The sequence below is a fragment of the Motacilla alba genome, chromosome 15, assembly GCF_015832195.1.
Source record: "Motacilla alba alba isolate MOTALB_02 chromosome 15, Motacilla_alba_V1.0_pri, whole genome shotgun sequence".
In the NCBI taxonomy this organism is placed as follows: domain Eukaryota; kingdom Metazoa; phylum Chordata; class Aves; order Passeriformes; family Motacillidae; genus Motacilla; species Motacilla alba.
This window is the reverse complement of record NC_052030.1, coordinates 3,702,291-3,846,469: the sequence shown is the minus strand read 5'-3', so window position 1 is coordinate 3,846,469 and position 144,179 is coordinate 3,702,291. Positions and strand designations below refer to the sequence as shown.

Sequence of the window (144,179 nt, the reverse complement as noted above, 5' to 3'; positions counted from 1 at the left end):
TTAACTGCTTCTGGAAAACAAAACCAAGTAGAGGTGTCATGAACAGAGCAGCCTGGAAATTCTCTGGTCCTGAAGTATCCAAGTCAGGTTTCTTCTAATATTTTCTTTAAATACAATGTGTGTAATAAAATAAAAAAAAAAGAAGCCAAAAAACAACAAAATAACCAATCCTGTGAGTGTCCCTCTGTTCCCTGCTGTTCCTGGAGCAGAGGTGATGAATGAGAAAGCCGGCAGAGGTTCATGGCTTTGGGGAGGGTTGTTCCATTTTGTGCTGTGGGATGGTGCTGAGGAGGCGCTGATCCCGGTTACAGACCTGCCAGGGAAGACAGCCTTAAGGAAACGGTAACTGAAAAGGAGGAAAAAGATCAAAGGGTGTTCAAATACTTAGAATTTATTGGATTTTTACTGAACTCTCAAAAGCCATGTCCCCTGATACAAGTTGAGTATTACCCAAAATATGAAAACTTCATTTTTTAAAAATCAATTTGCTTCTGAAGCAACTTCTCTGGAGGTGTTCCACCTGCAAAGTCTGTTCCATCCATCTGGCATCTTTGTACCTTCAAAAGTACTGTGAAATTTAGAAGGGCTTATCAGAGGAAATAATTATTTGTCTTTTTATTTGTCTTTTATTATTTATGGGTAGATCAGTTGTGTTCTTGAGTGTACAGGAATGAAGTTACAAACATTTATGTTTCTATGCTGGAAATAATTTTTTAAGTGTTTTGTCTCATCACTCATTTCTAAAATCTAGTCTACTACTGAAAGCCTATTGCCACAGATTAAGACATTTAATATTCTAAGCTTGCTTTTTGTTACAAATTGTTACAATAAATTACTTTGATCCCTGGGGGAAAAAATGTCAAATTGAGATTACTTAATTTATGTAATGACAAATACTTAATTTTTATTTTCATTACAGTTCAGTGTAAGAGACTCTCCATGCTGAATGTGTCCAGTAATCTCTGGTTAGCATTTCCAGCTGGTGAAGGCTGAACCTTTGTTCTGCTGAAACCTTAGATAGGAACACAAATTTTTAAAGAGTTTTATGCTTTCTTAAGTCAAGATTCCAAAAAGCAAAATGTTCTAGTCCATTTTTTTTAAGTACCTGAATGTTCTCAGGCTTTGCTCTGTTGTGCAAAAGCTACACAGCACAGCAAGTGTTCCTGCCACAGCTCTAAGTCTGCTGGGCCCCCTTTTTTGTGCATTTGCTCTACCTTGAGTATATGGACACAAATTCTGGGGGCCTGGAGCTTTGGATTGCTTGGAATCAGTGAATGAGCCCTTTGATCTAAAACTAGTGCAGGAAGGAATTACCATTTTCATGGTCTTTTAAACCCAAACTCCAGACACTGCTGAGTGATCTGAAGTCTTTTTTTATTAATCTATCAATATAATTTTTTTTAATAGGCAGGAATATGTCTTTTTTTTCCACTTGAAGAAACTGATGGTTGAGGGAGTTCCAAAATTGTTCTTGTGTCTGACTTGAGGGCTTTTTATGGGTCTGTGCCTTCCTTGGGGGTGAAAGCACAGACCCAGAATAGAGGTTTATGACAGAGTGTACCTTCAGGGAAAAGCAGCTACAAGTAAGTAATTTTCTATTCCTAGGTTTGGAAATTGGATATTCTTTTTATGTCAGACACAGCAGTCTATATAATAGTCTCCCAAGAGAAAAGTTACATTTCTTAAGCATTTAAGCATAATGATTTACAAGGCATACATGCATTTTGCAAAGGTATTTCCTATGTGAATCTATTTGTGCACCAAAGACACTTCCTGGCGTACATAGTTTTTCTACACCAGACTGGTGGAGGCACTTTCACTCCAGTCTGCATCTCAGTAGAAAAATTTATTTGCACCACTTCTTTTGAAAATTATGTGTAACTTTTGTAGTTTGTTAATCCATGAGTGCTCAGAGCAGCCATTCTTTAAGGCCAGGCCATTGAACAAGCTCTTCTCCCTGCCTGGTATTTTAATGAAGGTCATGGTTGCTCAACTTCCTGCAAGATCTCTGTCAAACTTAAACTCAGACTTGTTTCCATGCTGGTGAGATGACACAATGCTGTCACAGGTGATGACCAGCTCAGAAAATATTTGGAACCCTGAGACTGCACATACCTTCTCTGGACTGAGCTGTTCTTAATTAATGCTGTAATGTTTATTTTCAATTTGGTGACTTTCAGTCTGATCCACAGGAACCAGGGAAGATGCTCTTCCTCTTCAGAGAACTGGGAATGGATCTGAGTCAAGGGAAGGAACCCAAAACATGCAGAAATTTTAGTCAGCCAGGGCCATACAAGGTTGAACATTCTTTTCCTAGAAACCATCTTCTATTGCCACTAGACACAAGAAACTTCTGGTCCAGCAGGACAATTCTTATGGTCTCATTTCAAGAAATAAACAAACATTAGAAACCAAGCAAACTAAACAAAACACCCGCAAGCAGGAGGTCTGTCGAGGGAGGCTTTGGCAGAGGAAGTTCCGATTTAGGCACTGGTACTCTTAATATGTAAAAATGTGGTGTCACCCAGGTGTCACCATTGCCACTGCAGGCGGTGCTTAAGCTGAGAGCACTGAGGCTTCATTCTGCTTTTCTGTGGCACTCACAAGTTCTGCTTGCGCTCCAAACTTGCCTACAGAGACCACTCACTCTGTTTTCTCAGAATTACCTTAAACAGTTGCTAAACTGCATAATAAGCCTTGGAGTAGGTGACTCCAGGGTTTTCTAAATTTTTCTGGAAACTTCTGACTTCGTTGATGGGAGTGTTAATCTAAGGAAAGAGATTCATTTGCGATTGAGCAGCAAAGAGTACAAAGAGATGATTTACGTCTGGCAGGGTTTAGTTACAGCCTGCTGCAAATAAAACTGACAAATTACCCTTGCCAGCCCCAGCAGGGTACAAATTACACGAGTGTTTACAAGCTTCTGAGACTTTAAGTCTTTGAAGAGCATTCACTAGGGGAAAAAAAGTTGAATTAAAGCAAGCAGCAATAAGACAGACATCTTTATAAGGACTTAATAATTAGGTTAAATCTAAGCAAATGTGGCAGTCGAGACAACGTGGGATATTGTATCAGCATAAGTTGAAGAAAAATTAAGCTCTTGCATTGTTTGAGATTAACTGCATAAAAGTCAAGGAAGTTAAACCAGTTTCTTTGCATGTACTGCTGTGAGCTTTACATTTCACAATAAAGTGAAATTTAAGTGGTTTAAATGTTCCCAAATTATTATGTGAGAGCAATTTCTAAATTTCATACTGTTTACTTGGGGTAACATTAGAGTTCACATGCTTCCCTTTTTACCCTTCTCTGCCCCCAATTATTTTTATTATTCACTTAGTCAACTGAATCAGTTTTAGTGGATTTTCCCTTGATAAACTTAACTGAAAATAGCAATAAACCGTAAACAAAATAATAAATCCTATGTATTTTGAAGGCTGGATAAGCCATTTTAGTAAAGCATGACTTGGTTTTGCCATAAATGCACTGTTAGTTATGTTTGCCTTCAGTCATTATTCTCTGCTAAGTTTCAGAGGGTTTGTCTCCTTGAGGACAAGTTGAAGTTCTTTTGATGATAACCTGCCAAAGATCACTTTACTTCTTGATCTATGAGTTGCAGGTGCTTGGAGCTTGCTTTTGGTTGCTTTGCATTCTTTATTTTCAAATTAGTAGGAAGAGAAATAGCTGCAAGTGTTCTGTAGGATGCAAATTCCCCTCATTTAATTGATATAAAAGGACTTGTTTAGCTTTTTGAGCTGAGCAAAAAGCTCATTGTGGGCATTGATTTGTAGGCATTTAGATGAAGCAAGATGGACCACTCATTTCAATGCAAGTTACAGGATTTTTACACATAGGTAATATTTGTTCTTACTATTTTAATTGAATTATTTGTCCTTTTAAAATCTCATTACCACTCTCTTAAACTTTTATGAATGCTAATCTGATGAATCTTATAATGCCTGATACTCAAGTATGTGCAGGCACTGTCCTATTCAACTCTGCAGCACTGATAGGTATTAGGTGGATAAATATTGTTACTCTCAGGGTGAAATTATGAAAGTCAAATTGGGTATGTGAGATTAATTGGCACTTTTACAGCTGCAATTGGAACTTTGGGTGTCTCAGGGAAGTAAATACCCACCTCATCTTACTAATTCTTCTAGACTTCAGTGCTGCCTCTGCTTCTCTGATTTTATTTCTAATTTCAAAGTTGATCTACTAAATTAGAATCTCCAGGGAAAGACTTTTTGTGAGCTGCAGCCCATTACTCTGGGGGAGTGCAGTTGTTCTCTCTAACAGCTGGACTGTTTAGCCTGATTTTACTGAGGACATTTGTTTCCTGGGCCACGTTATGATAAATGCAGACTAGCCTTCCACGGAATTTTTAATGGTAATGCAATCTGCAAAATTATGTTAAACATATATTTTTTAATGATGTGAATAGATTTGACCTTAATGTGTTTTGATGTCATATTTTAGGACATATTCAAAGGACTGTGGTCCTTTATGTGCATTATCAGCAGAATTGTCTGTTCAGTCCTGACCAGACCTGTCCTCCAACCCACAGAAGACCGTGGTTTTAGTGAAACTGTTCTTGGCTATAAAAATTGGGTTGCAGAATCCCTTTTATTCCTGATGTAGAAGATGGAAGGAGCTCAATTTAATTTTAACATCCCAAGCAGAGTTTGAAGGGCTGGTAAGTAAGAAACCCCCTACCTGTTAAACATCCCTTGGCCATCTTCTTCTAGTCCCACAAATTGAACTTGCAGCTGCATTCAAAACTAAGTTCACATGCCTGGGTGGAAGCATTTTCACAATGAAAACATATCAGCCACTCACCTTAAGGGTTTGTCACTTTATATAAATCTAGAGAAAAAGAAACTGTAAGAACCGTAAGAATGGCAAAGAAATCAAACCCCACAGACATTTTAACCAAATGTTGAAATAGGAAGTTGCAGGAGAAGATAATTTCAAATAAGAATGACTATGCTGCTGGTTTGGATCAAAGGCCGTGTCAGCAATGCTTCTTGTAATAATATTTTAAAAAGGAGAATGGAAAGTGCAAGAAATAAAGAAGAAAACGAGAGTTTTCTTCTCCGGGGCAGCAACTTTTAATCTCAATTAAAGCAGTCAGGCTAGCAGAGCAGCATGCTAATACTTACTACAGAGAGTCAGTGAATACAAATGACCTCTGTGGATTTGGTTTTTGCTGCTTTTCCTCCTGATTGAAAAGGACACCCAGCAGTTGTCTTAATTGGATGTTAATTGATACATATTCACAGGAAGTAGAGTCTGTGATCTTGCAGCTTGTTTGTATGAAAGAGTATAATGGAACGAAGTGTGAGGAAGTTTTTTAAATTATCACAGTGACATAGCAGACTAGTAGGAATTTTTAAATTATCTCAGAAATGTTTGAGGAGTCATTACTGGAACAGACTTAGCTGCATTCATACAGCTTTAATATTCTGCCTTACACATTAAAAACATAATTAAACTAAAGATAAACCTTATAATTATGACCTCATACCTCCTGTCAGTAATATTCTCTCACATTTTCTTGAGTCCTCACGATGATATAAAAGAGGATGATGAGACAGGATGCAAACTACTCATCTTTCAAAACTATCAGTCACTGTTCCTAGGTATGAAGTGTTCCCTGATGATGGGCGCAGTCACTCCAGGAGATCCCTGTTTCCTCCTGGATATCCTTCTACTCCCACACAGCACAGAAACATGGGAAGGAATTTGCTTTGTACTTCCCAGTGTTGGATTCAGTGGGTTGAATACAGTGTGGCCGGAACGATACCACCTTTGTCCTGGAGCATTCAAATATCTGTGGCTTTGAGCTAAGAGTTATGTTTTCATTTCTATTGCTATTTTTACTAGAACTGAGTAAACTCAAACAGCACAGCCCCTTCAAAATGCCATTGAGCTCTGAGGGAGATCCTGTCTTATTGCTTTGTTCCAGTGACGCCTGGAAATGGATCCAAAAATAATGTTAAGTAATCCCTGCTTGCATGAGGATGTACTGTATGAGAACCAAGAAAGTAGAAGTCTTTCTAATTAACAAATTGCACAAGCATTAAGAGCTGCTACACAGCAAGAGATATTACAAAACTATTGGAAACTTGTAGTGGTTAATCTATAAATAAAATACTACTTCTGAGACCAACTCAGCCCACCAAGACCATGCAAGTGTATTGGACATACTCCTGTTCACAAAAAATAGTATTTAAAATGAAGCATATTGCTTCAGACGAGACTGGCTGAGAACTCCTTTTTTTTGTGTGTGTAAAAAGAAGGTATGAAAACTGATAGAAACTGGAAAGGACAGTCATCTAAGCACAGGTGCCGTGTCAAAATGACAAGTTGTGGTCATCCTCAGTGTCTAAGAATTGACCCCTTTGAGCTGGAAGCCCAAAGGGGAAGTGTCTGTGCTATTCCATGAGCCAGCCAAGCCCTGCAAAGGGCACACAGAATCTCTGCATGGAATTAGCCAGAGTCTGAGGGAAATGCCTCCTGTGCTCCTGCTTCCCTGGGCTGTGCTGGTTAGATAAAGTGAAATGTCAAACTGCTGGAAGTTCAACAGTGTTCAACCGACTGCTTTTTCTGGTTTAAATTAGGAGCTGGATTGCTCTTTAAAATGGTTTAAGTTTCCTGAAGGCAGATCTCTAAAAGTCACTCTGCGTGCAGAAACCCCAGTCTCTCCTAATCCATCTTTTCTGCCTGGAACAACAGACTGCCTGTGACCTGAAGAGCAGTTTCTCCTACTTCTTTTCCTGATAGTGGCTGTGGATCTCGCTTTAGTACAAAACCATTTCAATGTGATTGAAATGGCAGCCTGTACTGGCAGACTTTGATGTGTTATTTTTGGAGTTCTAGTTACGACCTTGTCTGTCCTTACCTGTGAATCTGTCCCAGTGCTACTCTAATATATGCAGACAGAAGATGTTTAATGTTTAGGAGCGTGATAAGCTGGCATCCCTTAGTGCATATATTTACTGGAAGGTACAGTGGAGCCTATAGGAAGCAGGAGAGGCCACACAGAGTTGAAAAGCAAAGGGAGAGCGAGGCGGTGCTGAGAAGGTGAAGTGTTTATCTGCCAATTTTAGTTTCCAGTGTATTTAATACTTTATAATGTCAGTTGCTTGGAAACCAGTGTTTTGTGCCCTTTTGCTGCTTGGCAGAAATCACTCTAATTGGCATGTTTCTAGCACTGTTACTGCTGTCAGTTTGCAGCATTTTTTTTTTCTCCAGAAGCAAAATTTTTCTTTTACATGAATAATGGCTCACATTAATTAGACAGCAGTCATGGGGAAAGACAGCCATTTAAGTGTATGGATGTATGAACCATTATCTCCATCATCAATCACTGGGAAGACTGCTATTCCTATCAGCATTTCTGCCTTTCCAGAGGCTGTTCCTTTGAGTCTCAATTCCTTTCCTTTCAGGCAAAAATACTTGTTTATGTTTGAGATTTCTTGAGTGGAAATAGTTCATCCTTATTAGATTTCACTATTTATCCAAACACACAGTGTAATTCACAATTTCTGGTTCCCCAGTGACACATTGTCACTGGATGCTAGAACAATGCTGACATGTAAAATGAGGTTTCCATTATTTAGCAGTAAAATGTCATTGCTCTGTAAATACCTTAATGTAGTAAAGCAAGACATTAAGTCATGAGAATTGTTTTCTACTTTCACATGAAAATCTTGAAGCAGCATTATTTCCTGGTGGAGGATCAGGGTCCTCACTGAAATTCTGCTTAACAAGCAGTGAGTTTTTATTGGTAATATGAACATAAAGTCAGTATTGTACATTATTACAGCCAGAAAATGGAAACCCCAGAGATCACCACGTGATTTTTTTTTTCTTTTGAAGTTTTGGTAATAGGTTACCCACAGCTTTTTGGAGAAAAATTTAAAGCAAAGCTCTGAAATCTCACAGGTCTATTTTTCTGCCCTTTATCAGTACAAAACTGACTTTTTGGTGCTGCTCTGGAAGTACTTCACCCACTCACCTTTGTTTATGTACTCCTCCTGAGACAGGTTTTTTGTAACTCCTAGAAGCCAAATGTGTTTGGGCTTCTCAGTGTTAGAGAACCTCTTCATTTTCCAGTGAGAGGTTCTGTCTCATGTCACAATGGAAACAGCATCTGTGTTTTAACATCTTTGTAGTTAATTGGAAACCACTCTGAGACATTTTAAATATGCAGTACTACGTGAATGCATCTACCTTGACATCTCCTGTCACAGTGTGGGTGGTGTTTCGACTGTTGAAGATCTTTATTTCCTGCCACACAACCTTCTGTGACTACCACAAATTTACTCATGTCTTATTTGAACTTGTTTCTTATTTCCCAGTCAGATTTCCATAGATAATGTGAATCTTTCCCATTATGCAAAGCCTGGTTTTGTTTTTTAAACAGACACTTGAGTACAGAATATTGTACTTATCTGCAGGAGAATAAGATGGGAATCAACATCTGAAACAATGTGGATATTCCAGATTGTTTGTCTGTCTTCAGCTGCTCCAGACAGATGTTGATGTGGTGCTACTTGAGTTCCTTGGCAGAATCATCAGTGGTTCAGCCCAGTAAATGATCACAGATGTCTGAGTTTCTGGGGGTTGGTACCTGCATTTAATAGATTTTTAATGTTGTTATCATCTGGTCTTCACTGAATTAAAGTGGGTGGATGAATGTTTACCCATTTGGTTGTTAGTGTGTAATTCTTCAAGCACTGAATGGGAGTAGTCACCACTGTGTTCCTGATTCCTTTTGTGGGCATCTCTAGCTTAGCTGTGAACACTACCAAACCAGAATTTTAAATTTATTTGCCTTAGTATCTACATTTGAACTGTAAGTAGTTGCAAGCTTTTTCTGTCCACATGCTGAGCTTTTAGAGCATGACCCAAATGCAGAGCTCAATAGTAGGACTTACTGGCTCAGGCTCACTGCCTATCACTGAGTAAATTCAACTTCAGGGCTTTTGGTAATTTCTGAAATAAATTTCAGGATAATGTGTGTGCCCTGTAATAACTCACAGAAGAATTCTTAAGTGAGCAATGCCCTAGTTCTCCCCTACAATGAGACTGCCTTACACTGCTCAGGAAAAGTGATTGAACAGTCCTAATATAAATAAATTTGGGACATACTGGCATGGATATAAACTACAGTGCTGAATGTAAGGCCCTGCAGTACTGAGTGAAATGGTCAGCAGCTCCAGTATTTGCTGAGAAGAGAATGGAACTGGTGTAACTCAGTATCACTGTTGACAGTTTACAAGAAATGCAGGGTTTGCCCTCCCGTTGTTCTGTGCGTGCTCTGTAAACTGTGAACATATGGATTTTCTTTTACCTTGGCAATTTCTGCAGTTTCATGATTATTTGCTATTTAGCTGTTACAGCACCTTTTCAAAAAGTTAAGGGACCTGGAAGAATTTTTTCAGCCATTAAAATGCAGCAACAGCTCCAGTGGAGTCCAATGTGTTCTAAAGCAGATACATCCAACATATGTTTTGGGGAACTGGAATGATTTTTTTTTTTTAAAAAGTGTCCTATTAAAAGTGAAACAGTAGTGAGGGCAGTGATGTGTAATCAATTGAAATCTGATTAATGCAGTGTTAATATTTGTGCTCCTGCAGAGAATTGCCATAACATCCTGAATCCTTCAGCTTGTCAGAACTTCCATTTTAGTATATGTTCAAAAAAAACCAGATCCTCCAGTACCATGGTGCCCCCAAAACTGCAGAAGGGTGTAGATTTCAAATTTAATCCAAATGAAGTCAGCTTCCTGCTCTCCCTGCTTCCTTCACTGGATATTGCTTTGAAATCTTCAGAGCCCAGATGCTCACTGTCCTCATTTGAGATTTGTGATGGGATCACAGCTCATGATGTCACAGCTGAAAATGATGTGAAGTGCTCATTTAGAAGATTTGTAGTGGGTTTTAATACAGTTTTAGTCTGCTCAGGAAACAGTTCAGCTGCATTTGCTGTAGTTTCAAAGTTGTTGCCTCCTGCACTTTCTGGTTTACAACAAAATGGATCGTTGTGCCACAGAAAATACTTACTGGCAATGGTTGAAGTTGCAGTGTGAATTAAATTGCACTTGTGTGGTTGTGATATTTTGTGAAAATTCCTTTGCTAGGATTTTCTTTTCCTGAGAAGCTGAGAGGGCCTCAGCTTCCAGTGTAAACAATTTGTTATCTGCTGCTGTGGAATGCAGCAGGTGCTTCCTCCATTGCTCAGTGTGGGATGTTTCTGCTTGGTGGCCAATCCAGGAGGCAGCAGCTCTCGGACTCTCTGGGAGTCACAGAACTTTGTTATTCATTCCTTTCTATTCCTGTCTTGCCTTCTGATGAATCTTTCTCTCTGTTCTTTGTAGTATAGTTATAGTGTGGTCTTTTTTAATGTAATATATATCATAATATAATAAACCAGCCTTCTGAAATGGAGTCAAGATCTCTCCTTCCCTTCAGCAAGTCCTAACTGCCCAGAAGACCCACGGTAATAAATGGTGACCCCAAATGTAGCAATACACTTGTTTTTCGCCTGGGGAGCCTTAGCTCCTCTCCATTTTGCCACTCTGCAGCGAGTCAGGCAGTGCCCAGCAGGTACTGCCCAGCCCCCTCAGCAGGGCCTGGCTGGTGCCCCAAGAGAAGCATTTATGGCTCGAGCAGGGAATTGCTGCAGATGCACTCTGAAATGCTTTTATGAAAATAAAGGAAATGGCCTTAGCCTGTGCTCGCAGTGGCTTTCAGAGCAGTGACACACAGGTTTCATTTCTATTTACAATTGGCTGTAAGCCTCTGGAAAAGGCTGGATTCTTTCTAACAGTGTCTGGAGCAGGGCATGTTCTGTCATTAGCTTTGTTGATATAAAGGCTGATTCCAGTAAAGAAAGAAAATTGGATAAGCCATTTTATGAAATGGTGGCTAAAAATTTCCATGATCAGAGAAATACCTAAGTATATATTACTCAATACCTGCCTGATTACTTTATTTACTGCCTAAAATATTTGTTCACCAGGAATCTTCAGCCTTAGAGAGAGAATCAAGCTAGTATAAATTGCCTGCAACTCCAGCCTCAGGGAATGGGGCAGAAGGAGATGAGCAGGAAGAGTGAGAGGCTGAAGCACCTGGTGACATCAGGATTACATCAAACAGTGGAGCAGCCAAGGGCTTTGCAGTTTTCTTCCCATTTTCCTGGCTAATCGGTTCAGGCTGGAGCCAAACCAGCTGAGCTGAGCAAGGGGTTGGCATCACATCAGTCCTTTGATAACCATCTCTCCCCTGAATTTGTTTTTGCACACCATAGACCTGACATTATCAACTATAAAATTTGATCTTCTGCAACACATACAACCCTTTGAAGGCATGGAAGATGACCCAGGGTACTTAAACAAGTAGAAACTATGTAAAAAAAAACCACCTGGTAAATATCTAGCTTGTCCTTACCCTGATGAAAAAGTTTCTGACATTGCTATCACAGCTTCCTAATATTTTACTAGCACTTAAATGATAACTAAGACAAATTTAGTATTTCTTTTATTTGTATGAGTAATTTCTTAATCAAAGGCACCAAGAATCCCAAATCTTAGCAGTAAAAGTTCAATTCCCCAACACTTTAATGGTCAATTAACTGATGACCTTGAGTCTCTAAAGGATTTACAGAGTAATTTAGTAAGTGCATAGTTACACCAAGCTCTGAAAATACACTTGCAACCAATTTTCTGTATGTGCAGTACACCGCTGGGTCACTCCTTTGTGCATGTTTGACCCTTATCTGTAATAATATATTCCTGCAGAGAAAACTGGAATTACTCCACAGTACATTATTACTGCTCAGAAAACTCTTTTAACGTTCATGCTGATAAAGATATTTATGTAGAAGAATTAGACATATCCTTTTGTCTGAACAGCACTTCAGAATCTGTGTTGTGACTACAGTTGACTGAAGCTCAATTACTTTAATAAATGTATTCCAAATTTCACCTTGATTACATTTGCATTTTAATGAAGGATTCTCGCCTACTTGTCAAATAGGCAGCCCAGCTAAATTTATTAAGTTATTGTATAAACAGGGTATTGTGATGCCCAAATTTAAATGGAGAAATAGTTGATGTCACATTCCAGCAATATGTGGTAAATCTACAGTGTAGAAGAGTGCATTGGTTATCTCTGTATTTTAATTTTGAGTTTATTTTACTGGGGGGTTTTAAACAGCCCATGAACCTTTAGGATCATTCATAAATACCCCCAAAAAATGAAATTATGAGTAGGTATTTTGGTGTATTTAATCCAGATGGTTATTACAGCTCTTTTATATGTTGCATTGCTGTTAAATGTTCTGGTTTTTATTTCTTTTGCTGTAGTTGAGAAGGAAGGCGGGAGTAAACTGCTTCCTTTGAGAACTCGGGAATTTGGTGCCCGAAATGACAGAATCACAGAACGTGCTGAGTTGGAAGGGACCCACAGGGATCACAGAGTCCAACTCCTGGCCCTGCACAGGACCATCAGCAACAGACCATCATATCCTGTGCCCAAGAGTGATGAGCACCTTGTGGCCTTTGGGTGCTTTAACTCCTCTGGTAAGAAATGAGAGTTATTACTTGTCAGGAAAACAAATGAGGCCCAGCTTTCCAGCCTGGATTGTGTTTAAAAGAATCAATACAGTCTGATGACACCTGATTCAAAAGTCAGCAGCACATTCATTGGCAGGGATGTGTCCTGTAGTGTGGGGTAAGATGCTCCTTGGACTTGGATCTGCTGCTACATCCTTACTACCATTTTACTCGGAGGCTGCAGAGTACCTGTGTGCCAAATCCCTTTCACTGCCATCATCTTTGCTTGTTCTATTTGTCTTATTTTTTTAACCTGTGCTGTTATCCCACAGGCAGTACAGCATAGTAATTTCTTTATTTCCTTCTCCAGCAGTAATACCCTGCCTGCTCCCTCCATCTTACTGACGGGCTGCACTGGCACCTTCCCTTTTCCTCAGCAATGCAGCCTTTCAAGAGCATGTGGAATTCAGCAGGGAACAGGCAGCTGCAGGGCAGTGACAGCTGAGCTCACACAGTGAGTCCAGTACTGCTAGAAATTAGAATTAGGCAGGCTGGTTTTGAACCAAGGACTGGACAAAGTGATGCTGAGCTCAAGACATCAAATAGTTCTCCTGTGTGATGCTGAAAGAGATAAGGGAAAGTTCTCCCAGTTCATACTTGGGAATTGTTGTCCTTTGTTATCATAGTGCAGAGGGAGATACTAATGTTGAACTCTTGAACATAGAACAATGTGAAATCACCTTTAAAAATTAAGTTGGTGGGCAACAGAGAAATCGATCAATTTAATAGTGTGTGATCAGAACACTGCCCAAGTTGTGATGATTTTTGGCAGGCACCACCTCAGTTCTGTGAAGCAAGGTGGAGAATACTTTCATGTACTTGGTCAGAAACCACTGAGGAGGAAGAGCACACAGAAAGCAGCCCAGCAGCTTGGGGCACATAAGAAAGAACTGGGTTCCAGCCACCCAGATATTCCTCTGATGTGGAGGAGTCAAAGGAACAAATAAACAGATAAGTCAGCTCATAGGCCTTTGGGTGATCTGAGGGCAGTGATTTTAAAAAGCAACAGTTTCCAGTTTCTGTCATTCCTTGCTATTGAGGCAGTTCCCTTGGATGGACTTGAAAGGGATAATGTTGAAGGTCTGGGTAAGTGAGCAGCTGTAAACTTGGCAAGCGTGGGGGGAAAAGTGCTTGAAGTAGTTTTTTAGAAGGCAGCAAGAAGGTGAGTGAACTCTGGAGAGGTTTCATAGCTACCTCAGAAATGAAGAAAAACCTAACAAGCTTGTGCCATGCTTTTGTTTCCCCAGTGTGGGACCCCACAGCACTAAGAATAAAATAGAATTATACTCAGCAGAAGTAGCTGGGTTTCTTCATTACTCCACACCTATTACTTACAACCTTCTTCAGGTTTTCTCTCCATTTGATCACTGAATTGTCTTCAGTCCTTTGGCTCCCACCGCATCTCTAATGACCATTGTAACATTAATGACCATTGTAACACTGGAGTTGTCCTCCACCTGCCAGTCCTCACTGGGTGATGATTAAACACTGCTCAGCAGGACAGGGGGTCTCTTCTGGAAATTACAGACCTTTGGAACTTTGTTGCCTCAAAAGCTCATCCATCTCCAGCAGTCTTTTCTCATCACTTTGCTGTGGCTTTTGTCACTCCCAAGTACCACCTCCCTCTCATGAACTGATTCTCAACTTGGAAAACTCACTCTCCGCAGTCATCAGAGATGCCATCATGCTCTAGCCATGAACTGAGACAGCAATATGTAGCCATTAATAAAAAATAAGAAATAAAATCTCTTCTGAGACTACAAAAAAAATAAATCAAAAAAAACCAATCAAGTAGTGCAGACAGGCTGAGTAATTCTCAGCAGAAAAGTATCATATTTACTAGAGTGACACTGAGTATCCAGCATTCTAAATGGTCCCTAATTGAACAGTTGGAAAAGGTGGGAAAGGAACAAAGTATTCCTGAGAGACAGTGTGATGGAAGGAGAAAACAGGTCAAAGAGACTCATGCAGTGAATAAACAGCTCCCACAGCCTGTAAAAAGCTCAACTTTCTGTTACACTACTTTGGCCAAGACTCTTCTACTGGGGTGAATCTTTTCAACTTAATATTTTCTATTTCTGTGCTGACAATATGGTAACCCAGGAAAAATTGAACAGAATTTGAAGCACATCTTGAAACTCTGGCCTCAGGTATATAATCCTACTACCTCCAGTGGCATGATTCCAAAAGAAAACCAGTGAAAGCAAGAATGGAATGCCAGCAGTGTGTCAACATCTGTTCTCAAACAAATCAGTCACATTATTTCCTCTGCCTCCAAATCTGATTTCACATAAATGCTTAATTACAAATAATAAGCCGTAGTATAAATTTGTAGATACAAATAATACTGTATTATAATTTATAAAGTACTGTAAGCATATTAGAAATAAATTAAAATTGTATATCCTGGTAAACATAGAACTATCCAACTCTCAATATAAATAAATGCTAATTGTGGTGTTGCATTTTAGTTGAATGGTATGCTCTGTCTCACCCCTCGAAAATATACGGTTGATTCCAAGATGTGATCCTCCCCTACATGTGTCTGGAATCCCCTTGGCCCAAGTCTTATTCCACGCCCACTCTTAATCTCCCTCTTAAGCTGTGCGGGGGAGACCAGACTCTCTCTTGGCCCCTTTTCTCCCTAGGCTCTCCCTCTCTGCCCCTTCCCCCCTTCTCCCTCAGAAACCATGCTGCTCTGGGGGTGGGACCCCCAATAAAACATCATCTAATTAACACCCTCAGAAGTCGTGTGGAGTCTGTTTGCCTGCCTGCTGCTACCATCGAAGATACAGCTTAGGAGAACCCTGGGGACTCCCCGGGGCCCCCTCACACTAACTGCATCAGCTAATAAGTGCAGTCATTAACAGTTTAGAAATGCATCTAAGTATTCTTTGAAAAGCTAAGATGAGGAGAAGGTGTGATGAAAACAATACACAGTTTTACTGGCTCTGCCTTCATTTCACACACTACGATTTAACTTCAGTCTTTCTTCTTTCCCACAGAAGACAGCTACATGAGGAAGTCAGGAAAGAAGAAAAAAAAAAAAGATGCCCTTACAGTTTATTACTGTTTATGTCAGTGTCTGAATTCCAACCCACCCTGGAGCAAAAAGGGACATTTGAAGGAAGATTCATGTCCTGCCCTCTATGGTAGGACATGAGTGAAACCCACAGTGACACAGACCCATCACAGGTACACACAGAGCTGCTGTTCAGCTGCTGAAATTGTATTCTGAGAATTTCAGGACTTGGTGAGGATACAGTCTGTCTTTACTGACAGCAACTGCCAAATTTTAACATTAAATGATTGAATCCTGAAGAGCACCTTGTGTGTGCACATGTGCAGAAGCACAATCACACATGATTTGCCTTGCTGCCATTCACTCAGCAGGTTCTAAACTGCATAAGATGTTTTATGTGGTGTAGCTTTTAGGATTGGGCTCATTTTCAGGAAAGGCTGTGAAAATTAAAATTTAATCATCCAAGGTAAAAGTGGGCCGATGAAAGCAAGAGAGGGAAGGCAGTGCTTGTACCAGGTTTGTTTCTCTGTAGTTTGGATTAGTCACTAACACACAATCTGGTCTGTCCCAAGTTCATTAACCCAATTGCTCAGCACATGTGTCTTTGTATATTTACATGGAACAAGCTGAATGCCAGAGATAATCTTGGTTTGGAAAAAGATGAGCTCAACATTTTAAATTTGCACACTGTTTTTACTTAAATGCAAAACTTAGAAGCTCCTGTAGAAGCCAAACCCCCAAGAATCCACAGCATAATGGAATAAATGTCAGAATTCTCCTAAGTTTGAAAGCACTGGGCACATAATCAAGATAAGCCCATTGGAAAATTCACATCCAAAAATATTCTTTGAGGACACAGAGCTATGTATCAATACTAGAAAAACTTTGAGAGGTGCCTAGAACCCACTGGGACAATTAAAAGCTCCTGCTACAGAAATAATTGGATGAGTCTGTTTGAGCCCACATGGTGCCAGCTGGGCTTTTTGCCTGACTAGAATGTAACATGTTGATTTCTCCTCTTTCCACTGAACACCTTTTCCAACAGCTCAGTGTTACACGCTGGCTTTTGGATGCTTTGGCTCTCAAATCCAACAGTTTGACCCATTCCATACTGACCTGCTGGAATCCAAGGGGAAGGAGTGAGGTGCTGGGGATCTTTTGTCCTTTGTATGTTGTTGTTTCTCTCCTTTCAATAAATAATAACCATTTCAGTGGAATGTTGATCATTCGGTGCCATGCACCATAAACAAATCCTGGATTGGCTTTGTCCCTGTGCAGTCAGCAGAGAGTGCCACAGTCAGACCAGCAGCACAGCATCCTCCTCTTTTTTTTGCAGCTTGCAGAACCAGGAGAAAATACTGAGATCCCAGCCAAATCTGTGTTTGCTTCCCTTTTTCTCTTTTGGCTAATAAATATGCAAATTAAATACATTTAGTAATAGATGTATGTATATTCCCACAGCCTTCCCTTGAAGGGTTATCCCACTGAACTCAACAGGAATTGCATATACATTAGCATTACAGAACAAAACCAGCTATTAAGTGATATTTAGTAGCTGATTTTATTCTATCAGTTATGTATGACAGTGATGGGTATTTTGTAAAAGATCTCTTGCTTCTGAACTTTTAGACTGCCAAAAGTAAATAGTAATTGAGGTTTTCAACATTCTTTTAGTCAATACAATAATGTTGACATAACGTGTATTTAAATTATTCATGAGTGGTTGGTGAGAACAGTGAACAGTTTATGCTCTGACTTGCAGGGTAAAGCTGTTGTGTTTTCTGCCTGTGTTCTCAGCCAAGACAAAACGTGTCTCTGTATAACAGAGGCATAAGAGCAACATTATGTGGAATTAGCCCAATAAATTGGAGGGCAGAAACAGTCCTGGTGTGTGTGGTGAATGGTTTTTTGATCCCCTTATTTATGGGGACCAACCGATAGACCGGGATAAAGAAGAGTTTGTCAGCAAGACTCCCAGGTACAGGCTGGCAGCAGGGTGTACAGAGCTCTGAATTTTCCGAGGTTTTCCAGCTCTGCAGCTCCTGGTTGTGAACTTCCTTTTGCTTCTGACCACTTGACCTGACAGAGTCTTTCCGTGCTGGCTCTCAATGCAGTTCACTACAAAACGAGGTGATCTTAAATCTTTTTGTTTCCTTCCAAGTCAAACTGGACCAGAAAGGCACGTTTACCATTTAGTACTACTAATTACTTTTAAACTGATATTTATATTATCATTATTAGGCTGACAGCATGCTCTGCTACACTCTAAATTACCACTCAGGAAGGAGCTCTTGGAGCCATATGGGGAGAGTTCTGGGACTGTTCAAGAGCTGTCAAAAAGGCAAGAAAAACCCTAAGAATGAAGAGGCTAAAAAGAAAGTATTTATGGCAAAAATATAAATATTTTTAAGTGCTTTATCAGTTCCTGTCCTTCCCATTCACCCAGGCTGGTTTCACAAGTAGTAAAGTTTGATTGAAAAAAAAGTGGTGAGATATGGTAGAGATCTGAAATGACTTCCACGTGAGAACCAGTTAAACAGGCTGAGGCTCTTCAGGGCAGGAGAGAAAAGGCTGGAGACAAGGCTATGACAGATCTCTCTAATGTCATGGAGTGCATGGGAAAAAAAGTGATTAGAGAGTGGTTATTCACAAGTTCCCTTGACACCAGATTCATTGCACACCAAATTAAATTAGATGGCAGAAAAGTAAAAGCAATGGAAAGTGTTTTCAAGCATGATTAAATTTAGGAACTCATTGCTACAATACATTGCTGGAAGTATATTCAAGTGCAAACACAATTCAACAGAATAGCAGGAAAAACAATTAATGCATTACAAGTACAGCTGCCTTGTGACCCCAAATTCACAGATCTTCATGTAACTCACAGAGACACAATTTTGAGAGCACACACAACTCTAACCCACATGGGCACATATTTATATTTCAAAGCTGAAAAAGAGATTCTGTAGCAGGCAGATAATCTGTAGATACAGCTGAGCATGACCCTAACAGAAAGATTTCTTTTAAGAATTCCTGACTCAATACAAAGCCTTTTGTCCAATGGTACCTTTGCTTATACAAATTGGATTTTTCAGTGCTTGGTGGCTGAGTGAGGAGCTGCATTAGTGCAAAGGTTAAAATGTTACATCATGCTGACAGAGGTAAATGTTGAAGCTGCAGTGGTGGCAGCTGTGGTAGAACAACAGGTCACTGCTGAGGAAGTATCATTTATCACTCAGCCCCCACCCAATCTGTCAAAGGTTTTACAGAGCAGATTAGAGTTCTAAGCTTGCTTTCTTCATCCCATTTTAAGAAAAATTAAAAATCTCATTTTCCACAGACAAGGAGGATGTGATCCAAATGTACAAAATGCAAGCCTAATTTTTCATGGCTTCTGTGTAAATGAGCAATGCGTGTGTGCAGACCAGTTCAGATAACATACATTTTCTTCACAATGCAAAGGAAAATGTGGGACTTGTATGAGAGATTAAACAATAACTGGATATTTTTTCCCCAAAGCTTCCCAGACAGCAGTTTAGCTTTGATTTCTCAATAAAAAATGTATTTCTTAAAAGAGGATATAAGTATTTGTGCAAAGGATCTTCCTTATAAAACTTATTCCTGAATTTGGGGCTTCTCTTTGAGGTTGATCAATGTCTCTTCAATTGATTTATCACTGTTAGATCTCTGCAGAACAGGTAAATATAGTACCCTATTTCACAGATGATTAACTAAGGCATAGAAATCAAAGTCCAGTGAAATTACTAAATCCTTCTTTGCTTTTTTCTCTTTTCTAATTAATGTCCGACTAGTTCATATTGAAGTTAATATTTCAAAAATATTACTAATACAGACAAGCTTGATTATTTGTCTTCAGTTCCTCCAGGTGGAGATGACTGTGCTCTTCCAAGCAGGGTTCTGACTTTTACCACGTAGAAACAGCTTGGGCTGCTATTGAACACAGCCACCCTTCCTCTTCTGCATGCAGTGCTGCCCAAAAAGAGAGGAAAAGGACCTTTTGAATTTGGGGATTACAACTTCAAGGTGTTGTGTGCTCAGGGAAATGTCACTTATTACCATGTGGGACACACCAAGCACGTAGGAGGATGATTTAGGATTTGACAGCTAACACTGGGATTCCTGCCAAGGAGTCTGACAGGTGTTTTACTGCATGAGTGATTGGAGGGAATAAGACAGAGAAAATGGGTGTGTCTGTCTCTCCAGGGGGTTGGCACCAAAGCAGGAATGAAACAGCAGCGGGAAGGACAACAGAGATGTTAATTTGAAGGAAAACAGTGAGTTAAATTGACTTTGCAAGTGTTCCAGGGGATGGAGAAGAAAAGCGTTCACCTTGCAGTGGGAGGCAAAAACAGTAAAGGGTATTTTTGGAGAGAGATCTGCTCAAAGAGGGGGAGTCTGGAAACTGCAGCCAGGGAAGGGCTGCTGGAGGGCGTCTGGAGTGGTGGTGGATGCTGATAAGGAGACACAGAGATGTAATTAGATACCTGATGGTGTTAAATGCATGAAATTCCACATGACATTTAAAAGAAGAATGACAAAGTGATACAGTAGGTTTAGGAATTCACCAGGCTTGACAGTTATGCCACTAGCACAGCATGGCACTGAAAACAGACTTTCTTCATAGTTTGTTCAGATCTACCTTATTTTCTAATACACTATTTTTATAAGCATCTAATGTAAAAAAATATTTTGTGTCTTCTACTTAATGGCTGGGGTTTTTCACAGCTGATAGAACAAAACTTATCTTTTCAACGGTGATTAATGAATTGGGTGCGTTTGTATTTGGGTACCTATCTTGAAACCTCTCAAAAAATCTGCTTTTCTTCGAAGAAACTTTAATTTTCAGGAATACTAAGTAGCAGGTTTCCTTAGGGTGTCTCATTCAGGGCAGCATAAGTGGCATCCTCTCTGGAAGGGAGGGAGCAATCACTACCAAGTTGGCAAGATTTTACAGAATAGTTTTTGTCATCCCTAAGGTAAAACACTAAGAGGCATCAAAAGGTGTCCATAAACAAAAAGGTGGTTAAGAAGGTTGGACTGCAGATGTGTTACCTGATGGGTTTCTGAATGACAAGGGAAAGCAACTCATCAGAACAGAGTTCTTTTTCTTTCTTTCTTTTTATTCTTTTTCCCCCCCCAAACAACCTAATTCAGCATTCAGTAAATTCAGATAATATGTGCATTTTTTTTAGCATGGGTGGCAGAATAACCATTTTGCTGCTGTGCAAGCAGTATGTACTTTCTGGAAAACACTCCATAAATCTTGCCTTTGCAAATGGAAGAAATCCTGTGCTCCAGCAGCTTTGTAGAAAAAGCAATGTTCTATCTTATTCCTGTGGAATTGTTTCTATTTCCACCAGTGCTTTTTCTGTAGTCTGTCTATGACATTTCCAGCTAACATGAGGTGTATTCCCTCATCATTCAGCTCTGTGGTGGTTTCCTCTGCTATAAGATCAACATGACAAACCATTCTTACAAACAGACTTTGCTGGAGGGGTTTTTTTTTTCCCCCTTGAGGTCATGAGAAATAAATTTTATACCTGGATAGCCCCATCAAGTGTGCAATATTAAGAGGGTTTTATCAACACCTGTAGAATGTCTCACATCCTGGAGAGGGCACAGTGTGCATTATTTTAAAGGTGGTTAAGTCCTAGGGTTTGCTGCCAAAAGAACTACAGAGTGAACTTGCCATTCATGAAGGACCATGAGAGAGTTACACCAAGGAAGCAGAAACCCAGAAGGCAGGGTAAGGGCACAGAACTGGTTCTGAAGCACATGATGTGCTGTACAAACTCAGCCCTCTCCACTTGGCATGCAAATGTCAGGGAGCATTTTCTGACACGAGAGCCCCCCAGGCCCCAGAAACCTTGCAGCACTTTTAGTACATCCCAATGCAATGTGAAGGCACTTCCCTGCCTGGATGTGACTGGAGTGAAAGATGATAACAATCCAAATTCAATAGCATTTACCCTTTTTTTTAATACATCAAATTATTTCATAAATTTGAGTTTTAAAAACCCCACCTGTATATTATATTTAATTTCGATTTTTAGTGAGAATAAGAGGTCTTGCTGTATGTTCTGACCAACACTGGTACTTGCCACAAAATGGTTACTACAGGATGTCTGTTTCTTGCTTTGGCTGCCCTGAAAGCTCTTCCATTAAACGCAAATCCATCTCATTGCCAATATGAGGCAGAAGATCGTGAAGAAGCAGCTGATCCTTACACGACCCCCCAATGAGCCTTCAGAGGGAGGAAGAGATTGTTGTTTGTAACTCTCGTAACACAACTCAGCTTGCTTTTGACCAGGTTTTGTTTTCAAGCCTTTTAAAGATTAATGCATGTGATTTGACATTAAAATAAAAATATAGGAATGATGATGGACAGTTTTATGACTGTGTACAAAAATACATTACAGGTTAACTATTTACAGCAATGTTTTGGGGTTATTTCTGAATGAATATGTATTTCTGGGCATATACAGTGGATATATTTACTCTGGACATTGTAATCCTTTTCAACAAAAACTGAATAATAAATTCAGCCCACACACACTCTGCAGTTTGACTCTGATGATTTTCTTACCTACAGCCTAAAGTTACTATAAAATGTAAACACTTTTAATATATTTGTAAAATAGGGATGTGTGCAGGATACTGCAAAAGCAAAAGCTGGTAGTAATGCCCACAGGCAGAACATAAAATATGTTCTTCACATCCATTGTTTTCTGCCTTTCTTAGTGTCTTCCCAGTTAACCCTGCAAAAGTATGAGCATATTTAAAACACAGCTTTTTCTTGGTTGATTGGGCTAGTTTGGTTTTTTTGCAGCAGGCAGGAAGGGTGATATTGTCAGGAAGAACAAGTTCTGAAACAAAGGAAGTATTTTGGAAGTGACATGGAAAGATTAAGACAGCTGGGCATGAGAACCAAAACAGAATGTGATGAAGATGGACAAAACTGATAAGAGGCACAGAACCCCTGGGTAGCTTTGACTTTGCCAGCACAAAACAGATGTGTTCAGCTCCCTGTGCCAGCCCTGCCCTGCCAAGGGCTGCCCGTGAGGGCTGAAATCTCTGTTCTGCTCTGACAAGGCTGGTCACCCCTCTCGTGGAGACACAAAACCGTGGCAGAGGCGTTGCTTTCCCCAGGCACTTGTCTCGTTTACAATGGGGCTGGTTTTTCCATGCTCTGCCTGCCAAGGAAGCTGAATCACAGAGGAACACTTGACTGCTGCATGCTGCTTGTCTTGGCTCTCTCATGAAGTGAGAAAAACAAACAAATATGAGCAGTGTAGTGTAAGAATGCACAGAGCAGAACTTCCCTTCTCAAAATAGTGCATTGGGGGCTAGAAAAGGGCTGTGTGTGACACGATTCCATGGATCTTACCTGGATAATCCAGCCAGGGATGATAAGGATTTGGCTGTACATCCACACCAGCAGGGCACTACTGAGTGTAGAACTGGCCCTGCTGAAGCTGAGAACCCTGAGTTTCCTTTTCTACAGGTTTAATGAGGAAATCCCTCACCCCTTTCCTCCCATTCAAGTAACACGTACCCTAAACTGGTGGCAGGCAGCTCTTCCTGGTGATGTGCTGCCAACTCCTCTGCCCGTGCAATGGAAGCCACAGCCCAGTCATGCACAGACTAGAAAGGTTTGGAACATCAGTCTTCAGGACTGTCAAAGCAGCACTGCAGAATTTAGACAGAACATTTAAAAATGGCAGTCTTTTCACAAGAGTTTTATTTTTATTGTAAGCTGTAATTCTCCTCCTGTACCTCTGCATTCAGAGTGAAATGGTAAAGGCTGTGTTGCAGAGCACTTACATCAGTGAGATTTATCTCAGCACATGGAGAGAGGAGAATGATGATAGCACAGGGAAAAAGGAGAGTAAAGACAATCAGGAAGTGAGGCAGAACAGGCACTGATTGCACTGGAAAATCCACAGAGGCCAAACAAAATAAATAGAGAAAAATGAAGAGGACAAATCTGTAGTAAAATGAAAGCATTTGTTGGGATTTTATTATTTCCTTTCATACCCAAGTTTGTCATCCAGAATTTGATGAACAATGAAGAAGCCCTGATTTCAATGCTTAGGAAAGGGAATTGGTGCTCAAGTCCAATAAAGTAAAGCTCTTTGGCATTATTCACTTTAAAGGTGCCTTCCAACCCAAAACATTCTATGATTCATGCAGAATTACACTGAGTGCTGCATTCCCCAAAGAGCCATTTTTTCCTGTGGAAGTTATGGAGGCTGTGAAGTGGCAGAAATGCCAGGCGAACTCTGAGTTATTAATCAGGCATGCATTTGTTCCCTAAAGCTTCTCTTTTATTGCTGCTCTTTCTGCTAAAGGTTTCCTGCATTGCTTGCCTGAATCCCAGAGTGTGTGAAGGGTGACCATTATGTACAGAAAAACTGGAAAAATATGGAAGAATCCAGATTTGGAAATTCACCCTTTTTTGAGGTTCTGGCTGCTCTGCAGGTGTGTTCTCCAGAACTGCTGCAGCTGTGCAGGTGAGAGGAGCCCAGTTCTTGATTCCCTGTGGGATGGGGGTGGGGAAAGCAGGCACCTGTGGGTGAAATCCCTGGGAACTGAAAAGTTACTAGATTAAATCCTTTAGGATCTTGTTGAATGAAGATTCATTTTTCACAGTACACTTTGAACTCTTCAGGGAAAAGATGTTATGACAACCATTGGCTTATTAATCGGTATCATTTGGTTATGATGTCATTGTTGATTTATTTACCACCTCACTGCAAGTGACATCTGTCATAAACTGTTAGAACACTCCAGGAGAAACAGTAACTTGAGCTCTGAAAAGGGGGGGGGGGGGTGTTCCCAGTCGCTGCATCCATGAGCTATTCAGGCTTTGTGAATTGTCACAGACCCTGGGATCCTCCAGACACCTTTGGTTTGCTTCAGAAAAAAAAAAAAAAAAAAAAAAAAAAAAAAAAAAAAAAAAAAAAAAAAAAAAACAAGAGCTCCTTCTCAAGATCTTAATTTGGGCTCAGCTCTTGTTCTGGAAGCCATCGGCCGGCGAGGAAGGGCATGAGGAAGGGAGGAGAGCACACTGACAGCGTTTCCCCGGCGCGGTGGAACAGCAGCTCTGACAGAAATGGCAACGATGCCACCTCGTGTTCGGTGCTCTCATCACTGCTGCTCCCCTGACTGGGGACCAAGAGAAATCTCTCGCAGGCAGCAGTTTATTCCGCATTTTACACACACCGAGTGTTATCATGCCTTACAAAGGGAAACTTTTAGCACCCAACGCTTCCAGATCGGCCTCTCTGCGTTGTCCTGATGTTTTATAACGTTCCTGTAACAATACCCACATTGTGGGAAGCATCAACTCAGCACAGATACACTGATTTCCATCTCTAAACAGCATTGACTCTATCTTCTCTTCAGTTTTGCTCTCCTTTGTACAAAAATAGCCCAAACACAAGGTAGTTGTAAGATTTAGGACAATTTTTTTCTGCATTAATTATTTTATTTTTGTTATTTAGATGGGGGGGGGGGGGAATGGCATTGAGTTTATTCTGGAGTTATTTCCTGGTTATGGATTAATTCTTGCCTTACTAACCTCAGTATTGAAACACCAAGCATCATTAAATACACCTCCCAGGTTTCCAGCTGAAGGTACATTTTACATTTTCCCCTGGTTACCTCAGCATGTGTTTGCCATCACTTTGCAGGGAACGGCAGTAGAATGACACCCCTGAACTTCGAGATAGGGATAAAGATGTGATATTTATGAACCTGTCTGGGCTCAATGTGTATTTCCTGGTGGGTCACAGTTGCTGCACGATGGAATTGGTGACCTAGTGACTTTCTTAGCTGATGATTCTAATGAACTGCTTCCCTGCCTGTCAAAGTCTCCTGAGGGCTCACTGGGAAGAAATGTTGTTTATCCTTCAGCCACAATAAGGGGAAACAAGGCCAGGTGAGCATAGTAACCACTGACATGTGATATTTTACTGATTAATGGCCTTATTTTGTCCTTCCTCATTATCAAGAGGTAATCGTTTCTCAGGGAAAATTTTGAACCAAGAGCACAGATTTCTTTGACTTACAGACATTAAAGATAAGTAAGTTCTTGAAGTTCTGTTGTGCTCCTGCTTTTCTCTTTCTATATGTGGCAGTGATAAATTAGCATTTCTACAGGTAAAAAAGTCATCTTTTCCCCATCCATGCTTTTATTTTCCTCTATCTCAAAATCCAGTGGAGAAACTTCCCTCCACAAACTCTGTGGGCCTGCTGTGGTGCTCAGAGAAATCAGTTGCAGTGATTCTGGCAGATAAGCACGACCAGGTCTCCTGATCTCTGAAACCTCAATTCCAGCATTTGCTTCTATTTCTTTTAACTTCCTTGCAGTCCTCGACAGGTTTTGAGAGCCCCCAGGTCTGCTGTTCTTCTGGGACAGTTTCACCATGGTCAAGTTTCATTGACAGGGCTGTTGTGTTGCCCTGTGGCCAACAAAAAAATCCTAATTTAGCAGCCTGGAAGCTCCAGGTTAACCTGTGGTAACAGAGGGTGGAACCTTCATCATGATCCTTCCTCACTGTGTGGAACTGCAGGCAGAGTTTGTGAAATGTCATTAATAAATGGCATTTATTTATATATCACATATAAAAAAACAATGGAAACAAAGGGGCTTGTCCTCAGCTAGAAGGCACGAGCCACGCTGCCAAAATCCAAAGTTTATACCAGCTAAGGAGGAGACCTAATGTGTCTGCCTGCATGTAAGATGAGAGGATTGTGCCAAATGTAATTAGCTAATGTCTGAGCAGCTCTGTGAGCTCCCAGAGCAGGATGCCAGTGTGAATGTTAGGAGTCTCTAATGGTTTTTTCTCTTATGTATGCTTTTGTTTGATGATGGCTCTTCTCTCTCCTATTGCCACCAGGTTTCTCTCTAAAAAGAAAGCAGATTGTGACTGTGTTCGAGGGGTCCCGGGACGAGGGAAGAGATGAGAACCTTGACTCCATGTTTCAGAGGGCTGATATATTATATTATATTATATTATATTATATTATATTATATTATATTATATTATATTATATTATATTATATTATATTATATTATATTATATTATATTATATTATATTATATTATATTATATTATGTTTACACCAAAAGAATAGAGAAAAAGGATTCATCAGAAGGCTGGACAAGAATAGAATGGAATGATAATAAAATCTTGTGACTCTCAGAGAGTCCGATGCAGCTGGATCTTTGATTGGCTATAAAGTAGAAACACTAACATGGACCACTCAAAGGTGCACCTGTTGCATTCCACAGCAGCAGATCATTATTGGTTACATTTCTTTCCTGAGGCTCCTCAGCTTCTCAGGAGAAAAAAAATCCTAGCAAAGGATTTTCATAAAAATGCCATGGTGACAATTGTCTTTTTTGTTTCTCCAGCATCAGCATCATGAAAATTTTTCTGCTTATTTCACTCTGAGGTGGCAAAGAGCTCCTCTGGAGCAAAAAAAAAAGCAGCTTTCCATTTCCTGCTTCCTGAAAAGCTTAATTTCCTCAAACAAGATCCTCAGCTCTACTGAAGTCTTTATCTGCCAATTTAAAGGACTGAAACAGAACACTGGGAGGGCCATACCCAAATAAAGAGGATTTGAGCTTTTTAAACTTCAGAGGGTTTTTTTATGCAGATATCTTGGATTCTCCCAAATACTTCCATGAACAATCTCACAGACTTAGACTCTCCATTTCAGCAGACCCTTGCAAGGAAGGTTCAAAGGAACCTATTTAACAAGTGGAGATGCACCAAGGGTCTAAGCAGCTTCCAAATGTCACCAGAGTGTGTGGTGGAGCTACTCAGAGCAGAGTTCTGTCCCATCCTGTTCTGGCCCTCTACAATTTCAACTGATGGAGCAGTCACTAACGAATTCCATCAGCCAAAACAAGCCATGAAAACTTGGGCTGGTCACTTGCTTGGAGGGGATTCAGACAATGAACTAGTTCCTGCTGTCCACTCCCAGTGTCACTCAAAGCCCTCCCTCCTCAGGTTTCACCTGTGACACTGAAATAAGAACATCTGCCTGGCTGTCACTGGGCAGAAAGCTCTGGTTCCATGAGAATTTCCTGGGTTTTGGGCTGGCAAGTGCTACAGGAAAACTCATCAATTAAAAGAGTAAATAATGCCTCTTTCAGCACTCACCCTTCCCTTCTGCTTCACAAGGGTTCTGAAATTGTCATCTCTATTATCTTTTCCTAGGAAAAATTTCACCATGGTAGAAAAGAAGCCAACCATCCTACTTTATCAACAATAGTCTCTCTGTGTTTTATACTGGACATAAAAAGCACATCTTATAAATAGGAATTAGAAAATAAACATCTCTGTCTTGGAGACAGGCTGTTTTATTGGAAAGAAATGTCACTGGAGGGGCATTCAGAAACTGGGGTGCATCTTCCTAATCAGAATTTCAATTTATATATCACCACTCTGTTCTGCTCTCTTGTAAATTAATGGTACCACACCACCATGTTAAAGAGATGGAATTATATTTAGCCTGGCATACTAATAACAACAATTCTTTCTGCTAAGTTTCAATAAATATCACTGCTGCAGCATTGCAGAGGATGAAAACTCAGACTCACAAACTCCAGGATATGTGGGATCAGCTCCAGCTCCTGTTCAGGTCAGTGGAAAGATTCTTGTTCACCCTGATGAGTGTTGATGACTGTAAAATCAGAATAGATTATTATCACAAGTGCAATGGCTGATCTTGTAACCAGCACTTTGATCTGGTAACTGGGTCTGTGTAGCCATGATTTTACACACAGAATACATTTCCCAGAAGGAAAAGTGACCCACCACAATAAGAAAATTATCAAAGACAGACAAAGATGGGACCAAATGCACCTGGGAAGAATTCTCAGGTGCCCCAAGCCTAATTTTCTTGATTTTTAATCAAAACCAGCTGATCATGAGGAGCTGGGAGGAGGTACCAGGGCCTGAAATACCCTGAAATTGCCCTGGTTTTGTACTCTTCTTAATCATCTGAACATCAAAAAGAGGCTGTAGATGCATTTTTATCTACCTGATGTAGTATAAGTCAGATCCTTGATTCTTCTGCCATCAAAAAGAGAAATAAAGGGTGTTTTCTCTTCCTTTTGCACAAAGTACAGCAACCTTGAAACACTTTCCCCTCAGAACGTGCCTCCCCAAGGAGCTGGAATGCTCCAGCTACACAAAACTCCTGCAGGCTTTGGGCTGATGGCTGCATCAGTCCCACACTACAACATTATTTTTAGTGGTGTCAGTCCTGATTAACAGTGACCATTTTCAAGATTTGTATTTTCCATTGTTGAACCAGATTTCTGCAGTGCACTTCAAAGAAGCAAGATTAGACCTGAAGTAGGGGAAGGCTGAAAAGAAATCCTTTTCTCTTTGTTGACATCTTCATTTTTTTTTTCCCTAGCAAATGGTTTTTTCTTTCCCACGTAAATTATATGGCTTGTTATTAGGGTGGCTGCATTTTAATACATTACACTGTAAATTACACCCAACCATAACATAATAGATTTGGTCATTGTGCCATAAATTGTAGCAGATTTTTAAAAGAACTCACCGTGGTTGACCACTCCAGCATCTAATTTATTTCTAGGGCCAGGTTACTGTAACAGTCATCAAAACATTGAACACAGAGAGTTCATTAGGACATTTCTCGGAATATTCCAGCAAATCATTGCCTTTCAAAGGCTGCTGCTCCTTACTTGTGGCCCTTCAAACCATGCTTACAGAGGAGGGCAGGCTGAAGCTAAAGGAAATACACACATTCTGTAATGAAAACTTTGCATTAAAACAATGTCCAGCAGTTCCCTTTTCTTGTGGGAAAAGAGGAATAACTGTGACACACATAATCTAAATGGCTGAGAGAAAAACGGCAGAAAGCCAAGCTTTTGCTCCTGTAGAAAACCAGACTTGATTACTGCAGGCTTCTAAAAAGAATCCAGGGCATGAGCAAGGGCTGAAAGTTGTTCAACTTTTTTGGAAGCCCTCTACAAATTCCATGAAAGAGTTACCTATTACCATGGGTCTTCTGGGCAGTCAGGACTTGCTGAAGGGAAGGAGAGATCTTGACTCCATTTCAGAAGGCTGGTTTATTATATTATGATATATATTACATTAAAAAAGACCACACTATAACTATACTACAAAGAACAGAGAGAAAGATTCATCAGAAGGCGAGACAGGAATAGAAAGGAATGAATAACAAAGTTCTGTGACTCCCAGAGAGTCGAGAGCTGCTGCCTCCTGGATTGGCCACCAAGCAGAAACATCCCACACTGAGCAATCGAGGAAGCACCTGCTGCATTCCACAGCAGCAGATAACAAATTGTTTACACTTGAAGCTGAGACCCTTCAGCTTCTCAGGAGAAGAAAATCCTAGCAAAGAGATTTTCACAAAATATCACAACCACAGTTACCAGATTTTCTCATGTGTGAAGTGTCAAAAGAAAATACTGAACTTATTAAACAAGACAAGCATTTAGCATGGGGGCTCTGTGGGGATGAGCAGTGGGCAGTCAGACTCCTCAGCAAGGGACAAGGAGCTGTTAATTTTATAGAAACTACAAGTGCAGTTTCTATAGCTAAAGGGGAGCAAAAGCCCCTCACCCCACAGAAATCCACAAGCTCCTGTAAGTAAAGGAGCTTTTGCCCTGTGACAACAGAGCCCCTGGATTTTTGACAGTCATGCAGCATAGCATGGCAATTCTGTCCCAAACCAGACTATTTTGGGATATTGTTTATCAATCTGACGTGCTGGTGTTTGTACCGTGGCTTGTCTTGGTATCAGAGGACAAACACATTGAATTCATGCATTTGAACTTTTTTAAATGGTGATAAATGTAATGTGTAAATTAGGAAAATAACAAGGTCCTATTATGTTTACAAGCAGGTTATTTCCTGGTGGGTCCCATCCCACAAAGAGTCTCACTTGCTTTTTCCTCATTAAATGATCTCTGATACAATAAATTACCTGAGCCCTGGGCCATGTTCACCCGTGCACCCGAGGCCACGGCAATGACATTGAAATAAAGCTGGAGTGGCCTTGATCAGCCAGATGCAAATTTGATGACTGCTCTAATCACTGTATTTGGGAACCCTTAATGAAAGAAGAGTATGGGTGTGTGTGTGAGAGAAGGAAAGATGCCTCCTTTGGGATGCTACACAATGGGAAAGTGCTAGGCATATTAAATATTTATAGAACAATTAGTATTCAGCTCCTCCCACAAGTTCAGACATGAGTCCAGATCCAAACTTTCCCTAATGGGTGTATTTATCCTTCTGTTCAAGACTTATCCTGCTTGTAACATAACTGTGCACAACCCTGCCTGTGTTTTCCTGGTGCTTGTGCTGTGTGAAGCTGGAGCTGACCCAGAGAAAGTCCATGAAAAGATTCCAGGCTGACTGTGAAGTGGGAACTAATTAAATTAATTGTCTATGTCAAATACCTTTATTAATGGAATATGAGATAATATTAAACAATCCCAAAATATTTCCACAAACACTTGAATTTGTGAAAAACATTCAAAAGAGGAATGTTCCAATATTTGCCTCTACAAATCAGTTTGTAGTTTCTTTAAGCATAGAAATACCACTGAAGTTGGCAAAATTGTTGAAATTCTTAAACTGACAGGTTTGTTATGAATGGTTTTCATGAAGTCATGGACAATTAATGGTCAGTAATTCACAGCACTGCATTCACTGAATTCACAGCCACATCTGAAATGAATCCTCATAGCAGGAAATCTGGAAAATTGGGTGTCCAGTTTAAAAGAAGCATATAAATGAGAAGGTGTCTGATATTAAACTCCCTTGTAGTAACTCTCCACGTGGATTCTGAAGGAAATTTGACTGAGCTGAGCTTTGATGCTCTGTTTTCAGAGCATTAAAGTGAGGTAAGATAAACTCCTGCCCTTTCAGTACTACAACAGACTGTCTTGGCAGTCACAAGGAGAAAAACTTTCAAGAACATGAACTGGTTTGCAGGGAAGTGGAGCACTGAGATGGAACCAGGGCTCCTCCCAGCACAGCACAGGTCACCCACGGCACTGAGCAGATGCCCAGCACTGTCTGAGCTGCTGGAACAGATCCTCTAATGTTGACATCTGACTTCATCAGACAGGTCAGGAGACAGAATGGAAAAGGACAGATCATGGAAAACACCCAGAGACATCTTCACATGTGTTTGAGCTCTTGCAGGCTGGCACAGTCAACTTATTTATTGACTTCAAATTGTGATAGCATTCCAGAAGGTTATCACTGAATGAAAAAGCAGTCTCAGACTGTGAAGGTAACTTTCATTTTTATCTGAACATTTCACTGGTCACATACTTATTTACCATGAATAATTTACCAGAGTTAACAGCTCATCACAAATCTTGGGTCTTTCCAAAGCCACAGCCCTCAGCTGTGGCCCATAATGCAAAATGGGAATCTGCAGCTGCAAGGGTAAAATTGCAAAGTTTGGTTTCAACTAAGAAAAGCCTTTGTCTCACAATACCTGTTAGAGCATCAGTGTACAGAGTAGAGCCCCACAGCCACTGCTGAGTCAGTAACAGAAATACAACAGCAAAACCAGTCCTGGTCTGTAATTTTTAAGAAAGGGAATGTGCATCCTTCCAGTCATTACCGTTTCCACTGCTTAATATGCCACATGTTACAAGCAGGAGCAAGGAGCTGTTTCCTTTGCATAGTGTTGACAAGTAACTTGATTCATATATTCATTTGGAATTACCAAATGGGAAGTAGTTTAAGCAAGCCTCCCAAACCTCTCCCCTTTCATTTCTCCTCATGCTTCAGTTTAGTGCTCTCAACATGTCTTAACAAAATGCTTCTATCTGCAAGCTTCACTTTACAAACAGTATCATCACCTGAAGAGTAGCTATAAGATACTAAAACACCTAAAACCAAAAGCATAGTGGCTGTTTTCCAAAGCTTGCCAGTAAACAAAACTTTAAAAAAACAAATTGTGAAGGTATTTGTGTTTAATACCTCAGGGGAAAAAAATGAGAGTGGGATGGAATGTTTTCTGCAGCTGAAGTTCAGGCAGAAGTGAAAAAGTTCACCTCATTTCACTGTAAATAGAGGCTTCCAAGCAAAGACATATCAGTGCAAAGCAAATTTGGACACCAAAATGTACCAAGGAAAGAACTGATTTAGCAGGAGGCCTGCACAGAGGAAAAGCTGGAGACACTGATTGCTGCCTGGGAACAGACAGGGAGCCATTTCACTCCAGTGGCTTCTGGAGTGGCACAGATTTCCTTCCAGCTTCACAGCACCAAGAAGCAATATTGCAGCTCTGGCTGTGCTCCTTCATAGCCACAGTCCCTGAGTTTGGGTAGCGTTGCTGAGGGGCCTGACAGTCCTGAGGATGGGCAGCCAGCAGAGAAAGGAGGTTCCCACATGCTTGGCAAGACCAGAATGACCAGATACAGAATGGTCTTTGAAAAGAGAAGGGTGGGTTAGTTTTCCCCTGCTCCCCTGCAGAATATTTCTGTAGAAGGACTTAATAAACCAAGCCAAAATACTACTTTTTGGAATATGGAAGGCCTCCATCCAACCTCTTGTGTCCCATCTCCAGGGGATCCCCCCTTTGGGTAAGGGGAAGTGTTATATTGAGCTTTGTGGCAGAAGGAACAGCCCTGCTGTGTATGCATAATTCAAACCCCATGGGCTTTCCTCTAGAACAGGGATGGATCTTACTATCATGAGATATTGTGATGAAGCATAGAAGAACTTTAAATTACTGGGCAATGGGTGCAGTATGAGAATTTTAGGCACCGAATTACTTCGTTTCCAGTTTGTTTTTTTTTTTTTTTTCTTCCCTTAGAAAGTAAGGAGGTTCTCTGTCCTCTCAGGAAAGACAAAGCATGGCTAAATGTTGGAAGATGGTGAGAGTACTTTTTTTCAGGTAAGTAGAACTCGGCTTGGGGCCTGATGTGCCCTTTGGCTGTTACTGTTTCATGTCTGGACATACATGTTAGCCCCAGAGAACCTCTGGGCATTAAACTGCCATTTTTGGTCTTTACGTGGACTTGTGTGCAGACACTGGAACTTCTTTCCAGGGCCACTCTGAGCTGTGAACATGCCTTTGAGGAGAATCCTGCCAGCCAGGAATACAGCAAAATCTGGTGGAGTGACCATATTCCACCATACAAGGAATCCTGCTGGCAAGCCATAGCATCTGAAATCAGGAGACCTTTCCAAAAAAAAAACTTTTTGCAACTGTCATGTCTCTGGCCCATCTGCTTTGCCCATCGTGATAAGCAATTTATCCATGATCTTGCCTTACTCATATCCCTGGAAAAATCGCTGCTCTGTGCAGAGTGATCAGTTTCTCTTTCAAGCTTCAGCATGAAGTGCTAGGCTGTAAGCAGCAATATTGGGCACTCTGACTCATTCCCTTGGAAGGCTATTTTTATGATTGTTCATGCAACTATATCCTAAAACTCTCGGGTCACGTTCTTAAATCACTTTCACAGCTTTCTGCGGGGCGGTTCTCCCCTCTGAGGTTCCTTCCTCTCGGAAGCTGCCTTCCCTCCCTGCAGCCCGCGAACCCAAGATGTTGCCTGAGGACCTCCTTCCTTTTCCTCACCTCGGTAAGTGGCTACAAGTCAGTGCCGTTTAAAATTTAATCAGTCTCATCCTAACAGGACACAGATCTTGGATTTTAACCCATCTTCTACACAAACCACTAAATTCAGCCACACTAGCTGCCTCCTGACAGAACCTTTATCTCAAGAACCTCTTAATGAGCTCTCATTAGCACAAATTGGCCCTGAATATCTCACCACTTCCTATCTCCTGCTTTCTCTGCAATCCATTAGCATCTGTTAGCAGCCTCGTTTGAACAATTAAACTTTACGGTTTCTAGAAACACACAAGAAACACCAGGTTCCACTATTAGATCTGTGTCTTTGAGAGACCTGGGAAGGCATTCACGCGGTCCAGCTTATCAGAGCCCAAATTCTACCTGCACTGCATTGTCCTCAGAGGAAAATTTAACATAAGTTGTTTATGTCACTGGTGACTCTGCCAGTCTCCGGATCACTCTCTCGGAGGTCCCCTGGAAAAGCACTAAAACTCAATGTCTGATGTTAAACAGGAAGAATTTACATCCTCTCCTCACAGCCCAGGATCATGTTTCTCCAGCTGATCTCTGCACACAACTTTGCCTTCTCCTCAGAGTCGATTTGCCACAACTTTTTGCTGTCCTTGTTTATGTCCATTTTGGATGGCTCAAACTGCCCTAAGCAGCTGGATTTTCACAGTCATGAGATAACAAATTCTTATTTTCCTGAGGGGCCCTGGAAGATGCTGATCCGTGGCAGAGGAAATGGACTCCATCCCTACAGAAATCAGCCCCAGCAGTAACTGTGTGGTGTGATGTGAACTGTTTTTCCTGCACTTTTCTGTTGACTGCGTTTAGAGTCCCCTGAGAACAAACAGATCAGAGATTTTACAGCCGCACAGAGCTTGTGCCTGAACATTAATGGCTACGTTGGCAAGCAGATGGGAGCTGGTCTTTCTTACTCTTTCCTAAAGATGTACCATCTTTTCTTTTGACATTTTGATAGATCAGCAGATTCTCACTGCGTGTTTTATTCCAGACATGCAGCTGAGAGATGATTAATGTCTGTGAAGGTGAAAACACTGCACCTTTATTCCTTATAAAAGTCTTTACTGTGTCACATCTTGTAGGATAACACCCAGAACAGGGAAACGGTGGCTCCATTCAAGTCTATTGCAAAACTCACGGGGATAAAAGTGTCTCATTCATAAAGCTGTAAGCACACCTTACTATTTTTTTTAACTTTAATTAATTAAACGCTCTCAGGACGAACGAGTGAGAGCAAAATCTCAACTTCAGCCTTCATCTGACCAAAAGTCTCTATTCTGCTGATACAGGTGTGAAGGTTTTTCTAGGACCATGTAGCAGAAACAGCCTGTTCCTTTCTCAGTGTAGGCTGCCATGTCATTTGTCACCAACTTGAAAACCATTATGGAAATAGATCTTTATTTACTTGTGGTTGTTTGGGGTTTTTTCCCCCATGTGTTAGGTTTTAGAGATAGTATTGATTTCCTTGCTCCCTTTCGTGCATCCCCCACAGTGGGTTTCACCTTACACATGTCATGTTCAGTAATAACAGACTAATTTGCTAAAAAACTTGACCTTAATGTTTTAAATTTGTTCGTTTCTGCTGCTCTTCAATGCTTTTGCTAAGTTCAGCGAGAGGCTGGGGTTAGGAGATGGCAAATTCCCTCCAGATGCGAGGGAATGGCTTCGCGGGCTGTACCCCGCTAGCTGAAGCGACGCTCGGGAACGCGAGTTTTCGAAGGCAGCGCAGCTCTCTCGGGGGCTGTGCAAATTCGGTTCAGCGCTTTAACTGCAGGCGCAGGAGTTCGTGCCGGCCGGAGCGGCCGCAGGCTGTGCTCGGCAGAGCCGGGGGCACTGCCGGGGCCGAGCGGGAGCAGCGCGGGGACCCCGCGGGCACCTCGGCAGGCGGCCTCGCCTCGCTGCTCTTCCCGTCGCTGCCGTGATCCCAGCGCCGCGCCGAGACCCGCGGCACCCCCGGCCCCGCCCGGTCCCGTCCCGGGGCGGCTCCCTTGGCCGGGCGCCGCTCGGTCCCGCCCGCCCGGAGCGCCGGGCTTTCCGCGCCGCCCGCCCGCCGCAGCGCAGCCCCATGTCCGCGCTCCCCGCCGGCGCCGACATCAAGCGGGCTCTGGAGAGCAGCCCCGAGACCAACATCGAGGATGAGCTGCCCGACGGGCCGCCGCAGCCGCGGCCCAAGAACTACCTGCTCCTCAGCATCCTCGCCTGCTTCTGTCCCGCCTATCCCGTCAACATCGTCGCCTTCGTGTTCGCCGTCATGGTGAGTAGCACCTCCGGCCCGGGCTCCGAGCGGCTGCCGCCGGCCCCGGCAGGGAAGGGGCGCACAGCCGCCTCGCAGCCGCTCGTCCCGGGAGCCTGCGGACCCTGGGCGAGGCGGCGAGCCCGGGTGCATCAGCAGCGCGGGCAGGGGGACCACCGAGCTGTCCCAGCAGCCATGGAAAACGTGGAGTGAAAGGCAGTTTCCAACAAGTTTTCACTGTCAGGTGGCAGGTTTATTCCAGTTGATGGGGTTTGTTACATCAACTAAGGTGCACGCTGAACTGGACACAATATCTGTGTGAAAGTGTCAGCCGGAGAACAGAAATCAGATTTGGTTTCTGCTTTAGCTAATCAAATAGAATAGGAGTGCCTTTTTTTCGGTAAACAGGCTCTTTGATACTATTTGTTAGAATAATACAGACGATGATAATGATTGTAGGTTGTTGGCAATTGCCCATGTAAATTGAGTATCGAACACACTGAGAGAACAGCCCTACTCCTACAATCCGAAATTGATACACATTGTCCTTAATAACCCAGCAATCCCCTTAACTTCCAAAGGATTGTTGGAACAGACTCTCCTTCTCCGAGTTAAAAGTTGCAGAGTCAGATCCAGAGTTTTCTAGTCATATACATGATCAGTGTTATCAGTAACACTGCAATGTATTTCTGTTGTTTAGGAGCTGGAAAAGGTTTAAAACATGTTGTGTATTTTCATCCTTTTCTCGACAGCCAAGCTGAGAAGGTAAGTAAAAATGTAGTTATTTCTTTTTGCAATTAAGTATTAGAATAGCTAACTATGTCTAAAATATCCCAAGGCATGCTCTTGTAAAGTGTGATAAGTGAAGACTGATGAGAAATCACATTGCTGAAGTTTTGAAAACTACTACTCCAAAGCCATTGTTCAAGCCTATTTTTTTTTTTACTTTTTCCTTATGTATTTATTTTCTTTGTTGTTACCTTAACTATACAATATGGTCTTTTCTTTATTTTGGGAAGGTTTGGTTCTGCTGGTACCAGGCATCCTTTCTGTCCATGGACCCTGAGGGTGCTATATAAAGTAATGAGAGCTGATGATCTGGGGCTGGGAGCGTCTGTTCCCTGTGACACTGCTTTCATCAAGATGCTGGTGCTGTACAGAAGTTAACTGTCAAGGACAGAATTTGGCCTCTAAAGATTTTTGCACCCCATATGGAGAAATCTCCACCCACAGCCTGGTTAAAGTTCATGCAGGCTTCCAGAGTCAGGCATCAGTAACTGTTACCAGGGGATATGAAGGAACCAGGGTGGGAAGAGCACTTCTGGAATGCTGTGCAGGTCTCAGCTGCCCACTCCCTTACAGGGGGAAACAAAAACCACACCAATGACCTCCCCTGTCTGGGAAGAGCTTCTGTTTCAACAGCATCCTACCTAAAACCTCTCCTTTTCTATAAAAATAGCATGTCCAACTGACCACAGCCTCACCCCCCTGCCTTTCCAAGCTGCAACCTGTAACTGCTGCATTATCCTCAGCTGCAGGCTCTGCATTTTAGCCTGTGCTGGTTTTATTTCCACTTCTGCTGGGCTCTGCACCCTCCCTCCCTCCCTCCCTTTCTCAGTTGGAGTTGCTAAGGGTTAACACTGAGATACAAGAGTGGGTTATTTTCTTTTCTTACAGAAGACACCTTTACAGTCTGCAGAGCTTACCTGAGACCTTGGGTCAGACTTAAAGAACCTCACAAGTGGATTTTCTACACATTTTCACTTCATAAAATGGACTTAAAAGGAAAAGTCCTACTGGCTTCTAGAGGGGGCATGGTTCAGCACCCTGTGTACCTGTGCCATGTCCTCCTTAACTGTTCTAAATTCAGACAATTTTTTCACTCTAAAAGTAGAATCTGGGCTCTAACACACCACCAAAATAAGTGACAGATTTGTCTTCAGTCTCTTCTGTCTCTTCTGCTGCCCCATTTACAACTCCAGCACTGGTTTCCTCACTCCTTTCTCACCTTTGGAGGCTCAAACCTCACCATTACAGATCTTACCTCCTTTACCTTATTTTCAGAAGAAACCTTTTGCAAGTTCTCCTTATTGCAATAATAAGTTTCCTTGTTCCTTACCTCTGTGTTTCTCATGGCAGGGGTCAGAGGAGAGCTGGTAGAAAGGGCATTACTGGCATCACTGCATTGCCCTGTTGGCCTTCCAAGAGCCCCCCTCCAACGAGCCATTGGCCACTTGCAGGATGAGCACTGCTTGACATTTTTGGCAAACGGGGTTCTGTTTTCCCCAGGACTCCTGGCTGTAGAATCACTGCTCACAATCCCCTTCTGCAGCCCCAGATGCCATCAGTTCTGCTCCTTGTGGCTTGCAGCAGCTGGGTCACTGTGAGCAGCCGTGTCACGTTTCTGTGCCATCAGCTGGCTCAGTCAGCCCCAGGGACACCTCCCTCAGCTCTGCCCTGCTCTTTCCCATACAGGTGTACCCACAGGCAAGAGCTTGGGGGCAGGTGCCAGGTCAGGAGGCTTCTGTGGCACAGGAGATTTCTCTGGGGTGGGGCTGGGGGTGGGCACTGTGTCACTGAGCTCTTTGGCTCCTTATCTGCGGTGGTGAACCCAAAGAGCTCTCACTGAGCTGCCAGCTGTGCCTGAGACCTGGCTGGGTGGACTGGCTGTGTCTGGCTCGTGGGGTCAGAGCTAGAGGGAGGCTGTGGAATAACTCTGGGAAATGAATCAGATCTTTTCAATGCCAGAACTGAGGTCTGACACTTGAACACGTTTTGTTGGCCTTTCTCAATACCACTCCCTTCAGCTGTCTTCATTTCAAAGATCCCTGAGTCAGACTAATTCTGTAATTCCACAGGGCCTTACATTTGTAACAACCTGCAAACAGTCTCTCCAAAGCTATTTCTCACTGATTTTTGCTCCAAACTCCCTCTTTCTGTTGACACATTTTTGTTTAATCATTTCCATGCCTCAAACAACATATGTGGTCAAGCTGTGACAATCTTGGCTCATCTGCCTCTGATAGTAACAGGTTCTCTGTCTGCATTTGTTGCTGTTGGATTCAGATCCCTTGTCTTTACATGGGTTTCCCTAAGCAGAGACAACAAATTAGAGGGTGGTGGAAGCCATGGGGACAGGAAAGGATGGACCTTGCTTTCTCAGGGAGCCACCTCTTCTAATTGGGATCCTAACAAGCCATGTGCATTGTGTTGGCTGTGGCCAGCTCAGTGACCAGCAGAGTGACCAGTGTTTCTGCATTTAGAAAGTTTACTTGCAGAGTTTATTACTTATACATCCCTTGTTAGGTAGCTTGTAGGTAGCTGGATATCTAGCACCATATGGGACAGCCTGTACTCACTTCAGGAATATTAAACAGCATATTTAATATTCAGGAATATTAAACAACAAGGCTCAGCAGCTGCTGTTGAGGCATTTTTGCATGGCCCTTGCCTTTGCAAACTGGTGGGTTTTTGTTTTTCCTCAGCAGCACCCTGCAGAGCCAGCCTGTTCTGAATTGCTCCCCAAGTCCCCCCCCCTTTGTGTTTCCCCGTGAGCTGATCCTACAGTGAGGAGTCACCCTGAGTCAGCAGGGCTCGTTCTTCCTTAGGGCTGAACTAGAGAGTGTCTCCTTTCCAGGTACAGCCAATTAAGGTTCACCCAGCCTGGCTTATAGAGCCCAGAAAATGCTGACCAGAGAACCTCAGTCTGGTCTGCCCAGATCTGTAAGAAATGTAGAGGAAGATTTCTGAAGTAACTCAGTGTTCTTTCATGGTTTTGCCATGATCAGTGCTCTGGGAGTGTGGAACAGAAAATACACATAAAAAGGGATTAATATTTTATAGCTAATTCTGCTATAAAATTTCTGTTCACATGAGGTCAAGTCACTTTATTGTTGAACTGAGGATGTTTTATAAATAGATGTCTGTGAACCTGGTGAAGTCACTGAGATTACTCAAGTAAATAAACAGCTGCAGAAGTGTGGCTTTAATTTACATTATGACTTCATAGCCAGTGAGGTAGCAGAAACCTGAGAAATCATATGGTGATAGGTTGAAAAGGGCTGAAATGTGTTTTAAAAGTTGGACAGACCAAATGCCTCATACAGATGCTGCGTTCTCAATATATTGCCCAACCCATTGGAAACAAATAGATGTAACAATGAAAGCTTTAACAGTTGATGTTATCTGTGTCTAATGTTGGAAACTGGAAACTTGACCAGGAGCCTTCGAAGCAGATGGAAGTAATGAATTTCAAAAACCTTTGCATCAGACCCCAACCACTCCCTCAAGCCTCTTATTTTTTTATTGAAGGCTTTCTAAGTTATTTCATTTGATTTAAACCTCTTCATAGAGAAACTTTGGTCTCCTTCCTGACTCTCCCAAATCCTATTCTTTATCATTAATGTTGTTTTCCTCCTCTTCATCGTGGATTTATATTAAAATGACATTATTTATTAAAGTTTGCACGGTGAATTATTTATGCAGTACCTGCAGAAATCACATGGACATTTTCCAGACTTCCTAAATCCATTAATAAAATAGCCCATAAATGCAAGCTGATGCTGTCAGCTCTTGCTTACAACTCTGTCTCACTTTTGAGACCGCAAGCCTGGAGCACTGAGGCGGTGGTGTCTGCAGAACCCCTCTGCAGATGCCATGCAAGGGGAGTCCTTTGCTGAAGGAACCCGTGGGTTTTGGGCTGTAAATCCCCCCGGCTAGCTTGGGATTTACGCCCGCACGGATCCTACATGGACGAAGTAAAGGACGAGAAGCGCTCTTTCTCCACGTGGTTCTGATGTCCTGTTTATTAGCTGGAAGGGGACATCTGCATCGTAGGGTTTCCAGGTGAAGAAGAGAGAGAGGGAACGCCCAACTCAAGGGACATTTATACCCGCGGAATGGGAGGCGGGGACAGAAGGCCACACCAGTGGGGAGGGGCGAAGGGAGGGGCTTCAAGGGACAAGACCACAGGTACAAGACCTCAGGTGTATCTGAGGGATACACCATCTGAGGAAAGGGGGGAAACATTTGTATAACACAACACCCAGTGCAGTATCCAAATAACAATCTAGTGCATCACAACACTTTGCTAAGAGGGAAGCACAAAGTCCAGGGCCAGGGTGTCTGTGGTGCTTCTCTGTGTTTCTCCCTGCAGCCACAGTGGCATTGGTGGTTGTTGGCAGGAGGTCAGTCTGCTCAAGGCCAAGCTGAGCTGTGTTTCTCCTCATAACCCTTTTAAAGACCTTTCCAAATGTACTTTGAGAGAGCTCCTCTGCAGCCAGGACTGCTGGGGACAGTGGAATGGCTTAGGTGAGAGGACTGTGCCAGCCCCCTTTGTAGCAGGATCAGAGCTGGCACTGTCCTGTTTGACTGTGTGCCTGTGTCCATCTCTCTTTTCCATCTCTGCCCTCTTTCCCCGTTATGTGCTTTCCAACCTCAATGAAACCTGACAGCACAGCAGAGGTATTAGTGATATTCTTTGGGGACACAAACAAAAGAAATGTTTGGGCATGTGGGCTTCCAGGAAGGGAAGAAATGTATCTGTGCTCTCTTTCAGGACATGAGTGCATCAGCATCTCAGCCTTTCATAGACTCCAGAGAATAAGTACCTGCACTTATCCTTGAGATGCAGTTCTAGGAATGCAGGCTGTGTTGCACTGGGACTGTCTGGGCTGGGCTGATGCTCCTGCAGTGCTGACACCACGAGTGCACCCAGCCCATTAGCTCTGTGTGCTCACTAATTGACAGAGCACGCACGTCATGCCCCTCATTGCTTTCCTGCTTGGGAGAAATGGCTCTACAGCAGTGCTTGGTGTGCTCTGAACTTCTTTCCTTTCCTGCCCTCCACAGTCTCAGCTCTTCACTCTGTTGTTGTGTTTGCTGCAAAAAGTGATTTACAGCTGAAGCACTTTCATTATGGCACTTGGTGATACCTCATACAGTCGTTTTCTAGAGACAATCTGAATTCTTTAGTCCAGAGAGCAGTTAATTTGATCAGGTCCCCATATCTCTCCCCCTACTCTTCCCATTTCTCTGATACTTCCTGAAATAAATACAAGATACTAAAAACCACATTGTGACTAATCTGATTCCCTGAGGAAGTATGCTGAGTTCAATAGTGAAATCTGATCAAGAAATCTGGATTCAGTGTTATGGTTTATGAACTCACATTCTCATGATTTTACAGAAGAATTCTTAGGAATAATGCCCTTTTTAATGCTTTAATAGCATCTCATTCTTGGGAAAAAAATCTACAAACTGTGTTTAGACTCATATACTACAGTTCTTTGTGTGGTTCACTGAATCTTTTCCTTTAAAAATGGTTTGGTTAAACCAAAAATTAATTCAGAAAATCCTATAGTCTGTCTCACAAAAGCCTAGAGGGTCAGAATGGTCTATCACACATTGCAATCTGAGCATGCAATGAATGTAAAGCATCTGCTAAGTCATAGGTGGGTAGAGAGAAACTCCAGTCTCTTGAGATAATATGGGGATATCTGATGCACACCTCAGGATGGATATGATAATAATTATCAGTGTCCTAGAGAAATGCAAAGGAGCACAACTTCTAGCCCACGAGGATGGCATTCAGATGTTTTGTTCAGATGACCTATATTTCTTCAGTTTGTATTTTTCCCACCACTAGCAAACTACCTATTAATTCTTCAAACTTCGTTTGGAAAAGTAAAATATTGGAAAAAATAGGTAATTAGTAAGCTCTTTAAAGTTTTGCTGAGACTTTCTCTTAAAATGCAGCCTATTTATGCTCTTTTTTATGCTTATAGTCTTGTAAAGCAAGACTTGTAAATTTATCTCACTGCTAGTGAAGTGGCCAACTAACAATTCCCATATGCTACAAAACTATTTCCAAAGATAAAAGCCACTGGTTTATGCAAGTGGGTGGATATTGGTTTGACAGCTTTTATGCTGGTGTGTATCATATGAACAGAGCCCCACCACTGAAAAAAAAAAGAGCTGTAGCTTCAATGAAAGGTACTGAAAACGAGTGGAACAGAAAATTGTACTCCCTGCTTACTTGGCAGTGGACATTGATTTGTTCTGTTGGTTCACAGCTGCCACGCTGCTTTGCCAACAGGTTTCTGTTTGAAAGGAAGAGCTGTGATTCCCTGTTTGCCCTCTGCAGGCTCTGAACAGTTACAACCAGGGGGACATAGAAGGCTCCAAGCGGCTGGGTCGCAACGCGCTCTGGGTGGCCGTGGCCTCCATCATCATCGGTCTCGTCATCATCGGCATCTACTGCGTGGTCCACTTCACAACGGTGAGCAAGGGCTCTCACAGCCCTCTCTGCAGGGCCTCCAGAGCTCCAAGGACTGCCACAACCACCTCTCTTTATCTATTTAGGGATGCACGTATGCTTTCCAAAAGAATTTTGTAGTGTTTTGCGCTGTAGAAAATGCTGTTGTCGGTGGTTAAACACAAGCGACTGTGTCTTAGCAGCAGGTGGTTTTCTAGAAACTCTTGCAGCTCCAATATGTTTTTCCAATTTTGGCCAGTTGCTTTTTGGTTTTCCTCCTCCTAAGCTTCACCATCTTTCAGATCAAGTGGCCTGAGATCTTTAAATTTCAGGTAAGAGAGTCCCCAGGTGCTAATTTTCAGTCTCACGGTCTGGCCAACTGATCTTTTAGCTCTGCAAGGAGGAGACAACAGTCAGTTACTCTCCTACTGTTTGACAGTAAAGCAGATGACCAGAACTATATCAAAAGTGACCACAAATGTCATTCTGACTTGTGTCTCTGTGGGGTAAGGCTCTTCACTCTCCATGCTGTGTTATTGTCCTCCCTCATCCGCAATAATAGAAACAAAGCTCAACAAATGAATCCCTGGGGTTACCCAGATGGATTACTGGAAAAGAGTCCAAAAGCAATTGAGGGTATTGATAATCTTTCTTAAGGTTGTGCAACAATATGTTCTTTTCTCCACAATTCTGTGCACTTCCCATTAAAATAACCAATTTAAATGAATTTATTATTGGCTGGTTTGGTTGGAGGGCATTTCAGTGCACTGTACAAACTTATGCATAAGCTATAAACAGAGAACACCCCATTTACTACTGAAATGAAGACATCTCTGGAGACTGGAATGCAGTAACTGGTTAAACATGTACAGCATTTTCATACAAAATTTGAAGTGCAACATATTGAGCTGCAGGGAAGTTACTGGACAGGGGGTCCAGCTCTGTGGGATATTATTAAATGGTGCTGCACACTCTGAGTGTACTGTGCATTCATTAATTTTCTGTGCATTTTGCAAGCAAGAGTCTTGGTTCAGCTTGCGTTCAGCTCATTCAGCACTGGCAGATTTAAACCCAAGGCCCTTCAGGCTGGGGGTGCCAAGTTTAGTAATTGACAGCAGCAGTAAATTCCACCACTGTACTCATAATTTCTCAGGCAAGGAGAGCAGCTCAGTTATTTTTTCAAAGTAGGGGAGGGAAGAACAGTGTAAGGAGTGGCAGACAGCACTGGCCTGAAGCATTCACAGTGACCAGGCAGCAGTAAACCAATATAATACAAATTCATTTTTCTTTTGAGGACGTTTTAAATTTGGTTTTGGTTCTGGGTTTTTTTTTAAACAGAAAACTCTGTTGGGTGGAAGCAGCCAGGTGTCTGGGAACCCTCAGAACACTGCTGGGATATTAATTTCTGTACCTAGTTTCCACAGAGCTTTATTGGCCAAATGGTGCCATGATTTTTGTGAGGAGTCCAGGTTTACTGGATTCACTCTGCTCTCTGCCTTTCCAGCCTCTTCACTGCTCCCCTTCTCCCTCTCACTTGTCACCCTCCAAAAAGCCTTCGCTTCTAAGAAAGGATTTGATGGCAGCAACAATCTTTTGATGTGAAAATGAGGGAACAGAAGCACCCAGCTGGTCTTTCCACTCTCCATGCTTACCTGGGTCCCCTCTGTTGCCTTACTCTTGGACATTTTTACTTTATACTAAATTGTCTTAGTCTGACATTCCAGTACTGTGAACAGCTTTGCACACTCCATTCAGTGACCTCACACCCATCTGTGCCTTTCTCATGATAATTTACTGACAGCCACTTGGCTGAAGTGATTGTAAATTCATTCTATGCTAACTTTAATATATGTTTCAATATCAGTAAGGTAGCACAAAATAGCCTTGATACAAGAATATGGCAGATTTATTTGATCACCATTAAGCACAGATTTAACGTTTCCATAACCTACACATGCATTTTTCCTGGAAGTTAGACTTCAGCAATATGTATGAAAAGCTTAACCCTTCCAAGATTGATTTCTGTACTTTATCCACTTGAAATTAATCAGATACCACAGTACCCAGCTCTTCCTGCTGACATTCCTTGTGCCTTCTTTTGGTCTTCAAGGGATAACAAGTCTCACTCCCAATTACTTCTGGGAGATAGTGCTGCCAGTGTCAAAGATGCAAAGTGTACTGAGAACTCGAGTTCTCTTCCACAACATCCAGCCTCCGAGAGGCAACAAAAGTGAGACATCCAAGTCAGGTTGGGGGGGAGGTTGTGGAACTTGAGTCAGGCTCAGGTGGCTCTGAAGCCTCCTTCAAAACAACTCCACATGCCTCAGCCAGGAGAAGAATATTGAGTCAGGGGTGTTGAGGGTAGAAATGGGAGAAGTTGCAGAGAGAGGAAGAGCAGGAAATTCCTGCTTTGAGCAAACAACGATTTTATACCACCAATAATACTCCCAAATGTACCCCCAATAATAGTGCCAGACTTGGGAAGAGGAAGGCCCTTTCACTTTTCAGAAAACTCCTACTTCCAAGTGTCCTCATGTGCCTTCCTTGGTTTGTTCAGTCACAGAGGAACAGTAGCACAGGAATAACAGCAGCCAACTCCTATGTCTGCAGGGAAGAAACAGCCTTGACTTCTCATTTTGAAGATTTACTCAGAGCTAAGTCAGCTCGGGGCTTCTCCTGCTGCCTTGGAGACCCTCGTTCGTCTCGAACACTGGCATGTTATCTTTAGCAAACATATATTAAGATATGTAGTGATACATATTTATATCCTGGAACAGGGTCCACCCAGCACTTGGGAACCATCTGTGTTCTGCAGTCATGCCCCTAAATGTAGGCAAGGGGAAGCCGTCACTTGCATCACTGGAGCTGACAGCCCAGCAATAAAACTTGTGTGTCCTGATCAGTGTAGAGTGGTGTGCCCCTCGTCGTGCTGAGGACTCTGAGTGCAGAGCTGTGGTGTGTGTGAGATCAGGGCTGTGCCTCATCCCACACTGGGCCAAATTTATTCTTCCTCTTCCCCATTTGCTTTTACCCTCCCGTCACCTTCCCCTGTGCCCCTGCCTTGCCAGTCCTGAGTGCTGAGTTACATTTCCAGGCCTTGCTCAGATGTAACTTTAGCTGGTATTTGTGTCACCACAGTCTGGCCCTGCATGTGTGCCTCAGGCATGTTGTCCATCAAGAACTGCAGTGAGAAATGGGATGGATTTGCCTTCCCTGAGGGGACACCACCATGACCTGGAGCAGGGCAGGGCTGTGTGCCACAGCCTGTGTGTGCCATACCCTGTTTGCTCCCACCCAGTGCCACTGTTCTCATCATGCTCCTCTCAGAAACCTTTCCTGCACAGGCTTGGAGTCAGCCTTCCTATCCCTTGGCATTTCATTCAGCAAAAGGGGGTGATTTAGTCAGTCAGTGAGGGCTCTCAAGTAATTTACAATCTGTGTTTTCAGAGCAGCCTCGACGTTTTTGAAGCAGATTCCCAGTTCTGTTTTGTTTTGGATTTTGCTGACATGAGACGTCCTCAGATTACATTTGAGACATTTGAGTTCTGCTGGCAGGGTTCAGGGAAACAAAAGCCTGGGCTGGATCCTCCTTACTTAAGTGAAGGAGATCCTAGGTACCCCAAACCCTCTTCTTAACTGGATCTAAACATGCCATATTCCACTTCATGCTGCCATGTGAGTAGTTCAGAACAATATTCAGCTCCTCACAGCACATGCTTGTAGATCACCTCCTGTGTCTGAGTGACATTTTGCAGTGCTGTTCAGGGCTGAGCTAGAGCTCACACGAGTTTTGCCACCCAGTTGAGCCACAAGGCATTTCATGTACAGCCCACGTCTTCTGTGCTCCTCTCTTGTGGACTTCTGCAGTCTAGACAAGTAGGAGTGAGCCAACCAGAAATGTGGAGGATGAGTGAGAGGTGTAAGAGAGAAATAAAAACTTCAGTAGACTGAGACAGCAAAAGTTTTGCTCTGAGGAAGGAAGCCAAAACACTGTGACTTTGGAATTTTATGCACTATGATATTTCAATGCTTTCGTAGAGGAGCCTGAACTTCTGACCCCTTCTTTAACCTCACTTGATTTAGAACTTTGCCCCAGGGAAGCCACAGAAATGCCACCTGTCAGCGTGGCTTCCAAGGAACACAAAGCCAGCCAGGCTGTGAGGAAAGCACCAGCTCGCACTGCTCAGAATCAGAAGGGTTTTAAATCAAGCACATGTGCAGTAATGTAGCACTGGTAATTCCAGGTAGAAGGAAAAGGAGTGTTCAGACTGTGCACCAGGGACAGATATATTCACTGTACAGTTTCCTCACCAACTTAGAAATAATTCTTCAGGAGGAAAAGGAGTGCAAGATTACTTTTAATGTCTCTGCTGTCCTGTTCCTGAGGCTCTCAGAAGCCTTGCAGACATTCCACTCAGTGACTGCCTGGCTTTTAGAGACAGAATAAGCTGAAGACCAGCACAAGGACAGGGATTACTCAGTCAGCCTCCAGATCTTTACACTGGTCATCCTGTCCTCTGCACCTTACCATAAAAACAGACAAGTCAGGGTCTTGTGCTGAAGGGATTGGCCTGCCAGTGAGGGATGGAGCTCCAAGCCTAAAGTCAGGGCCTTCCTGTTCTTTAATTCTTGGTGTCCACCCAGCCAGGGAGCTCATACTCCTGCTTTTCTATTGTAAGGGCACATACTGATTATTTCCTTGATCCTTACCTTATTTTACTGGATTTGTGAAAACACAGGAGCCTAAAGTCCTCTACCTGTCTCTCAAAGCATTCCCTCAGCTGGGAGGCTGAGCAGTGGAACAGTGTGCAGGTGCACAGACAATGTGGTTACATCAGCCTGACTTCCTTAGCAAACCACATGAAAAATCCTGGTCCAGCAAGAGCTGTTTCATCTGTGCACAGAGGAGATGTTCCCACAATGGATTCTACCCAGTGGAGCCATGAGTAGCATCCAAGAGACAGCCAGCAAAGGCATTAATGCTGTCTGCAGGATATATTTACTGGGCAGTGCCTCGGGTCCCAAATCCCTCCTTGAGGAGCTGCTAGAATGTAGCTGCCTGATGGAGGAGATCCTCAGATTCCAGCAGAACCCAGAATCCAGGGATGGGTCAGGGCATCCATGGGTATTATCTGAGAGCTTTCCCCTGCACAAGAATTTGAGGGAACTCCTCAGATCCTTCCTCTCCTAATACAGATGCACAGGACAGGTTTCCCAGTCCTTTTAAGCATGTTGTGTGCTACTGTGGGATTTACCAAGTTCTCCACTGCTGGAGGGTCGTTCTTGTCTGACTGCTATATGTACCACTCCAAAGAAGCAGAGATGCTGTTGACTTCATGAATCTTTGTCAAGTAAGAGCCTATTTCCTGGAATGAAAGGCCCTGATTTGCATTGATTCAGGTAACCCAGTTTAAAAATTCAGATGACCAATGCCATTAGAAACTCAGCTCTTTGAATCAAAACTGTATTGAGCTGCTAGTCTGCAGGGATGTTTGTTAAGAGAACAAGTACCACTAATGTGGCATAATGTATCCATTATATCTGTAGAATTAATAATTTAAACTCACAGGGCAAACTCTCTGTCTTCTCCTCCTTTAAACACACATATTTCTGTGTCCTTGCAGCATGCTATCTGAAGACCAGGACTGCACTTGGATGATATCAACATGTAAACCTCTGGAGGGGGAAAAAGAAGAGATGGAAGCCGTTCCAGACTGTTAGCTCTGACCCTACAAGTCTGCAGAGGCATGTTGCTGGTGAACGAACTAATAGCCCAGTTAGTTAATCAGCATGGCGTGACCAGGTTTTCAAAGTTATTTATTTATAAGACATCTCAGTATAAAGCAGCATTTTGTCTTTTACCCTAATGTGTAATGAGACCTTGCCCTAAAAAAAAATCCATTTTCTTTCTCTTTTCCATGGAATGTATGCTGGATCTGTGATGTTCCTTGGCTGAGCCCAGCCAGACAAAGCCAACATATCCAGACTGTTTGTGGTGCACGGTGTAAGATCTGATACACAGCCCACTGAAGCTAGTAGGAGAACTCCTGTTACTTCTGGCAGATTTTGGATCAGGCCATTAAGGATTATTTCATTACTTTAAAATAGTCTCAACATGACACAACTGTACCTATGGGTTTGTGATTTTATCCTGCTCTGTGATTTTATAACGCTGTGGGCACACTCTGACTTAGCAGCTGCTTCCTTTTGTCATCCTCAGCTTTTAGAACTTTACCTTGGATTTTTAAACACCAGGGACCGATTTCAATCACTTGATTATTAAGAGAGACTCTTCTTCCATAGCATTCATGTTTTTATTAATTATTTATTTTTGTTTTGTTGTCTTTCATTGTTGCACTCCCTTGACTTAGCTCCTGTCCCGCATTAAATTTGCACTGATCATATTTTCCTCTTTAAACCTCCTATATGTAAAAAGTTCCTATTTTTTTATCTGACAAAAGATCTTCTTTTTAAACAGATGTCCTTCATCCCTTTGTTGCTGTGCTTCTAGCAAGGCACACAGTTTCATTGTGTTCTGCTTTCTTCATGTGGGTTTTGTTTAGCTCATCCTCTCATCTCTATGACTGGTCTGTGTATCACTGCAGTTAGAGATGGACAGACTTCTGCACCTCTGCCCAGTTACAGACACACTTCCTGATCCTGAGACACTACTCAGCGAGCAGCCTCAGGTTCCAGAATTGATGACCTCTAAATTACTGCAGTTTCTTGATACCTTGTGAAAATCTAGCATGGGACAGCTGTTTTTATTAGCTGTTTCACAGAATACAATTGTTTTGTCACACAACTATTCCATGTTAAAAGGAGTGAGCTCTGGTGAGCATTAAGATGTGGCTGCATCCTCAGCAGTTGCTGCTCTGCTTTATTACCACATTTCCAAGCGAGCTGTGCCAACTTCCACTCCCTCTCCCTGCACCAACATCAACCTGGAGCAACTGCCCAGAAATCCAGGGAGTTCTGCAGGTGCAGGTGAGAGAAGAATCATCTGTCAGGAGTTCAACAGCCTATTAAAAACAAAAACAAAAACAAAAACAAAAACAAAATCCTCTCAGAAACCTTTACTTGTTAAAGCATATGCCTGGAAGTAGCATGGTTTTGGGTTTTTTTTGTGCCTTGATACTATATTTTCAGTGTGCTTTTTCGCTTTCCTTCCTGCCAAATTCTGTTTTTCATTGAAGTCAGTGAAGCATTGCCTCTCCTTAATTACTGCAGTATTAAACTTCACAAACACTGGTGAAGTCAGCTGATTTATTAAGCATTTACACTGATCAGATTTGTCCACATGGGAATCTTGCTACTGATTTTGATGATCCCAAGAACTGGCTGTTCTGTGAACTCCTCTTTGGTTTTTGAATACTATTTTAATGGTCTGATATGTCTTGTGGGACTTTTAGTAGCTTGCCTTATTATCAGATATGATAGAAATGTCATTGACAAGTGGAATAAAATTACTTTTAATTCATGTCTGTTCTGGTATGTGGAAAGTGTCTTTCCTAAGTTTTGTTTCCTCTTCTACTGGAAAGAGTAATATCCCTTTTTCTAACCCCTTGGACAGTTTCAGAATGAAGTGAATCACAGCAAAAAGGAGGTTTCCAACGTTATGTGGGCACCAGAGGATAGGGAGAGGCAACTTGAAGTATTTTTTTAACTGTCTGACAAGGGTTGAGATCAATAGGAGCTAGACACCTGACTTGTTCAGAAGCTTTTGAAAACCATACTGGAAATCTAACTTGCATCTTGTTCCTCATAAATATCTTTGAAGTCTCACTCTTAATATAATTGAGAATTGAGCCATTTTACCTTCAGTGCTTCTGAAGATAAATGGTAGTACCTTACAGTGCTATTGATTGGTATAAAAATAAAGGCTTTATATTAAACCACTTAATGTGACAGAGAGGAGAGAATGCAGCAATTCTTCTAATGTCCTTAGTGCTTCTGTGTCACAGGTAATCTTATTTTTGCTTTACTAATGTATTGGTATCGGTTCTCTTCATTTATTTATGTTTACATAAATTTTCAACCATGTTTGGGAAGTGCAGCTTGTGCTGGAAAGAGGTATGGTCCTCGTACAACCACATTGTTCTGATGTAGGCGTGACAGAGACATCCCAAAGCAGGCAGCACACACAGGGAGCCTAAATGTCATTTTAGTGCCCAAATCAGCAAGGCTCTAGTGCCAGCAGTGGGTGTGGAAGGCAGAATGCAGGTGTCTGACTGAGGAATTTGTGCTTGCTCCATATTTAGAGGGGCATGTATACAAATTTCATTATCTCTGACAGCTCTGGAAACTACCTGTTCTTCAATGTCATGCATCTAGATTTGGATTTGGTCCATTATTCTGCTTTGGACCTACCTTTTTTGAGAGGAAAAAACCCCTGATATATCTGTGCTGAATGATGTTATTTGATGAAACAGAGGGAGGTGGGAAGCAGTAAGATGTATTTCAACTCAACATCTGTGTCCTGGGTGCATGAACAGTCTTCCTTCTGCAAAGCTGCTTCAGGCTTCCATTTTTTGGACACAGTGTCCTCGCACACTGAAGGCACCAACTAATACCTTAAGTCCAGCTCCCTTTTCTTTCCTGCACATATTACAGGCAGAGACAGATGGCAACTTGAAATTGCTGGCCTCAGCTCCTGGATCATGTTGGCACCTTTGGCTTCTTACAAGGCAGCTGCATTCTGCAAAACAGCCCAGTGCACGTATCTTGATATGTAATCCTAGAAGAGGCTTCTAAATATAAGTGGGGGTTCTTTGCTGCTGTATGAAGGGGGTCAGCCAGACACTCAAAATGTGGTGTAAGTTTCTTCAGATTGCACAAAAACCAAATTATCTCGGGGTAATATGAAATTAAATTCTTGAGGTGCCTCCCTGCAGTCACACCCAGGGGTTTACAGCTTTCCCCTAAAGATCAGCACCGGCTCTTCAATTTATGTGGTTGCAACCAGGATCCATGAGTGGTGAGGCTGCAGAAGTTGTAGCTTTTGGACCCTATCTTTGGATATGTGCTCACAGTGTGTTTTGCCTCTCAGCCTGGAAATAGGTTGTGTCTGATTGCTGCCACAGTGTCCCTCACTCTCAGCATCTCTCCAGGTGCCTTTGCTGAAACAGTGTGCAAACACCTCTCTCTAGGCTCATTTCCTCCCCTGCACCCTAACTTGGTCTGCCAGTTATTTATTACTGATTGCCTCAGAAGGGGGAAGATGGAGTCATCTCCCCCATTAGTTTTTACTTTGTATGTTTGTGTGTGCACACATGCCAGAAGAGTTGAAGGGTTGAATTCCCAAAGGCAAGTAAATACAAGGAAAGTCACTGGATTGATGGGGGCCAAGCTGGTTAGAAACATCCTGGTTACCTGACAGCTGTTCAGGAGCCTTTGTGGAAGGTGGAGTCCATATCACCAAACCTCAAACAGATGTGGAACAGTTGCTGCCTGACCCCCAGCTTTCTGAGACAGCCCTTGGTCTCCACAGGCAGCACCTTCAGGCTCAAAAACCACCTAAATGTTGGTTTCCTCTTACAATCCTCCCACCTCCAACCTCATTTTGAACTATCAGGTCTCGGGAGGTGTGCAGTGTTGGAGCAGAGGAGGGATGCAGTGGTGTGTGAGGGATTTCTTCTGCGCACTCCCAACTTTCCATTTCCCAAGCACAACGGCATGTTCTGCACGCACAGCAGGACACACGTCCCTGAGATGGGACTGAGCCTCTGAGGAGGCTGCCCAACCTCCTCTGCTGCACTCCCTGCCAGCCTGGCAAAGTGGGCTAAACCCACAAGTGACCTAAAAGGAGGAGGGGGCCTGGAAACAGATCAATCGGCCACTGCAAAGAGGGAGGAACAAATTTGGGACCCCAAGACATAGTAAGAAATTTACTCTGTCTTGAACTCTGGGGTAAGTTCTATTCTGTTCCCACGCAGCTCACTCTCCACAGCACACAAGCTGCAAGAAGCACTTGCTCATGTGTCCTTTATAATGTGATTTATGGCATGTGTGAATCTGATCTCCCAGCTCACATCTGAGGATGGCTCCTCTGGGTTTGTCATCTCTCGCTGTAGGGCTGAGTCAGCTTCCACACCACTTGCAAAGACTTCTCTTTGGCTAAATAAGCTTGCATCATGTCAAGGGAAAAGAACTTTTCCAGATATCAATGGATTCTTCAGGACTTTGAACTGCACAGCCTGAGGCTGAAGGCCGCTGCAATTCTTTTTTGACACCTACTCTGAGGTAAGAGAAGGGGAAACTCCACTGGAAGTGAAGAATCCAGACCAAAGCAGGCTGTGTGGTCATGGTGAGCCATGGCAGCCTCATCTTCACTTTTCAACCAGTATTCAGTGGGGGCTTAATTGCCTTTTGATTTTAATCAAATAATAAAAGAGATAATCTAAATAGTGAAAATGAGAGATTCTGGCCCAAAGCAGGGTGTTTGGTGAGTGTCATCCCTGACTTCTGTGCCTGAAAAGCTTGTAAGGTCACTCTTCACCCCATCTAATCCAAGACATGCATTCCCCTAACACAGGTCTGTCCTGACCTCAGACCTATCCTGTTTGGTTCTTACTCTCTTTTAAAATGAGTCAGCTGATAGAGAGGGATGGTAAGTGATATCTCCAAGGGGGTAGAATGACTCAGTAGCAAAGATGTCCCTTCACTTGACCCCTCAGCCTGTACAGCACCCAAAGTGCTCCGTAATGATTCCCAGAACTTTGACCAGCTCTGCTGAGTCTCATTGTTTTAAGAGCCAAGAACCAAACTGCCTTAAAATTAACTTCTGACTAAGAAGATGTAATAGTCAGGCCAGGTCTAGCTTGTGTTTACTAAAAAAGGTAGGTGTGAAGGAAGGAAAAAGGAGCTGAGCTTTGCTTGTGGCTACTGACATGGCAACTAACAGACACCACACAGCTCTTCATATCCTGCAGGTCTTTTACAAGCCTCTGCTTTTAGAACTTCACATTGTCCTAGGAGGTGGTGTGGCACAGTCATGACACCAGATGAAGCATTTCATCAATTACTTTTATCTTGTTTTATGGGCTGTGAAGAGTCTGAAAGTGGAATGTGTCTTTTTTTTTTTTTTTTTTTTTGAAGGGAATTTCTTATTCAGAATTAAGTCACTTGTGTTTTCCCTTGGTCCTTTTACCTCAACAGGGGCAGAGGTAGAAAAGATATTTTGTAGTCTTCCTTTGGAATGTGGAGGCTGGTTCAGATGGGGTGGAAGAGGGGGAGTTTTAATTCCCTTCAGGCTGCAGAGCATAAAAGGGGGCAATAAGTCACAGATGCTATTAAAGGGAGGAGGAGAACTCCATGGTTCCAGAGAATCAGTAGGAGACTGAGCTCTGCCAGGCCCTGTGGCTTGTCTTTAGCTAATCCCTCACTTCCCACATCTCCTGCACCAACAGCTGTGATGGAATGGGGCTCCCACTCAGGCTGAGGGGAGAAAACAACACTCCAGTGAATGCAACGACCGTGCACACAGATGTGTGTGAGGAGGTGGGGATGATTTAGGTGTTCACGGTGTGATATCATCCAGCCCTCTCAGGGAGCAGCGCCTGACAAAACGAGTTACAGGCTGATTGCTCCTGGAGTATGCTATGCCCCCCATCAGGGAGAGGGGAGACAAGAACCAGTCCTGAAAGGGGAGCAGACACAGGGAAACCAGGGAGGAGAAGGCAGCAGCAGTGAGGTTGAGATGCCTTGTCCATGGCCTCTGTCCTGTCCACAGGCCAGCAGCTCCCAGAGGATTTGGCATGGAGCACATCACAGATGGCTGATCACCATGGAAGGAGGAACCATCACATTTTGACACCAGACTTTAAAATGAATGCTTGTACCTACCACAGACTGCTTGTCACAGCCTCATGATCTGCTAGCAGTCCTTACCCTGCAGTTTGCTACTGCTCTGTGGTTCCTAGAAGAACAAAAAACACTGCAAAGGCCAGGCCCCAGATGAAGGCACCGTGGCCTGTAGTGGGTCTATGTGGCTGTTGTGCAGATCATCACAATGGTCCTGGATGGGCAAAACATGGTACCCCGTACTGCAAACAGTGCTGGCCAAGAAAACTGGGGAGAACAAAACAACCGGCGTTGGAGACAAGGAGTTTAGGAGCGCTAAGCTGTGTGAAATGCCAAAATAACAGCAGCTGTATTTCATAGCAGGGGCTGTGTGCAGGGCTGGGGAAGAGCTGCCTGCACACATTGCCCTGGCAGCCTGTCCCGGGCAGGGTGCTCGAGCCCCAGGGGCCAAAAGGGAGCAGCTGTTCCCCACAGCACAGCAGGAGCCAGCACTGCACTGGCACAGCCATCCCGGCAGAGCTCTTCCCACGATCTTACAGCGTGTGGACGCTTCCATTTGGTAGGAATCCTTCTGTCTATGTGCAGGTTGCTTCTGTTTGTAATGACAAAAAAAAAAGCAATTTATCTGTAAAGAGAACGGCGACACACCTGCAGGCCTCAGCTCTGTGGCTGTGAGGAAAGTGGAACAGAAAACCAGCAACAGCTGGGGGAGAGCCAAGGGTAAAACCAGATAGTGTTAGTGGGAATACTGTGAGAAATGAATCAATGTAGTTTCATTTGGGAAACATTTATCATTTAAGGACTTAGCCTCCCATCTGTGTTCCCCCCCCCCAGAGGCCAGAGCTGACGGCTCCAGCGCGCTCTGACCGCGGCGCTCAGGGGCGCGCCATGGCCTGTGGCTCCAACACCGCCCTCAGGCGCTGCCCCAGGCACGGCGGCTCCCGGGCGGGCTCGGAGCCGTGTCCCGGCAGCAGTGGGTGCTGAGGAGGCGCGGGGGGAGCCCGTCATGGAGCCCGCCGTGGGGCGCGGGGCAGCCCGGAACGGCCGCGCGGGGCTCGGTTCCCCCCGGCGGGCGCGGGCCCGGCGCGGCGGAAGCGGAAGCGCGGCGGCGGCGGCGGGAGCGCGGCGGGCGGTGGGTGCGGGCCCGGCGGGGCAGGGCAGGGCAGGGGCGGCTCCCGGGGTCGCGGTCCCGGCGCTGCCGGGCCGGGCTGTGCCCCCCGTGCCCCCCGGAGGTCCCGGTGCGCGCCCACGGGCCCCTTCCATGCGCGCCCACGCGGGGCTGGGTCTCTGCAGGCGCTGCCGCTGCCGGAGTAAAGCGGGGACAGAGGCAGCGGCAGCGGGACTGAGCTCTTGGCAGGGAGTGGTCACAGCCCCGAGGCTGCCAGAGCTCCAGGAGCGTTTGGACGCCTCTCTCAGGCCCTGGGTGGGAGTGTTGGGTGTCTGTGCAGGGCCAGGAACTGGTCCCTGTGGGGCCCTCCAGCTCAGGACATTCTGTGGTTCTTTGTTTAGAACTCCTTCAGCTGCTCTCGGCATCTTCAGCAGGGTGAGAGAACGTTATTCTAGTGAGGGCACATTTCAGGCAGGATGCTTTTGGAGCCTTCCGACTGAAAGTTCCCCTGGTGGTGCAGCTGGCGAGGTGCAGCGCTGTGTGCACGGGGGCAGAAGGCAAAGAACGAGCCCTTGGCTTGGGGGGACACAGCAGTTTTGCGCTACATGGCAGAGACCTGCTTGGTCCGCTCCCTGCGTGACTGGGTCTGGTAGAGGTGCTCACGTGTAGAACTGTAGCACGTTCTCAGCAGTAGCTGAAAACTGTCACTTAGTGCCCTTGTTCAGAGTATGGTGTCACTTTACAATGGGTTAATCACGTTTCTGAGGCTCTTCAACTCAAAAACACAGCCCACAGCTACTGATGAGTTTTCTTTCCTGCCTGCTGGTGTTCCAGCTGTGGGAGTACATGTGCTAATCTGGCTTTCCCTGCTCTTTTAGATCCACAAAAATGGGGAACACGAGCAGCGAGCGAGCGGGGCTGGAGCGCCATGGGCACAAAGCCAGTCGAGGGGACAGCTCAGGAGGAGCCATCAGTACCAAGGAGGGGGACAGACCCAAAATCCTCATGGACAGTCCTGAAGATGCAGACTTGTTCCATTCAGAGGAAATGAAGGTATTGCTGGTTTGTTCTCTCAGCATTGCTTGCTTGCAATGCTCTGTGGCTGTTTGCAACTTGCAGGGATTCTGTCATTGAGTTTACACAAAGCTGTCCATCCCCCTTCCTTCCCATGCCAAGGAGAGAGTGAATTGGTGTTTAAGCAGGTATAACTGGGGCTGGAGGGAGGAACATTATTTTGCCTTCCACTCTTCCTGCAAATTTGGGAGGCTTTAACACCTTTGCAGAATTTGTGCAAATGAACTTGTGAACAGTATCTAGAAATGCAGCTTGTATTCTGTATCTGACAAAACCTGCTTGTAGTAGACTTAGAGAATCGTGCCTGAGGGCAAAAGAAGCGTTCAGTGCAGCACAGGTTGTCTGAGTCTGCCAGGAAAGAACCTTTTTTGATTGAGACATTGTGCTTGTAGGCTCCACTGGAGAAAGAAGAATTTCTAGCTTGGCAGCAGGATCTGGAGGTGAATGATAAAACCCCCACTCAAGCTCGGCCAACAGTCTTCCGCTGGACTGGAGGAGGGAAAGAGGTTTATTTATCAGGGTCCTTCAACAACTGGAGTAAAATTCCTCTGACAAGGAGGTAATGAAGCGCTGCTGCCGTGTGTTCCCCATGGATTGGCAATGCTGAGTGCCATGAGGAGGGTGGTCAGCTGAGAGATGGGATTTGGCTTGATTTACCACTGTCCTGCTTCTCTCCTCAAGGTCTTGATGACAGTCTGACTTCTCCCTTCTTGGATGGCGCAGGGTGGAAGTTGAGCTGTGTGTCAGTTCACTGGGCGCAACACACAGATAACCCCAAATAGTCCCTGCTGTGAGTCTGTGCCTGGAGCAGGGCTGGGCCGTGCAAAGGGGAGCTGGTTCCAGAGCAGTGTCTCTGTGACACATCCTTGCCATGTCAGTGGCTTTTGCCCAGCTCAGAGGGCTCAGAGGCTGTGGCCTGTTGGAGCAGCATCAACTGTTTCTCAGCTTTTTTGAGGTGCTGCTAAAGCCTTCTGAAGAATCAGGGAGTTCACAGCCCAAGGAGTTTGGAAATTGCCAAGCAGCAGCTCTTCAGACCCAAAGTAGCCCAGAAGTATTGAGTTGCTGCTTTTATCTGCTCAATGTTCATTTATTTCATTTGGGAAATGCAATTTATGGTGGCAAATACTGAAAGGCAAGGAAATATGAGAAAGCTGATCTTGTTCCATCAGCAGATAAATGAGGTCTCCTGTGCTAACAAGTAACATGAGGATGTGAGAGTGACTTTACAAAAGCTCAGTGCCAGTTATGGGATGTCAGAAGTGTGGGGGGACTCACTGTCACAGAGGAAATTATCATGAGCATTAATTATAATTTGATTCCTTACCTTTGGATGGCATCAGAGATTCTCTGCCTGTTTAAGGTTTTGCACGCTGAGGAGGCTTGTGCTCTGTGTCACAGTGTGTATCACAGTTTAGAGACCAAGGTACTTTTCAGAATTTTGCAGGGCTGATTGTTTGTCTTAAATTCCAGTCACAATAACTTTGTGGCAATCCTGGACCTGCCAGAAGGAGAGCACCAGTACAAGTTCCTCGTGGATGGGCAGTGGACACACGATCCTGCAGAGGTAAAGTTGGCTTTGAGTCACTGTTTATTGATTGAGGCATCTGAAGAGGAGAAAGGGGCTGTTCAGGCTGGTGAGAGAGAGGTTTCTGATGGCTGCTGGCCTGGGTGGCAGCATCAGCCTGAGCTCAGAGGGCAGGAGATGCAATGAGGGACAGGATCTCTTGGCCATTGGTTTATAAGTGATGCCAAGCTTTTCTTGTCCAGTCCAACAATGTCTTTTAGAGCATTGTAGCACTGCTGGCAGCCCAGAACTCACTGTGCCTTCCTGGCTCTCTGTGCCAGCATGTTGCTATTGCTGCTCTAGATCTTTTCACAGTCCAGTAATTGTGCCAAAATCTACCAGGCCTATTTTTCCTCCTCTGCTATAAAATGAGCTTTAACCCCAGCCTGCCCAGCAGTTCCCCAAGTGCTTAAGGACGCAGTGTCCAGAGCTGGTGTCACAGGTCAAACAGACCCAGCCCAGACCTGACTCCTGCCTTGTCTGGAGCCCTGTGGGCTTGACAGGTTCAGCTGGCATTTTCCCCTCCCAACCGTTAAAAATCCTGCACTTCTTCTTAATCTAACACTCATTGAGCTCTTCTCACATCTGGTTCTGCCATCTTTCAAAAGTAATGTACCTCATTCCTGGTAATGCTGATTGTGCAGTTCTGAGAATCTATTAGTCCTACAGGCTTTTTTTATTCTGGTTTTTCTATCTTGTCTTTTGCCAGCCAGTAGTAACCAGCCAGCTGGGAACTGTCAACAACATCATCCAGGTTAAGAAAACTGACTTCGAAGTGTTCGACGCTTTGATGGTGGACTCCCAAAAATGTTCAGACATGTCTGGTATGAGCTTACTGGTAACTTTATGTCACACTTTTTAGAGCTGTTCAAAATTTCAGTTTCCCTTTTATCTGAATTAAAGCTCCAGCAGAGATTAATCTCCACTTGTGTCAGGCCCTGTGGATGTGTGCAGGAATCACAAATCCCAAAGAAAGAAAGTGGAATGCACACAGGAGGAAGCCTATGACAAAGCAACGCAGATTTGATGAGGAGGAAGTCCTGGGTGCTCAATAACTGTGTGCAATGGCTGGGTTTAGAGCAGTCATTGGTGGATCAGTCTCTGCTTTACCACATCAAACCAACGTTGACAGCCTGCACTGCTCCTAATTCAGTCTTCCTTTGCTAAGGAGGTGGCTGAGGGGGTCAGGAGTTGCACTTTAGCAGGGAGAAATTAGGTGCATCTCAGTCATAACACAGGCTCAGGACTATCCTCACAGTGTAGTATAAACTATCTACCTAAGAATAATACAAAAATGCAATTCTTGCCTTAAGTTTCATGTTCCAGTGTAACAGGAGAGAGGTGGGATTTAGCCTGAGCCGTGTCTGAGGTCAGCCTTGCCCTGCTGGTTGCTGAGCTCTGTAGGGATTGGAACCAATGACTGAAGCAGTATCTTACACCCTCCTTCAGCAGACCTTTGAACCTGAGGCAGGAGGTGTGTTTGGGTGTGTTTTGCTCTGTGTGACTTTATCCTGGACAAAGCCTTTTTGGAGAAAGTGTTACGTGATTGTGGGGCAGGCCAGGAGGAGATTCTAGTAGATGCCTTTCCCCACAGGCTGTAGCAGTGTTTCCTTTCCCTGATTACACTTGGAAGGGCTCTTTCCACAGTCTGCAGGGGGGAGCAGTTGCCTTTCACAGGTGCATCCCATGTTCTTGCCCTTGGAGGGAGCCTTGCAGGGCAGCCTGCACTGTGGAGTGTTCGCAGAAGTTTTAGGCAGAGGTGACAGAGAAGTTCTGAAGTGCAGTTACGCCTTCAGAACTCTGCTACCCAGAACCTCACAGCTCGCTCCAAGTCAGACTTTCGGCACCTTAAATCCCCTCTTGGGCAGTGACTGATCCTCTGGCACTGCACCAGCTGCTGCAGTTGTTGTACTTAAGTGCCATTGATTCCTTTAGGCTGCATGTACCTATAAAGAGCAGATGCTCTTACAAAGTATTCAGGATTAAATATTTACCATCTCTCTGGCAGAGCTGTCTAGTTCACCCCCAGGACCATACCACCAGGAGCCCTATGTCTGCAAGGCAGAGGAGCGCTTTAAATCTCCACCCATTCTCCCCCCACACCTGTTGCAGGTCATCCTGAACAAGGACACAGGCATTTCTGTGAGTACATCACTTTGGTTTGCTAAATAATGCCCTTGAGGGTGTGAACAGATGGGGACAAAATCTGGATATGGGCGGGGGACAGCTTAGGAAAAACCTTAGGATAAGTTATTGTGCTGGTAAGTTCCTTATTATGTATGTCCAGATGGATTCATCTGAAGTAAATCTATTTTTCTAGTTGACTGTCTTTAAGGTGGAAAACTAGGATGCTGTTTTCCTCCCAAAAGCCTAATCTTGTTAACTGTTAAGACACCAGAAGCACATTAAGGGACAATTACAGTCTGATTCATCGTCCTGGTGAGGATGCAGAGGGTTTTACCCAGAGGGACCTGCAGTTGTTCTGCATTGGTGACTGTGTTTGTGATGGACTCAATGTGAGCAGCAGTGATATACTAGGGGTGTGGCTGGTCACAGATGCTGTTTGTCACCCCTCAGCTGTGAGGAGTGAACTGTGACTTCTGTTACTGTCACGCTGTCCCTCTTCTCTGCAGTGTGACCCCGCTCTGCTCCCTGAACCCAACCACGTCATGTTGAACCACCTGTATGCACTTTCCATCAAGGTGAGAGGCCAGGGCATGTCCTGCCTAGGGGCAGCCTGGGTGCCTGGCCATGGCACATGCTCACTTTTTTTCCCTCTCCTGTAGGATGGAGTGATGGTGCTCAGTGCTACACACCGTTACAAGAAGAAATACGTGACCACTTTGCTGTACAAGCCAATATGAGCATCGCAGTCATTTGTGACCAATTGTTCTGGGCCAGTGCAGTCTCAGAAAAAAATGCTTCACTTAACCAAATGTACTTCTGCTCTGTGCTGTAGCAAACAAACTCTGATTTCATATTTTTCCTGAGACTTCCAGGTTCTCCTGTATTTGCCTTATTTTGTTAGCCCCACCTTGGAAGTTCTTGGAAATGGCAGATTCACAGCAACCAGACAGGTGGCAAAGGTGTCAGTGCCCCTTGTCAGCTGAGTTAAAAAACCACCAATTTAATTAGGCTGAATAATGTCAGGGCAGCAACAGACCCAAGAGCTTTAGCAGTGAGGCAGACTGGGAGTCTGCCAGCCCAAAGTCTGGAAAGTTCAGGATTCTTGGGGAATCTGATTTCAGCATAACACTCAGCAAAAGCAAGCTCATTACTGCTTCCATTGCTCATCAAACACTATTTCAGCAGCAAGTTCCAAACTTGCCTGGCTGAAGTAAGTGTGAATATTGATGATCATTTTGTAGCAGCCTTTTCTGGGCAAAATCAGCAACATAATCATCACTACAAGCTCGTTATTATTTTATGGTAGAGTGGGGTGCACTGTTTCTACTGTGAATAGCTCTGTAGTTTTTTTCTCTTCATGAGAACTGAAATACATCTTTTCCCCTGTGGAATTTCTGGTAAAGACAATTGTTTTTAATGGCTGGATTTTTCTGTAAATCGTAATTGTGTCTTGCAGTAATCTGCTTTTGGAAAACTGGTTTCTCTTGCTGTCACTGATGAGGACTTCCTTAAGCTGGGAGAGGTGGCAGGAAGGAAATGGATGGATTCAGTTTAGGGATGAATTCCTCAGTAACAGCCTGAGGGTGACTGTAAGTCTCCTGTGTCCAGTGGCCAAACTTACCCCTCAGTGTCAGCAGAGTGCTGGGTGCAGCAGCACCGCAGCCCTCTGTGCTCAGGGCTGGAGCCGGGCAACTTTTTATTCCATTTCTGTTTCCTAAGTGATTCTAGTAATGCCAGGCTGCCTGTCCTTGGTGCTGACAGCCTGTTTTATCCCAAAACAAATGCAACATTAATGCAAAACTGCTGCCAGCGTGCTTGTTTTGGTGCCTGGGGCACCGTGACCGTGCCAATGATAAGCAGTCCCTCCCACTGTGGGGGAAAGCACTTTGCACAAGTGTGTGAGGACTCTGAGTGGGGACAGAGCTGCAGCAGCCAGCGTGGAGTGGAGCCACAGTGGGAGGATGCCTTGCCATCCTGGGGTCTGTTCACCAGCCTTGTTGCAATATCTTCAGTAGCTGAGTAGATGTGGGTCTAGTGCAATGGTTTTCTCTGAAAACTCTTTCTTCATTCTGTGCTATGGATAGTATTTGGTATTCTGAACTACAGAATTGCTTGTTTTCAACCTCTTTAGAAATAAATAAAACATTTTCAAGAGAGGTGGGTGACTTGTCTTGTTACTACTGTTCCCACCTGTGGTAATTTCGCCTTCAGTGAGTTATTTTGTTATTTCCTGATATGTGATTTCCTGATTGCAGTTTCATTCCTTGGTGGGTTTTACAAGCTTTTCATTAAACTATGCAGATTGAAACACTTTCTCCTCTTGCACTCAGTCAGTGAACAAGACCAAGATGTTCATGTTTATTTGTGACATAAAGTTTAGAGAAAGGACAAGAGTCCAGTTATTTAAAAGCTCCAGTAACAGAGCTGGAAAGCTTGGGATGGGCCCTAAGCCTCCTGTCAGCTTCTCTTTGTTCCAGCAGCCACTTCAAGCAGACCTTTTTCCCCAAGTCTTTGTCCTCACCAGGGTGACTCTGGAGTCCGAGGCTCACGCAGGTCCAGCTGTGTCAGGGGACAGTCTGTGTCCCTGCAGTGTCCAGGGAATGCCAAGGCTGGGGGGTGTGTGGTCAGTGCTGGTACCTGCAGAGCACTCCACATTCTTCATCAGTGCATCAGGTATGGTGGAACCACAGGACAGGAACTATTGTTGTGTAGAAAGATTGACAATTTTTCATTTTGATTTTTGGTTTGTAATCCCTGGCCCTGTCTCAGCACAGGGACTGCAGCTGCATCAGCTTTTGCAGCCCCAGAAAGTTGTGAGGGCTGGGGGAGGCCCTGGCTGTGTGAGGGCCTGCAGGAGGGACCTTCCCTCTGCTCCAGCCTTCCCTGCCCACAGGTGAGGAAGCCCAGCTGCCCCCAGGCCTCTCCAGCCATGAGCAGCAGTGATGGAGGTGAGCTGGCACCTGGGGCCTCAAGTGACAGTCCCAGGAGCCACAGATTTCCTCAGGTAAGCCACTGCCACCCTCAGGCCCCCAAAACCCTTTCTCTCCAGCAGGAGGGTGGAAGAAGAGGAAAGCTGCTTGTTTTGGTTTTTGCTGGGGCGTGGGTTTTGGGGTGTTATAGTGGGTTTTTTGCTGGGTCATTTTCTGCTTGACAGGTGAATGAATTGGATTAATCACTCTGTGTTCCCTTATTGCAGTGGGGTGAATCAAATCCCTCCAAAGGCAAAAGCTGGATCGAGAGTTGGATTTATTAGCTCACTTACATTCCCCACCCGCAGCTCACAGTCTGTGCTGTTATGTTTATTCTTGGCTGTTGCTAGGAGAGCACATTTTTTTAAAGGTAGATGCAGACACTTTTGTTACAGTCACTTTTGAGGACCCTGGAGTAAACCAGTACAGGAATAACAAGAGCTCTGTGCCCTCCCTAACCCCAAATTTCAGCACAGCATGTGGGGGTCAAGCTGACATGGATTTGTGTAGGGTTCTTGGGAATCAAAAAGCTCAATAAATAATTAATTTTTTTTTTACTCCACCAGTTTCTGGATTATTTTAGTTTTGTTACAATTCTGATCATGCATCATAGGACTGCAACAATGAGCTTTAAATAAGTATTGTTTGTGCACAGTAAAAGAAATAAAGGAACATTGAACAAGTCAGCATTTCATCATATACATCATAGTAGGCACAATAGATAAATCAAGCAGCTCGGGGTCGATGGAGAGCATTTTCATGGAGAATGTCATGTAGACCAAATTGTAAGAGGAGCCATTGGTAACCCACCCGCAGAGCCTCCAACAAGCCATTTCTCAGCGCTGAGGGGGTGGGTATGTGCACAGAACCAAAAACACTGAACAGTAGGAGGACAAATTAAGTTACTGTAGGCAGCAGTGTGAATATTAAAAACCTCTTCCTGTGAAAGAATACTTCAGACCCTGTAAAAACTAGTTCAGTTAAAAATAGATGTATTTACATTTAAGTCTGATCTAGCAAGTTTTCCGAGCAGGTGTAAGTTGAGCTGTACAGTAACTGCAGGTTGTACTCAATCTGACTGGATTTGTGAATGGTCTTTTTTTCAAGTTGCAGCTATTAGGCCTTAAAGCACCAGCATTTTACAGCAGTGGGATGAGGAACTGCCTCTATCCGCTTTGCTCCCAGTACACTGCTGGGGTAAGTCCCAAACCTGTCATTAGATCACACTCATGTTAATTTAGATGCCTTTTTTCCAGCTCAAGAGATGTGGGGTCATCTACCAGGGCAAGACTGTTTTCCCAGATACTCACAGGTGCTTCACCTCTGCCCCTCTCACAGGGGAGGCAGTACTGAGCTGTGGGTGCTTGCAGCTGCCTGCTGCTCTAGTCAAGCACCTGGATCAATCTACCTGGGTTAGTACATGTGAACATGCGTGGGGTTTGTGAAGCCACTTATGCTACTGTTTAGGTAATGACAAGTATTAAAAGCTAAATATTGCCAGGGTTTGCTCTTGGGTCAGCTGTGACACCTAGGATTCCCCAGCCCTACCCCCAGGTATGGGGCAGGAGGGGCAGGGGCACTCCAGAGAGAAGGAAGCTGTCATTTCACCATGCCAGTCAAGATAGTTATTTGTTTTATTTGGTTATTGTTCAACAACAAAGTTCAATACTTTCCCGGTGGATCTTTGAACTGTCCCTCTGGTTCCCTCCCTTGTCAATAATAAAAAGGTAATGAAGAAAAATCCTGTACTTTTAGAGACCTAAAACCTCATTTATGCTAACAAGCTTCAATTGCAATTTAATGTTAGAATATTTCTTCATGGGAGCGAGGAGGACTGAGGCGAGGCCCCTCCAGTGTCTGAGGATGGCTGTCCACAACCACCAGTAAAACAAAAAGCTAGTGTTGAAAAACGCACAGTTTACAATAAAAAAGTAGAAACCAATTCAATTCCCTTTTGTTACGAATATAAAGTTTCTTGTAAATATGTACAGTCCTTTGAGCTATTTCTATAGCAGGAAGCATTTCACGAACAAGACACAAGATATACACTTTCAGGACTTAACAAGCCCATTTCTGAGGTCTTGAAGATCTTCCATGAGATGCAAAGATTTAAAGACTGATCTCAGTGACCTTTCAAAATATTCAGACCAGGAGACAAAAACTTTCAGCAAATTTCCTGCCAAATCATCTGACTGAAAATAACCCAACAGACAAGAGAACAGAATACAATATTCATGAAACTCGCCAAAGGACACTGACAAGGCATTGGAATTTTGATGGGTTTCTAGAACAGGTTAGCACAGGCTTGCAAGGGACTAGCAGAAGATTAAGTGTGGCGCCAAGGGAAGATTGGATGCAGTTTTTCTTTTTCCAGTTGTAAAGAACATGATTGTTCACTTAGGATGTTGCTATTGCAGAGTGAATGGTCAAAACCTGCTTTGAAAATCATTTGCTCTCTGTTCACAGCAAAAGAGAATAGGAAGCAATAAAAGGCTCGAGGTCAGACACGGGGAAGCAAAGGTTGTCAGCAATTGCCAAAGCTGCTCCCTGTGGGTGTCCTGTGCCAAGACACCGGATCTGGTTGCACCACAAGCTATAGCTCACGGGAGGAGCCAGCCCGGGCTGCTCCCCCTGGGGAGCTGAGGCTGGCAGGACTCATTGCTGAAGAGACCATGTCCGGTGCTGAGAGGAGAACACAAGAGTGACTGCAATTCTTGTCATAGAATAAGGCTTGTTAACTCTTCGGTGCCAAATTTCCAGAGTAATTAACGGCTATTTTGCAGCGTAATCTAAAGGTTTCAGTTAATTTACAAGTGAGGTACAATACACTGCTCAGCAAAGCAACCTAAAAGGAGAGAGCCAGTGATGGTGCAGCAGCATGCAGTGAACTGTCATGCAGAAGACTTGGATAAAGTCTTACAACCCAGAAGCTTATAGCTTATAGGTAATGCACTTTGTCTCAGGGCAGGGGGGTTGGTTAAAGCAGGGTTCTTCCCTCCCCATCAGAGCTGCTCTAAAGCGATTTTAGTGAGAACAAAATAACTTTCAGAAGTGGCAGGTGAACAGGCTAATCAGAAGAAATTTTTCCTGTGTTCTGTGGAGAACATCCAACCACAGCTCCTATTGAAAGACTCACTCACCTTGGCCCTTCTGTTTCCAGGCCATCAGGGGCTCCCAGCACATCTCAGAACTTTGACCAACTCTCTGTTAAGGGGTGCTAACCACAGTGATGACCTGGGGTAGGACACAAGTCCCATTTCCTGGATGAACTACTAGGGACTAAAGTGGATACAAAAGGTTCATGAACTGCTTGAAAGAGTAACAGTAGTACAAAGTGCAAAAACAGGAGTGCAGGAAAGTGCAGAGAAATTAACTGAGCTGCAAACGGTCTTCGAAAGCATCAAGGCTCCCGCTGCGGAGCGAGCTTTGGCCCAGGAATGCTGTTTGGGAACTGGGCTGCAGACAGATGGAGTGCATCTACTCAGTATATTTCCTTCTTTTCCTGCAGGTCAAGACGAGTAACTTTGTCTAGCTGAGACTTACACTGAAGACTGGTCCCAGACCTGGCAGGGAAATAAAAGGACAAGTTACAAGTCACAGGTGCTTCTCTTCCAGGCACAAGGTGGTGGGAGCAGTACATCCATCACCTGCTGCTGCCACAGAGCCAGGGCTCCTGTCACCCACAAACACTGACAAAGGCAGGCACTGTCAGCACCACTGAGCACAGCGGGCTCCCGCGTTCCCTGCTCCAGACGTTATTCCCCTTCAAATCCTCTATCACTTGCTAGTAAATGCACCTTTGCTTTCAGCCCATTCTAGGGTCAAGCAGCTTTTGCAATGCCAGAACTAGCCCAGGGCTAGTGGTCACAGGGCCAGTGCATGACACCATGTGGGCTCTGCTCCAACAGAATTTGAGGAGCAGGGGGATGAGATTTGATCTGCTCTTGTGCTTTCCAGTGCCACCAGCCCTTCTGCACTACATCTACAAGCCTTTCCCTGAGAACAGACACTTCCTGCAGGCTCCTGACTTACCTTATTGACTTGAGCAAGAGGAGTTCTGGCCCCACTCACAGGCACCCTCCCTCGGCTACTGTCCTCAAAGAGTCGTCCTGGGGAGCGCTCCCTGCGGGTGCTCAGCAGCCGGCCCGGGGACTTCTCCCTCTCCAGAGGCCTCCCCGGGGACTTGTCCCTGCGCAGCTCCGTGCGGCCCTCGCGGTACCGGTGAGGGGTGCTGGGCTCCCGGGGGTGGCTGGGCCCTTCCGGGGGCCCTGGGCTGGAGGCCACCCGCTTGGTGATGTGCTCGTTGTACGTGGGAGGGCCTCTCTTGTTCGGGCTGCTGTCATTCAAAAATAATTGACGCGAACCGCTGAGTGACAAAAACCTCCCGTTACGTTTTCTTTTAGCAAAAATTTAACTTTTTCCCCAGCACCCTTTGGGTGAGAGGCATCAGCCCCTCCCTGAGCCAAGATGGAAAATGCAGAGGTACTTTGGCAGCTGGAGTATCCATCACATGAGCCACACTGGCAAAGCGCCTTAATGAATTGCCAGTGTAAGTCATGTGTACAGAACAGGCCAGAGAACAAGACCTTTTCATACACTCCAGCCATATGCTCTTCCATATGAAAAGACACTAAAATTTGATATATGTGTTTTCACACAATTTTCTGTAGCTCAGGGATGTTCAGGCCAAGCTGGGATAACTACAAGCCTCAATTTCTGTTTCTTGCGCACACAGTGGCACCATCAGCCCCAGTATTTAATTACCTGTATATCACATCACAACTTCCCAGCACTAGTCTCCCTAAGGCAGACCCATTATTTGATAAAAAGGGGCTTTTGCTTTACATCTTGTTACAGCCAAGCCATGTTTAGTGTCATATCAACAGTATCTGAGCTCAAAAAGCTTTGAAGCCAGAGCTCTATCACAACATCAAAGCAAACCAGCACAAGGTCACAAAGCATTTGTGGAGATTATCCCCATCTTCCTAGAGCTGATGTTTGTTTCCTTGTGGATGTTAAGCCATTAGTGACTCTATTCCAGGATTACAGTAACTGACTGTCGCCAGGCTCTAAGAACAGAACAAGGGCATGCCACCACACCAGGGGAAAAGGAATCAAGAGGGAAGTTTGCTTCTGAGGCACCCGGGGACTGTAACGTCCCGACATTGTCACCGTGACGCCCAATGTCCCTATACCTGCGTGTGGCAGAGGAGCCTCTGTGGTGCTGCTGCTGCTCGTTGTTGGTCTCCTTCACCAGATTGCCCTTACAGCAGATCACCCTTAGCTTGTCTTGGTAGGAGGAGGCCAAGTAGATTGCTCCCGAGGAGATTGCAGGCCCGAGGTACCGCGGGTTTGGGATCTCCAAGTGGGCTCGTGCCGGAGTTCTGGGGAAAATTGCAGGAAAAAGTCTTTACAGTGGCAGCACACTACCTTTACCTGGCAAGTCCATATATTCCTGTTCAAAGGCTGTTCAAAGAGATGAAAAGAGAACCACTTACCCTAGAGAAGCTCGTGCCTGAATCTCGATCACTTCAAGGGAATTGAAGTGGGTCACGAACAAATAGGGCTCCCTGTAGGCTGGAGTAGCAGTGCAAAGGCAGGAAAAAACACAAAATACATTCTCTATTAAAAACTTCTAAAACACAACAGCAAGCACAAGAGAGGCTGACAGCCCTGTGGGAAAACTAAGGAATACATTTTATATAATGACACAAACACCATCAGTATAGGGGGAGATGCAAGTTTAAAGTATTGCTGCTTAGAAGCTGTATCTCAAGGACTTTACTAACCAAAGTATCATGAAAAAGGCATTAAATCCAGACTATTAACTGAACAAAATCCCATTAAGCAGTGCAAAAGGCCTGAGGGAGCCATGCTGCCCTCATATATTCTTCACTATTTCAGAAACTTAGAGCATTTTTAAAAATTCCACTAGCCAGTTCAACCAGTGTCAGACCAGAAACATAAAGGAAATGGAACTTTGGTTTAGTTTTCCTTAAATTACTTATATTTCAGAGGGTTTGCCAATTGGATTTACAATAAGCTTAAATCGTGGCAAAAAGCTCCATAGTTTCTGAAAGAATTGGAAAGGGAAAAGGAGACAGAAGGGCTGAGTGCAGAGTACCCATTCCACAAGGATGTTTCCTGGTTTCAATAATCTCCACAATCCAAGGTGTTTTCCCTCAACACCTACCAAAAGCTAAGGGCAAGCGGTTCCATTTCAGGTCGTCTGTCCTACTGCGTCTTCCATAGGAATCCACAAAGACACCAAACTCTGCCAAGAGAAGTCACATCAGGTCATGAGCATCTGCCTGAGTTTTATTCATTTATTTCTGAAGGGACAAAGGCAGTTGTTCCCAGGCTTTTTATGAGGGACATCTTACAAATCCCAGATTGCCATGCATTACTCTAAATGCCATGGGACTGGCTGGATGTAGGAATACTGCCAGGCCAAAAGGTGTTGTGATTCCATGTCTCTTTGTTCCACCTAAGCTAAGGTCATTATTTAATCTAGAGTTGGGCAGGTAATGACATTCCTACCATTATTCACCCAAAATTACTGCTAGAGGGCTTCGGAAGGTTTGTGCCTTCCCATGACAGTATACAAGAGGGCAAAAAAAAGCAGCTATACAAAAAAATAACACCCTCTCTCATTTAATCACCAGAAGGTTAAAAAGTCTCATCTGTCTGCATGGAAACCAGATAAAGCCCAAGTCAGAGCCCCTGAACATCTTATCAGGGTAATTAAGCACCTGTTTGCACTTAACACACTGCCTGCAGTCCTTCCCTCAGGCACAGAAATCTTGTGCAAAAACTGATCCACCAGGCATAGAGAGCTTTAAAGCCAAAGCAGGTTGTCCAAAATTCAGCAGCATTTGGGTACCTTCTGCAGCTCAGAGAACAGGAGTAGTGCAACACCTGCACAACCATCCACCACTTACCATGGAAACACAGCAGATACTCCTCCCTCTGCCCTGCTGGGTTCACTTGGATGATACTGACTGGAAAACTGTTGGTGGAAGCAGCAAACACAGCAGAAGCTAAAGTGTGGTCATTTTTATCCAAAAACTCTGCAAAGGGAATGGAGAAAGACACCTTGATTTGCACCAACTTTTTTCAAAACTGCTTTCGAAAAGCTGCACAAAAGAACCTGTGGAGCCACTTGGAGCATTTCTCAGGAATTATCTCCTACCCTCCAGTGTGTACTGCTTCATCTCAATTTCATAGAACTTGTTAGTTCCTATGATGATGCTGTAAGTGGTCAAATGGATGCAGCTGCAAGGCTCAGAGGTTTCAATCTCCTGCAAAAAAAGGATAGTATGGACAGGTATTAGTCCCCTGTACCAGCTTACAGATAACACTGAGTCTGGAAAGTTGTATATTGCTACCTTTATCTTTACAAAAGGGAGAGGTAGCAACCTCAAAGACCCTACCAGTCTCTCAAAAGCATGTGAACAAAAACTCTTGCTAGAAGAAAATTTTGTTTTCTTGGAAGTGATGCTTGAATGTAGACTTGCATATAAACTCACCTCGGGAGAGATCCTCTTCCTTTTGTAAGAATATACTGATATACTGTTCTGGAAGATATTCTTCTGCTCTGCAGCTCAGTTTTCTGGAGCAGCAGTGAGCTGCTTGTAAACCCTTGTAAGTCACAGCCAATCTTCCTTCCTTCCTTGTACATGACAGAGAGATGTTGTCTACCAAGACCTGCCTTGTGACTGAAGAGTTGGGATTCTCTGCAGGTTACCCTGACACAACGCACAGATTCCCAGATCTTCTGAGGACAAGATTCCTTACATAAATCCTACTTTATCTGGAAATTTTGTTGGCAGAAAAGAAAAGCATATTCTGGGCTTGCTGCCATCTTGTTAGGATCTAAATTCAGTTGTCTGGATTAGTGGAGATAAGGAAAACCTGCCCTCTAAAACATGCCTTTGCATGTTGTGCATGTAAGCCCTTGTCAGAGGAAGGGCTGCAGACCCTCAGTGTTCCCTGCTGTGAGCAGGAGCTGCTATCAGCTGCAGTGCTTGCAGACATTCCAGGGGTGCTGGCATCTGTGCCCAGATCTCCATCAGTCATGCCTTTCGTCCTGAGGCCAGATCTGCATGGCTGTGCCCACTGCTTTCCTCCAGCAGCCTCAGTCACACTGCAAAATGAACTGGTGCCTGCAAAGTCACCTGCAGGGACTTTCACCCAGGGAGGTGTAGTTTGACTGGAACATCCTTTAATTTGTGCACAGGAGAGAACATGAGCTTCTGGGTGCCAGATGTTCAAAGGCAGCTGGTGTTTAAATTTTTTGTCCTGAGGAGAGATCTCTCAGGTTATGATTACAGCTCAGCCCAATATCTCAAAAAATCACAGTTCTGTTCTGCATCTCTCCAAAAATGCCAACTCTTATTAAAGGAAATTGCTGCCTACTCCACTTTGAGTCAGTGCACAGTGCAATTTGTTATCATTTTAGCTGGCAAACAAATTTTCTCATGCACACAGGTTTTAGATGTTTGCTCCAAAGCAAAGGCTTACAGCACTATGTGAATTAACCTCAACCACAGCAGGGAGTCATAAATCTCACCTTTCTGATACAGAACTTGCTCAAGCTCTCGTTGTATCGCAGAACCACCACTTTATTGGGCATGGCTGCACAGATACAAAGACTGTTCTCAACCTGTAAGGAAGACAAAAAGCATAGTTCAGGACAGCAATAAAATAAATTATATTGTTGAGCGTGTGAAACGGATCTGAGAAACTCTTGCCACAAAAAGAACTGTGCAGAGATAAGCAAGTACATTTTATTAATAGGGTAATTATTGTGAATTAGTGAAATAATGAAAAGCCTCTTCACATTCTCAAAAAAGAATGTGAATTTAAATGGCTTCTATGATTTCTTTTATGCTTGAAAGACATTAATAAAATATGAGGAGGGTTTTCCACAGAAAAGGGATTGACAAATTGGTTAGGTCTATTTTAACCCCTGAAACTTAAGCATCACTTTGAAATAAGTGGTGCTCAATTTGTTACCAAAGTAGTCCAGAGAAGTTATTGTTAATAAGAATTATTACAGTGCTTAAATGCTCCATGCTAAGACCAGTAATCTGTGTAAATGTCTAGAATAAAGTGACACAAACACCTAAGGAAATTTGCTAGCCTGGAAGCATGACATTTAAGAACATAGACTGGACAGAATTTGCTAAGTAAAAATCTCAAAACTGTAGTTAATAGTGAGGAGGCAGTAGTACCATGCTATGCTGGATTTCTTACTATCTAGCAGTTTAAATTATACCACCCTGGCATCCTGACTGAATTGATCCACATTAGCAGCAAATCCTCCGTTCTGTCTCCAGCTCAGCCTCTCTTCAGCCCATACATTCTTATTTGAAAAATATTCAGAGCAAGAATATAGACCTTGGATGTGTTGCCAGTGGAGTAAAGATGCTGATTTCTTAATATTAAACTCAGAGCAGTCTAAGGGGTGGTCTGGGGGCATGAGGGAGCTGTGACTTACTTTGCCAGCAGCAAAAAGGTGACATCCTTTGACAGCCTCAAAGACATTTGGTGAGACATCAGGCTGGGCTGGGAGGTGAGACTGGGCTAGGGACTGCTTCACTTTCTTTACATCAACAAGACACAGAGCCCTTTCTTCTCCTGGAAACAAAAAAAGGGTGCATTTCATCAAGGGAGAACTCCCTACTCACTACAAAAGTCTTACCTAAGCAGCAGCTCGTTGTTACAGGCTGTTACTGTGGAAACAGTCACAAGGTACCATGCAGAATTCATTCCATACTATTCCTATTTAAACTGAAATAGAAAACTTAGCAAATCCCAACCCTACAACAGGCAGTAAATCCACCAGGAGAACAACCATTCCCTGCGTGGATTATTAGTGTTGCTGAAGTCTAGCAGCACACAGTAATTGTGGCCTCATTAAGACATTATTCAAAATTATTCAGGAAGTTTTATTTTGCCCTTCAGAACTTATTCAAGTACAAGATGTTTTAATCACTCTGAGCCAACAGAACTGGCAAGGGATTTCCAAGAGCTGCCCTAATGAATTGCATTACAGCCTAAGGCCAATTCCTCTCAGAAGTCCAGTGACAGACTAACACAGCCTTCTCATTATGTGTGAGATTTGCTTTGTTCTCTACTACCCTGGCACAAATAAACCACGGACATCTTAAACCCTTATCAGAGAAAAACCATGAAACTAGCAGAACAGAAAGGAATTTGTTTTTCATTCCCTGCAAATGTCATATAGACACTTGATAATTTGGGCTTTCAGATGAAGATACAGCCTAATGTTCAGCATGCCTACATCTGTGTGGGAAGGATTATCTCTGGAAAACCACAGATGGAGAGATTAAAGCTGGTGTTCCCTTCATAAAGAAATCTTAAATCATGACAGGAGTCCCAGCTTTGTTACAGGGCATGAGAGGGTAAGAGTTGGCCCTATGCCCCAGTGATCACATAGTGGTCCTCAAATAGTTAATTACATTTAAAATGTTATGCAATAATTAGGAAGAAAAGTTCACTGATTAGCTCAACACTTTTTAAGCTGAACTTAAAATGACAACTGACCTCTAACCTGGAAATGTTTTGTCTCTGTTTGTTCCCTCAGCTCTGAAATCAGTTTCTTGTGAAGGTTTAACTGAGTGCTCATTCACATAATCCCTTGCCAGCCAGCCTCAGACAGGACTGTGTTAAGCACAGCAAGGCATTCCTGCCAATTTGCTGATAAAAAACCAGACAAAATCCTGGAACAAACCCAAAGGCAAGCAGGACCTGGCAGCACAGAGCCACTGCAGGGCCAGTGGGGACACACAGCCCTGTACCTGCTATCATGAGTAGCTTCTCCAGATCCTTGATGAGGTGAATTTGGAAGACAGCTCCCATTCCTGGGATGTGCGTTAAGGAATTCTTCAGTACATTCAGGGCATAGAGACCTTCTTCTGCACCCACCAGTACTACCTACAATAGGGGAAAAAATAGCACTACGTGAGGAGAACAAGGAATGCTCCAACAGCAGCTTGGGTGATACTCTTCAGCAGTGAAGAAAAAAATCAAACCACAAACAAGTGAATAATTACACATATTGCAATCAAGATACCATTTCCCTGAATCAATTATCCACTACTGAGAAAGACCAAGTGCACACGACCATTACCTGGTCACTGAAGGGCATTGTGCAATTGATATCCAAACGGTCTTCACCCTCCAGCTTCAGCAGGGAGTTCCCCAGCAGTTTCTGTAAATGACAAAAATAATTTTTTTTTTGGAGTTAACCTTCATCTCTTTATCTGTATTTTAACAATGTAAGGTCATCATTTCAGACAGGCAAAGAGATTGGCACAGATTTCTTTTTCTCAGAAAACTAAAAGTTGCAGGGATGCCTCCTACAAAAGGACTAATAAACTTTTATCTACCTTAGACACAGTAAGGCAAACTGATCAGAATTATCCTAAATTCAGGCAGAACCTATTGTTGTCTCTATCCTTTCCATTTTTTCCAATCTCCTACAACAGAGCAGTGGAATTTTCTAAGGGGAAGGATTAAAGAAAACTATAAATGTTGGCGAGAGCATGTTTTTTTTCCTCAGATACAAAAGAAATGTGAGCCCGAGGAAAAAGGAGTATTTCCTGCAGTCAGATATTCCCTACCTTCAGAGCTAATTCTCTTATGCAATGCCACAGAATCCAACCTCCCTTTGCAGAAAATAGAGTTATCAGTGTAACAGTGTGAGAAAGGCTACACAAAACCTAAACAAATCTGTTTAACCTCTTATTAAGAATAAAACTTAAACTAAAAAGTACACACACACACACACACTACTCCCCCCATCAAGAAATATAAAACCTCTGACTCTCTAAGAATGGGAGGGGAGGGAGTTTTTGCTTCTTTTAAGGTTTGTTCGCTCCATGTGGTTCCTTATGAGACTGGATTTAAACAATGTCCTAACTGCTCTTCCTTCCTCTGCTGGAATTACAGAGATATTTTGGGATTCTCTTATTACACTCCCCAAGTCTAAAGAAGGGTATCGTGATACACAGCATCAGTCTCACAGTGAACTGGCTCCTGGTGCTCAAATCATAAGGCAGAAGCAGTAACTTACCTTCAATTAAACCTCAGTATGTCAAATACCAAAAAAATATTTTTCAAAACTCTGCTCCCTCCCAGAATATTTTATTATTAAATGAAACTTTTATACTCACAGCATCAGCCTCAGCTTTTTCTCTGGAAACTCTCCCACCTGCCACTATTGATTCCAGTGCTGTGACCCAGCGCTGTTTGTCAGGGAAGCTGGGTGCTAACAGGTAGAGTGTTCTACCAGGCCAGCAAGTGGTGTGTGGATGAGACTCCAATTTTAGGATATATGGCACATCTGAGATGTTATATAGATAGAATAAGACTTAGATTAGTTTTTGGAATATTGTCAGTGGACTTAAAATCAACACCTTTCATCCTCATTGGAGAGAAGTTGTATTTATCATGACGTACCATGGCAATTTACACACTGGTTTCTCCTTTACAGGTCCTGCACAGGCTAGCTACTTACACCTAAATATTAGCGGGATGTATGCAATCCATACATACAAGGCTGTCTTTAACTCAACAAGAATAATTTCTCGCCTTTTATTCAAAAGAGAAAGAAATTCCATTGTGGGGGAAAAAAAAAAAAAAAAGCAAAACCAAAACAAAACCAGCCACTTGACTAAAGTTTTCCCTGTACTGATTAAGAAAAATCTGTAAAAACTGGTTATGGAAACCTTTGTTTTTAACAGTCTGTATCCTTTAATGTAACAGTCAAGACATACAGAATCTTATCCATCAGTTCTATTCAATACATACAAATCAACACATCAACATTTTTTCATAATAAAAGACTATATACACCCCACAGCATTTCTAAGTTAATGGCTTTGTGGTCAGAGCACAATGGTGGCAGAAGTTATGATACATCACAGTTAATAGAGAAGAAATTTAAATAAAGCGAGTGTTAATGCTACAAATCTCTTAAGATTTACTTCCATTTGGGTTGATGACTATAGTAACCACAGTTCTACCGTGACAGAAGCAACAGCCTGGGTGTAACTAGATCTGGAGTGCTGAGCTACTCCCCTAATTCAGATGGAGGTAAATTACAGCATTACACAATGAAAGCTCGAGGGAGAAAATTCTGTTCAGCCAAACAAGGCTAACTGATGGCAAGCCAGATGAAATCCATTTGACCTCATCTATGTAAGATTCTCACCTGTCTTCGCTGTATTGGTAAGCTCAGTAGCTCCTACAGCTCCATGAACAGTTACATCACCATCAGGAAGGCAGAGCTCAAATTCCTCCAGAGGCCTCTGTCCAGCTGCAGGAGAATGGGGAGACAGATTAGGAACAGACAAACAGATAGCAAGAAAATAACTCTGATAGCACAAGGAAGTGGATGCACACTGAATGTTTTCACAGCTAGATTATTATGACATGCCAGCCAATAAAATGGCTAAGAGTCTAGAAAAAAAATAATGTTGCCTTATCACTGAAGATTTAGCTAAATTTGGAACAGCTATAGGAAATAGTAATAATCTTTAAGCCTCTCAACCCACCAAACAATATCTGAAGATTAAAATATATGTTCTTGCTAGAAATTCTTAGTTACCTTCTCTCGCTTCTGCATCATAAATGAGCACTTTGGTTCCTTCCAGGACAATATACTTCCTGTCCCAGCCCTGTTGCCCACGTTTATTATTCCTGAGGAAAATAAGCACAAAGCCATGTTGGACTTTCTGCTTGGATTCTATATAAAGCGAGCATGCAACTCCCATAAAAGAGAAATTTCAGCAGTAGCAATTGTAATTATAGTGGTGGTAATTGTAATGCCCATGTAATGGGCCTGTACCAATTATCTCATTGTAAGAGCCAGGGTAACATAAGGCCAAATATTTCAGCACCTGACATGGCACCAAGACGCCTACTTATACCTTGGCACTTTCATCCACCCTTCAAGACGCAGACTGGTGCTTGGCTCCTTCAGCTGCAGGCCAGGGGAATTCATCTTATCCCGGCAGAACGCTTCCGAGAAGTGTGTGGCATATTCTGCTGGCAGCCCACAAGTAGCTGGCAAGCAAGTTGAGCATTTTGGGTGACACATCACCTGGCATTCTGACAAGAGGACAGGGAAAAACTTCTGTTAAATGACAAAAAAAACCCCCAAACAATCATGACACAGCTGCCTCAACTTCTACACACAAATCCCAGCTTCTCCAAGGTTTCCTTTCCACTCCAAACCATGATGTTTTCTCAATGTTTGCACCAAGTAGTTTCAGAGTCTTCACACTGTCATTTCTTTCCCTGCTCTAGATGGCTGATGCCTTTCCTCCCCCCACGCTGCGCTGTGTTTTGCCCTTACCCAGACACTTGGAGGCCTGCCTGCCGAAGTGCACCGTGTCCAGGCACACGGCACACTTGGTGGCCCTCATGTTGAGCCCCACGTTGAAGCGATGGGGGATGTTGTGGTGCATTCGCTCCTTCAGGCGCCGGCTGTACTCTGCAAGGGACAGAACTCGTCAGCAGGGTGAAAACAAAATCAATGAGGTGAAGGCATTGACAGAGGTAGAAGAAGAGGAGCTGAGCAGGAGCCTACCCTCAGGCGTGGAGGATTCCTTCCGGCGGCTGGAGGGTGGAGCCAGCAGACTGATGGGCGTGGGCTGGTGCTCTGGGGAGCGCACAATGGCAGACATGATGATCTGCTGCCTGGCCGTGGCCGGGGTGGAGGGGTGAGGGTGGTCGGATATTTTCCGATGAGCAGCTACAGACAAGACAAATGCCTCTGGTTAACGCGACCAGCGTGGCACTCTGTTTCCTAGCAGGGCTCTGTGCGACCAGTCTGCAGTTACAGCCCAGAGAATCAAGTGTAGCTTTATTGTAACTTCACAGCAGCGATAATAATTAAACAACATATGTTATTGCTAGAGTGGCACAGAATTATAGGCACATTTTCAGACCGAGAATGTGTGCCTCCTTCCAGATTCACCTTTTCTGTTAACCCCTACCTTCTTCACGAGCAGATCTGAGCTCAATGCGTGTTTTCTGTAGAGCCTCCTCCAGCTCAGCAGAACGAGCCTTCTCCTTCTCCAGTGCCACTTTCAGCTCATTGTATTGCAGGGGAACCTGTGTGGGTAAAGAAGGGTCCTCTTTCCGCCGACTAAACAGGCCCTAGCAACAGAAACACACAGACAACTCCTAACTCCTAGCAAGAGATGGCTTAACCTAGGCAAAGTGACACTAGCCTAGTGGCTGTCCGGCCAGAGGGCCTAATGGCAATTCTGTTATGTGTAAAGATGGATTTTTAGTTCATATTGGCACTGGAGAGAAAAATGTCAAGATATGGATTAATTTAAAGAGGGACATACATTACCTGTTAGTACTCACACCTGGAGTCTCTGAAAGGATCTAAACAGAGGATCTCAAAATACATGGTTAAAATTAAACTACTTCATTCAAAATGACAGAACAGCTTATGACAAAGATGTGACACAAGTCACATTGCCTGACTGCTCCGTCCTATACTGTGACTACAGGACAACTGCTCTTGATGCACAATAGGTTTGTACACATATACATACTTAGCATTAGAAAAACATGCTTAAAATTCTGTATTCCTACAGCTTCACTGAGGTGTAGCTACTTGGTTGTAACCTAAGTGTTGTAGGAATAACAAAATACCAGAAAAGCCACAAAAAACACATTCTGCCTACTAAAGTTTGCATTCACCAACTCAGAATGGTCTTATTGAGGACAACATTTTGTTACACAAAGAAAGATAAAACAGAATATTAAGAATACACAGCACATAACTAATTACAAAACCATTTAATTCCATGCCTCTCAAACCTTCTTCACCCACCTTTTTCTTTTTTGCTGGTTGGTCCATCTTTGCCTGCAGGAAATCAATGAGTTTAGTTTGCTGAGAAATAGTGCCCTCCATTTTCACTTTTTCATGGGAATAGAGAACCTGTGAATCACACACAGATGCAAGAAATTTCATCTCAACAGAAGAAACAAACAAACAGCTCAATAGCAAAACAGAGCTAAAAATACCACGAAGAAAGTATTCATGGTATTGTGTACACACACAAACTGTAAATCACATCCCAAAGCCTCATAGGGAATGAGGCAGAGCACTGCCCTGCTTCCTCACTCTCACCTGAATGTTTTCCAGCTGATATTCCAGGTCACTTCTTTCAGTCTTCAGAAGATCTGCTCGGTCCAGAGCCTCCTGCAGACCTTGAGTCAGGCGGAAGATGTGATTCTTCTGCAGATCCATTTGCTGCTGCAGCTTTGCCTGCTGTTGAAAGGACAGCAAAGGCCAGTGTTTTGGGTTTGTTGTCTTCTTGTTTGTAAATAAAAGCTATTAAATGCTGTCACTCCTTGTAAAATAATCATCATTGCAGAACTTATAAATAAACACACAATTCTTCAAAAGCTGGAAAATTACAATACTCTAGAAGATTCCTTTTAGAATGCATTGTGACTAAACAAGCATTTCTGTGTATTTATATTAATCTGTAGCAACACCATTTTCTCAAGCTCTCTGTACAACCACCAGAAGCCACCTCAGTACTTTGTAAAAATAAATTAAAACTATAATCTTTACTATAATCCAGGACAGTCATAGTCACATGAGATATGGAAAATAATGGCAGCTGTTTGCATCTTTGTCTCCAATTAACACCAGAGGAGGGCACATGACAAAATACTCCTAGTTCTTTTAGGAGTCATACTTTCTTGACAAGAAGGTCCCTGACCAGGAAAACCATGAATGCTCCTACGTTACGAAGCAGGAGTCAGAAATCTTTCCTGGTGAAGCATAAAGGAGTAGGCAACTTGTCAGTACCCCAAGAATACCAGAAGGCTCTAATTGTCCATAACCACCCTGAAAGCCTCCTCTGGAGCCTCTTCCCCCACACTCACAAGTGGCTGCCTGCATTCAGTTACTCTCCGCTATGGTGCAGGTGTGTGACCCTGGACACAAATCCTGTGACCCAAATTAATGTTGAAAAGAGCTGTGAGAGAAGCCTCACCTGCATGAGGCACCTCACCTCCAGGCATGCACCCTCAGCATGTTGGTTCCAGAGCTGGTTTTAAGCTATGGCCCTTGCCCTTGGCCTGGTCAGAGCTGTGCCTGGGCACAGACCTGGCCTTGCAGGACTGACCTAGGACATGCCTCATGACTAGAGGCTTCTATAATGATCACTGGTACCTTCAGCAAATCTGCCCTGGTCCTCTTGTTCAGGGGCTGTGGATCTGAGCCTGCAGGCTGCAAGGTCCTGTCCTTGCCTGGCACGCTGTCTCCCTTGGCTGCCAGCTCCCCTGCCCCTGAGGAGCAGCTCACTTTTACTGCTCCCTGACATGGCCACACAACTCTGCAAACTCTTAAGTGAAAACAACTCCCCCAACTTGATTAATCTCCCCAGTTATATAGAAGAAGGATGGATGTGTAACTCTTAATCACACAACCTCCCCTCCTCAAGAGGTGGAACCTTCTGAAGTTCTAACATGAATCTCCAAGGTTACCTCCTCCAGAAGCCTCTGCTTGAGCTCCCTTTCTGTCTCAAGCTTCTGCTGTAAACTGCGGGCATTCATCTCCAGCATGGCATGCTTCTTCTCCAGGTCATTGAGCTAGGAAAAGAGGGTCAGAATAACACTGAACACTAATAAATATAATTCCACAGTCTTAAATACAACTTCACCAACCACATGCTGAAGAAAAATGATACCATTATAGCCTTTGGTTGCTGGGGAAAAAACAGCCAAAAGACATTTTGGCTTGTTTAAATGCAGATACCAAGATGTTGAAGGACTTCATTCCAGGCATCATAGGCTGCTGTCTGCTTTAGTCTTTATCAAAGAAAATTTCAGGTCTTTGGTTTGAAGATAGAATTCTATTCTATGCCCTCCAGTCTTTTTAATTTGTCTCTATAATATCTTGAAAAAAGCTGCTGAAGGCCACATTTCTAAAAGTAATATCAGTGTAAAAGTATTTCATCTAATTATGAAAGTCTAGGATTGAAAGTTACTTACCTTATCAGAAAGGCTCTCTGCTTTGAGTTTTTGTTCCTTGAGTGCTTGCTGCAGGGCCAGAATCTCTGCCTTGTGTTCCTTGACAGCCAGTTCTACCACCTGGCGAGACTCAGTAATACGCTGATCTGCTCTCACTCTGCATTAAAATGGAAAATAATGTTACCCAACTCCCTGACCTCTCCCTAGCAGGCAGAGGCATCAATAACTCTTTTAGGGGTTGCCTCAAATTCAAGATGTTACATTAGAAAGCCAGACTGTTTGCCGCAACACTTTTATATTATATAATCCTGTTGCTGCCCCTGCTAGAACTACAGCCTTAAAAATTTCACGACCCCATAGGAACAGTCAGGAGCAAAGACTATTTTTTTCCATAAAATAAAATAGAAGATAATAAATCAAGACATTTTATAAATTGCAATGATAAATACCACTCCCCTTGAATCATTCACTTGCAAAGAAACAAAAGGAACAATATCAGTGATGACTATTAACTAATAAACCATTTTTAGAACTACCTCACAAGATTTTATATTTAGCTCCAACTCCCATATCCTATGCTAAATATAATTTTTGTACTAGCTTCTATAGAGAATTTTCATACAAGTTAATAAAAGGAAAGGAAGAGAGAAAGACCTGCTCTGTTTCTCAGTATCCAGCATCCTCTGCAGCTCTCTAACTCGACATTCAAACTGGGACTTCTCATCCCCTAGAACATTTCTCCACGCTTCCCACTGGCGCTCTTTCTCCAGGAGTTCATCATTCAGGGCCTCCAAGTCCATTACTTGCTCTTCCAGCATCGTACATGTTGTCTTCAAGGCCTCCATAGTCTAAAAATAAATCCTCCTATCAATTCTCACATCCCACATCAAGCATGCACTTCCAGCTTCAGCCATACCATTTCGATTACAGTACATGCAAATCTGCAGCCAGCAGGAGCTGGGAAATCACAGCCCATTTATTTCAAGGCTCCTGTACATTCACTTGTGAGCCCTGATAATGTCAGGTCAATCTCATTATGAACATTTTGAGATTTGCAGGGGCACAAAATTAAAATGAGTAATTCTAAATGACAATGCAGGATTGCTAAATAAAATGTTATCAAAAACACGATGGGAAATACCAAAAATTTCCATTCACTCAACTGCCCTGGGAAGGAAGGCTTAAATGCCACTGCCCCTGGAAGCATCATCAATTCTTATGGGTTTCCAGATGTAAAAGGAATTTTTGCCAGCTCCCACTAGAGCTCCTGACCAGATCTAGAGAGCCTCACTTGTTTCTGGCTGGTCAGCTGCATCTCCCTCTCCGTGATCTCCCGGCGGAGGTGATCGACTTCACTCCGCAGCTGCACAACCTCGTCGTTGGCCCCTGAGGCCTCGTCGAGTTGTTTGGACAGGAAGAAATTCTGGTTGTTCAGCTCTGCATTGTCTTCAGTGAGCTGGTTCAGCTGCTCTTCCAAATCTGAAATCACCTAGAAAAAAACATAAATTACATGTGGGTAAGCACAGGTTTTTGAAATCATCCTTCCTTCTTCTATATAACTGGGGAGATTATTCAATTCACACAGAATTATTTACTGCCAGGCTTTTACATTTTTTCTAATTCAAAGAAAAGGGCAGCATTATAGTGGTAGATAGAAGAGCTGTGTTGTAGTTGTAGATATTTTTGCATAGATTACTATGTACTTGGATTAGGAGTAGAGTTTTGGGTCTTAGAGAAAATAGCTTTTTTTAAAAATCTGGTTCAGAGCATAAATATAATGCAATGTAATTTATTATTTGAGAGAACTGTCATAGTTAAAGCACTGGATTGGGAACCAGGAGTTCTGGCTGGATTCTCAGCTCTGCTGCTGACCTACAGTGACCTTTTTTTGCCTCAATTTCCCCAAAGTGCAATGAGGCTAATCACTCTCAGAAAGGCTTTCAAAGTGTGGTACTGAAGAAAACAGACCAAGAGGTACAGTGGAGGCAGTGCAACCTGATGGATACTCCTGGGACTTGCTTATATTATTATTTGTGACACTGGGTATAATGAGGAAAGACAGAAAAATGTTAAGAAATACATTCTATCAAAGTAGCAGCATTATGGATGGCAGCTGGGTACACAGGAGGGAAGAAACCAGTGTGGTAACACAATATGGAAAAATCAGTGAAAAGCAAAAACTCAACAAGGCCTTTGCCAAAGTGGAAGCATCCATTTGTTCAGTCAGCACTAACTAAAAGCTTTCAACCACAGTCCCCTCCAACTGAAAGACAAATATAAACAACAGTGGGCCATTTTCACAGTTGGTTTTATGAATGAAAGGCCTGAACACTGGGTGGATGAATTTGTACCTCCTCCTAACTCAAAACCAACATCGCCACAATAGAAGAGAAAGAAACCTCAGTAATCTTGAAATCAGCTTAATGAAAAGAATTTCAGAAACTGTTCGACTCTATATAATTCACATTCAACTCTTAAAAACATGTTCTAGAGGCTCTTTTGCCTGGATGTCAAAGAAAAGTGAATAAGATATTTCATTAAATGGGAAAAAATAAAATCTCAGAGCACGGTTGGCCACACATTCAAATGTAAATGTTCCAATTTCCTACACAAGCCAAGGACTTAAATATCTAAAGCAGTAGAGGATAGAGCACACAGCTCTTCTCAGCGCTCTGGAAAGATGACAACCACTTCTTTTTGAAGACTCTGTAATGCATATTTTGGCAGCCTTTTACCATGCCTCTCCTAGACATAAATTAACAGTATTTGGTTTTTAAACTGTGAGCAGAAAAAGTCCAACAGCCATTACTCCCTGCTGGGTGAAGGGGAGTTCCTGCCACCCATATGTTCAGGGTCAAATCAAGATGATTCACACTTCAAAACACAACATTTCTGAAGAAATCTGATCATGTGCTTGTTTCTGAGCACTCTCACTGCCCTATTCAAAATACACATTTTCCCCTGCATTGTTTGCACCAAGCTTTCAGAGGAGGCAGCCTGTGCTGTAAGGACATGTTAGTGCCTATACTGCTACAGAAATAAGAACATAGATTTGCTTATACAAACAAAAAGGAGCAAAAGAACATTTGCTTTTACAGTGTTTTACCTACTGCTCTTACAACAGCTGAGAGCTCTACTAACTGTCAGATCAGAAACTCACTTTTTCTTCCATTTCCATTTGTTTTAATATTATGTTTAACCACACCATGTATCTAGGCAGTTTCAAGATATATTTTACACAGTCATGGCTTCTTCCAAATCTATTTTATATACTAGTACAAATAATTTCTATTTAAAAATATTGAGCTAGTTTTGAAGAACAAGAAAACTGAGATGAGGGAAACACAAGATGGATAAAATAATATGCAGAGATAATATGTCCAACTACTTCATTAATTATTAAAACTGGCTGTATTTCAAGTTGATTTTATTCCTTAAGGGCTGGAAGTTGAGCTCCCATTTTCTTTCATTCTAGGTTCTGAGATTTTGACTTCTTTCCCTGAATACAACTAAAATTAAACCAGATCATATTATATTTCACTACTATATTTTATCTAGTAGGATATTTCTGGAAAACTTCAGACAAATAACAAAGCAGTTAACAAAGAAGGGTTCCAGAAGATGGGACATGATTTCTTTCCTTCTTCTAACAGTGTATTTACTGACAATTCCAAAACACCAACTATATTACAAACTAGATCATGTAGTCTATATATTTATATATTTATTTTTGTTTAACAAGAGAAAATTTGTTCCTCTTGATACAATCTTCCATTTTTCATGGGGAAAGGAGATGTTTTTTAACACATCCAATAGCTATATACAGATATACATAACCAAACAGGATTAGAGAGTTTATTAACACTATAAAGCCTAAAGAGTAATGCTCACACAGGAAAATGGGATGGAGTGTGATATAAATGCCTGTCCTGGGGATCAAAAAACAAACAAAAAATCAAACACCCACAGATCAAAAAAACCCCAGATTTAATGGAAATATTGCCTTGGACATATATACAACCTATACCAGAAACCCATACCTGGAAAGAATTAAGAGCTTTAGATATTTTTCTTTTCAGTTATGGAAATCCCCAGGCAAAAAAAAAAAGCCCGAAAAAACCCCCAAACCAACCAACCCTGAGCTATTCTGAGGTAAATGTGAAGTATATTAAAGGAAAGTCAGTGAGAAAATGCTATATCCTTTTGAAACCCATAATATAATTAGTAAAATCTTTGTTTTAAGTTTATAAATTATCCAAACGCTTGAAACCTTGGAAAAGCAATTCTAGACAATCTAGACAGCCACTGAATCTGTGCCACTGCATCACTACTCAGAGCAACTGGAATTTTCTCCTCTATTTATGCACATCTCCATCACAACTAATCCATAAACCAGAGATATCATCTAACTACACAGATTGTTCACTGCACACCACATCTAAGCCACAGCTTATCTTTATCCTGATGCAGAGGACTGTATCTCATTTTTAAATATTGCAGAGCAACCCAAGCATAGCAGCTCCTCAGCAGAAGGGGCCACATCCAGCATAATTCCCTCCCCATTGAATAATCTGAGGAAAGCAAAGTATTCCTCTGGTGAGCCTGAGCAGATTCACAGCAGTTACCCCTGGTCCTACAAACCTCTCCAGCCATGGATTAAATCAAACATCAGAGCAACAAACAGTCAGGGCCACACGATGGTTTGGTTTGCATACCAGATAAAATGTACTGAATTTAATCCATATTGTCCACATATCAAAAACCACAGGCACAATAATGAGGACAAGGAGACAAATAAGGAGTTTTAATTATACACCAGTAACTGCAGCTTGCAAACTTCCCCATACCCTATTCCTTCATAAAGGTGTCTCAGTTCTCAGAGGCCATCAACAAACATGCAGAAAAATGCTAGGACACAGCAAGGGAAACTTCTGTGGGATGCTATCAGTAGTGTCTTATTTGGAATTTAATGTAATTCCAGATTAATAGTGTTGCTCTATCCATTTCCACTCCTCCTCATCTCCACTAATCTTTTCCAGAAAGCTACCTGTCAGAAGTAAATAGGAAACAAGAAAAAGCTGTCTTTCAGCCCCAAATTTTTGTGAGGAGGAAGTGAGAGCAGACATCAGACTCCTTTTGTCTTCACCTACTGTCTGAGACAAAGCTTTTCAGGCAGACCAATCCCAACACTGGGAGGCTCAGGCTCTCAAACAGGGCTGCAGACAGATTGTATCTCTGCCTGCTCCATCAATACCTGACAATGAATTCCTCACTTTGCTCCCCACTCCATAGTCAGACAACATCTGTGCCTTGAAATACACCTTAAACATGGATCTTAGTCTCCAAAAATTCTTCATGGTTTATCTTGAGGGACACTGCCCATTGGACACTGCCCAGACTGCATTCCTCTCCTCCCCAGTGCAAACTAGGATTAAAACACTCCCTGTGTTCCTGTCCTAGGTCCCAGAAGATGAGCTGCTTCTCCCAAACATCTCAAATGATGATGATGTTACCCACAGTGAAGGTCTCATCAATCTCTCACAGCAATGCCTTAGAAGAATGCCTGATTTTTTGTCAGCCTACAAAAAATACAGAATTCCATTTCTGCCTGTAACTGCTATCTGCCATCATATTTTCTGCAAAATGGGAATCAAGGATAACCCCTTCCACCCAACAGGAATTTTTCTTTTTTAAAAAATTTAACAAAGGCATATAAAAGTTTTTTTGCCTGGGTATTAGCCTTGTCACAGTGGGCAAGACTCTTTTACTCTGAAACACAATTTAGCATCAAAGTAACATCTCTGAATATTATTTTGGAAGCTCACAAGAACACAACTTATGTCAACTTATGGAGCAAATGTGGAATCAGGATCTTAGACTGAATTCAGCAGGAATTCACACATAACTTAAATTATACCAGTCTGGTGTGCTTGCAGAATTAATGCCTCAGTATCCAATCTCTTGCACAAGTGCAGATCAAGCCTGTTAATGTTTAAGACTGGAACACAAGATGATGACAAAAGAAACTCAAGAAGGGAAGATAAACCTTGTTTTATTGGGGAAAACTTGAATAAATGGAAATGCAATATCCAATTAGGAATAAGAAATTCCACTCATTGCTAGAGTAAAAGCAACAGCCTGTACCTGAAAAACCCAGATGATTCAGATGGTGGTTCTCTGGTATTTTACTAAGCTGAGTGCAAGGCTTTTATAGGACTATTTCCTGCTAAATATTTAAAGACTTTACTGCCTGCTTATTGGAAGTTTCCTTTTAGAAACAATTCTATTGTTATTTATATAACTTAGTTGTATTTTTAAGTTTAAACATGTTGGTGATCTCAGAACAAGCCATAATTTGGAGGTGTCTGGAAACAACTGACAAATGTGTAAATTTTCCTATTTAAGAATGCCTTTTATTTCTAGATCTTGCTTTGACTGCCTGGAAAACACTTTTAACACTCAAATGGGCCATTTATTTCATAGAATAAATGTAGGGAACTACATCTTCTCCCTCAACAGATTTGCTGGATGAGCCATCATTGTGAGAAGGTTGTGATAAGATATGACTCTAATGGTGCCCACAAGCACATGTGTGTGTTCAGCAGGTAGCACAAGTTATAATTTTTGTTGCAATTATGTATCCTATTATTTCTTGCTCAACTGAGTGACAGAAAGCCTCCTTGGTCAGAAACCTCACCAGAAGGAAGACCAAGTGTGCAATGAGGACACAAGGCAAGCAGACACAGCCTTGTCTACAATCAGAAGCTGTGACCTTTGTGAAGCTAGAGAAACGGGAACAATACCAAAGAAAGTAGATTAAGTATTTTTATTTATCTTTTGAAGACTACAAAAGTACTGAAGTAATTAAATTTAAAAATATTTTTTCCTGTCTAATCTTATTTTTGTAATTCTTACGCTGTTTGGAGCTTCTCAATAAGATCAAATAAAAAGTAATTCCCTGCCAAAGTTTGCCAGACTAGTCCAAGGAGTTTGTGTCAGCTTAAAAAGGATCTCTTGAGAACTTCCTAAAAGAATAAATCCATCCTTTATCAGGCTGTATAAGCAGCAGCATATTACAATTATTCCCTTGAAGTGTTGTCAGATTCTAAAAGGAGTATAAATTCTAATCACCTTCAAGTGGAGTCACATGGTCACCAAAAAGCACAGCCTGCATCATATTGGTACCATCAGATAAAAATGAGTTTGAAACATCTGATGAAAGCAGTGTAATTAGCATTTCTTGACCCTCACTGGCAACAGAAGATTGCCCTGATTTCCTCATTCCTCAGGCAGGATGGTCAGCCAGGAGCAGTCACAGCACACAACATGGAATTATCTGTCCATGGTCAATTAAATTATACATGCATTCTCCTGGGCTGCAAAGAGAATGTTCCATGGGCATGTATTATTCATTTAGGAACTATTTAATTAATTTCTTATTGATGAGGATGTCTGATCCCACTTATCCCACTGGAGTGCCTTACAATGCACAACACTTTTACAAGTCCTTTGAAGCTCTTGACATTCTGGAAATGTTACGGGTCATTCTCCACTGCTGGAGCTTGTTCCCCACACTCAGAGCTGAAGTGCCACTGGATAATGAGTTACAGCTCTGCAAGGCAGCTGACCCTGCAGTGAACAGAAGCCACAGAGTTTCCACACCTGGTTTTTCCCTGAGTGGAGATCACCAAAGTGTTTTCACAGGAAGCTGTCACTCTGAATGAAAGGCAAGATCCAGAGCAGCAGAGGATAGCTCTGGATGTAAGATCTGTGATGACACATAGGAAGCTAGACAGTTGATCTAAGAAAATGAGGAAGGGAACAGAAAGTGAAGTTTCTTGTGTAGGATTTCTTTTACACAGGTTAAAGCACTTTGGAAAGCTGTACTTCCTCACTTCTTCCTATCTGGATATCCCATGTCCAGAAGAAGCCCCTTGCTTAGTGCTAAAGAGCAAGTGAGGAAAACAGAATGACTTTCATGCTGAAAAGATATTTTGAAAGATGAAAACTTATACATTAGAGAATTACTCCTACAGGATGAAAAATTACATTTGAGAAAATCACTGGAAGCAAGGAAACAATCAAGATAAAGAGTCCCAGCAATTAAGCCCTGCTTACAGTGTGGGGTAGAGAAAAAAAGCCCAGAATAATTTACAATCACTGCTGACCCAGAGGACTGTAGTCCTTATCCAACACTTGTGTAATTCATGTCACTGGAAGGCAGATACTCTCCATCAACTACCATGAACAAGTGTGAAGATAGTGTTAAACTGCAAGAATCCCAGTGGACAGACAAAGCCCTTGGAGATCTGTCCTGGACTGATGAAATGAACCTGAAAACATGTCAAAGATCTCAGGCAACAGAAGGTGAAAATTCAGATCCTGGAGTTCTCTCTGCTGTATATCAATGTATGATTTGGAACCTTAACCCTTCTTGTTTCTTCAAACAGTGTTAAAATCCTCCTTAAAACCCACTCAGGCCTAGATCTACAATGCAGCTCAGAATTTGGACAGGTAGATCTTTTCTTCTCGTGAGCAGAAAAGACCTTCATCTACAGTCATTTTTTTGCAGCTGCTGCACCATTCTTATTAGCTGCACTGCAATGAGATATTTTAATTTACTTTCTTCTCCAAAAAGAAGAATAGTGACAATTTCATGATCAGACTAAAACCTCAAAACTGAGGTTTACCTGAAACCTCAAAGAAATCCAATCCAATCCATCCAGCTCCTACTAGCACCTTGAAGCCAGAAGTCCACATTAGGAACTCGTGTCATCAAGGATTAAATGAGGAAATTGTTTGTTTCATTATCCTTAATTTCAAAATAATTCAATGATCTGTATTTAATACTCACTGTGCAGCTATTACGAAGGGCTTCAAATTTACGCTGGATTTCATCTCTATGTGCCTAAAGGAGGTAAGAAGTTCATCATCAATTTTTCATACATTAGAATTCGAGAATGCTGTTGCTAAACAAACTGCAGAACACTCTACCAGCAAGCAAAGTTTGGAAGGCAGATGCTGCAGGCTATGAAAGCACTTTGCAGTGGCAAAGAACTGATTAGCAAAAGTCCCATCCTACTTAATCAAAATACACTTCTGCTCCCAACTCTGAAGTGCTTTAGGAAAATGTACAAGCTCAAGAATGGAATTATGTAACAGGTTCCATCTGAAATGGGCACCAGAAGACTTATTGATCCCATGTTAAGTTTTTACATTCTTGACATTTTAATTTGAGTTGGTTTTGTTTCTGTATCCCGATTGGCGTTTCATAGAAAATAAACACTGCACACAATTTAATGCTTGCAAACTATAGTGTTGTATAGTGAATGCAAGCTGCCCCAAACAGCTCTGCCAATCTACCTGAATCCCAGCATAAAATCACATTTAAGCCTGAGCCTCTCTAAAAAGCAGGGATAAAACATAATAATCAATTCTTTGGAGGACAGCATCTAAAGTACAGAAAAGTTCAAACACTCATTTTAAAGAATGCAATGATTTCATGCACCATTTTTATCCCCTAATTTACAAGCAAAGCATGACAAAGCAAAAAGTTCTTGTTTCAGCCTCGTGGCCTCTCTCAAAGTTCAAAGTGATTTAACAAGTGTCTAATGTCATGTGCTATCTGAAAACTTAACAAACGAAAGGTTACTGCTCAAGCACACCCAGCCACCTTTCTTCATTCGGAACATTTTCCTTAGAGCCAAGAGACTAAACAGGAAAAAAAAACCGTTCAGCAGAAGTCAAATATGAGAACTTAAAAGCTATCTTACCGCAACAGGAAATGTGAGAAATAAAAGCATGTAAAAAACTCCATGACAAGAATAGCCCCAAGGCTGCTTGGCTGGACTGTCTGACAGCAGCTGGTCCAGCACTACCAGTCTGCCCCATTAACTGGAGCAATAACTGAGTGAACACAGGTCATGAATATTCATCAGTTTCACTGCTGGCTAAGGATCCCAAGTGCATTGCCAGCCCCCTGGCAGTGATAGTGGCTGTTATGCAAAGCTTTCAGCTGGGAAGGGACTGCCTCAGTTCTGAGCAAAAAGAACCCAATGCCATTTCTATTCAGTTGTTCTTAGGCCTTGATGCTGTTGCTGCACTTGCCCAGCCTGTGCCCACTTTAGAACTGAGGAAATGGTTCTGCCATTAATCTGCCCAAAGCATCAGCATAATACCAGTGCCCATGCCAGCTGAGCCCCCCTCCCCAAAAACCAGCAATGGCAGTAATATTCAGAACAGTTCTTTGATTAAATGCCACTGGAGCACGAGAATGCACAAATCACAGGATTAGAAGGTCATTACAGGCTGATGCTCAAGGTGGGGTTAGCTGGTAGCAGGTCAAACTCTCTACCCTGGAAATCTTTGTTGAAGGAAATATTTCTTAGAATCAAACAGTTTGAAAGCATCCTTTTGTGCTCAAGAGACAGCAACCAGCAGCATATAATCTAGAACTCCATTTACAGGGGTTGGGGTGGAAAAGGGTGGCAGGACTTGAATTTTGTTTTCCTTTCTATCACTCACATAGCTCACCAGACACACGTGACAGTTTTTAATGAAACTAGCATGGGAACAAAATTACGTGTTAGAACCCTCTCCCTAGGAATTTGGTGGGGTTTTTTTCCCCCCTGAATAAGCATCCTCAAAGCAGGGTAACTGATAGGAAGAAAAAAATTACCAAAACATTTATGACCTCAAGTACTTCCAAACTCATGAGCTGTTATTTAAATAAGTAAATCACAGAGTTAAAGTCCTAGCAATACCATTTCAGATGCAACTTTCACCTCAAAACAAAAGTAATGATGCTCCTACAGGCCATCAGTCAGTTGAGGCAGCAATGAACCATTACTCAGAAGTATTCAAATGGTTAAAGGTAAAATTTGGCATTTTAGCCATTCATGCCTCTATCAACACAAGGCACAATTCATACCCATTTCTGAAAATTAAAAATTAGATCACATAAATTCCTTTTAACCTCTTTATGAAGCATGCACCTACATAATTCTAGGGGGTATCATCTGCAGCTCACAGGACAAGTTCCAGAACTCACCGTGAGGGCTTGAATCTCCTCCTCTGCCTCAGCTGTGGTCTCCTCCAGCTCGGTCTTGGCCTCGCGGAGCTGGTTCTCCAGGGCTGTCCGTGCAGCCTGCAGCCCAGTGATCTGGGATTCCCTTTCCTGCAGGGTCAGCTGCAGCTCTGTCAGCTGCCTCTTCAGCTCCAGCTTTTGTTCTTCGTGCTCTAGGCTAACCTGAAGAAAGTCACAGTAGTACCCAAATGCGAATTACTAACTAAGACATGACAGGCAATGGAGTCCTGTTTCAGAGCCCACTTTAAGATGCCATTGGCATGTCCGTTCCCAAAATCACATCCTGACAGACTGCTTAAGGCACTGAGAAATCAAAGACACAGCTTTGTCTATTCCCTAAAATTTACTGGTTTTCTTGGAAAAAACAACCTGGCATTTTGAAACAAGAGCACAAGAATAGTTCCAGCTGAAACTCAGACATATCAAACACTGATATAAAATGCTGAAGTAGTTTGTGATGAACTTTCTTCTCTGAAGCTAAGAGTCTCTAAGGATCTTTACTTGGGAATCTCTGGACATACATTAAATATATTTTGCAATTGACTTCCATGTTTTATCTTCCCTTCAGATTCTTTTTACAGAAACCCAAAGCTCATCTGGCTCTGGGTTTGCCTGAATGGCTTCTGATGAAGGTTTTCTTGCAGCACACAAAGGGATAAACATGTCACTCCAGGGATAAGAAATAAACAACTAAAACAGATCTCAGTGTTCAGAATCAATTCCGAACCTTAGCACCTTCCTCAGGCTCCCTGCTCTCCCAAAGGAATCTGTCTGTTGTGCTTGAGATGTGTGACAAGGCTGTCAGAAGCCTTGCACTGGTCTCAGTCAGCTTCTGGCCAAAGTAGGACAAGTTGGTTGTTCAACAGCCTTAGCTGAAGGCAAGATTTCAGCCTTAGCTGAAAATTAGTGGACTGAGACTGGAGAAGAGTTTGTAGAACTAAGCTAGTTAATACAAAATTAAAACTGAAGCACAGCTCACAGATCTTTAAAAGAGTATATTTCCATATGACTGTTAGGCTTTCTTTCCAGAAAACTCTGAAAATGGTGCATGGAGCAGCAGTTCCTTTTTTCTTACAGCAATTCTGCTGTGTCCTTTGCTTTCTAAGCTGTAGACTCTAAGGCTACAGGTCTGGTCATTGTACAGTGCTGAGCTGTTACTCTCTACCCAAACAATATTATAAGGGTATTGTACAAACACAGAAATAGAATTCTGAAAAGGTAAGATGATCTAAAAGCTCAGATTCAGGATGACAAGTCCTTGGTACTTACATTTATCTTCTTTTAATGATTTTTTTTAAAATTACTAATACACTTTCAATTACCACTACAAGAAGTTAATTCTAGTTCTCACTGTAGTCACAAAAAGGGATACATTTAGGAAAGTTTGTTGAGAGGGATTAGAGCCATGTTTTCACCTCTCTCAGCCGTGTCTCCAACTCCAGCAGGCGGTTCTTGTCAGTGTGATCTTGGTGACTCATCTTTTCCAATTGTTCCTCTAATTTTCGATTCTGGGCCTCCAACTTTCCAGCTTGTGTTTCCAAGTAGAACTTCTGTTGCCTGAGCTCTGAAATCATCTCCTCTTGGGCTTTCCTGATAGGAGAAATGCACAAGTGACAAACCCGAAATGCCCTTAACATCTGTCCTTCCACTGGGGTCAAGTAAGGAAAACACAAGTTTGCTGTGAAGTAGAACAGTTAAGTTCATGGCTTAAATTCTACATCCCAGCTAAAAATAAAAAATACTAGTGTATTCATCAACATATGCCAAGAGCACTAAAATTCCATATTTGCCAGTTGCACGGACAAATGAATCTTGTAGAGGGTAACCTATAATGCTATTTAAGGTACAATTAATTCTACTAATTTCATCCGTTCCTTGTCACATGTTTTTCTATAAGGGAAAAATAAATTCTGAGAGTTACTTTCTCAGACTGTATTTCCATGAGATAAAGAGGAACCTCATGCCTCAGGAGTGGGGGAAGTGTGTTGAGGTTGTTTTGTTGGGGCTTTTGAAAGTTGTAATGGACACAGAACTTGACCTACACTGAAGTGAAGCTTTTGCTGTCTCTGATCAAAGTATTAATCCACAGACTGAACAAAATAATTACTTGGTCTCATAAGAATTTTGAGACCTGGCGATTATTAATTATTATCATTTGAAATGGACACTCAAAAAAAAAAAAAAAAAAGGGTCTTTCTGCATTATTTACAGTTCCTGGAATTGTGTTATCATGCATTGGAAAATTCTGCCTCATAGAGTGCTTTCTACTTAGAAGCCTCACAAAGCCCTACATACATTAATGAATTAATATTTTAAGAAGTTCACTGTGAGATAAGCTGTTATTAATCCTATCCCAGAGAAATTATGTGGGTTACCCAAGATCAAATAGGAAGACTTAACAAAACTAAAAATAGGACTTAAGTCTTCTGGCACACATTTCTGTGCATTGCAAGCAAAACCACCCTTTTACACTCTGTTTTTTTAATTTACCTCTATAGATTATTGTGAGCCAGAACTGTCAAATGGTATTATTTCATTTCCTGCTGTTTACTGGGCTATCTTCTCAGGAACCTGATAATCACTGGTTTCCTCAGATACTGCTGGAACAAAAGCTTGCAGAGCTCCCCTCTCCTCTGAAGAGTTTAATCACTAGCTCTCCTCTTGATGCATGCTCAGATTAGCTGCAGCTTTTGTGGGTTCAAAATGCAGTCCAACAACATTTTATACACTTTCAACAGCCCAATTCACAAAATAAGCACAAATTCATTAACTAACTGCATGCATAATTAAGCAATTTTCTCTCAAAATGTTGCTAATTCTGTACTGTCTCCTACCAATCCTGCAAAGTTCATCATTTGACAATATGTCTCTCAATAATCTATTTTAAATTGGATGTTAAACATTATTACATGTTTTTCTTGTTTTCTGTGGCTCTCCAGTCAAGGATATGGCTCCCACGGGATGCTTTAAGTCCTTACACTCAGTTCAGCACCCATGACTGAGACATTCAACCTTCCACACACTTCCCAGCTCCACCTCGAGAAATTTCTGTTTTATTTTAGACTGAAGGTAAGTTATGGCTTTTGCTGCCTCAACAAACTCCCTGGGTGATTAACTGGAGGTCATCTGAAGCATTAAGCAACACAATTAAATTCCTCAGTTATTTCTGTGAATATTTTTGGCTGCTCAGGCTAAAATAACTTGCAAGATATTTGAAATGCAATGAAAACTGGAGCCATTACATATCTGGAGGCATAATGACCCCAAAAAAGGAATGAAACCAAAGCAAGTCTTTGCCAAAACTCATCCTTGTCTGATTCTCTTCAATATTAGAGGTGAATCTATCCAAGGGCTTCCCACAAAGTCACTGCCTGATGTTGGATCCAGCAGCTGATGGACACTGTAACCTTTGTGCAAACCAAGCTGGTGAATCTCTGAACTCAGTAAAGGCAAATACTGTTTTAGCCCTGCCCTGCAGGATGCATCAAACTACCCATGCTTTTCCTACACTTGAAGTAGAACACCTTTAAGTGATTTATGAAGGAAAAACAACATTGTAAGGATAAGGAATCTCAGCTAAAATCCAAAGAAAAACAAAGTTTGGGCAGACAAAAGAATGAGAAATAGAAGAATTCAAAAACACCCAGAGAAATTCTTGGCTTAAAAATCTAGTGTTCTTCCTTGTCTTCTCACCCATCAAGGCATGATGGAATGTTTGTGAGTGAAGAGTATTTAATGTTTTCACTTTCAAAACCATGTGTCAGGGGAACTGAGTAAAATATAAATCTATTAGCAATGTTTGTGTTTAAAGAAGGAATGTATGCTTCTCCAGGGGTATTTTACACATAAAATTATTAGTATTCATTTAACATATCAGGCAAACCTACACAAATCACCTGCCTTAGGAAATGCTCCAAAGCAAACACTGCAATACAAACCAATTTTCCTGGTCATGTTTGGGAAAACACAAAATACACAGCAAGCCCCAACTATTTGAAGAACAGAGCATATTTTTGAAAGGCTACCAGTGAAAAACAAGCAGGGAGCAGAGCAGGCCTGCAAAAAAGAGCCGCTTTTACACGGTGAATCAGAGAATCATTTCAATTGGAAAAGGCTTTAAGGTCATCTTCCTGAGACCTGTTCAGCAGTGACAGTGGCTGCCACACTTACATGTTCCTCTGGGTAAAGAGGCTGCTATTTGCTGCCAGTTTGTTGGCCTCAGACAATTCCACAATTCTCTGCTCCAGTGACCTGATCTTGGAATCCATTGCATTGATCATCTGAAACACAGCAGCGAGACTTTGAGACTGCACAACGCAAGCAGTTACAAAAATAAAGTTTATTAAAAAGTCTGAACTTTTTCCAGAAATAAAAAAGAACTAAAAGAAAACTGATTCAAATGCCCAAAATGAGCAACACAAATGCAATTACTAAAGCTATTTGCAGCTGCTTGCTACTGCTTTAATGTTAGGAAAAAGCAACCATTATCAAGGCACAAAATGAGGGGTACACAGCAAGCTGCATGGCTTTTTTTTAAGGAAATATTCTTGAAGATACTCTGAATTTAAAAAAAAACATGTCTCTTAAAATTAATATTAATCAATGAATTTCCTTTAAAGCAGCTCAGCAGCACTACAGAACCTCAAATAAAATTATCTTGCTTGAAATCAGCTTTAGAAAGCTACTCTTCAAATAGCTTTGATTTCCAGCTCAACACCACATACCGCCTTCTGTTCAGCCAGAACTTTGCATTTCTCACGTGCTTCTTCTTCATGTCTTCTGAGCATATTCTCAAGTGCTTCCTTATCTGCAAGATCCTTCTTCATCTGATTTTCCAACACCTAAATGAAGACATTTCTTTTGTCTAAATTATATCTGTTTCACTGGGCAAAGGGCAAGCAGAAAGAAAATCATCAATATAGTTTTTTTTGGTAAGCAATTGGTCATATCTCAAGCAAAATTAAATCCATGATGCAATTGCATGAAATCCATGGAAGAGCAAACTCCAAAAAAGAGCACTCTCTCAGTTATTGCTGAAGACTGAATTTAACAATAAGATTTTATAGAGATATGGGGATACTGTAGGTATTTTATTTATTATTTTGAGTCATATAAACTGTGTTCAATAACTGTTCCAGCCTAATGCAACAGAAACACAGAAAAGCCTCTCTACCCCAATATGTACAGCAGAAGAAATAGTAAAGTGGCCATCCTTTGGCTGCCCTACCAACATGCCTCACAAATAATTTGTGAGGTCCATAGGTATGGATGAGAAGGCAACTGAGACCACATCAAATCTTCCAGTCAGAGACAAAAATCTAACAGCGAACTAAAAAACTTCTTTTTGTGGCACAAATAGCTGCCATTGGGAACAGGACTAAGGTAATGAATTGCTACATTTTTCTATAAATGCATGTTTTGTATGTATGACCAGAGTTATAAATCAGTTGTGAAACTGAAGGTCTCTTCCTTCAAAGAAAAGTTTATCAAAGGCACAAATTCTGGACAGGATAGTTTTTACTTTTCCAGTTACAAAAACTCCATGTCCTGTTTTATTCTTTTGAACCTCTTTCACCTGGCTTCCTGTTTTCTCCTATTAAACCCTACATCATAGGGCCCATAATACACCAGTTCTCTTTTTATTTTTTTTCCAATGCTTATCCTTTTTTCCAGTTTTTATATCACCACTTATTTCTCAACATCTACATCTGATCTTCCTGCTTTCTATCACTCTCCTCTCATTACTGATAACCATGTGCTCTGATCTGCCAGCAAAACCTACTTGTTTTTTCCTTCATATTTCTCCCAGAGAAATTTCTTCTCTCCTTGAATACTACATCCTCTCACATTTCAGCAAAAATGTAGAAGTATTAGATAAATGTACAAGATAAAGACTGTTTCTACTGAGAATAATTTGTTCTTATGAAATATTCTTACAAAATGCATTTACTGGCTGTCATGTTGCAAGCTCTTTAGAAAAATCCTTAGCCAGTGCACATACTCCTATTTGCCAGCTTGTTTTTCCTAATTTTAGATGGTGTCTATTTCTGTTTGTTAATGCTACCCTGGAAAAGACAAAAACAAAGTGGGTGGTTTCTGTGGCTTCTTGGCAGATGTTCCAGCTCCAAGATGGAATTTCAGAAATGGTCTACTACTTGCTGCATTTAAAACTTGCAGGTAGGCTGAGTGAACACTCATAGAAAATCAGTGGGAACTGAAAACTTCTTCATGGTGGGAGATCCAACAGCATTAACTAAGTATTATTTAGTCATCAAAAGTCAAATTACAACCAACTAATGCCTTCCTGTAGTTCTGGCTTCAAATGCTACCTCTCCTAATCCAGTGCCATAGATAGATAAGGTACCATGGCAGAAGAAATAGGAGAAAACTGATTCAGATTCCACTAAGCTCCCTCAACATTGCAGCAGTGGCAACAAGAAGGAAACTCACAAGACAAAGCAATCAGAGCCTAAAGGCAACTGTTTTTCCCTGAACTCATTCTACCCACAAAAGCTTGTAGGAAGATAAGATATTTTTACTTTGAGTTTCTCCTCATAGAATTGTTCCTTCTGTTTCAGCTGCAGCTCCAGATGTTGTGCTGCAATCTGAGCCTCACGGTGCTTTTCCTCCAGCTCCTAAAAGCAGCAAAAAAATCATATTCAGACACAAGGAAATGGTAGGTGCCGTGAGTACGTGTTACATAGGTACCAAACATTCATTATCTTTTTTAGGGCTTCACACTATAAAAGTCCCAAGTCCAGGGCTGTCATGGTTTAAAAAAAAAAAAAAAAAAAGGCATTATGAACTTTATCAGCTTCAAGTTTCATATTGCTGCTGACCCATGTACTGCAGAGTGGGAACACTGCTAAGGATGAGGATTTCTACTTCCATGGTAAGAATCTCCATCTCCCAGTAAAATATACCCAAAGATAGACCAAGGACATTTGGTGAAAACATAGTTATAAACATTTTATAGCTGCTGTGGCATCACAGGAAGTTCAGATCTATTTTTAACAAGGTCTCACTTGTTTTCTTCCAGCAGACCTCAATAACGGGGTACTGCTGTCTGTGCTTTTCATTCTGCATTCAGAGGGGGAATAGCATTTACTTTGCTGCATTCCTTGGACAAATGTTGTCAGAAATGCTATTTATAAATGGCTTCAAAAATGAAAAGTGCAGGATGCAATATATGTGGTGGAACATACCAGAATTTTTCTAGCCTCTATTTCACATTAGATAGTTTCAGCCATGCACAGTAAGGACTTGAATAATTTGTACTTTAGAAACCAGCTACTTCTGCAGTCTAACTATGTTATTTGGGGTCTATCTATAGTCACCTTTCAACAGGACTCTTCTCAAGAGCCAAGCTTATAACTTCAGGCTCATTTATTGTCATATTTGTCATTCCAACAATTCCCTTAGAACAGGAGCAGGTCCAGGTCTGTCATTCACTACCACTGGGCTGACTCTTGCATAGACAAGTTCAGGTGCTGAGGTGCATCTGGATCTCCTGTCTGCCCTCATTACTGCACAGCACAGGAAAATGTCCTGATATTTGTGTGTGTTTTAGTACTTTACATAGTATTTTGATATGCTTTTTCCTGATCTTCCTCATCTTGTAGACTTTTTTGCTCCAGTAATTGCAATAGACCTCCTTTTCCAGAAGTGAGAATCAAAGAGGAGGTTCACCAAAAGTAGGTCATCAACAGTGCCTAGTCCCTGACACTCCTGCATGGAATGGAGATTGCTGCTTTTTGCAATTGAAATATGTCTCCCAGCAACAAGAGGGACAACTCACCTCCCCCAGAAACCCACACGTTTCAGGTCCTGGCAGAGAATCAGACAACCAGATCAGCAGCAGCTTCAAAGCTCCAAGCATCAGACTGCTCATACTGTAACAGGAGCTTCACCAGTTCCTGCAGTGGCACTTAACAGCCAGTGTGGGCTTAAAAAGGTAATCTCCAACCATTCCTGTTCTCACTTAGTATTCTGTAGGTAGCACTGACTTTGTTACAGGCATCACAGCACTGATCTGCACTTTCAGGCATGCAGAAGTATCTTTAACTTGTTTCTTACTTCTTCATCAGTTCCTTACAGACAGATGAGCAGGTACTTCTCAGGTACTGCTACATGAGTGTACATGAAAACCATACCTTTATTCAATAATTTCCACTTTATTCTATGCAATTCTGTATCTTCAACTCCCCTCTTAACTCTCTATACCAAGAAAAGTCAAAAATGTTGGAAGAGACAACTTGAGGGAAGGTACAGGGTAGGAGCGGAGGAAAAAAAGAATACCAGTACTCTGTGCTCCCAGATCAGTTCAAGGGACTAGGAAGGATTCTGTAGGATTACTTCTTCAATGCCTGTTTGACTTTTTTCATAAAATACTTTTGTACCTCTCCAACATTCTGTTAGGACTCCATGGAAACTATCTATAAGAAGAGCTAAGTATATTCCATGGTGTAAAACAATTACATGATATTTCTGCCTTCCCTTCCACTTTCTCCTCCACAGAGAACATAATCAAAACCAAGGAACAATCCCCAAATATATACAAGAGGCTTATGAAACAATTCAAAGTTTTACACTATTTCTATACATGAAGTTGGCTCTCTGCCAAGCACAACCATCGTCTCCCACTTACCATGCACTCCTGCTATCAAAACAATTTGAAAGGAACAGCACTACTAAAGAACTGATTCTACCTTTTCTTGACAGTGCTCAGCATACTGATGCTAAAGTCTATACACTCAGAACAAGCCTGGGTCATCTGTTGACTCCAAATATGTTTAATTTTACATTTTCATTTGGCCTTCCTCAGGTGTGTCTCACCTTGAGATTACTATCAGTAAAACGTAATCCTTTTTTTCCTTGTCGTATTGGCAACACACAGAGAAAATTCATGAGGAAGGCAAAATAAATTTAATTATTCCAGTATTAAATTATGCTTTCTGTCCCAGGGAAGCAAACATATTAGAAACACCCTCTGCTCGATTCACTAGAGACTGACATACTAGCTCGCCTTAATAGTTTTAACCAGGAAGGAAGCAAGAAATTACCAACAGAGAAGTTATGTGGGTGCACAAATAACAAATATCTTCGGAGATGAACAGTTTGGATGACGAATTTCTCTTCACTTCAAAATGTAAGCACTTCTAATAGATCTGACCTCTAAATTCCTCCGCAATTTACTTAAAAAGAGAGATGTTTTTGTTGTTGCCATAATCTGCCCTCAGAATGTTTTACCTCTGAAACAATCATGAGGTAAATAATCTAAATATTACTGTATTGACTGAAAAGTTTTCCCACTGAGATGACTCCAGCTTTGAAGCACTATTGAGACTACAGGCACAGGAGAGAGTTTGTAACTAGGGGTGCAAATAGTATTTGAATACTTAAGCTTTCTGCTGGTACAGGAAACAAATCCCTTTACTCAACAATTTCCACCTTATTCAATGCAATTCTACATCTTCTGATTCTTCCCTACCCCTTTCTTACAAACTCTTACCCTCGAGGTTTCATTTATCACCTCTGCTCACCAGAATTTTTTCTGCCATCTGTTGAATCTGTTGAGATTTAGTTTGAATATCCTCTTTTAGGCGGTTTTCTCTTCGTTCCACAGTCTCTAATCTCTTCACTTGATTCTCCAGAGAATGGCGCCGTTCCTGCAGAGCAATTGTGAGCTGCTGGTTAGGCCACCCAACTCTGCATCAGCACAAAGCAAGGAGTAGTTTCTAGAGAAAACAGGCTGAAGCAGTCAGTGTAAGGCTGGCTTTCATATTTTGAATCCTCATCACACCCCAAATTCCCCAGGCTAACCATATGTCCTTATCCACTCCTCACTGAAAATAAAACCCCTCAGTTTTCCTCAAAGAAATATGTTTCTTAATTAAAAATGGCTTAATGTCCAACAGCACTTTCCCCGGAAGAATTACTACAGGAATGCTGTTCAGAGCCACCCAGGTGACAGTTCCTAAACCCAGAAACATCTGAATAACTGATTTACTCTGGACAGACAGTCTGCACTCACCTCTGCTTCAAGCAATTTTTTCTTCATGCTTTCATTAGAATCTTCCCGGTTCTGCAGTTTCTCCAGCTCCTTCTCAGCTCTCTCCTTTGCCTGACGGATATTCTGCAGGAGCTCAGTTGCCTCCGAGCTGGCTTTCACAGCCTGAAGGTCAAGAGAGAAGAAAAAAATATTATATGAAAAGCACGCACAAAAATTTGGTGGATAAAAGGTTCAGAACTTCAAGATGGTCAACATTCTCAATAAAACCACTACAGAACTTTGGTTGAACAGTTTAAATTAACATGTGCATGAGTCCAAATTTCAACTTTCAAATCATAATTTTGACTTCTATTTCACACAAAAAAATAAAATCTAGGATACACGCATTTGTCTTGCTTTATTGCAAGTTACTTGACTCTACATACTGAAAGTGAAGTCTATCTCAAATTCAGCCCAAGTTCTTTAAAAGAACTCAGAAAATACTCTTAACTGAAGGACAAGGAGAATAACCTGTTGGCCTACAGATAATTCTTTGGCATTAATGCAGGTAGAAAAGGAGACAGACAATTAGAATATGATTGTTTTGAAATATAAGAAGTACTATTTCTATGTAGTTTTGGCCTCCGTATTCATGATCATTAACCCTTGAAACAGCCCTCTCTCAGCAGTTGCCAAGTTTGAAATGCTCAATCAGGGGATTATTATGACAACCCCTTTCTTTCCTGCTGAAGGATTCCAGCAAGAGAAGTTCCCTGACAGTTCTTACAGTAACACCTGAAGTGCCAGACTGACCACAACAGCGAATCGTAGGTACTCTGCACCACTTTCAGCAGACATTGATAAGGTGTTTTAATTCTGTTGTGAACCATTCAACATTTTTGCTGTGAAGATCCTGTGAAGAACTGAACTGTCAAGTGATTAAAGCAGATTATACTGGGAGACTAAAGCAAGTCCAACATGTGTTTTACTAGTGAGCTAAAACCAGCTGAACCCTTCTTCAGAAGCAAGGGAGCGGTGCAGTGGCCAGAGCATACCCAAACAGGCCTGTAAATGAGAATTTCTCCACACTACTCCAGTTCTGACTCAGCTTCATTTGTAAAAATAAACACTGTTGACATGTCTCAAGAGCCAAAAGCATATTGAGAGCACCAGTGATTTCAGATACCAGCTCCCACCCCCTTTTCCTTATCATCCCCCATGCTATGACTAATTCTATTTTTGAGGGTAAAGCAAAGTGCATCCCTCCTCTTCATTAAGGTTTCACTGGGAAATCTTGTGAAAAAGTCACTTTCACCACCCAGTCGTTACCTTTGTCAGCTTTTCCTGCAGCTCCTGGATTTTGGCTTGCTGCTCTGTATTGATCTATAGTTAGATGAAAAGATGGAGGGAAAGAGTCAAAACAAAAGAGGAGAAAATGCTGTTTGCTTATGATACCATATTTGTTTTAATTTGCTTCCCAAAAATCTTGGTTTCCCCCTGTAATTCCAACACACCAAAACACCCCTTGGCAAATCCATTCCCATTTTGCTGACTTCCAGTTGATTTAATATTTTAGTTACCAAGAAGACTGTTCAGTGTGAGAACACTAATTCTTTTTGCTTTTCACTTGCTGTTCTTTCTGAGTAAAGAAAACCCTGATGTACCCCCAGCCTGACTCCAAACTCGGATGACACATAACAGCCTGTCTTTGCCTGGCTTCTCAACATAATCCATTAAGAACAGGTTATCCAGAGACAGCTTTAGATCAAATAAGAGAGAACAGTGAATCACACTAAGATGTCTTAAAACATAAAATGAAAGGAGGTGGGGGCTGTGAGGCCATGCATGCCACTGACTAGCCACAGTTTGGTTTCTGTGCAAAAAATGAAAGACCCAGAAAGCAAAATCTAGAACACTGAAGTACCATACCTTTTCCAGTTTGGAATACAACTCTCCTGCCTCATTTTTTCCTTGATCTTTAACCTGTAACTTAAATATAAAATACATGAAAATCTCAGGAAAAGCCAGGCTTCTATCCAGTCATCACCTCATGCAATTTAAACACCAGCAGTTGCACAGAGTAGAAATCACATCATGAAAAACATGTTGTGTTAGTTGTACGAACCACGCTAATCTTTGAAGGGCACACCCACAACTTGTGTGTGCATGTGTCAAGCAGCACTAGATATTCCAGCGAGCCTCAGTCCCCCTCTCCCATGAAGCCTACACTACCTTTTGCAGTTTGTTGTGGCATTCGGCAGCTTTACGTTTGAATTCCTCGGCCGCCAGGCGGGACTCCCTCAACTCCGACTCGTAGAGATCGCTGCGCCTGCGAGCTGAGATCAGATCCTCTTCCAGCTGATTCATCATCAGCCTCATCTCTTCTACTTGAGCTTGGTATTCCTGTAGTTGGGGCGCAAGGGAAGGAGAAGGGATTACAGTTTAGAGGCAACAAGGGAAATGCTTGGAGCAGCAGATTCCAGAATACTGACTGCAGGCAAGAGATGCACTTAAGAGCATGTAGAAGAAAGGTAAAGTACAAAAAAACAGTGAAAACTAACTAAAATAACATCCATGGTGTTCTAGTTTGAGTCTTGCCACTTTCAACTCAATACCTCAAAATCAAAACATTGACTGTTTGAGAGTGCAGGAACACATACATACATCTACATACAAATGATAAAAATTACTTACATTTCTAACTTCTGAAACAGAAATGTGCCTTTGAGTTGATGTCTCTACTAAATGCCCAGATGCTCCCTCAAGATCTATTTTCTCAGGCTGATAACATGACAGTTATCACAGATCTGCACAGCTTGGGTAAAAGGAAAGAAGGAGAAGCAGAGGGGTAGCACACTGTGGCTTGCAGCCATCAGATTTCTCTTGACAGAGTTAAAAAGGATCACACTGCTCAGTATGGGAGACAACCTAAAATCAAATATTATCTTAGAAAAACTACCTAAAACTCACATTGCTCATAGAAGATATTTGCCTATACAGGCAGAAATAAAGATTTCCCGTGTAGGAGACAGGGCATTTGGAAGGGGAAGGTGGGAGAAGAAAAGAACATTTGAATTGACTATCTCAATGAGACTGGGAACTCAAACTGAGACTAGCTCAAGAGATTGCTTCACATATTTTCACTGTAAGAAATAATTTAATTATGTTTAGCATTTACTAAGTCCTGCAAGTATGCATTGCATAAAATTCCACTAAAGCAAAAAAAAAAAAAAAACCAAACTGGAAAAACACCAAAAAGCCCTCTCCAAAATCAAAGTATTTTTTACAAAGCTGAGAACAAGTAGAAAACATGCACATCAAGAGTTAGGAACAAAGATTGTGAAGGACTGACAGTGGGGGAGTCTATCTTTCTTTCCATTTGAATATCTTACAGTATGCCCGGCTGCCCCCATATTCAGAAGATTAACTGTCTTGTGACACAATCAGGTTTGTCATCGCTCCCTCCAGACAGGCAGCTGCCTTCAGCCCGATGAGGGACTGCTGAGCACTGACCCTGATGGCAGCCCCTCATGCTCCAGCATGGAGAGCTTATGCAGATGTTGAAAGAAGCCAGGCCTTTAGCAGATTGCTTTACTGTCCCTTACAGGGAGCAAAGAATGCCTCTTTGGCTTGTAATCCCAAAACTGGCTCTCCACTTTGTAAGCCAGACAGAGACCTACTCTTTCCAGTTCATCTCCTATGCAAGGATAATCTTATTTTCTTGATGGAAAAAAAATAGAGCTTTTTTCCTAGTAACTAAGAATGTATTAACTCAAATATTCTTTTTATACAAATACATCTGTGAACAAAAAAGGCAGAATTGTTTGAAGGAACAAATGTTCTGCTCAGAAATCATTTGTTTAGACTTCCTAAAATACTGGGCTTTTATATCAGCAAACTTGACCAAAGAATTAAAGGTATTACAATAGTTGCCACCGTTACAATGAGCATTTGGGAAGGGAGGAAAACAGGGAGGGAGAAAAAAAGAAAGAAGAGGAGATAATTAGTAATATTTCTGGTTTTCTTGTTTCATCACATTTGCAAGACTGTCTTTGAATAAGTCCTGAGATAGATTAGAGGAACAGGCCACACCACTCAAGGCAACACAGAACAAACCTCTGCGATATGCATTGCTCAGAGCTCTAAAATACCAAGAGGTATTTAGGCACAGATTACTAGACAAGTTCAGGGCATGTACCTGAAGCAAATCACATCAGGGAACTACACAGACATGAGTGGGGCTTTCAAAAAAATTCAGGTTCTGATTAGTTGCAAGTTGGTCTGTTAGTACAGTTCTTCATCAAATAACAACCAGAGCACAGGTTAAGTTAAAATAAAACAAAACAAAAAAACAAAACAAACAAAAGAACCCCCACAAAAACCCCAAACAAACAAAAAAACCCCAAACACACACCCCAAGCAAACAAAAAACCCAACAAACCCACCATGCTCTTCTATCCAAGTACCTGAGGTTAAATTGAACCTACAGCCTTGCCCTGAAAATATTAAATGCCTGATTATTGAGTTTGAAGATTCTGATTTGCTGTTGATTTGACTCATTCTCTCTCAAGCCTCAGGTTTCCTACAGCAAAACTCTAAGGGTCTCTTCCAACTTCCAGCTCCCCTTGACTTAAAAGTCATGGTCCAAGTTTTTAATAGCCAAGATCCACCTGCTCACGTGAGTCAGCACAAATCTCTAAGCAGTTTTGGTTGCAAGGTTCTGGCACACGTGTTTCAGGGAGCTCAGAAGGCCACCACAGACATGAAAGTCTGCAGGACTCATTTTTTGAACTAAGCAGCCTCTTTATGTCATTGTGAATCTTCACAAGCCAAATTAAGAGATTCTGGGACAATGTGTTTGATTAAAAATTACTTGTATTATGTTTCCTCTGTTACATGTGTCTGTACTGCCTAAGAATCTGTAGATATTTAAAATTATCAAAAATGTTCCCCATTTCTGCATTTAAAGCAACTTTGCTAGCAAAGCACCAGAAGAGAGAGCAAGGAGCTTTAGATCCCTTGTATTACATAAGAAAACCACCCAGAAGAAAGCTAGGGAAAGTCTGTGGAGGCCAGCTACATCCAGAGGGTTGGGGTTGCATTTCATTACTTTTTACGTAAGAGCTACTCATGTCTGGAGAATTATTACCAAGGTTTCAAGGCTTCCTTGTCTCAGAGACTTTGAAATGAGTCAGTTAATGTTTGCAAAGTGTTTTGAAGATGAAAACCAACAGATAATTATAAAGAATTGTTTGAATGCTGTAGCAAATTTCAATTTCTTTTTCTCTATGTTTTTCTCAAGTATGTTGCTGTTAATTCATAAAACTGAATGGGTTCTCCCTTGCAATGACCACATTTGTCACAATGTTTTCATTTAATTTTGACCTTTTTTTCCTTATGAGCAACTATGAATTAGTGAACTTTCAACATTCTTTGGGTGGAAAAGAAAATTATTAATTTCTACTTCGCAAACAGATCAAATCAGGAAAAGAAGAGTTAGGCAACACACATCCTATTTTGAAATGCTATTAAGCATTTTAAATGGTAAGATAAAGAAGAAAATTTTTTTTAAAACCAACATAAAATTCAGGTCAGCTCAACTCTCTCCCAGGTGAAGATTCATTAACTTGTGACATTTCCATACCTTAACCATTTGAAATGGATAGGTAATTTCTAGTGCAGCATGTCACTAAAGCATTGTAGTCCTAAACTGGCTGTATAGACAAAGTACTTTCAGGACTAGGAAAAGAAAAAGGTGAAGTTTGGAGTTCGTGCTTACTTGCAAAATACACAAGTGGAATTTTGTTGCTTCCTGTATTGTTCAGGAACCCCTGTGAAATCACACAGCTTGGGAGTTATCACAGCCTATCAACACCGAGCGTAATCCTGGCACCAGAGCTAGAATGTGCCAAGAAGGCCTATTTGTGGGCAGCCACTCTGCTCCCCAAAGAAGCAGGAATACCTGTTCTTTGATCTCTTGCAGTTTTCGGCTTTGCTCTCTGATATCATGAAGTAGCTGTAGTGCCTTATCATCTTCCTGAGACACCTCCATCCGTGCCTGCTCCAGGCTGCGCTTTAAGCTCTGCAGAAAGCAAAATGTTCAATACATAGGCTTTGGTTTCTCAAATGGTTGTGTAATGAAGATCTTTAGTTACACAAATGCCTCCTTAAATGCAGTGAGGCATCAAAAAAATGGAGGCAGCAGTGATGGAATCCTAATGAAATTCATGGCCAGTGCTGCTCCTATCTGAACAGGAGCAGCCCGTTTTACAAACACTGTTTACTCAACTTAAATCTTAGTTCAAATCTCCACTTCCTCACATCAGGTTTAGAGACAAAAACCAAACACAGATCACAAAAGGCATCTATTATTGACAGCATTTATCTATATTTTATCCAGCACTATTAATTCACAGCCTAGATACAATCCTTCAACTTCCTGTTACTTACATTTTTCTTGTTGCTGTTAAGCGAGCCAAAGGCTTTAATCATTGTTAAATTTCTGTAAGGAACAGAAGAGCTGAGTCTGCATCTCACCACATGCCTTACCTCCAAATTTGGAGTCACCAGTGGAGTGGTGCTCCTTTTAACTGAGTGTTATTCATCAACAGGAAGATAAAAACTGAATTTTCTTTCTTTGCCTAGTAGCATTCATATAGGAAAATCACTTGGCCCCGGTTTAAGATGTCCTCCCCAACAAACCAAGACATCAGAAATGGTTTTCAATTCTCTGGAACACAGTATTAGCTGCATTTTTGTTCTTGGTACAAGAGAGGAAACATAATTGTGTACCTAACTGAAAATACAGAGACTATCAACTAGAACGAAAATATCCTCACTGGAATATTGCCAGTGACAACTGGGCAGACATTCCAGCTCTCATGAAAAATGATCTTTGAAGGCATGGCTTTACAGCCTCATTTTTATATTCTACCTGAAAAATAGCACCTGTCCTAGACCTTCCCTGACACTGTGCTGGGGAACAAGGATGGGTCTGAACTCAGGACACCACAGATGGAGGCAACACCACTGCTTCCTAATCCTATTTGCTCTTGAAGATTTCTGTCTAGGCACTGATTAGGCCCCATCCTCTTCCAGCTAAGAAACCTTCAAGAAGCACAACCCAGGCATGTTCTAGCACAGCCAGTAAGACAAACATCACAAAGAGTTTCAGCAAGACCAGGACAGTAGTCACTCCTGCACGATCTAAGCACATGACCATGAAACAACATCTGAATAAAACTACCAATCAAGCTTGTGCAAACACTTCAGGGCTCCATGTTCAACAGATATCCTCTCACATAGTATTTTCTCTCCATCAAGCACCCCACTGAAAGCATGATGGAAGAGAAAGACAAAGACCACCAGATTTCAGGCCTTCAGAGCTGAAAGGACTGGTGTAAGGGCTCACACTGCATTCTGTGATATAGGTGGCCAGGTCCTGCTCCAGGAGGGATCGCTGGGTCTCAGAGGCTTTCAGTTCCACCTCCTTTTGGCTAAGTACAGCCTCCACCTCTGACACTCTCCGGTGCAACCGCGTCATTTCCTGCTCCATCTGCAATAAATATCAAGAGGTTATAAAGGGGGGCTTCAAAAGCTTTCTGCTACTTTCAGAGCTCTCTTTGTAAGGAATTTGTCTCCAAGAGACTTCTAGCTATGTTTCGCAAAATGCCGTTTAAATGCCGATACCATTGTCTCTGCTCCAGGAATGCACAGTTCTTCTTAAGGACAAAGTAGTAAGTCTAAGTCACCCCATTCATTCAAGCTGCTTGTTCATATTCAGTCATTCTTCGAACCCCAGTTAGCAAAGAAGACACAATCATTTTTCACCTGACTTGCAGAGATGGGTCACTTTAACCTTATCCCAAATCCATGCTGGACCAGAAGATGGTTTCCCCCCATCTCCTTGTCAGGAGCAAATGGTCAAATCCAGAACCGAGGGAGAAAAGTAATGGAACTCTCATAAAAGTCTCAAAACAAGCAGTAAGCGTTAAAGGACTCCACCAGGTTCCCTTTATTGGAGCACAGCAACTGTTACAAGACGTTCACCATAAAGCAGTGACGTGACAACAGTTATATAAGCAGGAGCTGATGAGTGAGGAAGAGCCCTCAGAACAGTACTGCTGTAATGTGTGTCTGATGAAGAGGCAGGGCCTGCAGGAAGAAGCAGTCGTCTGTGGCACGCTGAGAAAAGCACTGTTTAAAATCCAGAGCCGCTTCTTGTTAAGTTAAAAGTATCTACAGCAACAGCATGGCCTAAATTCATCTCCCTTTGTATTGGACAGGAAGCCACCTCTCTGAAGGAAAAGCACTTTGCCCACCACGAGTCTGGATGATCAGCAGCATCTGACAGATCCCTGGACATACAGTGGTTGCAGATTCCTGGAGCAATGGGTGTGGCCAATCGCATAAATAAATACCTTGTGACACTTGTCCTGGGCGTCTTGGAGCTCTTTGCTCTTGAGAAGAAGTGTCTTTTCCATGGAGCTGACCTTGGCTGGGGAATCCACACTTGAAAAAACAGATCTAAAAGAGCAAAGCCAAACAGCACATGAATATGGGCAAAAGGTACAGAAATCTGATTTATGCAGCCTCTGTAAAGTCATTGGGTACTTACTTATTCCAGGATAAAAGAAACGTGATTGTGCAGCAATCACAGCCTAACAGCCATCATTGCAGATCAAACGTACCATAAAAGCTAACGACACTACATCATTATTAAATAATCCATGTGTACTTCTAGTTACAATATTAATATTTTCCATCGGTGGCTATGTCAGAGTGCAAAACAATAAATCACAGCAGCAGTTTTGCATGATTTGTAGGGATTTATAGGTGCAACAAAAACAGAGCATAAAGTCAACATAACCATTTGGACAGATAACAAATTTTCAGAGAAACGCTTTTTATTTGGTACGTTATTTTTAGACAGGTTTTTAAATAACCATCAAAGTATAAAAGCCCTACAAACTTCAACAAGTCATAATGTGCACCACAGGAAGAAAAATTTAATATTCTTAGTTACATTCTGTGAATCAAAATGGAAACTTCCCTAACCCAATTCATATGATCCCTACAAACCCAATGAATATCAATATGATTAGTCACACTGCAGAACTTCAGAGTTCCACTTACAAGTAATTTTTTTTTCCTGAGACACAACTGTACTGTTCAAAACAATTTGACTCCAGAAGCCAGGGGAAAATATTTACTTGTTCTTAAGCTTTCAGTCTAATTGGGACTCAGCATTTAAGTAGTTTACCATTCCTATTAGTTTAAATTTATTTTAGAAAAGGATAGGAAGTCACCTGATGTTTAGGAGCATATTTTTAGTGCTTTGCCAAGTCTTAAATATGCAACTTGCAACCAAAAAATTAAGTACACACATCAAAACACAATTTTAAAAATCACATTCTCCCTTGCATAAAATGATTCAGACTAGAGACTCGAGCAGTTAATGATGGAAGCAGTGTTAACTGATAGATGAAAAAGCAGCAGTACAATGAAGGTGCTAATAAAAGATCACACAGGCTGCCCACACGTTGCTTTCTGCTTCTCCTGGCCACAGTTTGGTGTGCAGCCAGTTATCCCCACGGAGAGAAAGGAGCTTTGAGCAGCTCTCTGCATAGAGCCAGACACCCACACACAGCAGCACAGGCTCCTCTCAACACCAAGGAAAGTTTCATTCCATCACCACCATTTCCTGAGAAAAATCTACTCCTTAATCCAACTGGATATGCAGCAGAGGCACAGAAAGATATACATGGATTTTTACAAAAATGCAGCAACATTTCTGGATCCAACAGATCTTCAGCACCACCACCTTGAGCAGTGAGGAAAAAACTGTTTTAATATCAGCAAGCAAACACAGCAAAAATCCACCAATGCTGCCTTGAAAGGTCAGGTATTAATATATCTCTTCAGAAACCTGATATGGAAAAACTTAGAAGAAAGAATCCTGCATGTCAATGATAGAGATATGATCAGGACTTACTAAAAAAAAAAAGTTCAAAATTAATGCTTTTCTACAGCATTCCTTTAGCCCTGGTGCAATCAATCTGATCTGTCAAATTACCATGTTTAAAAATCAATTTATAAAGCATGTCTATACTCCTACAGAGAAAAAGCAACCATCTGAGAAAGATGCATATTAAATCCCATAACAGCTGGGTGTACAAACAAGGCTAAAAATGAATAGTTGAGAAAAGCAGTCTAAAAATACAAATTAAAGCTCACATTAACTAAAAAAGACACTAAGGAATCTGCTTTCAAATGTTAATCAAATATATGTAAATAGCTGCAAATATGTACTGAGACAAATCTAAAAATCTTCTTTTAATAAAAATTTAGTTTTACAGGTCTGAACTGTATTGGTTAAAGCAATCTATTTTTTTAAATTATAGTTTCAACCTTTACCATCACTTTTTTACTTCCATTCTTTTCAGATCTGAGGCATTTCCTAAGAAAACTGTGGTCAGTTCTCACAGAGCTGGTTTTATTTGTGTCTTCTACTCCACCTCCTCAAAGGAGCTAATTTTGTCATTTTTGCTTGTTTATTTTATTTGCTATTAAAAGAATCGGAGCCTAATATTACAGCCACCATTTTGCATTTCAAAAACTTCTCGTGGTGAGCCAGCTGAGAGCATCCCCAGGCACTGCAAGGCAGGCAGGAACAGGAAGGATTCAGTGAAGGAAATGAAGAGCTCTGCAAAGGGTAGGAGGTTCAGCCAGGTGGGATGGGACAGAGCACAGGAGACTGCCCAAGCTTGGATTTCATGAGGTGACTGCAGAGGGAGCTGCTCCTCAGGGCTGGTGTTGGCTTTGTAAGAGGAGAGAAGACTGCAGACACAACTACTATCTTTCTTCCCCATCCCTGTCCAAAGTGAGGAAAAGATTCCTTAAAAATATATGTGCTGGTGACACGGTGATTTTCCTGCCACAGAAACAGTACATCTTTTCCCCAAGGGAAGCTGATCTCAGTTAGCAGTGGACACACAGTTTTTAGGAGACATGCTCTCCCAGTAATTCTTTCCTGTGTACAAATTGTATTAGAACAACTTCCTGAACATCCATACAACCTTCAAAGTATTAGAAAGGGGCAGACAGAGGAAATCAAGAGAAATGGAATACTGGCTAATCTAATAAGCCTTGTCATGGTGATAGAAGCTCTCATCAGAGCATGACAAGGTGGAAAATACCCACATTTCTGGGGCACTTATATTCCTCCTCAGTCAGCATCATTGGAGAAATTAAATGCATACAATCCAACATCAAAAGCCATGATGCAAAGCTATCATTCGGGCTGGGACCATCTCAGAGTATTTCATTTAATTAACTGTTACATCTGGATCAATTCTCTTAGCCCAACAGAGCAGTTTCTGCTGTTTCCTCTTAAGTGTGAAAAAAATTATTAACAAAAGGTAACGAGCTCCATCAACAAAAAAATTGCAATAAAAGATTTTAAAAAACCCAAATCCGAGTCTAAGTTTAAAAAAAGCCAAACCCAAGAGTACCAAGCTCTCATAGCACTGGCTGTGCCAATTTACTTTACAGAGAAGCAATGCCTGCATGACTAAAAACCAAGTTAACTTAGAGCTGACTAGTGATTTCACAGCTAGATCAGCAGCGCCTCAACCAGCAGAATGAGCAGAAATAGTGCTGCTTGTGTAAAAGCTCCTCCAGCCCTAACGTGGCTGAGATGAAGAAGAAAAAAGCATTGCCATGGGAAAAGCTCCAAGCTGATTCTTGGTATGGGATGCACAAGGTATCCAATTTGTACCTTGTGCATCCCATCACACCTTGTAACTTCCTGTGTCCTCTCCTGCCACTGTCCTAAACCCCCAACTCACCTGTGCTTCCTTCTCACAAGGATTGGCACCATCTGTCCTAATCCTGGCCCCCACACAACATGCTGATAATCTCATCCCCCATCCCTCATGCTCTATTCTTTTTAGCATTATACTCATCTGTACCTTCCACCCCCTCGTAAATGCTTGCTCAGGCCTAAAAAAAACCAACCAAAAACAAACAGTGATACCATCAATCTGTGAATAGAGCTCGCTGAAGCAAAGCATATTTTTGGTATGCTCATCCTGTGCTTCCTCTTTCATCTATCTTTGGTGAAAGAGCTTACCAGAACCCAACAAACTGTTGGAAGAAATCAGTAGAAATCCTTCTTTTTGGAGGAATGGCCCATTTTAACTCAGTATTTTATAATGACAGTCACAAATCCATACCAAATTTTGAAATTAAAAAACCTCAATCCCAGTAACCCAAAACAAACCAGGAAAAAAAAAAACAAGAAACAAAAATCTTGAGAAACACTATTTCTTAGGACCTTGGAGAGAGAATACAGGGAGGCAAAATTTTGCATAATAGACTATTTTTTAATTAGGCACTTATTTTTTACTAGGTGTTTTGATATATTTAATTTGGTATTTATTTTTATTAGGTATTTATTTTATTAGGTATTTATTTTTATTAGGCAGTTTGGTATATCTGGTTAGCCCTGTCTTTATAACATATTTATCTTATGCTTCTGCTAGTCACCTGCAAAAGATAAGAACAATTTTCTTCCACCACTTGATGCATATTTTTGGCAGTTAAGGGTTTCTGTCACTTGTTCTAAGCACTGGAGATCAGCCATGGTTAGGGACAGGAAGTAAGGTGGGGCTGGCTTTTAATGGAATTAAACTCTTGGTTGCCTCTTATCTTGTCACAGTCACATGCTTGCAGCCAAACCAGCAGCCAGATTTGCAGTCAGACAGGCTTTTCTCCCCCACATCCAGAATTCAGAGGCCATGATGAGAGGAGTTAGCTGGTCCTTCTCTGCAGCCTCAGCCCAGCTCTTCTCAGAGCAGATTTAACTGAAACACTTTGCTAGTACAGGAACCCACAACTTAAGCAATGCTCTTGATTTCTCCTGATTGCTTCCTAGGACACATTATTGCCGTGCCTTTTGCATTTTTGATAAATCTCACATTTGTTAGAGGGACAAATTCTTCTCAAACCTCATGGCATGGGGCAGCAGACAGAGCACTGTAATCCAATGGACCCTTCTAAACTACACACCAACCATGTCATTTCTGGCAACAGGTCTAAGTGACTTAGGCAAACCCTTCTAGCCTGAAGTCATTGGCAGAGTGGAAAAGGGAACTTCTGTTATCCTTCTTCTGTCCTTCTTTTTTAGCTGGCTTTTTTCTGAAGTATTTGAAATACCCGTAGCTCAGCCATAGCTTCTTACAGTCCAGTGGACAAGGGCAAGAGCATAACCCTGACCTTCAGAGTTTGGCAGCCCCCAGATTCAAAGTGCTGAAAGTTCCAAGGACCTCATCAGCAGCACTCTGCAGTTGCCTGGCCTTACAGTAAGCAGCACTAGAGGGTTCGTGCTGCAGACAGGAAAATAGATCTGCATCACTTAGCAACCATAAGGACAGACTTTCACAGGAAAAGGTTTTTTTAAAAAATTCTGGACTGATAAACTTCATGGCTTAGGACCTTCCAGAGAAGGCATCCCAAGATTCACAACAGATTAGCCCCCTCCACACTTGACTGTTCTTCATCTAAGAATTTGATTTTCAAGGCAGTGCAGACAGAAACTGTACTCTATTTCCTCAAGTAAAACACACCCCAGACAATATTTTATAAGTAAGAAGTTATCTTTGTGACCCATTTGCAGTGGTATTGAGAATAAACTAATCACTGCATTATTTAAATACAGGTATTTTAAAGTCTACAAAAGGGCTTTGCCATACTTAAATCACCTTCTTAGAACAAAAGGCAAGTATTTACTGCTAAAAATAGGTGCATTTATTGAGATCTCACTCAAGAAAAAAAAGAAACCCTTAAGATATATTAAAATTATTTAGGGAAAAATTAAATATGACTTTCTGTTCCAGTTTAAGAAAAAAACAAGCCACACCAAACAAATTTTATTTCAGTCAAAATTTCTGCAGAGGACATTAATCTCTATATTTGTTTGCTATACCTCTTCTCACCTGTTCCCAAAATTTAAATGTAACTTCCATACACATTTTTGATACCAGCTTCACAGAGAAAGCACCTCAGGCCATCTGCTACAGCTCTCTCAGCCTCCAGCACTGTTACACCACTGTTCTGAGACTTTACCCCATGCTCCAGTTCTAGTCCTGGGCCCAATTACATACATGTTTTTACCACACATACATGGTCACTATTGAGGCTTTTCTGACTGTCACCTGAATGGCCACACAGACCTGGTACACAGATTGCAGTTCTGCAGGCAGACAAGATAACAGCCTAAGTTATCTCACTCCTAAATTAAGACAGATTTTTAACCCCAGGTATCTACAGATCTAACATTCCATCCTGCTGACAATATTAGATCATTTCACCAAAAGAACACTTTCTGGCGTTTTATATCCTCTCCCTTCCTTCCTCTTTTGCCATAAAAACAACTCTGCTGAGGAGGGGAAGGCAAAGATTCCCTTTTTATTTCTGGCATAACCATCATATAACCTTGATTCACAGTGTGAGCAAGATCAAAGATGTCAACAGTATCACCAAATTCGGTGACAAGCTTACTGCAGAGCACCTATCACCAATACGACATAAATGAAACTCAATTAAGACAGATTGACAATGAAGTCCCAGAAGGGAGCAAACCAGCAGCAGGGAATGAGGGTTGACATGAAAACACAGTGCATTGAGTCACTAACACCGCCAAAGCCACTGCATTCCTGAGAGGCCTCCTGCTCCTGAGCTAAGGACTTCCCAACTTAACACACTGCACTAATACTTTTTCAATAGCTCTATCACCAGAAACCAACCACCCACCACATCAAATGGTTTATATCACACTACTTATATTCTTCTTTTTCTCTGACTCCATTCTCTTGGAAATCATGTTTTCTTTCCATTGAAAACCATTTCTCTGAGGTCTTTACATCCCTCCACACACATGGCCACTGCATATCTGATCTGAATCTCCAGTCTGAGCACACACCACAGCAATGTCCAGTCCTCCTATTTAACTTGACCCAGCAGCACAGAGCCAGCTGCCATGCAGCTCCTTCCCTTGCTCACTGACCCATCACTGCACATTCCCAGGTTAGTGGAGCTCCTTTTCTATGGATCACTGATTCAGCCTTACACATTCCCAGCACTTGGTGCCCACTCTGTGACCCAATAAAAAAACACCATCCCCTTTTTCCATCTCTGAACTCCTCAGTATTCTCCTCCTTGCAGGGATCTGCAGTACCAGAAATGCAATCACCTACTGCTCCCTGCTTAACAGCAACAACTAATTCAAACTATTTGAACTACCATTTTAATAATAACTGGTTTAGATTGAATCTTTCCATCCCATTTTCTCCCTCTCATCCCAGAAATAATCAGAGAACAGTAAGACATGCACAAGACACACCAGCAACAGATAAAGCCCGAATCTGGCAGCTCCCCTACAGCAGAGTACAGGTCAGTTAAAATAGCTTTTCCTCTCACACACACCATCCTCTCTGCAACAAACCTACCCATTTTTCCAGCAGTCCTATCCACCTGAGCAATAATTTCTACTTACTCTGATCTGAGTATCCCCAAAGCCTTGATGAATGAAAACCCCACAAACGGCAAATCTTCCCCCGAGAATCCTGCTGGGTTCAACTGGCGCGAAGAGGATAAAACCCCCGAATTCTTCTCTGGTTCATCAAAATTTGAGGTGTCATCATCAGACTTGAGAGTAGGAACGAAGGGGGGAGGAGCTGGTGGAAAAAAAGCAAGAAGCAAAGATAAAATTCAGCTACAGTGCACTCTGCAACAGTCCCACTCATTCAGTGCTTGCAATGGCACTGCAGCTCCTGCTTTTAATCTTGCTAACACAAGCAGACTGAGCTGCTGCTCTCAAAGCGTATTACAGCAACAAGAGATTAACCCCTGAGCTGCCAACATGGCTACCACTCTGCAGGCACAGCATCTCCCACACTGATCAAACTGGGATTTAGCTTGGGCATTGGAGATTCTGGGGTTTGGGTTTTTTTCAGGTGAAGATGTTGGGTTTTTTAACACATAAATAATAAAATCAAAGCACCAGGCTAAGAAAATAATTACTGTAATATAACCAGAAGCCTGTCAATTCTGATAAATCTTGAAAAGGAAAATGTCTCCAACCTGTCCAATTAGTGACACTACCTGAGAAAGAAGCCTGATCCTGTGCTAGTCAGCTAAGGGATATATCTTACCCTTTAACACAAGCAAGAATCTTCCCAGCATGGGTTTCTAATCAACAGCAAACTGATCTTTCTCCTGGAAGGTTCTAATAAACTATAGCTACTAAAAGCTCAGTGGTCTTTAGGAAAAGAAGATTGATTTTATTTCTCTAAAAGAGCTTGCTTAAGATCTGGAACTCTTGCCGGGACACTACTGCAGTCTGGCTCTGATACAATCAGCTGTGAAGAGAGGTATAAATAGCAGGAATTACAATGTATTTCTTACTGTAATTTCTAAATTGGTACCACTTAACTTGCTAAGCAGTTGTTTAATTTCAGATGATTTTCTCGTGCTCGCTTCAGTTTAATTAACCTAAGGAACAAAAGGACAAGTTCTTCTCGGTGCTGTGCAGCACCCGAGCTACCTGCTGGCTTGGCTACATGTGGGAAAGGAATGAATGCAGAAGCCCTGCTGTGCAATCCCTACCTCATTAAATCACATTTCCTAACATTTATTTATTTCATTTCATCCCTCGCGTCCCCACTCACTGCAACTCTGAGATCAGCAAAGGGGAGACAGCTCCTCAGCCAGCAGCTAGAACAGCCCATTGTCACCAGCCGATGGAAGCGGAGCGTGCTAAAACCGTTACCATGGATCCAGTATGGATCTCCTGTAGCTGAAGGGCTGATGAGGATTGAAGGACTGGGAACAAACATTCCAACCCCTGCAGTGCAGGCTCCCTGCTCCGATTCCCGCATGCCGGCGTTAACCCTACCTGCCTGCGGCGTGGCAGACGCTGCTGCCCGCGAGTGGCAGGGGCACAGCGAGTCACGGCTGGAGGCTCTGGCTCCCTCTAGGCTGCCAAAGCCTTCCACTGCCCACCTTTAACTCTCCATTCCCTCGCTGGAACTACCCACCAGACCAGCATTAATAGACAAAAAAAAAACCCCAATCCGTCTCCATCAACTGCCAAATCTCAACTACACGCATAGGCTTTGGTAGCAGCTCCCTGAAGAGCCATCCTGACACTGCTCCCAAGCAGGGAAGTGAGAAGAAATTCCATGAAGGAGATGCTGCTTGTGTACAGTACTTCCAAGTACATTAGAATGAGATAAATGAGGAAAACACACTAATTAAATAGGTACTATAGCAAGCAGTTTCAGCCTACTGGAACTTACCAGCTCCAGAGCATTTAAAATGTATGTCAGTATCACAGATTTATTAATTTCTTCTATTTAATTGGTTGTAATAAAAAAATATAACAATGCTGATATTTATGCAACATAAACATAATTTTGAAATGCAGATTGTTGATTGGAATATGTATTTCCCTCTAAAAAAATCACTTAATGTCAGGATAAAGTCCAGCTACACTTACGTATGTTCTTAATGATTAAAAACAGAGAAGTAACAAAACAATTTGTAAATGTATCATCTTAAATGCAAATACAAGCCCAAAGTTGTAGTTAATTCACAGCACAGGAGAATCAGTTCAGGATTAGTATTTTTTAATTTCAGGACCTTTGCTGAAAGAACTCTGCGCGTTCTCTCTCAGAAAGGGGCTGTGGGAATTTTAACACTGGTTTTGAAGGCAGATACTGTCTATGAGGTAAAGTAATAGAGAAAACAGAAAACTCTTCATTTCATCTGCAAAAGTCTAGAACATTTTTAAAGGGAGAGCAAAAACCAACTTAGCTGCCTTTTTATACTGGTACAAGCACCCTGTTCTGTACTCCCCAGAGCCTGACAGACATAACTTCATCTCTGGAAGAGAGATCTTACTTCTCACCAGAAGTCTTACTTCTCATTAGAAATTAGCAAAGAAGATCTTAAGAGTCATCTTCAAGGCCTCGCAATTAAAAAGAAAGTTGCTCCTCTCACCAACATTCAGAATTTCTATTCAAACCACATGCATAAAAGAAAAGATCATTTAACTATGCACGCACATAAAAAGATGAAAAAGCACTCAGTGGGGGAACAATGGATGCACAAAGATAAAGCTGAATTTGAGACAGAGCAAACCTTTGGGGCTGGTGGGAAACTAGTTTAAAGAGCACAATGTTTTACACTACAGTTTCCTCTGATGTTAAATAAAATATGAGAACAAAAGAGAAATTGTGAATACTAGATTTAAAAATAATGAAAAAATCCTTTGCCCTCTATTTTGCATTCACTAAAATCCATGACTAATAGTCCAAAATCTCTGCAACTCTGCAGTATAACTTTGTTACAATATTTGTATCAAGAAGTAGTAGCAACTAAAGAGAAAACTTGGAACATCCATTTGACATTAACACCTCTAGATGTTAAGTAGTTCTGAACTTGTCAACAGTGGCTGAAAATGAGAAGCAGAACTTCTGAAGAAGTTTCAGCTGTCGGAGAAAAATATCACTTAGGGGTAAGAGGGAATAAGTTAAAAAAAACCCCAAAAGCTAGATCTACTCTGTCTGATGTTGCTAATTATTTGGTAGCTTCCTCATAGACTTTTATTCCTCAGACTAAGGAGTCCTTATTCTGTGGGTATTTTGGACAACAAATAAAACCAAGTAGTCTTGTAAAACCAAGCTAAAACAGACAACCAATTCTATTCTCAAGCGTGGGTCACATCATGGCATAATGTCTAGTTAAGTTATTATTTCTTGTTTAAAATCAGAAATCTGTCACACAACCATAGCATTTTCAGAGCAAGATGAAGACTGGTGAATACAAATACACTGATGTGCTTATCAATTGCTTCTTTAAAGGGAAGGATCCTTCAGCAGAGGTCAAGATAAGCCTCTGAGAAATAAATGTGAGCACCATGCCATCACATCTGACAAGGTGACAAATTTGCACTTTTCTCAGGCTCACCCAGAAGGGAGGCAAAAGTATTACTCAAAAAGACAGTAAAACCCAGTGCTTCTACTCACACAAACTGGTTGGGTACAAAGAGCTCTTTTTGTCCCCGACACGTTACAACGAACGTACGTGTTCTGTTTACCATTTAAAGTATCTTGTGAAGAACTTCATGTTTTAAAAAAGTCAATTCCTTGCCTAGATACATCCCCACTTGTGGAAGGATGTAACCCTCTTCCATCTGTTCCAAAGAATGACTTTCAGAGGAAAAGGGGGTGTTGTAGGTTGCTAAGTTTAAGGGGAAAAAAAAAAAAGGAAAAAGAAAAAGGGAAAAATCCAAAACCACCACACATACTCCAGTACTTTAATCAGCTTATCATTAAGATTAGATAAAGTGTCTCTGATGGAAAAGAGCCTTTATTTCTAAACTCTGCCTCAGTGTGTGTATTTATGACTGGTACAAAGAACATTGCCTTAACCGGGTCTTTCCATCCTTTCAAAATATTTTCATGCAAATTCAGAAAAGAGAGACTGCATTTCCCCTAGGACAGTGAATGACTCAACTGAAATAGGAAACTTAAAGGCAATACAGAATGTTTCTTAAGGATAAAAATGTGTCTCTTCTTGATCTACAAGGTGATCTATAAATGCTTTGAGGAAAAGCATCCACACAGCCTTTTTAAATAGGTTAGGCATTCCTCTTCCTCAGGCTCTAACAGACCTATTTGAGAAAGTCTTATGAAAGAAAAATAGACAATCTCAGTGATGAAACTAAAGGAAATTTTTGCTAAGACCACTTATAAAAAAGGCTCTGTGCTATTTCTAACCCATCATTACAATATTATCTTAACTCCTTTAGTGTTTTGTCAAGACAATGATCCAACACTTACATTTCTATTAATAAAAGTGGTTTCCAACCTGCAATGCAAGTGATCTCTACTTCAAGAAACAAGTCAACATATTTTTCTGAAGACAAGAATTGAAATGAAACACCACAATGTGTAACTGTTAACATCCTGAATGACAACATGGTGTTCATAAGGAGAAGCATCTTGGACTTATGAATAATGAGATTTGGGTCCTGCCTCTTTAACAGCAGAAAAGAGTTTAAAAATCAGTCTTTAATACTTTCTCAAGTTCTTCTGTTTGCACAAGATATTAACTCTTGTCTTTTCATATATATATAGTTTCCACGTGCAAGTCCAAACATGCCATTGCATTTTCAAGGCCTCTTGGACTGTAGTTACAAAGCAATTCTTAAAATGAAAGGCTCTTTATGCTGTACACATATTGCTTAGGTAAGAATGAAGGTTTTCTGACCATCTCCCAGCTAGACTTCAGCAAGCAGATTTTTGATTCCAAATTAAAAAGCTGATGCAGTTTATGGATGTCAAATAACAAAAGACAACCAACAAAATCTTCAAATTATACAGAATGCAGCCTTGCTGCTGATAACTCAAGTATGTCATTCCCCACCTCTGATCTTAGCTACTTCTTAGGTATTCAAATGGTTCTGTTATCACCTTTCCAGTGAAATACCTAATCACTTAGCTGAAATACAGAGGGAAATATGCTTATTTCAGATAAATAAATTCCAAAATTCTTTCAGAGAATTCTTCAGTAAGTGAATATAAACTTTTGAAAGTTTTGGTTTATTTTATTTTTGGGGAGGAAGGGCGGTGGTTTCTGTTTTCAGGTGGGTTTTTTTTAATAAGCTTTAGAAGTCATTAAATAGCAGAAAAAAAGAGAGCAACAGAGAGCAGAATCTGTGTTTCAGTACAATACTCCAACAAAAGAGAAAAATCACCTGTTGAGACAAATTCAAATAAACCTGACTTTGGGTTTAATGGTTTGATTTTGTTTCTGTAACTTAAGAGCTGCTTCTACAGACACATTGCTTGGACCCAGGGAAGTTAGGAGCTTTTTTTAGAGGCAATGATCTTTTGGAAAGGGGTTTACTAAAAAGTCAAGTATTTCATAGGTTACCATAACAACAAAGTGTAACACTGAAAAGCCCCTTAATGACACATTCTTAACCAAAATCAGTGTATTAAGAATGGCTATCCTGGAGCTCTCAGCATGATAATTAAATACCTGCAAGGCAAAGGTACCAATTTTTTCCCTACCTTGCTCAGCCTGAAATAGAAATTACATCACTGCCCTTATAGACTATCGGAAAGTCTTGACTATACTGACACAGAACTTGTCTAACAATTGTGAATCAGAGTCACTTCAGTTGGCTTTAGGATCACCCAGTCCCAACACTCCACAACCTTAAAGTCTTTGACCAGATTAACTTGGGGTAGTGAGATTCTTTAATGTAAATCTAAATCCTGTGACCTATTCCACCACCCATCTTCTCAAGCTGCCATTGCTCCAGTTAAACACCTCTACCAGCAGAGGTCAAGATTAGAAAGAAGCCTTTAGCTTTTAGATAGCCCAGGTCAAACCTGACCCAGGTTTTGAACAGAATGAAAGCAAGACTGCTCAGAAAAACCAGCACAGGGAGAACCACTACTGAGAGCAAAGCAATAGGTGATACATTGAATCTGCTGCTTGAAGCACAAAGACTGCTGTGTTTTGTGCCAGTTACTGTGGGGGTTTATCGAGTATGAGGCATAACAACAAAATGAGGGGTCAAAACTGCATGGAACCTCACAGCAGGTAGGTGAGGATATTACAAGGAATGATGCGATCCATTGGCCAGCTGCAGACAGAAATAGGATTTTTAAAAATGCTAAATTATTATTCCAACATTATAACCACACCAGGGCTGCCTAGTGGCTTGTCCATCAGCATCACTGCTGTCACATGAGTTGGCAAAACGCTCCATTAGCTCCCGCAGCTGTGTGAATACTAGGCAGGCAATTGCTGAGGGAACACCAGAACATACGCTCACGTGCCATTCTTCTCTCTGTGTCTGAGGTAACATGATATAAATGCAACACAAAATTCAGGAACAGAAACTGGTGGCTCAGGCAGGGCTCTGGGGAAAGAAGGCAGAGAGCACTGGGAAATGTATGCTAAAGTGATGAAAAGGGTTCGAGGCTCAATGGCTCTCAAAGGGCAGAAACAATGGAATTTAACAGAACAGCAGCTCCCAAAGTTCAAAATTAATGAATCGACAGAAGAGTGAGCAAACAGTCTGCGGAGCTGACAGCTGAAGTGCTGAGATAGTCATCAAAAGTAGAAGCATTGGCTTAGCAATTTATCATGGAAAATGGAGCAGAATCATTCCCTTACAGCATATTTGACAAGAAACATAAGGCAGACATGTTGCTCGCCCAGATAATCTTACAGTCCAAATAATTTAAAATACTCTCCAATACAATCAGATCCCCATACAGAGATCACTGATGAACTGTGAAGTATTTGCTTTTGCCATCGAGCTGGTGCCTCAGTACTTCCAAATACCAAATTCCACTGCTTGCATAGTGTTATAAACAGTTTTGTGCATAGAGAATTATCTGGTTCACTGGTTTTATTCTATTCCTGGTTGAATGAACAGATTTTTGACCAGAAAAAAAAAAGCAGTAATACATTATCCCCATTGACCTTGACAAAAAGCTCCAATGGCCCCTATGGCCACAGACATTTCATCATATACTGGAACGACAAAAAATAAACCAACCTTAAGTAAAGGTGGTTCACGAGTAACAAAAGAGGAAGCTGAAGATACAACAACAACAAGAAAAGATGAAGCCAAAATTTAGCAAACTGAAGTGCAAAAGTCCTGGAAAAACATACTGATGCCTTTGAATCTGAAGAAGGACATGGAAAGGACCATTTTGATTTTCCAGTCTAGTGCCTGCAGTAATATGGCAATTGCATCAGAAATTCATGTGGAGTTTTATTAAACATCCTCCTACCTTACAATTTTTACCTGAAATGTTAACATAGCCTTTGCAAAAACCAAAATGAGCTGTTTGGTTAAAAACACCTGCTCCAGGAACCAGTCCTGTTTCATTGGGAATAATTCAGATCAAACAAACTTTAATACTCGTACAAATTTTCCCAGTACCAAAAAAATCCAGAAATTGTTTATAAATACAATTTTATTCTACTTACAATTACGGATATTGTTCCAGTCAATTTTAGAAAAAAATGGATGGCAGCAGAGATCCTCATAACCCAGCCTTTCCTTCTGCCCACAGAGCAGGCTCTGGATCAGGTCAAGAAAGTCACTGCTAACTTTCACATCCTCTGGGAACTTCAGAAATCTCTGCATTAGAAAGAAATGGATTTCTGCTCGGTAGGAAAACAGGCTCAGAACAGGAAGATTAAGTTTCATTATTCTGAGATATATCAGGTACAAAGGATGAATATTTATAGCACACAAATAAAAGCATGGTGCATTTTATCCAAGTAGGCTTTTTTATGCATTTACTGCAGTAAAGATAAGAACACAGGAACAACCATTCCCACCCAGGCAAATGGTATCCCAGGTCACTATCTTACACTGAACAATAGCCAATGGCACACACAAATGGAAGAGTAAAACAAGACACTTCCCCAGAAAATTCCCACAAACTTCCAAAGGGTGGGTCATAGGATTTTTTCAATCAGGGATGATGACACCTGTTACAAAAAATAACTTGATATCTATAATACCTATATAAATACAACACTGGGCATATATTCCAAGTATTTTATGAACATGACAAAGTAAGAGACATCCATAAACTTTTATGTAAAGCTGAGAAAAGCAGCCTTTAGCTGTAGTCTTTTTACTTGAGAACAGGGAAGGAGATCTCTCTACCTGGAAGTTCATGATGTTATTGAAAGTCTTTGCTGAAGTGCCTTCAGCGAAGGGAGACCTTCCATAGATCATTTCATAGGCAATGACTCCAAGGGACCACCAGTCACACTCTGGGCCATAGGAGGCTTTGCCATCCCCTCCCAACCCTGTCAGCATCTCTGGTGCCATGTAGTCAGGTGTGCCCACAGGGATCCTGGCATTTACCTGGGAGCAAAGACAAACCAAGTGAAATTACAGCACCTTGTGTTCAATGGCATCTCGATAATAAAACAAAGGTTCTATTTTTCCCCCCACCCTTTATTTTTTTTAACCAGACATAATTTTCAGCCCTCCATGTGGATTTTAAGAAGGTAATTTTAATCAAAGCTATTTAGCAAATAAGCACCAGGTTAAGGAAACTGCTGATAAACAAAGGGAGCTATTTGATATAAAGAGTAAAATTATCAGAGTTAATTGTTACTATAAAGTACAAACTGCTAAGGTAGAAAAGCAGCATCCCAAAAAGCACAGAAATACTAAACTCATGTTTGTTTTAAACAGTAAACATACTATGCTTCAACTAGTATTAACAGGGACATCATAGCTGAAATTTCAAAAATGGTCAAGTTCAGACAAATATTCCCTGCCCTCATTACATTCCCTGTCAACCTTTTTGCCTAGTGTTCATGATCAGCAAAGTACTAATATTTGAATTTCTGAACTGCTTAGAAAAGGTAATTCAGGAGCCAACGCTACAATCATTTTTGTACTGAGTGGCATAAAGAATGAAACAAAACAGCAGGCAGGCTAACACAAAAACCTATGAGTGACTGAAGAGATAGTGTGAAGAAAAAATTTCAAAGGAAAATGCAATGCAGAGAAGCCCAGAAAATGTAAGAGCAGGGAAAAACAGGATATTAAGAATCACATTACAAAGAAAATGTTATGGAAAACCAAAAACTGTAAAACAAGACAGAAATATGGTACAGAACTTCATGTTCACACTTAGATACATTTAAATTTTAAAAATTTTCACTGGAAGTTGCATGCAGTTCCTAAAACTTACAAGCAACTTATAAAAAACTCCACTGATTTAGATTTAATGCAGTACTTTCTGGTGAGTGAAGCCCAGAATATTTAAATGTGACTCATTTTGATCAAGACCTCCCCAGTCTTCAAAGTTACGTCAGCTTAGTTACAACAAGCACAATTTTCATTCCAACTATAAATCCATGCCCCCTTTAAACACAGCATTGCACAGCTGTAAGAACCTGTAGAAGTATGATTTTGTATCCCAGTGCAACACCATGAGAAAGCAGACTTACCTTCACCTTTCTTGTGTATTAATATTTTAATAAGCAAATATGTATCTGCTGAGGGCTGCAAAAGATACTTGAGCTCATGCTTGAAAAGCCATTCACAAATGGAAAAATACAATTGTGAACAGATTTCATAGTGGACAAGAAAGGCAGAAGAGAGAAGAGCAAGGTATAATCAAAGAACAGATACCAAGTTAGTTTTCCCTTTTCAACTGGGCTATCCAAACAAGCCACAGACAAAGTTTAAATCCAGGTTATTACCGTTTTGTTCACTGTCATTTTGGCTGCTGACCCAAAGTCCACCAGTTTAATGTGTCCCGTTCGGTCAATGAGAACATTCTCTGGTTTGATATCCCTGTAAGCCAGAAGAAAGCAATCAGAACCTTTCCACACCATTCCCTACTGGCACATCCAGATAACAGGATATTATCCCTATTCACCTATACTCAATCACATGCATAAAGCCTTTCAAGTGGGAGTCTTTTTCCAAATATTGCCCTGTTTCCAAGCAAATATGGAAGTATTACAGCTCCCCTTATTTCATGGAAGGCTAATAATTATTGACAGCAGGTGAAAAGAGAAGGTGATTTTGCACATTGATTGTAACTGAGTTACAGTCAAGTATTTTGTAGTTTTCTTCCCAAACTCCCTCACAACTTATTCTGCACATCTTCCAAATTCAGCCAGTGACCTTGCACTAGAAAGCCACAGCCCATGCTCTAAGTGCAGCCACTGCAAACTCTTGGAACATAATATAATTCCTAACATTTCCACATCCTCAGAATGGAATAGTTTTTTAAAATACCAGTATGATTTGAAAATGCACACAGTAACAGTCTCCAAACCCTGAGAGAAAACTCTGTGATATTTAACTACTCCAACATCCTATACTGCCCTGTTCACCAATCAGCACACAACCATTTTTAACAATTACATTAATTTCCCTTAGTATTTGGTGCCAAAAGCAGCAATCCATGGAAAATATTTAAATTTTTTATAGTGCAACATTAAGGCTTCTTCTTACTGAGCCTCCAGAAAAATATATGTAACAATCCTTTCTTGATATTGGTTTGAACTTTACATCAAAGTTAATGCCCTGAGCTACAATTATAGTTGGGAGTCTGATTAATTTTCTAATTTTTTCCTCTAACACAGCATGTGAAATACTGAAAGAGGACACAACATAGAAGCACCCAAAGGAATCTTGACATACCGGTGGACGTAACCCATCTGATGGACACTGTGAATGGCCAAAACCAACTCTGCAAGGTAGAACTGCACCATATTCTCATCCAGTTGGTCCTCATATCTGTTTAAGAGTGACAGCAAGTCCCCTCCAGGCTGATACTCCATAATCTACATTCAATTTTAAAGGAACAGATGTACAAGGTATTCCATTCAACTCCCCATTATGACACTGGGCATATATCAGACAGTGCAACGTAGCGCAGGAATATTTACAGAAAACAAGCACATTTCAACCATCACATTATTCTTTAATAAACCAACAACAATGGCGTTCAATAGAGGAGAAAATAAAAAACGAGGCATTACCAAGTAGAGATTTTTCTTGTCTTGAAATGCATACTGTAATTGTGGAATCCATGGACTGGTGCTCTGAGCTAATATGCTGCGTTCTTCCTCAAAAAATGAGGCCTAAAAAAAGTGTTCAGTTACATCATGATGAGAGGGAGTGAGAATGCATTAGAATCCCCTAGTTTTAGAAAGACTTGGCACGCATTACAAAAAAAAATGACACAAATTATTAAGTGCTGTTTCCTGAAGAAGTAGCACCATATATTGCTTTCTTGTCAATCTGTGCCCCAGAATGGGTAATTTTAGTTGGGCTCCATTTCTCCTAGCCGCAAACAATGCTGAGGGATATCAGGAGCAACCTAAGTGCACCATGTATTGGGAACAACCGATGCAGATATTGTATAAATTCATGAGGTCTCTGATGGAGTATCTCTGTCCTACTTGTCATCTCATGTCAGCAAAGATTAACTTCTGTTTCTCACCAAACTATGAGAACAACCTCCATTATCCCTTTTTTAAGTTTCCAAGTAACACATCTCCCAAGCTAGCGAGAGGCTCTCCATAAAAATCCAGTCACCGCAGCTTGCCTTCACACCCACTCCTGACATTCTACTTCGCTCTTAAAAATAAATAAAAAAAACCTTAATGAATAGATTGTCTGAAAATTCAAACCATCTTCTAAAAGATCAATACTGATTCAGTGTTTTCATCATCTGTTTTTCTTTTCTTATAATTAGATGAGAAGCTCTTTACAACAAGGGCCATGTTTTGGTGCCTGAGGATGGCACCTCACCCAGCTGTGAGGCGAGACCCATAGACTGTGACAATGACTTTTAAACACAGCAAAACTACACACAAATTTATTGCTTCACTCAAATGTAGGATGAACTTTCTCAAGATATATTTTTAACTCACTTCTAATAATAGTGACAGAAAGGAAGTGTTCAACAAAATGCAATTTAGCCTCCTAGTCTCATAACAGAAAAATATACATACATGCTCCTGTGCCAGCAAGGACTCCTTGCTCATCACCTTCATAGCATAGACATCACCAGTGACTTTCTCTCTCACTACTTTGACTTCTGCAAAGTGACCACAGCCAACCACACTCTTTACTTCAAAGTCCTTCACACTGGGTTGCAGCTCCTTTAGTTCAGTGATAGCCTCTGCATCTATAAAAATAAAATACTTATTTTTACATTTGGCAACTGGCATTTCATAAAAAGAGACAACACCCAAAGTGGGGAATAAAATTTTAAAAAGCTCCAGCAAACCAAAACCAAAAAAATCCCAATATTCAGTTCCAGATTCTCAAGAAATGTTATATCTTTCCAAAATATGCTTCTTAAAAATAACAGCATGCATCAGAACTAGAAAAAGACTGTATCAATGCAGAGTTAAGTCTGAAACATGGTACATACAAAAGGATCAGGAAATGCTAAGACAGTTCCCATAGCAACCATAATTCTGTCCCATTCATAACATCAGAGGCTGAGAACCTCTTCGGTTTCTAATTTGTTTCCAGCCATCCTTTATCAATACAAAGCATATTCTCTAATCATGAGGGCTTTACCCAGCAGGTTCTAGTCCAGGGGCAGGGCTGGCTCCTCTGCCTGAGGGAGGCACCAGTCTATTGTCTAACAACCAACCAGAGGCATTCACTGCAGATATTCAGCTCAAGTTTTCCACTGACTAGTTCCAGCCAGCAGGCACTGTGATAATCAGTCACTCATGGGAGATTGTTCTAAAAATTCTTCAAACTAGCAGAAAATTACTGCCTGCTAATAATACCTACAAACCATTGGGTGGAATTACAACAGAGGGCACAACATGTTGCTTGAAATCAAATGTCTTTCTGCTACATCTTAATGGAAAAATTTATGGAAAATTTCTTTCCTCTTCCCCAAAAGGAATCTGGGCACATTATCAATAAAATATTTACTCCTTTAGGACCTGTATTTCTGAAGCACAGAAATACTCTTTACAAATTACACACGCAGAACTTGGTTAACATATGGAATCCAAAAGGTGAAAGAGCCAGGGATCACCAAGTTTCTCTCTCAAAACTTTTTTTCTCATCGTCACTATCCTGCGCTCAACTTCTGACATCCTTCTGTGGGTGCACACTCAGAGCTTTGCTGTAGCCAGTACTCACTTTCCAAGAAAGTGCCTCTTCAAATAGAAATACAGTACAGACTAAGAAGGAGGCACATTTGAGTCACAGCACTTCAAAAGCCACTTGCATTTGATCTTCTTGGACCTGAACAAATCCTTACCAAGATTGCCAAGATCCCCTTTGCAGAGTTGAGTCTGCCAACAAAAAATCAGATGCTCAAAGTCCTGGGTTACAATCAAAGCAACTGAAGCATTACTCTAACATCCAGATTCTTAAGAATTGTTTTATAAAGTGACACCTGAAAATTAGTCTAAACAAACTTACACTTCTTGACAAAGTTGCCAACGTGTTTAATTTTCATTAAAGCAGGGTTTCTGCATTCTTCAAGAAGAACAAATAATGAATCAAGGATGCCTTCCCGGGAGAGAGGAGACATCTGCTGTTCAGTCACAAAGAATGGCTTCCCCTGGAAAAAAAAAAAAGCAACAGCAGATGGAGTCTCAGACAACAATGAAAAGCCTCAAATCAATAACAGATGTATAGAGCAGATAATATATAACCATTTTAAAATCACTACTTCAGAAATTAGGCAAATGATACAGAAGTGTGAGGTAAATATATCAACTCACTATGTCTATGTGTAAGAGCTGCTATAGGTATTTTTCTTGTAGACAAAGCAATCCTTTAAAGTTTCAAGCAAATAAACTAGCAGTCTCAAGAAAGCTGTGATTCAAATTTTAACAATCTATATCCCTCTGATGACTCTGATCTGACTGGCCTTTTCCTTGACACTGCATCATGCAGGTCTTTTCATGGTACAAACAACTGAAGAAATGAGCACCAACAGTAACTCTGGAAGGAAAAGCTGTTGGACCTCAGACAATGAAAAAGCAGCCCCTTAGGGAAATTCATTTTGGGACAAACCCACAGCTCCTTCATTCATGAAAAAACTAAAGATTACAGGGCACAGAAAGCAATATTCCATCTTTAAGTGGAAAAATCTATCAGGCTAAAACATCAGCAGATGCACAAAACATTAGACCAGTTACTATCCACTGAATTTTGTGCAAACCAGGAACACTTTGAACTGCACCTAGTTACCCCTTTCTTTTACCCCAAAGAACGACACAGGCATGGTTTCAGCATCCAAACAAGCATGTCTTTTGTTATCCTGGGGATGGACAAGGACAAAACCAAGATCAGCTGCTCCCAGGCCAGACGTCCTTCACCTGAAAGAGCAGATTTAGCCGAGACACTCGGCTGGTGATGGGCTCCATTGGTCCTGCCTCAATCGGATTTCGGGCTCCACATTTAAACTTCAACATCTTTACAGCTTATCTCATGGAAACAAGCACCTGTAAAAGGGAACAGGGATATTCAGGAAGCACTTGGCTGGCTGACTCTAAGCAAAAAATATGGATGAGAGGAGATGTAATTTAAGTAATATCCCTTTTTCCTCGGTGAAAAAATTTTTAAGTTTAAACATGCCTGGAGCACCCCAGCAATAAAGTGGGGAGAAGCGCAGAAGCAATTACATTGAAGAAGACCCTCCGAGACCGTCCTGTGACCAAACCACACCGTGCCACCTTTCCCGCGGCACTCAGCACCTCGGCCAGCCTTTCCCTAAACACCTCCAGGGACGGTGACCCCACCACCTCGCTGGGAGGGCACGGAGCCCCCCAGACTCCGGAGATTAGAGCGGGCGAACGCAGAGCCCCCTCAGAGCTGCCCCGTCCCAAGCTCGGTTCCTCCCTGAGCGCCACCCTGTTCCAAGCCCGGTTCCCCCCTCAGGTCTCTCAGAGGCGCTCCCAGGTCACCCCGTTCCCATCTCAGGTCTCTCAGAGGAGCTCCCAGGTCACCCCGCTCCCCCCTCAGGTCTCTCAGAGCCGCTCCCAGGTCACCCCGTTCCCCCCTCAGGTCTCTCAGAGCCGCTCCCGGGTCACCCGGTTCCCATCTCAGGTCTCTCAGAGGAGCTCCCGGGTCACCCCGTTCCCCCCTCACGTCTCTCAGAGCCGCTCCGAGGTCGCCCCGTTCCCCCCTCAGGTCTCTCAGAGCCGCTCCCAGGTCGCCCCGTTTCCCCCTCATGTCTCTCAGAGCCGCTCCCAGGTCGCCCCGTTCCCATCTCATGTCTCTCAGAGCCGCTCCCGGGTCACCCCGTTCCCGGGTCACCCCGGATCCCCTCAACCCCCGCGCGCGCCCCGCTCTTACCGCCGCCAGCGTTTGAACGGCGCGGTGGGCGTGGGGCTCCTGACGTCACTTCTGGTACTGCGGCGCGGGCCAATCGCAGGCCGGCGGGGTCGGAAGCCCTGCCCGGGTGTGGCGGCGGCCCCGTGAGGGCGGGAGCGGCCGCGGGCGCTGAGGGGGCGCTGAGGGGACCCCCTGTGCTGCGGGCCTTCCCCAGCTCCGGGGGGAGCACAGGAGGGCCTTCGGACACTGCTGGTGCTGCTCTGCCCTCACGGGTTTGCTGGCGCTTGTCGTGTATTTCACGTCTTCTTGTTTGTTTGTTTGTTTGTTTTCCTCTGCCAAATCTTAAAAGGGAACAGTTACTCATTCCCAGTGGTTCTGAGTGGAGCTGGCTCAACCCTACCCTAGACGTCATAGTTGGCAACAGCTGCCGCCAGGTAGGGCAGCCAGAGGGGAAATGAAAAGGTTTTCAGAAGCTTTAAATTTCCTTCTGTAAAATGCTTGCCTGACCTTTATGACCCATTCTGTACGGCTGTTTTATTCACATACAGGGTGATTAACTTTAAAATGAGGCAGCGGTGAAAGGCTTCCAGCTCCGCAGTCCTGTGTCGGTGCCGCGTCATCAGAAGGTTCAGTGGGATGCAGGATGACCTTGTGTGAGGAGGGATCCGATGGATCCGTGCGGACGTGTCCGTGGAGGACATCGGCAGGGAGCACCACCGTGACCTGCAGACATCACAGCGGTGCAAAACACATCCCTTTGTGTCTGGGCAAAATTTAATCGGGTACCAGAAATCTTGGTGGCGTGGCCTTTGAAAATAATGGTGTCACTGTGAGTTATATAAAATAAGATAGTTTGCTCTTTTACATTCATTTTAATGATGCTAATACTGGTTTGGCATCTTGCTGATCAAGTAATGCACTGATGGATTTATTACATTTGACTTTATACAAATCATTTTACAGATTTGTTCTTCCTTTCACCTCCCCCAGTCCACCCCTGGAACACTGACATATTTGTGGTGTATTTCTCATCTGAAACTTACATAGCTGGGTTCATTTAAAGTTACAAAGCCTGAAAGAGTTTTTAAAATCTAATTTATTGTCCACTACCTGCACTGCCAATTTGATTTTGGACTCCACTCAGGACACTCACTGGCTGTGTCTCATCCTCATCCGCATTTCCCAGGGAGATCAGCTCTTAAATAGAAATGCAGTAAAGAGCTTCCTGTGCGTGAACTGGGCAATTGCCATGGTAGTGCGTTTTAGTAAAATGCCACATCCACCCCTGATACTGGAGCCCTACCACGTCTAAAGGTGCTCTACCCTAGATTTTGAACAAGTCTGCCATCCAAACTAAAAGAACTTCAGGCTCCTCTGTCTTTCCCTTTCTCCAGCCTGTCAGCAAGTATCATTAACCTCCTCTGCTTTAACTGCCAGAATTACTGTTAAATATCCACACAGTTTCTCATTCCACTGGGGATATCACCATATCTCCACATCCGTTTGGATTTAGAAAATGGGGGCAGCAGAAGACCTGGGTTGTCCTTCTGAACAGCTCAGTTCTATATTGTGTTCAAATCACAAGGTGTGGCTGATTCTCCTTCCCTCTTCTCTGCAGGGCGCTGTGGAACAGCTGATCCACACACTGGGAGAGGAGATAGCTCATTGATGGCCTCATCTCACGTACATGAATGCTCCCCTTTCCCTTCAGAACGTGAACACTGGTTCTGGTGTCCCACACAATATCCCAAATTTAACCAGCCAGGCGAGCTGCTTGGCTGGACCACAGGCCTCTCTCAGCTGCACAACAGGTTCAGCAATAGCATCAGTTTACTGATTTACAGTAAACTAATTTATAATTAATTTTTCCAAATAATTTTTTTCAGTGTTTGCAAGCAAAGAAGCTGGCTCTTAAAACCCTTTGGGACAGTTTTCCTCATTTAGGTGAAGACTCAAGTTAGATGAGTTCCTTTTAAGAAGGCCTTTAAATGCATATTTTGCTCGAAGCAGCCATGTGACACAAGATCACATACTGTTTTTCTCATTCTTTGTTGCTCTGTAACGGTAAACAGGAAAAGTCTAGCAGCAAAATGAAATAGTAGCATAAAAATGCAGTTGCACTAGAACTATTATCAAATTGTAAGAAAACAACTGAAGTGGCAGATGAGGGGAGGAGAGGAGAGAGAAAAATGCAGTTTCAGTGCTAACACCTCAGTACCCATTTCTACTGTCTCAGGTAAAAAAGAAATATATGCCTGTTCAGAAGAACACATATTTTCTTTTTGTTTAAGTTGATGATCTGAAGTTTTCAGAGTGAAAGTGATGATTCCTTCCTACCTTTGATATTTTTATCAAGAGGAATCATAGTGCACCAGTCCTTTGTAACAGCCAAATTATATATCACTCCTTGAACTTGACAGCTGCTCCTGGGTACAACCTCACTTAACTGGAAGGAGCAGCAGCAGACCTGCAACTGTACAAAGCAAGGGCTTATTCCTACTATTAAATTATTAGGTTGTTCAAAAGTGTAACAGAATAAATAGCACTGTGATTTTCCCTAAGCGGGTCCCAATATGGTGCTCAACATGTTTTGACATCTCACCATGCATTGAATTGGTTACCATCTGTTTGACATTATTTTATTATAAGAGTAGGGGTTTCCCTTTGTTTCCTTGGCCCAAATTCTCCTCCCTCCTGCTGCGGCGTTGTGCTCCAAGGTGACTGTTCCCAGGATTGCTTGTCACAGTAACACCCTTCAGGCTTGCATGAGGTCTGAGATACCCCCTAAACGTAGAAGTAAACGACCAGGCAGGCAGGTACTCCCGGCTTTTGCCAAGAGCCTGGTGCTCAGATACTCATCCTAAGTAACCTCACCATATTTTACTGGGCAGAGAGCTGCCAAGTCCCCTCCAACACCATCTGGCTGTGAACTTCTGTATTTACAGCAGCATTACTTGGAAATCTCTTCATCTGTAGAGCACTGAGACACTCGTGGCTGTGCCCAAGGTGCTAATGAATTTATATATGCTTAGAAAGCAATAAACAGGGCTTGTTCTATCACAATGCTAAGAGCTAAGTATGACCAAAAACCTGAGGTTTTGTCCTACTTTGCAAAGCTTTCCAGCTCTGTTCTTTCCAAATTGTGATGCTGCACATGCAGATGGATCTGCAGCCAAGGGGATGTGGATGCCAGAAATAAATCATGCTCTTCAGCAAGGCCCTTACCATAGCTAATCTATATGTCAATCTATCATCTATAATTCTATATGAAAACAAAAAATAATTTTGCCTTTATCAGCTGTATCCCTTCCTCTAACTCACCAATATTTAAAAGAGCTTGTGATAAACCAAGCTCTTTCTTCAGCCCCAACCCCGATCACACCTGGGTTACCACTTCCTGTTTCAGAATAAAGGGTTTAACTTGGCTGACTCCACTGCTGTCATAAACCCTTGCTAAGTGTCACTCTCCCCACTGCTTAATGGTGTGGGGTCTCACCCCCGGATTGGGGTGACCCCAAAAGATGGAAAAGTCTCTCCTCCAACCCGTGCCTTCAAAGAAAGACTCAGTAGTCCTCTGTTGTCCGGTCTCAAGGTAGTTTATTGTTGGTTATCTAAAAGATTCTTCTCCTGAGCTGCTGTGGCCCGTTCAGCAGCTCAGACAAAGGCACACTGCCCTCCCAGGGGGCTGCTGCCATCTTTTATATCACACATTACGTGTTACATGTTTATACTTTTTCCCCAATGCCTACTATCCATATTGAATGGTGACTTTCTACTCTAAACCAATCTGTGAGTGCCAACATCACCAAAGACATGGAGGTGAGGAAGGAGAAAGAAAGAGGACAGGGCACACCCAAATCCCTCCATCTTAGAACCCCTGACCCCCATGTACAAAACCTGGACCCCTGCGTACAAGGCTTAAAACCCCCCTGTACAGCACTCAGAAATCCTTCCTTTCACTTCGTGATTATCTCTACTATGCTATCTAAACTTGTGTGTGTGGATTGTAATTCTTCATATAGAGTTGGTGATTTGCTCCACGGGCTAAGATCAACACCCCACGTGTGTCTTTGGCTGCATGCCAGGGTCTCAGAGCCCCCTGCCAGCGGCTCTGGCCATCCAGGGCACCCAGAGGGATGTCCTGGGTTCCCACAAATGGGACCTAAATAATCCTTATATTCCTGACACATTTTGTTCCACTTTCTTTTCCCAAACTATCACAAAGAATCCAACCTGACATTATAGTCACGCAGGCTACAGGGGATAGGAATATTTGCAAAACACAGATTTGGGAAGAAGAGTTATGGAAGAGGGAAGTAAATTCCTTATCAAAGATAGCAAGAAAAAGAGAAATAATCACTAGGAAAACAATTACTTTGTGTTTCCTTGTGCAGTATTTTTAATTTCCTCCTGAGAATTTTTGGAAAAAGACCACTCTGCTGTCATCCTCCTGGGATAAGCAAAAAGGAAATGAAACTTCAGAAGACCTGAGAGGCTGTTTGGTGTTTCTTCCATAGACTTTCACTAGAAGGTAGGCACAGAGATAATATTCTTCAAGGTTATTTTGACTAAAATATTAAAGGTCTTTTTTGTTTGTATTAGTAATTTGCTAATAATTGTATTATACAAGTGCTAATGTTCACTGGGGTTTTTATGTATTGCTTCTATTTTCTTTATATTTACAGAAGTAAAATCCATTAAAACAGTTTTTAAAACTCAGGGTCTTCCTATTAGATACATAGTTGTCATCTCTCTTTTGATTTATTCTTAAAAATGCAAACAGACAAATGTGATGATGCTCTTCAGACCGAATCCCAGTTCTGAGGGTTCCTCATTCCAGCACACACTGCTCAGTGACCACACTCTCCTAACACAGCCATATGTTGAATTTCCCTGTAAGCCAAAACATAATCATTATAAATCTCTGGTGTGACCAAAATGAAATAGTAACAGAATTGGGTCACTAAGAATCTTTCTTTGTGTGCAAACTGAGCATTTAACCTCACGAAAGTGCTTTTTTTAATCCTAATTGTCTTAAATTTTTTTTTTTTTTATATTTAGCCTAAAACAAATCCCTCATTACTTTCCAGAGAAATAATTTATTAACTTGTAGATGGAGTGAAAAGCAAATGATATTTTAGATATCTCAGCTTCAGGCTTCCTTTGTGCTATCAGAGGAACATCCCTGATTCCACAAAAATTATTTTATAGAAAGCAATTTATTAAACCTCACGATCTGTCAAGAGACATGAATATTCATGTGTTCACATTAACATCTCCTGGAGCTGCCTAAAACTACATTTGTCATGACTTAATGGGAATTACATGTTGCACAGCAACAGGTGACAGGAGCTTAATTAAAGCAAAACTGATAAACTATCTGAGCCATTATAAAAAATGTTTTGTTTTAAATGTCCTAAAGAACCACTTACGTGTTTTCATTGGTGGGGTAGGGAAGGCAACTCTGGTTTACAAGATAAAATCTAGAACAAGACAGGTGCTGCTTATCAGATGGCAACTGCATCTAACATAACACTCAATTACTCTGGAATTTAGACAGAATAATCATGTAAAAATGGCCATATCCAGTTATATTTTACTTAGATTCCAAAATAAAAAAAGAACAGCAATACCTTTATGGTGAAGAGACAGAATTCTTTTGAGAGCACAATTAAAACTTAAAAATTTAATCATGTGTTGGTCCTAGGGTGAATTAATTCTGGATGTTCACAGCAGGACTCTTCTCTTTGCCTTAAATCAACTAATCCACAGAAAAGACATCCTTTCCTCAACTACAGCTGTAATTTACTTGTTTGTGGGATTGGGCATCAATACGCAGGTATTTTGTTAAAAAAACAAATCCCATCAGACTGAAGTATCAAAATTAAGTCTGAAAATAGATTTTAAAAAATATTTCTGTTAAAATGATGCCAGCATTTTAAAAGAAAACAAACCCAGTCTTTACTAACTCTGATGATTTGAGATACAGAGGTAAACTTGGATTCTTTGTGTCATTGAACTTGAAATAAACTCTGTCTTTTTCCTTTGAAGATTTATTCCAAAAATTCCAGTGACCAGTAATGTGTGCTCTGCGGCCCTGTGGCATGGAGGGCAGTGTGAACAGGGTAAAAACACAACAGTAGCGCTTTGTGCAGAGTATCAATAAAAGCAGCAGATGAGGCAGTGACAGCTTTAATGTCAAAGGACTCTTCCAGGTGAGACTAAAAGAAATTTGGATTTGTTTGCCTGCCTATTTTTTAATCTGGAATCACGATTTTGGTGCCTCATGGATTTTAGATGTTCTTGCTCTGAGTGGGTGTGTTCGTTCCTGTCCCAAAGAGCTTGGAAATGACAGCCTACATGTTACTTTATTTAATTCTTCTAGAATTAGTTCTATAATGTTTGCTTGGAGGCCAGGAGATATTTTACTGTGACTATGGTGGGATTCTCATTTTTAAACAGCTTTTCCATGTTAAGAATTGCGATGAATACGTGATTAAGAAATAACACTGACAAACAGTGCAGTAATTTAAGGTTCATAAAGGAAGTGAATGATAATTTCTGGCTGCTTTGGAGGTCACTGCATGGTGAAATTGCTTTTTTTGGAGTGTTCTTCACCATTTCTCATGGTGATTGGCCTGGCTCACATTGTTTTTTCACACTTTTAAATTTCCTTTACTACCTGGAAAGAAAAGGCTCCAAACCCAGTATATTTTTCCTCAAAAAAAAAAATTTGGGAAGGTGGGAAGTTGTTGCAATGGTGCAGTGCTCATGGTCTGCCAAGGAATTGCATTTTGCCATTTTTAGCCAAAGGCTGGATACAAAAATACAAATCTTGAAAGGGGAATGGAAATTCCATATGAAAGAGTTTCTGTGGAATAAACATTTCCTGAATAAAAAATGGCTTTATGCTACTTCTTTTTCCCCCTGCGTTTTTAAAGTACTGCAGGTCGACTTTCGTTTTGAAAATAACTTTTTAATGAAAGGTGGGTTTATGCTACTATTCCAAATTCCTCTATAATTGAATTATAGAGGTAATAAGGTAGAATATTTTCTTCTTTCTATTCCTCTCACCACTTAGCCCTCCAGTTTTCCTCAGAGCAATGGATCTTGTGCATTGGTTCTCTGAAATTTGAAATGGATCAGATGCAGCAGTAGTGAGTTCTGCCAGTGGATGAGAGCAATTAGTAGCAATTAGTCCCTTGGAAATGAGGGGAAGGTGCAGACTTGGCACACCCCACATCTTAAAGCTTTTAAGCACAAAGCAGAAAGTAGTCAGCTTTTCATATCAAAGAGCTATCAATAAAAGCCTAACAGCCAACCTCAAAATGACGAAAACCAACAATAACTAAAATAAATAATTTAAAAAAAAATTATCGTAAGTAATTGTTATTTGTTAACAACCAGCTACCACTTGAAACCCTCCAGAACACAGCATTTAAATCAATGGAGGAGTCTGGGTTCTGCATCAACCTATTCCTCCATGAACAGATACTACAACATAAAGATTATTTAGAATACAAGTTGCTGGAATAAAAGAGATTTGCACATAGGCTGCATAGTTTGTTGCACCTCTTTCTTCTCTATGTTCCCCTGGCTTTCATTCTGATGCCTTTCAATATCCTGACCTCAAAAGATGATGTACCATCTAGTTCCTGTGAATAAGAACTGCTACTATTCTCTTGAAGACGGTTCTTTAAATCCTACTTGTTTTCTGGAATTCAGCTCCAAACTGAGCCAGAGGCACAGCCAGGAAATGCTGGCAGGGGTGTTCAACAGCTCTGTAGAGTCTGCAAAAGTCTTCCCCCCGTATATGTAGTCTCTTGGGGCAAAAAAATGTTATTCCACATTCAGAAATATCCAATGAACAGGCTGATCCAAGGTATTTATAAACAATGAAGGTGCAGAAGCAAGGCTGCCTCCCCCTGTCTTTGCCTGCCCAGCTGTGGTGTGAGAGAAGAGCACACAGCCCCCACTGCATCATTCAGCAGTACCAGCACATCAGAAAATGGCAACTCCTAAATAGCATTTTTCTTTTCGTGCCTACCAAGTCATTTGTAAAGGGCCGTTTCTGCCCAAGCTGCATATAAATCCTAGGTTGTTAGTGGATTGCTGCTTTCTGGCTTCCTCTGCACAGAGCTCCGTGCCAAAACCACAGCTCTGCAGGACCTCAGTCGTAAAGAAGAAAATGATCAATAAGCCTGGGCAGCCTGTGACGCTCAGTGACAGATTTTCACTGCCTCTACGGCTGTATTTTAATTTAGACAAAAATAGTTAACAGTGCAGTTGCAAGGGAAAAGAAGTCATCTGCTTCTTATCTAATGTGTAATTCAAAAATTCCTATAATTGATCTTCATTGACAGTTTTTGCAAGCTCACTCAACCCACACTGCACATATTTTTTTTTGTGCTTCCTGACATAATTCCCGACATAGACGATGGTATTTCAACAGAGGAAGCTTATTAAATCAGGTCAAACAAAATAAAGAATTAGAATGTGCTGCAAGTCCTTGCAGCTGTCTTTTCACTCTTTCCCCTTATCCCCACCAAAAAAATACAAAACAAAACCCACAAAACAACAACAACAAAATGCACACAGAACAATACAAAACCGATTTCCAAATACTGGTAATTTGTAATGGGCTAAAAATACAAAATTCGGCTTTGTTAAATGTTGATAGGCTTCTGAATTAAAATACATTATTTTCTTCCAAGATGCTGGACTATTACTGTTGATCAGACATAACTGCCAGTCTTTTATTGCTTCCACATGGTTTAATTTTCCCTGGAAGTGTCATATATATTCTAATGATCTGCTGAATTAAAAGAATTCTAAATCAGTTCCCAGTTGATGAGATGGTGTTTCTGAGATAGAACAATAAAGGACATTTTCTCTCACAGACAAACACAAAAATTCAGGAGGTGATAATGGGTCCTCAGGTGTCTGAAAGAGCACTACATAATTTCAGACCAACACAAACAATAGATGCATTTTCCATTTACAATGACTGTAAATAAAGAGGAGCATAATGTTTCTGTTTTATAAACACAATCACTGGCCCAGGCAGCATTTTCCAATTACTCAAACTACTCTTATTCTTCAAAAACTGAGATAGAGGAAAGGTTCAACACACTAACAACTAATAGATACAATTAATGGTAGCAGAAAGCCAGACAAGTTCAACAAAAGCATGTTAGAATAATAGATACAAAAGGCTGGCACAGGGGAACCTCATTTTAATTTCTATAAATACAATCCCAGCTTTTAAAACAAAACATTTGAAGTGCAGAGGGAGGCACTTTTCCATAGATGTAGATTCCTTTATTCCAGATTCTTTTGCCAACTCTAGGTGCTAATTCTATAGCATTTGAGAGATGATTCCCATAAATCACCTCCCTGACCCACAGGCCTTTCCCCCATTGGCTGGAGGTGGCTCTTAGGCTGTGCTGCTGAATGATTTTCCAATTTCTGGTGGCTACAGCACTGCAGGTTATTTATGCTACAACTTATTGAGCTAAAAAGTCATCAGGAGAGAAAGAGAAGCAACCAAGGGTGACGCATGTGCAGACACACTAAAAATAACAGTAAGCTCTTGTCTTTCATGCCCACAGCAAGTTCCCAGGAGGCTTCTGCACTGGACAGGAATGTTGGTGTGCTTCAAAAAGTGAGACAATATTTCCTGAACTCTGCAGATGTATCAT

At 42.0% G+C, this 144,179-nt stretch overlaps 3 protein-coding genes and 1 long non-coding RNA gene across 16 annotated transcripts; 3 read left to right on the top strand and 1 right to left on the bottom strand.

Moving 5' to 3' along the window:
* Positions 1-35,249: 35,249 nt before the first annotated feature.
* On the top strand, positions 35,250-51,282 carry TMEM233 (transmembrane protein 233). The gene is made up of 3 exons (XM_038152939.1): positions 35,250-36,568; positions 43,692-43,826; positions 49,427-51,282. Exons 1-3 carry the CDS (start codon positions 36,380-36,382, stop codon positions 49,436-49,438), a joined length of 336 nt encoding a protein of 111 aa, XP_038008867.1. The 5' UTR covers positions 35,250-36,379; the 3' UTR covers positions 49,439-51,282.
* Positions 51,283-56,141: 4,859 nt separating this feature from the next.
* Positions 56,142-63,634, top strand: PRKAB1 (protein kinase AMP-activated non-catalytic subunit beta 1). Of its 4 annotated transcripts, XM_038152461.1 has the most exons (8): positions 56,525-56,736; positions 57,591-57,765; positions 58,179-58,345; positions 59,257-59,350; positions 60,060-60,174; positions 61,359-61,492; positions 61,984-62,052; positions 62,137-63,634. In XM_038152461.1, the coding sequence occupies exons 2-8, from the start codon at positions 57,601-57,603 to the stop codon at positions 62,212-62,214; spliced, it is 822 nt and encodes a 273-aa protein (XP_038008389.1). In that variant the 5' UTR covers positions 56,525-56,736; positions 57,591-57,600; the 3' UTR covers positions 62,215-63,634. The 4 variants fall into 4 exon arrangements, with proteins under 4 accessions (XP_038008388.1, XP_038008386.1, XP_038008389.1 ...); XM_038152460.1 differs by lacking the exons at positions 56,525-56,736; positions 62,137-63,634 and adding an exon at positions 56,142-56,163 and having other exon boundaries at positions 61,984-62,136; XM_038152458.1 differs by lacking the exon at positions 62,137-63,634 and having other exon boundaries at positions 56,515-56,736; positions 61,984-62,136.
* A 2,428-nt stretch (positions 63,635-66,062) lies between these two features.
* On the bottom strand, positions 66,063-133,636 carry CIT (citron rho-interacting serine/threonine kinase). Of its 10 annotated transcripts, none has more exons than XM_038152448.1 (47): positions 133,521-133,636; positions 132,616-132,757; positions 131,172-131,347; positions 130,194-130,295; positions 129,853-129,995; positions 128,901-128,994; positions 127,342-127,545; positions 126,651-126,804; positions 119,122-119,302; positions 111,986-112,091; positions 110,977-111,120; positions 109,528-109,647; positions 105,798-105,968; positions 105,495-105,548; positions 104,895-104,948; positions 103,608-103,748; positions 103,117-103,242; positions 100,114-100,209; positions 98,299-98,415; positions 97,745-97,854; positions 94,990-95,164; positions 93,539-93,736; positions 91,343-91,396; positions 83,780-83,977; positions 83,143-83,336; positions 82,510-82,645; positions 82,003-82,107; positions 80,633-80,773; positions 80,333-80,440; positions 79,479-79,641; positions 79,070-79,234; positions 78,836-78,973; positions 78,408-78,588; positions 78,086-78,177; positions 77,690-77,794; positions 76,650-76,819; positions 75,605-75,685; positions 75,273-75,408; positions 73,949-74,088; positions 73,019-73,111; positions 71,639-71,747; positions 71,388-71,516; positions 70,640-70,720; positions 69,945-70,023; positions 69,642-69,830; positions 68,479-68,812; positions 66,063-68,009 (listed from the first exon to the last, which is right to left on the bottom strand). In XM_038152448.1, exons 1-47 carry the CDS (start codon positions 133,614-133,616, stop codon positions 67,986-67,988), a joined length of 6,249 nt encoding a protein of 2,082 aa, XP_038008376.1. In that variant the 5' UTR covers positions 133,617-133,636; the 3' UTR covers positions 66,063-67,985. The 10 variants fall into 10 exon arrangements, with proteins under 10 accessions (XP_038008376.1, XP_038008375.1, XP_038008377.1 ...); XM_038152447.1 differs by having other exon boundaries at positions 105,495-105,554; positions 133,521-133,635; XM_038152449.1 differs by having other exon boundaries at positions 68,479-68,782; positions 105,495-105,554; positions 133,521-133,635.
* A 1,011-nt stretch (positions 133,637-134,647) lies between these two features.
* On the top strand, positions 134,648-140,687 carry LOC119707487. The gene is made up of 4 exons (XR_005258772.1): positions 134,648-134,912; positions 135,027-135,307; positions 138,873-139,009; positions 140,530-140,687. It is a non-coding gene; the product is annotated as an uncharacterized LOC119707487 (long non-coding RNA).
* The last annotated feature ends 3,492 nt before the right edge of the window (positions 140,688-144,179 follow it).

Bases quoted from the DNA above. Each gene is read 5' to 3' on its own strand.
- TMEM233 (XM_038152939.1), top strand. From the start codon at position 36,380: ATGTCCGCGCTCCCCGCCGGCGCCGACATCAAGCGGGCTCTGGAGAGC. The intron at 36,569-43,691 runs GTGAGTAGCACC...TGCCCTCTGCAG, and splicing joins CCTTCGTGTTCGCCGTCATG to GCTCTGAACAGTTACAACCA.
- PRKAB1 (XM_038152460.1), top strand. From the start codon at position 57,601: ATGGGGAACACGAGCAGCGAGCGAGCGGGGCTGGAGCGCCATGGGCAC. The intron at 60,175-61,358 runs GTATGAGCTTAC...TCTCTCTGGCAG, and splicing joins AAAATGTTCAGACATGTCTG to AGCTGTCTAGTTCACCCCCA. The intron at 61,493-61,983 runs GTGAGTACATCA...TCTTCTCTGCAG, and splicing joins ACAAGGACACAGGCATTTCT to TGTGACCCCGCTCTGCTCCC.
- CIT (XM_038152447.1), bottom strand. From the start codon at position 133,616: ATGTTGAAGTTTAAATGTGGAGCCCGAAATCCGATTGAGGCAGGACCA. The intron at 78,974-79,069 runs GTAGGCTCCTGC...TGTCCCTTGCAG, and splicing joins GGAATCCTCCACGCCTGAGG to AGTACAGCCGGCGCCTGAAG. The intron at 75,686-76,649 runs GTGAGTATAAAA...TGTCATTTACAG, and splicing joins AAAAAGCTGAGGCTGATGCT to AAACTGCTGGGGAACTCCCT.